The 142,595-nt window shown below is 47.3% G+C and overlaps 4 protein-coding genes across 5 annotated transcripts; 2 read left to right on the forward strand and 2 right to left on the reverse strand.

Annotated features, from left to right (window-relative positions):
* The first annotated feature begins 10,537 nt into the window (after positions 1 to 10,537).
* Synpo (synaptopodin) lies at positions 10,538 to 44,785 on the forward strand. Its single transcript, XM_032885540.1, is given in 4 exon segments — positions 10,538 to 11,121; positions 34,725 to 36,802; positions 36,804 to 37,109; positions 42,281 to 44,785. Coding segments are annotated over 4 exon segments (3,426 nt in total). The 5' UTR covers positions 10,538 to 10,739; the 3' UTR covers positions 42,941 to 44,785.
* A 3,842-nt stretch (positions 44,786 to 48,627) lies between these two features.
* Myoz3 (myozenin 3) lies at positions 48,628 to 65,225 on the forward strand. Its single transcript, XM_032885903.1, has 6 exons — positions 48,628 to 48,688; positions 60,302 to 60,456; positions 61,500 to 61,553; positions 61,656 to 61,797; positions 62,063 to 62,228; positions 65,057 to 65,225. The coding sequence occupies exons 1-6, from the start codon at positions 48,628 to 48,630 to the stop codon at positions 65,223 to 65,225; spliced, it is 747 nt and encodes a 248-aa protein (XP_032741794.1).
* Positions 65,226 to 69,247: 4,022 nt separating this feature from the next.
* Positions 69,248 to 80,715, reverse strand: Rbm22 (RNA binding motif protein 22). Its single transcript, XM_032885751.1, has 11 exons — positions 80,574 to 80,715; positions 80,148 to 80,201; positions 77,770 to 77,799; positions 77,080 to 77,212; positions 75,917 to 76,017; positions 75,154 to 75,326; positions 74,342 to 74,542; positions 72,400 to 72,564; positions 71,125 to 71,213; positions 70,845 to 70,976; positions 69,248 to 70,147 (listed from the first exon to the last, which is right to left on the reverse strand). Exons 1-11 carry the CDS (start codon positions 80,625 to 80,627, stop codon positions 70,017 to 70,019), a joined length of 1,263 nt encoding a protein of 420 aa, XP_032741642.1. The 5' UTR covers positions 80,628 to 80,715; the 3' UTR covers positions 69,248 to 70,016.
* A 4,142-nt stretch (positions 80,716 to 84,857) lies between these two features.
* Positions 84,858 to 111,143, reverse strand: Dctn4 (dynactin subunit 4). 2 transcript variants are annotated; one of them, XM_032885527.1, is made up of 14 exons: positions 110,960 to 111,143; positions 108,130 to 108,200; positions 103,987 to 104,165; positions 100,955 to 100,998; positions 98,547 to 98,654; positions 97,339 to 97,359; positions 96,915 to 96,988; positions 96,295 to 96,407; positions 95,949 to 96,058; positions 92,734 to 92,807; positions 91,057 to 91,111; positions 89,959 to 90,066; positions 88,319 to 88,416; positions 84,858 to 87,430 (listed from the first exon to the last, which is right to left on the reverse strand). In XM_032885527.1, exons 1-14 carry the CDS (start codon positions 111,092 to 111,094, stop codon positions 87,217 to 87,219), a joined length of 1,404 nt encoding a protein of 467 aa, XP_032741418.1. In that variant the 5' UTR covers positions 111,095 to 111,143; the 3' UTR covers positions 84,858 to 87,216. The 2 variants fall into 2 exon arrangements, with proteins under 2 accessions (XP_032741418.1, XP_032741419.1); XM_032885528.1 differs by lacking the exon at positions 97,339 to 97,359.
* Positions 111,144 to 142,595: the final 31,452 nt, after the last annotated feature.

Raw genomic sequence — 142,595 nt, forward strand, 5'->3', positions numbered from 1 at the left:
GGATAGGGTCTGCACGTCTCTCTTTCCACTATTGTCTGGGACCGACTAGCGGGTGCTCGAGAAGAACAGGATTCCAGAGCTCTCTGCACACAGGGCTCCCTGGGAAAGATAAAAACCTGCAGATGGCCCAGTCCCACTCATAGACACACGTGTCATCCATCAGGGCTTCGGCCAGGGATTTGGACTATGTCAAACATTCTCATGTGGTTCTAATGCATGAGCAAGCCCAGAAACCAGGTGGCCACCTCTTGGAGACGTGTGCTCAGAGCTTGTGCCCAGGCAGCTCTCACAGTGGTCACCGCGCAGGTGTGGTTTCAGGGAAAGCGGAGGCTCACCATAATTGAGGGACCACGGTGTAGGGTAATTTGCTGGCTGTGGCTTTAACCAGTTCTGGGGTGGCCAGTGTTGGACAGGGGGAAAGACCTTGGTTTGTAACATCTTCCCATTTCCACGCTGTAACCATTCCTACCACATTCCCTACCATATCCTTTCAGGCTGTCAATTGTCCTCTGTAAAGGGATAGAGGCTGCGAGAGATGTTGGTGGGTCAGGGTGCTCACTGCATAAGCCCAAACATCTGAGTGTGGATCCCAGCACCCTTGTAAAAAGCTGGATGTGGCTGTGCCAGCTAACCCCAGTGCTGTGGGCACAGAGAAAGAAGGATCACTGGGGTTTGTTGCCCATCAGCCTAGTGCCAGGTGCAAAGAGAGACCCTGTCTCAAAGGAATAAAAATAGAGGGTACAGACTAGGACACCTGATGTCACCTGATGTCCTTCTCTGGCCTCTACTAGTGCACTCACCCAACATACCACACACACACACACACACACACACACACACACACACACAAAGAGAGAGAGACAAACAGACAGACACACACACAGAGACAGACAGATACACACACACACAAAGACAGAGAGACAGACAGACACACACAGAGAGACAGATACACACACAACAAAGAGAGAGACAGACAGACACACACACAGAAACAGATAGACACACACACACAAAGAGAGAGACAGACAGACACACACACACAGAAACAGACAGATACACACACACAAAGAGAGAGACAGACAGATACACACACACACAGAGACAGACAGATACACACACACACAAAGAGAGAGACAGACACACACACACAAAGAGAGAGACAGACAGATACACACACACACACAAAGAGAGAGACAGACACACACAGAGACAGATACACACACACACACACAAAGAGAGAGAGACAGAGACACACACACACACACAGAGAGAGACACACACACACAAAGAGAGAGAGAGACACACACACACACAAAGAGAGAGAGAGACAGACACACACACACAAAGAGAGAGACAGGCAGATACACACACACAGAGACAGACAGATACACACACACAAAGAGAGAGACAGACAGACACACACACAGAAACAGACAGATACACATACACAAAGAGAGAGACAGACAGACACACACACAGAAACAGACAGATACACACACACAAAGAGAGAGACAGACAGACACACACAGAGAGACAGACAGATACACACACACACAAAGAGAGAGAGACAGACACACACACACAGAGAGAGAGAGACAGACAGATACACACACACACACAGAGAGAGAGACAGACACACACAGAGACAGATACACACACACACACACAAAGAGAGAGAGACAGACACACACACAGAGAGAGAGAGAGACACACACACACACACAAAGAGAGAGAGACAGACACACACACACAAAGAGAGAGACAGGCAGATACACACACACAGAGACAGACAGATACACACACACAAAGAGAGAGACAGACAGATACACACAGAGAGACAGAGATAGAGACACATAGGGAGAACAATAGAGAGGTATACATTTGGCTGTGAAGTATGTATGCCTTGACTTCCCCGATGCTGACGAACAGTCTGAGTGAAGAGGGGGCCTTTGAGTGGGAAGGAGGTGGAGAGGAGTACTCTGGGTTTTTGGCTTCTTTGACTAACTGCAATCACATACTACACTGCTTTTGTTCAATCTAGACTTGTCCTGTTGAGTTTGTCTCCACGGTGACACAAGGATAGCCAGGAAGAACAGTCACATGGCCTTGGGGGAAATGCCTCTCCTTCTTGGTCCCCATCTCCTGTTGTGGCCAGGAGGGGACTTGTGGTTTCCCAAGCTGGTCTAATCCGGCCAGCAATAGCCCCGTATTTATAGCCATGACTTCAGTCTCTCCAGTTTCGTCAGAGCTGGTTCCTTGGCCCGTGTACTTGTCAACCCAGCATGGCAGAAATAGGTGTGACGTGCAGGGACTTAGTTGATTTGGTGCCACTTGGATTTGCAAGTCCATTTAAAACAGGCTGGGCACCTCGGGTTCAGAGTGCCAGTTGCCACAGGCAATCCAGAGCTGGGAATGGACTTTGAGGCTCAAACTTAGGAGTAACTGAGGATCAGAGTGGAGGGCTATGGTTAAGGCAGAACGATGACTGTATGACACATCCCTCCCCTCTTGGAGTCCTCAGAGAAACCTAGTGACTACTTCATGTCCTAGGTACCTGTCAGGTCCCAGCTTGGCTATTCCCCTGCTCTTGTACCGTGGGAAGAGACTCTTCTTCTGCTGAGCCTCTGCTTTCTTCTGTTAACTGGGAAGAAAGAGTAGCAGGTGCTGGGGGAGGAGCAGCAGGTACTGAAAGGAGTAGCAGGTACTGGGAGGAGTAGCAGGTGCTGGGAGGAGTAGCAGGTGCTGGGAGGAGTAGCAGGTGCTGGGAGGAGTAGCAGGTTCTGGGAGGAGTAGCAGGTGTTGGGAGGAGTAGCAGGTGTTGGGAGGAGTAGCAGGTGCTGGGAGGAGTAGCAGGTGCTTGGAGGAGTAGCAGGTGCTGGGAGGAGTAGCAGGTGCTGGGAGGAGTAGCAGGTGCTGCTGGGAGGAGTAGCAGGTGCTGGGAGGAGTAGCAGGTACTGGGAGGAGTAGCAGGTGCTGGGAGGAGTAGCAGGTGCTGGGAGGAGTAGCAGGTGCTGGGAGGAGTAGCAGGTGCTGGGAGGAGTAGCAGGTGCTGGGAGGAGTAGCAGGTGCTGGGAGGAGTAGCAGGTGCTAGGAGGAGTAGCAGGTGCTGGGAGGAGTAGCAGGTTATAGGAGGAGTAGCAGGTGCTGGGAGGAGTAGCAGGTGCTAGGAGGAGTAGCAGGTTATAGGAGGAGTAGCAGGTGTTGGGAGGAGTAGCAAGTGGTGGCCTTAAAATGTCAGGTATGGGCAAGATCTATGTGGACACAACAGCCAGGGCAGGCCCTGCACAGAGTCCGTGCTCAGCAGATGGCAGCTCCCGGTTCTTATTATACCCTCAGGCATCCTCTCACGAAACAATAATTACAGTGGTAATAGCTGCGCCTTGGTGAGCTCTTTCACAGGTTGCCTTAGTCAAGCCTTCTAAGGACTATCCAAGATCACCACCACCATTGTTCCCAGACTCATTTACAAAGTATCTGCTTTTCCAGGAGGCCTATCAATTTCATACCCTCGAAACACAGTGTTCGAAATTGAAATCATACTGGTACGTGAAACAAAGGTTTAGATACGGATTGCAAAATATATTCTGTCCTAAATGGTAGACGTAGTCATCAGGGGGGATGAGCAGGTTCTAAAATGGTGAGTGACTGAGTCATCAGAACATTCGCACAAGAACCGTCCCTCCCAGGGCTTCTGCCACATAACGTTGATTTGTATGCTTTTTAAAATAATTGCATATGAAAATCTAACACCATCGTGAACTTGAGATACATATGCCACCCAAAACCCAGAATAGCATCTGTGGAGGTTTTCTCTCTGCTTCCTCTATCTCGACTCCACACAACACTCCCTGGTTCTCTTTCCTGCTGAATTATGCTCCCGTCCCATTTAGCGCCGTCTGATTCGCTTGCTTATTTATTTATTTATTATTTATTATCTATTCCACGTCAACCAACATGTGAGCTCCACGTGGGCAGGGTTCCTTCCCCTCCTGTTCACTGTGTGCCACCAGCGCTTAAAATAGCAGGCATTCGTGAATCCGTGCCGAGTGAAAGAACAGAGAAATGAATGACTGAGCCTCTGCTCTGTCAAGATGGCGCTGGGGGATTCAGAGAGACCACGAGACTCGCCCAAGGTCATGTGCAACCTTGAGGTGTGGCTAACACCTCAGGTGACTCCCTGAAGACCCCCGGGACCCTCACTGCCCTCTGTGCCATCCTGATGCTTCTGGGCTCTCCTGGCCTCACATCATGCTCACCCAACCCAGGCTCCTTCTCCCCCAGGGACAGATGGGAGTGAAGGGAAGGAAAAGGGATTCAAGGAAGAAGGAGGGGCTGTAGCAAGTTGGGCCTCAACACTGCTGATGGAATAGAGACAGGAGAGGCCAGAATCCTTGTCTTTTCTTCAGAGCTCGGGCAGGGGTGGGGGCTGGGAAATGGGTAGTCATATTTTACCCCACAAAGTCAGGGGAAGTTCATGCTATATCATGCCACTGCTACTGTCCTACCAATCACACAGCCCACGACGTTTCTCAGATGGAGAAACTGAGGCCCAGAGAAAGAAAGTGACTTCTCCAAGAATGCAGAACGAGACAATGACAAACACCACAGTCCTAGTCTGGAGGTTGCAAGAACATCACGGGATCCTGATGATGCCTTGGTCCTATCCTTGTCCCAGGAGAGAGGCAGACAGGGCAACCTCTCAGTTCAGATGCTTGAGGCTGGAATAGACCTCCAGCTCTGAGTAGGTCAGACACTGTCTTTTATCCCCTGTGAAGCTGAGGGTACTGCCAGGTAGGAGTAGGCTGAGTAGATTGTGAGTAACCCCTTTCCCCAGGTAACCCCATTTTTACCTTTAGCTACATGCACAGCTAATCTCTTGGTGATTCAACACTCGTGTATTAAGAGTCTACAATGCCAGGTGATGTAGCAGACATTGGAGGGACCCTCCGACCCTGCCATTTTCTTTGTTCATCCATCGTCTTATTTCAGGAACTGTTTCCACTGCTGAGGGAGTGCAACCTTGTGGAAGAGCCACGATGTCTAGACTCTAGAGAGTTTTGGGGATTGGAACCTGACTTAGCCACTTGCTGGCTGTGTGAACTTGGCAGGTCACAGAAGCTCGCTTTCCTTATCTATGGAATGGGGTTAATAATAGCACGCCCATCTCCTGAGGAGTAAGATGTTTGGCTCCCGAGGAAGGTCAAATGAATGAGGTGTTTGGAATGGCCCCTGACATAGAGGCTACTCAAGCATCCTCTCTTATAACCCATACTGTTTTTATGTGCCTGTCACCATGCCATGAGCAGAGGAAACAGCTCAAAATACTCTTGTTCCAGGGAACCCTGAAGACCAGCCTTGGCCCAGCCTCTGACCTTTCGCTCCAGCCCCACTGCCCTAAGCCTGTTCTGTAGAACCGTCCCAGCAACAGTCCTACAGGAATAGTCTCAATGGGTTTCCAGATCTATCCCCAGCAGTTCTGCCTTCTTGCTTTCAAGGAGCCTTGATGGATTGTCTCCCTTAGGAAGCCGAGAACCAGGGAGCAAACCTAATACAGTACAGAGACGGAAATAGGTTGTAGGTGGAGAAGGGGTTAAGGTAAGGAGAAGGAGGACCCTTGGAGAATGACGGTCTTATCTTCCTGGGTTACTAATTCCCTCTCAGACTACTTTGGTCCTCTATCTACAGAATCAGACCATGAGATCCAGGTGTGCCTATGATGTCAGCACTTGGGGTAGGGGCTGCGGAAAGGCAAGAGGATGTGAGTTGGGTTAATCAGGGCTACATCGTGAGAATAGGCCAAGAAGAAAATAGGCTGGGGTGGCTCTGGAGGGATGGCTCAATGTATAAGAGCACTTGCTTTTGCAGAGGACCCGGGTTCTGTTCTCAGCACCCACATGATGGGTGACAACCATTCATAACTCCAGTTCTAGGGGATCCAATGCCTTCTTCTGGCTTCGGTGGGCACCAGGCATGCGTGTAGCACCTACATACATGTAAGTATGAAATTTTGTTGGTGCTGCTTTCAAGAAGAGCTTTTCTGTGCATCCCCGGCTCTCTGCCTCTGCCTCCTGAGTGTTAGGATTAGAAAGGAATGCACCACCAGCACTCAGCAAAAGTAAAAATGTTTTAAGTATTTTCCTTTTAAAACAAGGAAGGCCAAAGAGGCGACTCAACTGGTAGAGTGCTGGCCTACTGTGTACAAGGCCTTCGATGCAATTCCTGGCCCCGTATAAACTGGGTGTGGTGCTCTACATGTAGGAGGTAGAGACAGGAGAATCAGAGGATCAAGGTCATCCTTGGCTACTTGACCAGCTTGAGGCCTCTGTGAGCTAGAGACTGTCCGAAGAAAGAGACGAAAGAGAAGTGGAGGCTTATAAGTAGGAAAAAGACAAAAAGAGAAGCTCAGATCCTGTGATGACTGTGGGTGAGCAACAAGGACTCCATGTTGAGTACCTCGGATGTGCTCTGTTGGGTACCTCTGGCAGCCCTTGCCTCTTCTCTTCCTTGATAACCACACAGTAGGTGGCCCTGCTTTTCCAGTGTGTCAATGACCATCGCTGGCCCTGAATGTCTGGCTTACAAGCGTCTGCAGAGCCTGGAGAGCAGCTAGTGGCTGGAAACTTGCGCTCTGTCTACCACCCTGGGAAGCTCAGTCCAGGCAACTCAGCTACAGCACAGCAGCAGCAGCAGTGTGTGTGTGTGTGTGTGTGTGTGTGTGTGTGTGTGTGTGTGTGTGTCTGGTGTTAGAGATGGAGAGACGGAGAGTCAGAGAGACAGAGAAACAGGGGAGCAGAGAGAATTTGAACCAGGATCTGACTCAAAGCCAGCATCCTTCCTCTACTATGCAGAGAGCAGCAGAAAGGACACACGAGAGGCCCCAGGTCACAGATTCTGGACTTTATTTTCAGAAGCTGGCAGCAGAAAAAGCCAGGGATGTCTGGACGGCTACTGGGACCGCAGGGCATCTCATACCCAACTGGGCTTTGAGGTTGAAGCATTCAGGTGCCTGCATTCAGTTAGGGCCTCCAATCTAACCCGAACTCCAAGCTCCCTCTGGGATAAAGGGTGGTCTGTGAGCCTTAATAGCTTTGGCTGCCAGAGTTCAGAGCTTGTAGCCATGAGAATGGAAGCTTAGGAGGACCCTTTCCGTCACTGCTGAGCAGGACTGGCCTTCTTCTGCCCACACAGATGGGCTCAGCATCTCCATGGGCTGTGAAGTCCTCAGAGCCATGGTTTGTAGCTGCTAAGAATGGTAGCTAAGAGCACTGGTCCTGATAACCTTTGTTCCCACCCTGCTACCCTTCTTGCCCAAACCCTAGATATGGTATTAAAGCTTCCTTGTCTTCAACCCTAGACCACACTCCCCTGTCACCCTCCCTGTGGAGAGGTAGATGTAAAGGGCTCAGACCAATACCTACTACTTGACACTTAGGTGGCAGTTCCTGTTATTGTGACTATGAGTCCCTGTGGCTCTGGGGTAGAGCCATGGACCTGCTGGGACCCCTGCTCTGTCCCTGCCTTGGTTAGAAACCCTCCCTCCTTGGGAGAGAGCCTTGAATTGGAGGGTTCCTGCCACCCCCTCCCACCTCGCCTGGCAGCCTGAAGACAAAGCTAGCCAAAAATATTTGTGTGGGTGGCGGAAAGTTAACTTTTCCGCCTCTCTCTTCTTTCCTGGAAACCGTGGCCACTGTCAAATACAGCAAAACAGAAGCAGAGATGGAGCGGGCGAGGCCCCCACAGGGAGTCAGAGAGCTCTGCCCCCGCCCTTCACCCACTCCTACTGCCTCCTGCCATCTGGTTCTGTGACAGGGTAGGGGTGGGTGGCTCTGAGTACTGAAAATCATGGATCTGTGATGCCAGGGTCCTATGGCCCTGCTAGCACTGGCTGCCTGAGGTGCATAATGACCTTGGAGAAAACTCACTGGCCAGGCTCATGCACAAGCTACTAGCCCCTTTATGAGAGTCTAAAGCCTTTGAGATTCTAGTGGTGGGAATCTGGCAGCTGCTGGAAAGCAAGCAAGGTCCTGGAGAGGAGTGGAGACTTGAGGCCATCAGTATCAGGCTTGAGGTCCAGCCACTTGATGAAAGTGTCAGAACTAGGTACGGTTCCCAACTGGGACACTTTACTTAGTGGATTCTCATTTTTCTTCCCTCCGGCATGACTTATGGAAGCATGTGTCCGTAGTAGTTTTACCTAAGTGAACACACAGGATGGCATGGCTACCCATTCCTGGGAGCTCTCTTCTTCCCGGACCCTGCCGCATGGACTAATGTGTGCTTGGTTCTCCCTCTGACTAGGGCACGTGTTTGCCTTTCCCCTGCTTGGCTCTGATCTGCCAGAGGTCTTGGTAAAGCGCTTATCTCCCAGTCTTCTTACCACTCTCTCCTGGCACAGCCCCAGGGAGAGGCCAGCACCTCTACCCAGGCTGCTACATTTGGGATGTCTGTCTCCTGCCTGGGATAGAGGCCTAAAGGCCACAGGTAGTCAGGCTTGGCCCACTATCATCAAGCCAGTAGGCTTCAGTAAATTCTCGCCCGCCTGGGGCAGTCAGTACATGAGTATGTGCACGTACGAGCCCTCTTTCTCTCTCTCCTAATAGAGAGTTCACATAGTTAAGCAGTGGTAGAATGACGTCTTTGAACAAACTCTGTTCACTCACTCCAAGAGTGCCTCCAAGCATAACTGGCAGAGTACCTTGCCTTAGGGGCCATCTGCTCAACCGAAAAGGTCTTGTTCATGTCAGACTCTGCACCTCCTCAAATGATTTCCAAAGTTTTGCTCCCAGTGTGGGACTCTCCTGTCCTCTGGGATCCCAAAGGGATCTGCCCACTGCACATCTCCCCCTGGAAATCTAAAGATCAGACACCTCCCTGTTTCACTGAACACTTACACCTTCCTGTTTGGTCCCAACCTCCATGCACACAGTCATGTGTCCTCAAAGCCAGGAACCTGCATGGCACCTTGCCTTCCTCCCCTTCTCCACACCCACTCTCCATCTGCCAAGCTTGTCAGCTCTTCTTCTGAGTACCCTCCATTCATACCCCTCTTCCTCAGCCCTTGGAGGAAGCTTCCACTCTCCCCTGATTACCATCCTCTGTAACATTTACAAATAATTATACTATTATTACTTTTTCCTCATCATTCACAGCCCTCTCCAACACAGCTGTTCCCAACCTGTTAAATGACCCATTCACAGAGGTCCTAAGACCATCAGAAAACACACCACGACTCCTAACAATAGCAAAATTACAGTTATAAAGTAGCGATAGAGAGATTTGATAGTTGGAGGGAGGGTCACCACAACACGAGGACCTGTATTAAAGGGTCACAGTATTAGGAAGATTAGGAGCTACTGCCCTAACATGTCAGAACTTCATAAGCTAGCATCATACCTTCATCTACCCTATATGTCCCAGGAGTACTTATGGTGTTTAAATAGAACATGGGCCTGGTACATTTTTGTGGGAGTAGCCTGTATGATATAAGTGATGGATGTCTTGGAGAGCGTGCCCAACGCTCTGCGTGCGTTTTCTCATAGAACCCTTTACACAATTAAACTGGAGTTGCGTCTTCATTCAAAGTGCCTGGGACCAGAAGGGCTTCAGATTTTAGATTTGTTTTGGAAAAATTGCATATGCATAATGAGAGAGCTTTGTGGATAAGAAGAGGAGTCTAAAATTAAATTTAATTTCTGTTTCGTACATATATCTTATACCCAGCTTGAAGGCCATTTTACATGATTTAAAAAAAACCAAACAAACACACTGTGACTTCATGTTTACTGTGACTTTGTCCTCAAGTCCAGGGATGGGATTTGGACTGGTGACTGACAGGATGCTGCTCAGAAAGTTTGGGGTTTGGGGTTTTCCCATCTGGGTTGCTCAAGCTAGCTTACAATCTTACAAATGGGGGAGGGGAGGACTCAGAGACCAACATACATGCCGCAGGGCTGGACTCTGGCTCAAAGTCCAGCGCGGGTAAACAGACCATTGTGTTGGCTCTTATAACCAGCTATGTACCCTGGTTTTGTACCCCCCCAACCCTGCTGTCCCAGTGATTCCTGTGGTGTGTGTACCTTTGGAGGGACGTGAAAAGAATTCTTTTTAGGTGGTGTACAGATGAGTGCTTTAAAACAACTAGATATTTATTTAATGTGTGCAGGGAAGGGGATAACTTGGCACGATGTGCTTGTGGTTTTCCTGCAATTATTGCTCAAGATAAGTCTAAAGTAACAGGAGTCATGTTATTTAAAGTGGATTGAAGGGAAACATTAAGTAAATAAGTGTCAGGTAGCCTAAGGATAGGGTATGAGTAGCAAAGTACAAGCCTGAACCTCCGGAAACACTTCCCTGTGGAGGAGTGGGAACTGTACCCTGCAGCCTAGCAGCTCTTGAGGCTGGCTACTCAAGGGTGGACAGGTCTCAGTGGTTCCATTCAGAACACTCAGCGAGCTGTCTGCCATGTTATATCTCTTCTTCCTATACAGATAGCCCACTCTGAAGGGGCCATCACAGCAGAATTCAGGAGGGTAAGGAAACCGTATTGGACTACGTCATTACCCAGCTCAGAAAGGACTTGCCTTACTCCTCAGCTGGACCTCACCCCGGCTTCAGCAGAACAACGTGAATCTGCGGAGAACCCAAGGAGGCCTTGAGAGGGCCCCGGAGCAGTAGTCACACAGGTCACTCACTTGTCCTGAGCCAGCAGCGGCTGCTTTGAACTGCCAAGGAGAGCCATAATGCTGGGCACTCACTTCCCGCCCCCGCCCCTTGGACCCAGTGAGGGAAGGGCTGCCCCTTGCACCTTCCAGATCCCGGATGGGAGCTACCGGTGCCTGGCTCTGGAAGCCGAGGAGAGCAGTAGTGAAGACGGCTTGCAGGGAGAAGTGAGGCTGGTGGACCTGGAAGAAGAGGGGACCAGCAAGAGCAGAGTCAACCATGGGACACCACCGCTATCCAGAGCCCCAGCCATAATCCAGCCATCCAGCTGTTGCAGGGAGGCACGAGGCGGTTTCCAGCACAGTGACAGACCAAGCCGTGAGTGGGATGTGGTACAGGCCCGGAAAGTGATGACAGCCAGCGTCAGCAGCAGCCCTGTGCCCAGGGTGGCCCAGAAACCAGGTAAGCTTACATAGAAAACCCCACTGGTTCTTAATCAGGGACTGTTGGAGCATATTTTCCTAGGATGTTTAACAATGATCATAAGTCATCGAGAATGTCCAGATCTCTAATTGTGGAGAGATGGGAAGTGGTCCATATGTGTAGTTTCAGCTGATGTCAAAGCGAAAGCAACAGAAGAAAGCCCGTATCTCACTCAGGTGACAAAAAAACCCACTCCTCCCCACCCCCACCTGCCCTTTGACCATTCCTGGTAACAACTTGGCTGCGAAGTCCCAAGTGTCTTATGGGGCAGGCCCCCCTCCTTAAGCCTTCAGAGCTCAGCAGTAGCTCTAGACAAACAGACACCCTGACAGAGAGGTCATTGCTTCCCAGTTGCTGACAGGGCAGACACTGAAGCCTTTCATGAAAGCTGACCTCAGTGGGGAAACTGAGACTCAAGTGTGCCAGCGTGCTCCGGTCTCTTAGCATATTGATGGCTGAGTAGGCTTAGGGCCTTGGTTTTCCATCTGTCAGAGATGGATGACAAAGGAACAGGCCATGTCACCTGGATTGCTGCAGAATCCAATGACGGCTTGTGGAAGGAGGAGGCCTGGGGCCCATGAGTCCTGGAGTCTGCAGAGCAGGCAGGATGAGACAAGGGAATTCACTCTGAATGGCCTCCATCACTGGCCGGCGGCAATGGAAATGCTGCAGTGGGTTTTCGATGGGGGGTGGGGATGACCATGAGCTGAGCCACGATCTGCACAGGCAGGAGAGCTGCTGCCAGCCGGTCCCCAGGGTGCAGGGGGGGGGTAGTCCTGGGAGGGCTTGTGCGTCAAGAGACTGAAGGAACACTTCATTTCTTTGCAGGCGTTGCTGACGCCAGAGCTGGCATCTCGCCAACCTTCTCACCCACTCTGCTCTCTGCAGTAATTCTCTCCAGGCTCTGATCATCCTCTCTGGACATAGTCTCCGCCCAGACATGAGTTATACAGAGAGAAAGAGCTGGGCAGGAGCAGTGAGGGGCTTTCAGGGCCTCTAAACAGAGAGGAGGACTCCAGAATCATCCTGAATATGGGTCCTCAGGAACCTGAGTCTCATTGTGACTTGCTCCCTTCCCATCCCAAGGGAGCAGCTGGGTCAGGAGGCAGGGATGATGGGTCTCAGCCCAGAGTTTAGTAGTCAAGCCCTAGTCAGTCCCTTCTCTTTGGTGAACTAACACTCTCTCTCTCTCTCTCTCTCTCTCTCTCTCTCTCTCTCTCTCTCTCTGTGAAAATAGAATAAAAACAGGAGCTGTTGAGAGGGTGTCTCGACCTTAGCTGTGGCTATGTTTTGGAAAATCTACAGTGCTCTCGGTAGCTGTATAAAATGAAACAGAAAGGATCATTATTAGCTGAACAGTCCAGTTGCTATCGTCTGAGCTGTGTGCAAAGTCTGCTGTGCTAACAGCGTCAGCGTGTGACTTTGAGCCCATTACATAGCTCAGGAATGCAAGTGACTTGTCCAGGATGTGACTAGCGTGTCCAGCCATGGTTGTTTGACTAAGGGGCTTGCACTATGCGTTATGATTCTATTGTGAAAAGTGTGCTTTCAAAATACCCTGGAGTGATATCGACGGTGGGTAGGGCGGGGAGGAGAAAAGATCACCTTTGATTGCCTTGCTGGCAACTCACAACCCCTGGGTCATTCATTGCGACCCCACTCTCTGATATACGCTGGAGACAACTGAGGGTCAGAGATTCAAGTCACCTGTCCAAGATACACAGCCATTGTCAGCCCCGAGACTCCATTGTCCTTTACATCAAATTCCCAATTCATCGGTCTACTGTCCACCCAGTTGGTCTGAACATTCTAGAGACAGAGGGAAAGGAGGGGCCTCTGGAGAAGGGACAGGTAAAACACTTCTCAGAGGAAGCTGGCTCTTGCGGAGAAGTGGAAATCTGGGTGGTCTTGGATCTAAGTCTCAGTGGCCTTTCTGCTCCCTGGGGCTGGGGAGTGGCAGGTCCTTTCCCTCTGCCTGGAGAGTGGGAGGGAATGAAGGCTGGGGAGCTGCCAGGTTATTAGGAGCTTAGGGTTTCCTCTCCAAGCTTCCTCTCATTACAGAGAGGATCATAAGCACCTTCAGACAATCACACCCATCCTTCCGTTATTAAACCTGGCTTTCGGGAGTGCTGCCTGGCAGACTCGAGCCCAAGCCATTCATCTTCTGCCTCGGGCACCGTACAGATTTTTATTTGGGGATTGGTGGGTGATGGCACCACAGTTGAGATGGGCAGAACAGGCTCTTTGTTGGGCCAAGAGGGGCTGCAGCCTCACGTTCAAGTTCCACACCACCCATAGCTGAGAGAAGTCTGATAGAGGAAGATGATCAGGCCTCTGCCGAACACTAGGTCATCCACAGTTCCCCAAGAAAGAGCTCTCTCTACTACAGCCCTCCTCTCTACAGTCTCACTGATTGTACCTGGCATTAGAGTGTTGAGTCTGCTGTGCTGACGGAGACAGAAGCAGAGAAACGGAAAACAATTTGTGCAAAGTCACACAGAACCCAGGTTTCTGGTTCTCTTTTCAGCTGCTGGACTCTGGGTTGAATGTTTTGTACAGATTACTTCGTTGTAGCCTCAGAATACAAAGTTCAGACAGGACACTGCCTCCTCCTCTTCCTCTCCCTCTCCTTCTCTTACTCTTCATCTCCCTCTTTTTTTTTTTTTCATTTTGAGACAGTCTTGCTAGAGTCTAACTTGAGCGGCTGCCTCTCCAGTGCTGGGATTTCAGGGGCGCCTTCCACACTTGCTTTCTCATTTCCGTTTTCCAGATGAGGAAACTGGGCATCCAGAATTTAAGAGAATTGTGACTTGAAGTCTCACAGCCTGTAAATGGGGGGACTGAGATTTGAACCCTGAGAGGTCTTGGGCCTGTGCTTTTAAATAACTCTTTTTTAATGCTTCGTCTCCATGGAGACAAGGAAGCAGGCTGTGATCTTCCACCCACCTGGGGCTGGAAAAATGGTTGTTCAGGCTCTGAGAGTAGGTGGGGGATCCAGCCAAGCCACATTCCTCTTTGTCATAACAGGGAGACCTATGATCCACTGCTGACCCAGCTTCTCCTTTGTCAGTGGCCTTTTGATGGTAAGGAGTATCTAGAGGATTCGGGGACCGTTGCTACTCTTGTAGACATTGCCTGGAGCCATGGGCATAAGGATTGGAGTACTGATATGGAGTGTAAGATAAGTCTCGGTTGCATCCATCTTCATTAGCAGAGGAAACTAAACCATATTCATTTTATTAAGCAGAATACAGAGTCTGGTCAAGGTCAGGGAGCCAAGGCCAGGGCTTCTGCCCCTTAGGCTTCTAGGAAAGAGCAGATGGCACAGGAGGCTACATAGGGAGCCCTATACCGTGGTGATTTAAACAAGAAGACAATAGGGAAGAGGACCACCCACAGGTTCACAGATACTTCCCTGTGCTGTTCAATCAAACATACATCCATGAACCCATGTATACACCATGATGTAGACATGCCACATTCTCAGACAAAGGCTATATGTGCACCTTAAAGTTGCACATATGTGAATGCCTGCAAACCCTGGCATATATATGGGCAATGGGCACACACTGGCATACACCCTCCCAAACAACCCCTCATCCATTATACCACAGTACGTGTGGACAAGTGACTCAGGCTCCCATCCCACCTCAGGGCATGGAGCAGACACTCCTAAATGTTCTCACGCAAGTACATGGGCTCTCTCCTGTAGACACGGGGTTAAACCATGCCCTTTTCTCCCTTTCCTTTGCTAAACACTCATGGTCTCTCCTCCGGGCGTATCCACGGTTGCACAGCCACTGTCACACCCCCACATGCAGACTGAACCACTTTCGCTCCCTGCTTCTTTTTCTCATCTCTTTCTCTTTCGCAGCTACCCACGCAGTAATCCTAGCTGCTCTCTCTCTTCCTCTCACCCACACACTCTGTTTCCTGGATTTCCACAGGCTGGGCTGCAGCCACCTCCCCAGTGCACGCATTGGGAGAAAGCAATCTCTTGCATGGTGCCATCTCCAGGACAGTTTCTTGTCCCTCACCCAGCACAACGGGAGAAGAGTGACCACAGGTCAGGGGAATGCCCTGCTGCCCACGAAGCCAGGCAGAGGGATGGAAGGGGCCAGAGAGGATTTGTTTCCCTCAGTCAGCTGACTGCTTGCACTCAGAGCCAGGGGCAGTTTTAAACAGAACACATCTTTGGGGTCTGTGCTTCAGAGAGCCAGCATATTTCTAAGTTCCTTTATCGGAAACCTAAACACAGTTCTTTGAAGACAGGTGACACTGGAACCACCCTGTCTGAAGGAGTGATCAACGAGTGTGGTCTTCCTTCAGTCTTGCTGGGGATACGGAAGTGCTTGTTAGCCCAGTGTTGTTTCCAAGTCCACCAACCGCTCCCCACAGGATCTGCCCTGGAATGTGCGAATATAGACTGTTAACAGCAGTGCGTGTAGTGTTCCCACTGAAGCACGGTGACAATTGCCACGGCCTCTGCTGAGCTCAGCCTGAACGGTGCTTTGCAAAAGTTGGGGGAATCAAAGCCACATCCAGACCACACAGCATCTCTGCCCTTGTTGCTGATAGCTAATTAAGTCGAGGGATGACAACAACAGGCTGGCAACAGCACTCCTCAGCCTCTTTGCTACCAAAAAAGACAGTTACTCTATAGTTACTGGGCTGAGACAAGTGGAGTGGGGTGTCACGGTTATCACGTGAGGGAACAGGTTTTAAAGGAGAGTAGTGGGGGCGGGGAGAAAGGGGCAAAGAGATGGCGGGGGCATGGAAAAACTGAGTGAGAATTTAAGGGTAGAACTACAGACCTAGAGATACACAGTAAGATGAGGAAACGATGAACAGGGGCAGTCGAAAGTGAGGTGCGTAGAGAGGACCCGAGGAGAAAGTAGGAATCCGCTTCGAGGTAAGGCCTCGGCTACCGGGGCAGGGGAAAAGGGGGGCTCGTACCCCGGGGGCTGGGCGGGGCGCTGAAGGGGCGGCGCTAGGGCCCGGGGGAGCGCTCGGCAGGAGAGCGGTGCCCGCCCAGCGCCCGCGGCTCCCGCTTGGGTCCCCTTCAGCCTCTAGCGGCTAGGACCTCGCTTAGGGCGCTGAGTGGGCGCCGCCGCTGGGCGGGGTGCAGGGATCTCGGGGCGGGGCTCACGCATGGTCGTAGCCAGGTGAGCCAAGGCGGCGGCGCCCGGGAGCTCGGGGACCGCGCACGGCTGCTGGAGGTGAGTGGGGGGGCTCGGGGCTGGCGGGGCGCCCAGTGAGCCTCGCCCTTGCCACCTGCGCAGCTGCTCGCACCGCCCCAGAGGAGGTGGCGCATCTGGGCTCCGGTCCCTGTATTCAGGGTGACCTTTGCCAAATTGCTTCTGCATGGAGCCTCAGTTTCTCCATCTGTACAGCACAGGCTGGGGAGATCTCAAAGCTCTCCAGCAGCTCGGAAACAGGAGGACGCCCCGTTCCGGGGTGCTACCTTCCCGGGCTGTGTGGGCACCAGCTGTCGTGTCTTTCTCCTCAAGCTCGTCGTTGTTGGGGGTGATGCAGCGCCCAGGCTCACTCATGGGCACCAGTCCTAGCTCTAAGCCCCTGCCCGCTCCGGGAAATCCGGCCGCAAGACCCAGGAGCCTGAGCGTGAACCGACGTGGGCGCCTGGAGGCAGCAGGACAGACTGTACTGGCCAGCACCTCAGTTTCCCGCGGGCGGAGTGGCGGGGCAGAGGGAGCTGCTGTAGAGCTGGTGCGCAGGTTAGCCACGCTGCCACACAGCTGAGACCTCCAGGGCCGGATCCCATCTGAGGAAATCAAGTCCTTTATAAAGTCCCCCAAGGGACTCCTGAGTTTTCCTCGCCTGATTCTCACAGCCCTGGTATTCTATTTCCCCTTTCGTTTAACTACCAGAAAGGGCCGGTTCCTTTCTGACATCACACCGCGGAATGAAGGGAGGGGGAAGGTACCGCTTAGGGCCTTGGAAAGACCTCTGAGGAATCTAGGGAAAAGGTCTCCATGTCCTCACTCAACCCCAAGTTCCGGGCTTAATTCTGGATGGAGATGGGGACTCCTGTGCTCCACATCTGGGTTTTCTAAACAGCTGAGTGAGAAGCCGCAGGTGGTCCTAGAGCAAGTGGGATCCTAGCGTGCCCCTCCCTTCTCCAGATCCCAGAGAGGTGGGTAGGTGACCCCGAGGGGGCAGCTGCACTACAGACCCAAGTACCACGGTGGTCCGAGGGACAGCCACCCTTGTGGCTTTGGAAAGTGGGAGATGAAATTCGATGCTTGTCATGAGGGAGGGTACAGTGAGCTGTCTCGTCTGCAGCCAGCCTGCCCTGTCAGTGACCTAGACCTGGCCTCTATCCACGTTGGGGGGTTGAGGCAAAAACTGAAGCTGATGACTCTCTCCCAGCGGGAGGCCGAAATCCTTGTCAGGAGCTGACCTGCCTTTGGCTTGTTCCAGCATCTTTCGAGTTTGGTGCTGGAAGAACTAACAGCAAATATTTGCTGCTGGGCCACCAAAGCTTTCAGGCCCCGATTTTTAGCCTGCCCTTACTTCGCAAGCCACACCCCACTCCTGTACCTTTAAACTAACTTAGGACCCAGTTTTGCACAGTGAAAAAAAAATAAAGGCTTTAACTCTTTCCCTCCCTAAACAGCTCTTGACCTATACTCTCTGGAAAGTAAGGTAGATTTTTTTTTTTTTTTTTTTTTTTTTTTTTTTTGGTTGTGCCTGGTTTCTGGCTAGCAGCTTAGCGCACCTCCGACTTCTGAGTTGGGGAGACTGAGGCCAGGCAGGAAGAGTTTGCCAGGACACTTCTGCAGGCAGAAGGCAGCAGGGCCCTCTCTCCCTGGGGGTGGGGGTGGAGTGGGGATGGCATTTTAATAAAGGGGAGGGTTACAGCACCCTAGAGCATTTGGAAGGAGGGAAGACACTTCAGGGTTGATTCCCTGAGGCCTCGCTAGGTGGGAAGTTCACACATCACAGGCCCCCCTACCAAGGTTAGCTTCCCACAAGGCTGATTTACACCTCTAGCCCTGGGGCTTGGCCTGGGAGGCACCTTTTCCTTTAGGGCAGCTCCTAGGCTTCCAGACGTGAACTCATCGGAGCAGTTGATGCCAGGAAGGGAGGGACTGAGGGGAAGCAGTCAGGGCTGCCCAGATGGAAATACCATGGGCTCTAAGAAGTAGAGTGGGCACTGTTGTCAAAGGCTTGCGGGCTCTGCCCCATTGTGACGAAGAAACATGATCAAAACAAGCCAGGGGAGATCAGCTGGGAGAGCATGGAGCCAGGCTCAACGCCCCAGCCCTATAGTGCCAGGCTGATCTCTGGGATCTGCTGGCTTGCCAAGTGACCTTGGGCAAACCCCTTGCGCCTGGGACCTCAGTAGCCCTGGGTAGCCATGAGGGGGGAAGTATACATAGGAACTAGGTTCTAGTAGAAAACAGGGCAGACAGATTCTTCCCATGGGAGCTGCTGTATACAGCATATACACATCTATATACAGTGTACATACACGTACACACACGTATAGGATTGGGCTTTTTTTTTTTTTTTTTGACACGGTCTTACTGTGTCGCTTACTCTGGTCTGACACTTGCTGTGACACTCAGACTGGCACTGAGCTCGTGATCCTTCTGTCTGAGCCTGCTCAGTGCTGAGATCACAATAGACATGTGTTGCCTTACCTAGTTTGAAGCTAGCTGCTTTGTCTAGATTTTAAAATAAAATTTATTTATGTATGTATGTGTTTGTGTGTGTGTGTGTGTGTGTGTGTGTGATCATGTTTGTGTGTGACTCATACATGCACATAGCCTGTGTATGGAGGTCAGTAGTATGGGTCCCAGGGATTATACTCAGGTCATCTCCTTTATCCGATGTCCTTTCTCACCGTCAGAGCTTTCATTTTAACTCAGAGAATAAGGCAACTAAAGAGGGATGAGTGGGTCAATAAGATAACTTCAGAGTGGGGGGATAGCATGAGAAAGCTCTGCTGTTGGGATGGAGAGTGGCCGGGGAATGCTTACCGAGGTCTACTGTAGCACGGGAATCTGGATTTGAGTGGTGGTCAGGACTTCTTGGAAGAAACATATCCAGAGTGGTACCCAGAGGCTTTGAGGGCACTGGGCTGGGTGTGGGAGGGTGCTGCAGGGGATGGGGAGTGGCCCACACTCAGAGCTGGGAGTGGGTGATGCATGTGTTGGTGGCCGGTTGTACCCACCTGTACACACGGCCCCAGGCTTTAAAATACAGGCCATAGGAGTTGAGCCTGAGATCTGGCCAGAGGGAGGGCCGATCTGCCTCTGGAGAGGATCCGTGAGTCAGGACAGTGTGTCTATAGGGCCCTTTGTGAACTGTTTCTGGACACTGGGGCTCAGTTGCTACTCAGGGTGACTGGAGGAGGAGCCTACATGACAACAGCCCCCAGGCCCTGTAATTCCAGAGGCTTACCCCAAGCCCTTTTTCTGGGATAAAAACCCTTCCCCAACTGGCTGCTGCTGACATTCTGTCACCCTGGTTCATCTTTTCCATTCAGTAAGGCGGACCAGTGTAGGTCTGTGCTGACCCTGCCCTGCCCTGCCCTGCTCTGCCCTGGCCTGTCCACCTCCCTGGATGCCACAGTCTATCTGTGTGTCACCTGCTTCCCGCATGGCTGGCACATGAATGTTGCAGTCAAACTTTGGGGTTTCGTTCCTGGCTGCCTGAGAGTTCATAAGCACATTATGTAACCCCTCTGGACTCTTAATTTCCTCATCTATGAAACAAGACAATGCTAGGCCTTGTCCTGTTGTGAAAATGGAGTGACTTCATGATGAATGCCTAAAAAATGAGCTACTACTTATTAATAGTACTCCCATGTTTTGATCTCTGTTAAAATAGCAAGCCCTTGAGCAGATGGCCTCTTGCCTGAGGCTCCTCAGATCTCCGTGTAAATGTCTTCTTCGAGTTTGGCCAGGGCGTTTTGGAGATGGCACGATGAGCCAGCACAGTGGGTACGACCTGGACTAAGCCTTGGGGGTAGCTCATAGGCAAGTGGACAGTTAGATGAGGCCATGGTTGGAGGAGTGGGCTGACTTGATTTTGTTGTCGTTGTTGTCACTGTGTTCCAAGAGCCCTATGAAACCAGCCTCACAGTTTCATGAATGGGAAACTGAGGCACAGAGCGGCTCGTTCAGTGAGCCAGTCTGACCTCCTGCAGACCTCAAGTTTGACTACTGTATAACATAGTCCAGAGAGGCCAAGACATTTTCTCCAGATCTCGAAGCGGAATTGGAGGATGGGGAGGCACTGACTAAAAAATAGATTGTCTGTGTGCATGAGGGCCAGACATGCCACCACCCAGCCTCTGGCTGTTTGGCTTTCAGTGACCCAGGTGCCAGGTTCTTCTTAGGCCTCCCGCCGAGAGCCCTCTCCACCTCTCCTGGCTCTGGACCTGAATCCACATGTACTCAGCCGCAGCCGCTCTCTTCACTCCCTCTCGCACTTCTCCCAGCATCCAGGCAGATGGTGCTCTCATTGAGCGTGGGTGGGCCCAAAGCTCAGCTGTTGGCTTCTAGCTGTGCCAAGGAAGTCTAGTGTCACCGTGCACTGGATGTGTGGCCTCGGATAAGAACCTGTCCCTCTCTGGGCAATGGGAGAGGAGGGGGATTAGGAGAAGCTCTTTCTTTGAAGGTTTAGAAATCTTACTCAGCTTTCTGCTCCCACAAAAAAACCTGGCAAAGCAGTGCTGGGGACCCCACACCAAGAGGTGATGTGGCCTGCAACAGCCACTGGGCCTCAGAGAGCAGCAGAGGTCCTGGCCTAATCATCTTGAAAGTCCTGTTCTTTAACGGCTTCACAAGTTGAGGGAGACTGCATGGTGCCATGGAGGTGAAAGCTTTGCAGCGGGGGTTCGAACTGTTCACTCCTCCGTTCTTTTCTCCCAGTGTCAATAGCCAATGTCTCTGCCCCGTTAGGGCGGAGCAGACCGATATTAAAACAAACAGCGATGGAATCTGATGAGTTGGGAGAATATCTTGAGGATGTTATGGTGAGAATGTTACTCCCAGGGGGTAGAGAAGATTGCCGTCTTCCAGCATCCCAAGGGTGGTCAGAAGGGCACAGCTGATGGGGCAAGAGCAGAAAGGATTCCAGGCAGGGAGAGAAGGGGACAAAGGTCCTGAAGTGAGAAAAGGCATGGCACCTCCAATGAATCTCTAAAGGAAGGCCGTGAGGATGGAGTGTTAGGAGGATGAGGTATCCCAAGGAGAAGTGCGTTGTGGGGGCAGTGGAGATGGTCATCTGGGGTCTGGAGCCCCAAAAGGATTTGAGAGCAATGCTGGTCTCTCTGGTGCTGTGCCAAAGTCCGCCTGCATCTTTTCTAGGATGGGTGCTATCAGTGGGCCTCACACCCAGCTACTTCATGGATGGTTGCTCACACAGCATCTGGAGCCACCTCTCTCTGCCTGGACCACTGTGCTTGTATCTGAATGGACTCCAGCAGGGGATGGTGGTCCAGAAGCCACCTCCTTGGCCAGGCAGTTCAGAGTCCCCTGAAGCCAAAACCCTGGAATGTTGGTTCAGAGGCTTGAGCTCCGAGCCAAGTTCAGCTGAAGTCCTTTTCTTTGGACTGGTTCCCAACCTGTACCTTAGAGAATAGGTTTGCTGCTCTCAAAGTGACATGTGGATGCTGCGGCAGCATCGCCCAGAAGCTGGTTGGAAGTGCAGGTTCAAGTGCCCTGCACGGGTCCCCTGTGCTCCAGAGGAGAGAACTGTTCTAGGCCAGCCATTTTTAAACTTGCAAAGAGTTAACGTCTACAGAAGCTTCCTCCCTCTCCAAGGTTTTACATATAATCTTTCCAGACCTCTCTTTTATTCTTTAAGAACGTGGCCACTGACCTCTAAGTACCCTTAATTCTCTGGGGTTCCCTTTCTTGAGAGTGTCTAGCAGGGAGGGCAGTTGGCAGGCCACAGGCCGGTGACATTGTTCCTGTTCATTCCCATCTAGTGTCCTGCCCTCTTCCCTTTGGGATCCCTGAAAGGGTAGCTGGTACTATTCTTAGCAGGTCAGGATGGGGAGGAGAGAACATACTGGTACATTATTTATGTCTCTTTGTCAACAGGATTACATTCTGGGCTCCCAGGACATAGCCCTTCCAGCATGGCCTTTGTCACTGTCATGACAAGGACATCTATTATGTAGCCCTGAGGTGAAAAAGTGCTTGGCACCAGGTAGGAAGGAAAGCAGTTTCCTAGGACCTCAAACCTGGCAAACAGTGTTGGGGAACCCACACGCAGAAACAACATGATCTGCAAAGTCCCTGAGCTTGAGGAAGCAGCTGAGCAGAGCCCTGACCTCGACCCATCTTGAAAATCCCAGTCCCAGATACTCACTCCAGTTGAGTGAGATTGCATGGTGCTACAGAGGGGAAGGCTTTGCCATCTGGCCTGTCCCTCCCAGTTAGGCTTGTCAGCCTCATGCTGGTGAATGGAATGTGAGATACAGTGGTAATGAACCTGAGATGTGGCCGAGTGGGTAGCGTGCTGGCCTAGCATGCCTGAAACCCTGGATTTCAGTCCTCCATGTCATATAAGCCTGGACGCGGTGGCATGTATCTACCATCCCAGCCCTGGGGAAGTGGATGCAGGAAGATGCAGGAAGAAGGGGTAGGAGGGCGTAGGAAGATGTTCAAAGTCATCCTTAGCCACGCAGCGAGTTTAAACCAGCCTGAGATACTAAAGGCACGTATGCAGTTATATGTGTGCAACATGTGTGTGCACTGACAAATGACAAGACTCTCTGCTTCAGAAAGTTAGTGTGTTAGCCAGAGCCCGTGCACACCCCCATGATCGCTGCATGAGCCAGGGCCCTGATCATGGCTCTTGGCTTGTATGTGATGAACCCTTGCAGCCACCCCACTGTTACAGAGGCTCAGCAGATTCGAGGCTTGCTGAAGGTTTGATAGCTCACGATCAGCTTGGTTAGGGGGAAAAATGATTCTTTTCGATCGAATGCTATCAGTAGTGCTGGGGCTCCGGGGACCCTGTCCACAGCCTAGTGAGAGAGATGCTACTTACTGTGCTGGGAGATTAACTGGTGGAGGTTGTCCCGTTGCTAGGGAACCTTGAGTTGTTGAAGAAATCACATGTGTCAAGCGTTTTTCATGAACTTGGAATAAAGGCCAGTTACCCTGTGGCTAAAGTCAAATTTATAAAGGATGAGTGGATCAGGCCAGAGGTGGCATAGTTCGCCGGAGGCTCTGCAGAGGTTCTGGCTGGAAGCCAAAGACTGCATGCTGTGAAATCCTGTGGGGAGGAATGGCTTCTCTGTGCGCCCTCCCCCTTCTCGCTTTTTATTTTATTTTATTTTGTTTTGTTTTTTATTTTATTTTATTTTATTTTATTTTTGAGACGGGGTCTTGTTATGTATCCCTGGCTGACTTCGAGTTTAAGGCAATCCTCCTACCCACCTCTACTTTCTAAATGCTGTGGGTACAAGCATGTACCACTATACCCGGCCACTGCCTCAGTTTTCCACACTGTAGAATGACGTCACAATCCCCGTGTTTCTGACGAAGGGAAGGCGTTAGGGAAACTGAGTGTCGCGAGTACATAGAGGACGGTCTCTATTCCCTTTATAACATGGTACGTGTACCTAGATCCTTTTTTACTAAGTTTTCTCCTTAGCATAGCTAGGTTTCACTGTAGCATTATCAAGCACAGCACACGCCACAGGGGCGTTGCTCATACCCGTTCCACGTGATAATTTTCTCACGCAGTGCATTCTATTGACTGTGGGTTTTGTTAATGTTAAGGAGCCATGTTAATATGCCAGATCACAGTCTAGGCATTTGTTTGCTTGCCATAAACCTAACTGATGGGTTGGTGGACTCCAAAAGGCCCGTTGAGCCTCTAACCTGTGTGCTAGTGTCCCTCAGGTGGGCCCAGGGGTCTGGGCTGGAGCCCAGGAATTGGCTTGTGGGCCACCTGCAAGTTCTGATCCGGGCAGGATAAAGAAAGGGACTTGAGGCCTTACATGGCGTTGGGTGCCAGGCTAGGGCTACTCTTTTTCTCCTTCTTCTTAGCTGCCCTGACCTGTGCCCAGGAGAGAAGTTAGGGCAACTGTGACAACTGGTGACACCGATGGTGGCTGCTGCCCCCCTCGGTGCTGTGCAGGTACTTTATGGGGCTTAGCTGTTGTGGAGATGGACGGGGGACATTCTCCAGACAGTGTCATCTCCTGGGACACCTGGGACAGGTGGTAGGTGTTAATGCCCTGAAGGGAGAGGTGCTGCCTGACAATGGAGAGTCATGGATTTCAAAGCCTGTCATTGCGTCACCGGCCGTCCTCCAGCAGCGAGCGCCCTCCATGCAAGAACTGCTTACTGACTCCATTACCTAGAGAGTAGGTGGGCTGGAGGGACCCCTACCCTCCCACAAGGTATGTACTGATTTCAGATGTGCCCAGGCTAGCCTGCTGCGAGTGCACGAGGTACTTCCACGGATATGCCTGCAGGCGCCCACGTGACTGTCCTGCCCACTTTATTTACTGTGTGCACGACTGGGTGGGCTCTGTTGCGTGTCAGGCTGATTTGAAGCAGGCAGAGCCTCTGCGTGGGGGCAGGGTGGGGGGAGGGCTGTGTGCGAGGGAGGATGTGCTGCCACCCGCTGGAGTATGGCCAGCGTTCAGGAAAAGAAGGAGATCCCAGAGGCAAGAAGTTAGAAGGCTGGTGGGAAAGGCAATTTTCTTGTTTGCCTATTATGGAGCCTGCCTCAGGACCTTAGCACGAGCTGTCCCTCTGCCAAGGCACACTCCCCACCCCAGATGCCCATCCCCCTCCCCCACCTCTACCCCCTACCTCCTGGACGAGGTTGACTGTCATGGCTAACTTTGCAAGTCACTCTCCAGAGGCTCAGAATCAGGCTCAGAATTATGTTTGTACTCATTATCTTGCCGCCTTAATTAAAATTCACACATTTTTGTGTACAGTGCCCAACCCTTATAATTCGTGCAATAAACATTGGCTGTACTATGGGGTCTGTACTATGTATGCCTAGTTTCTTTAAATTGTCTGATTATCCTCTAAGATGAGACACACCTGACACCAAAGGCCTGGCGCATGTTTTCGGGGACACATTTAAAACTTACATAGCTATGAAGATGTGAAGAATCAAAGCCCCACCCAGAACGCTTGGCATCCACTAGAGGTGGGAGGCACCGTTCTCGGGCAAGCACTGGTCCCTGTGCAATCTACAGTATGAGGAGCTGGGTATACACTAGGTACAGGAGTTAGCTCAAGGCCACCTAAATGCAGTCATTCAGAGACGCAATGATTTACTAAGTGTGGATGGTTGCCGATCTGTTGCCCAGTAGGTGGAAGGGTGGGCTACGGGTGGGAGGCGCCAGCTGACAGGAGGGGAGTGTGAAGGCAGGTGCTGGAGTCCTACAGTTAACTCTCTAGCCTAACGCTGTAGGGGATCCTCCAATCCTTGAGAGCCTCGGTTTATCTTTAAAATGAAGATAAGACTTGTGACTCGCAGCTCACAAGGATAAAAGTACAATATTGAAAGAATGATTATGTATAAAGGGGGAAGGCCTGGTAGATGGATGTGGTGGGCGGGCGGCTACTTGAGAAACAAGGGCACCCAACTCCTGACAGTTTTGCTGTGGTGACCCCTGTGCTATAAACCTTAGAGCTACCTCCGCGTCTCAGTTGCTGAGTGCTGGCTATGAAGCGGATGGTCTACTGTGTGTGTGTGTGTGTGTGTGTGTGTGTGTGTGTGTGTGTGTGTGTGTGTGTGTGTGTGTGTGTGTGTGTGCATGCGTGCCTGTCTGTCTTTCTGTCTGTCTGTCTACCATAGATTCTCCCTTGTCACCTGCGAGCAAGCCAGAGCCCTGGTTTGGTCTTCTATCCTCTGTGAGAGGCAGCCTCAGGCCCCATCCCGGGAGAGGCACTGGGCAGAGCTGGGTTCCCATGCTGTCTACCCCGTTGAGTAGCTGGAGTGCCAGCATGCTTGTTGAGTAGCTGGAGTGCCAGCATGCTTGTGCTGTCGTTATCATTCCTCCTGTGTTTTCTCTCCCGGGTTATTTATTTTTCTGAGAGGAAGGAATGTGGAGAATTTACCACAGGGCTGGCCTTTTTTTTTTTCCTTTTTCCTCAGCTGCATAGCAGCTTCTTCTATATGAAGGAAGCAGCAGACACAGATGGCAGAGTGGAGGAGGCAGAGGGTCCTGGCTGACTGTGGGACTGAGAGGTGCGGGTTATATAACCACCCAGAGGCCCAAGGCAGATCCCACAGGGCATGTAGCTCAGGGCAGAGCCTCGAAGCTCCCGGGCTCCTGTGAAATGCTACCCAGCTCACTGTATGCAGACTGGACTCCAGGCAAGCCTGCTGTCAATTTTTCTTCATCACTGGTTTCTCTTCTCCTTCTCACTTTGGGCCATGGGGGTAGGTTAGGGCCAGACTACCTTTGAGTCTTCTAGTCTCTGAAAACTGTCCCTGGTGCTTGGGGCACCCCTCATCTCTGCTTACAAAAACCTAAGGAAATGCTGTCCTCTGCAGGAAGCTTTTGGACCGCTTTATCCTGATCTCTCTCTCTCTCTCCAGGCTCTGTGCTCTCTGGGTGTCTTATGGAATATTCTTCTTCTCAGGTTTGACACGGCAACTTGAGGTTTCATTTCCCGTTCCACCCACAAGTTTGCCGTTCTTTCCTCGGTGTCTCCTCACCCCCTAGGAACCTCTCTCCAGTCTAGAATCTGGAATTTGGCTCTAGGGCTGAGTGAAGAAGCAAATGAGAAAGTTTGGATGTGGGGGCGCTCGTCCATCCGTCCATGCTCACTGAGCCCTGCTACTGATATTTCTGCCCGGGGTCACGGCACTTAACGAAGCTCTTGGCACAGCGCTCTGAAGAAAGCCCACCTCTTTGTGTAGGGCCAGCCTGTGGCAGGCGCTGGAGATGAGCACAGATGCGGGAAAGTTCTCTTTCCTATCTTGCCTCTCCATTTTTAAGTCTCTGGACCTCTTTGTCTCCAGGGTTATGAGTATGGTCTGTTTTGTGCTCCTGAGTCTTCCAAGGGACCTTACAGCATACAGGTCAGCCTTAGCTCTCTTACAGGTTCTTGTCCTTCTAGGCCTGAACTTGCCTATCTCTGGTTACCGTTTTAGATTTTGCTTTTGTTTTTGAGATAGGGTCTCATTTTGTCACCATTCTAGTCTGGAACTCTACACAGACCACGCTGGTCTGGAACTCATAGGAATCTCCCTCGCTCTGCCTCCATAGACAGGGTTAAAAGTGTGTACCACTAACATGCCTGCCCTGTTTTGTTTGGGTTTTTAAAATTTACTTATTTTTATTCATGTGTGTGGGCGTTTTGCCTGCATGTGTGTTTGTGCCCCACGTGTGAACAGTGCCCATGCAGGCCAAAAGACAGTGTTGGATCTTCAGGAGTTGGAGTTACAAGTGGTTGCAAGTCACCACGTGGGTGCTGGGAACTGAGTCCGTGTCTTCTGCAAAAGCAGAAGGCCCTGTGAACCTTTGAGACAGTTTTCCAACCCATTCTTTTTCTTAATAATTGATCAACTTTTTTCGATGCCAGGTCTCACTCTGTAGCCTTGGCTGGCCTGAAACGTATAGAGACACCTGTCTCTGTCTCTGCCTCCTAAATGCTCAGATTAAGAAGGGTCTGCACCGCTATGCTGGGTGATTTTGTTGTTGTTTTGTTTTGTTTTAGACAGAGTCTCATGTAGCCCAGCAGGCCTTGAACCTGCGGGGTAGCCAGTCAAATATGACCACGGACTTCCTTTCTCCTGCCTTCACCTCTCTAATGCTGAGATTACAGGCATGCACCACCATGCCGTTCCATACAGGGCTAAGGGATGTATACAAGGACTTTGTGCAGGCCAGACAAGTGCTCCACATGGATCTGTGTCCCCAGCCCTCTGACTACCATTTCTAAAATTCTGAAATCTACCCATAGTGCATCAGTGATCTAGCCAATAGAACAGGCAAGAACAATGCTATGACAGCCCGGTCCTGCCAGGACCTTGCAGCAAGGCCTCGGTCAGCCAGAAGTCTGCAGGCTACCTTTTATCTGCAGGGACAGCTGCCAGCTGAGCCAAGGGTCAGCCTTCCCTCTTCTGTCTGTACCTGGCTCTTTTGACAGGAGTGGGAAACCAGGAGTTCTGGCACAGCCCTTGTCCTTCTGCTTCCTGTGAGTTCTCTTCCTGCCGTGAGGCCTCTGGGCCTGACTGAGCAGAGGATGCTATGAGCCTGGGAGGATTGAGCAGGGCTTCCTGGATGAAATGGCAGGATTGAGAGGTGTGCTTGAATATTCTCTGCAGGTGGAGCTCCACAGAGGGGAGCATCCCAGGCTCAGGGATCCGCTGCACTGCTGCGAATATGCTCTGTTCCCTCTCTTGGCAACTGTGAGAGCCGGGGTGTGTGAGCTAGCCTTCAGTGCCTTTCTCCTCGGCTCTAAACTGGCTGTCAGAAGCAATCCTTCCTAAATTGCTGTGAGAAATCGAGGAGAAAGCCTCGAGCCTTTGTTTTCAGCATCTGGAACTCAGCAGACAGTGGCAGCTGTCATTGTCACTGGGGGTGTGGGCAGACAGAAGTGCAGGAGTGAAGCAGGCTATGTGGGGGACTGAGGACCCAGAGCCTGGACATCTTGAAACAAACTTTGGGTGGGTCACCCTGAGTGTGACCCGAAGCTGGGTTTCCAACTGGTCATGTGACTTTTCCAAGACACAGCACCTCTGCAAGACGAGTCTTCTCTAAGGTAGAGGTGATGTCACGGGTAGCCTCAGGGCTGCTGTGAGAATGAAGCTCGGTCTTGTCAGCGTCGCTAGCAGACAGCATTCCTCCCTGAAGTGCAACTGCTTCGCTTGTAATGGTGCCCTGGGCGGTGCAGCTCAGACACTGACAGGCAGGGAAGTCTTTGGGGAGGGGTTGGTCACATTCAGATTGGACAAGAGGCTGGGGGGCATAGGACACACTGACAGGACGGGAAGGAGAAGGCTCCAAGTGTAGATGGAGGTTTGTGCATCCCTGTTTCCAGACTGGAACTCACTCGCAGGCAGGAGTGGGAACCCGGAGCCGTTGTTCCCAGCCATTGCTAAGGACTCAGGGAGAAGGCGAGTACTGCTCAGGCTGTCTTAGCTGTCAGGATCCTAGAATGCCTGGATGAGGAAGGAGGACCCTTCTGGCTCTCCCGTGGTTTGGGGTTCTGAGCACGAGAAAAGCGTAGGGCTGGAAGGGAGGACTGGTGAATCTGGTGAATCTGGCTGCGTGGGGTGGGTTGATTGGCGGGGGAGAGACTGGGGGTGGAGAGGCCATTTAAAAGGCGGTTGCAGAATCGTTTTTTCCTGATAAAGAGCTGGGCTGAGTCATCTGTGGAGGAGAGAAGTCATATCGAGCTCCTCCGGGTACTGTCAAGGTGGGATTTTTCCTCTCTTCGTCGGCCAGGAGCTTGGCTGCCTATCCCAGAGGCTTTGAAAACAGAGGCCAGCCAGCAGCAGAGCATCCTGGGGAAGCTAGGCTGCAGGGAGGACCCGTCAGAGTGAGTAAGCTGAGCGCTCAGGGGGGCCTTTGGGGTTTGGGGTGTGACTCAGGGCATGTGGCATCCCCTGTCTGGCCTATTTTCTCCCCCAGCATTAGGAAAGAGGCAAATGGGGAGTTCTGCCTGCCTCTTAGCAAGGCTAGAGCCGGTTGGCTCTAGGGATCCCTGCTCCTACCCCTGCATGCCCCTTCCTACCCATGTGTGGGTCATTCCACATGCTTCTGGCATGGATGCACCCCTGAGGGTCTGTGTCACTTCCTTCTCTGCAGGGAGGATGTGAGCCTGGGCTGGCAAAGCGGCTGGGTTATTACTCAGACCTCCTCATCTTCCTGCCCCGGCCAAACCAGAGGTTATGTAGTGGCTGGGACATTGGGTCCTTCCTGACACCACTGGGGAGCCAGTTTACCCAGCCTGTTTACCCAACCTGTTGCCAAGGCTCCCAGGCTGCTACAATGGGCTGCCTCCCGTCAACCTCTGTTCCCACCTCTGGCTCCCATCCTACCCACTGGCCTTGCCTGGCCACTCCCATTGACGGCAATAGTGTGGAGTCACATTTCCTTGAATTCTCGCTGTCCTGACCTCTCTGGCCTCTCCTCCTTTGCCTCAGATCCCCTCCCTTACTTCAGACAGGCTTAGTGATGAGCAGAATGGGGGGCTGCCTACAGAAAGTAATGAGAACCGGGACTTGGAGAGAGAGCTTATACCTGCTACAGCTGGGCCGGGAATTTACTGATTCTAGCCTTAAGATCTTCCTATGCCACTGGCGTTCCATTTCTGCCTTTGTGAGAATAAGGCTGTCAACTCTCCTCCTGAAAGAAAAAAGTGGTAGAAAGCAGCTGAGGGGTGTCGGTGGGGTGAGGAGACAGGGCTCTGCAGACTGTCTTCCAGGAACATCGAAGCTTCCTTGATGTCCCTCCCACTGAAGCTCTGAGCCAGAAAGCCCAGTGGTTAAGACTTCCCAGTTGGACCTGCTGAGTCCAGAATCCTAACTCTGCCACTTATAGTTGTTTGGCACTGGGTGGGCAACTCTGAGCCTGGCTATCATCTACAAAATGGAAGGAGTAACAACAGTATTATCATTTGGGATTGCCTTGTGGATGAAAATAAAATCCAAATCTGATAAGCATGTGGGGGCCATGTGGGGCCTGTACCCTAGCATCCCTACTGCCCTGGGGCAATGTTCTGTCTTTGAGCCTCTCCTTCACTCTGGATCTATCAGGTCCTACCTGTCCCCAGGTAGCTCTTCTCTTTGTCTACGCTCTATCATTCTTTGAAGGCCTGTATTCAGGGCTGTTCTCTAGAGCTCTATATAGGCCTTCAGTGATCTAGACTAGGAAAAAGGGCACCAACTACTACAAGGGCAGCCAGGCAGTGAGGACTGCTGGTTCCTGTGGTCCTGGCTCACCTCTGATCTCTCTGAAACCAAGATGCACAAGTTTGCTATTGGCAGGGGTGACATTGCCCTAGGAGACTTCAGTTGGAACATCCCCTGTTGCCTGTGACAAGGGACCCTGGGGTAACTTTGGTTGGTCAAGTCCTGTTCTATCCTACCCCCATGATTGTGTAGGGTGACAAAAATTTGCCATGCTAGTTGACTGGGTTGACTCCAAACCTCTTGTTGAATTTCTTTTATGTGCACTGCAGCTGGCCCAGGGTTCAGGACTCCACTAGAAGGGAGGCTAACAACCCCCCGCCCAGGCCCTTTCTGCCATTCCTCTTGGAGCTTAGGGGCAGCTCTGAGCTCATAGGAGGGGAGGGTTATCTAGAGCAATTCAGAGTTATGACTAGCCTGGCTGGAGGTCAGCAGTCTGGATCCTGGGCCATCTCCTCTTTGTGACCCTTGGTTTTCCTGAGCCTCCCAAGCTGGCTTCTCCCCAAGGGTCTTTCACACTGCCATTGGAAGCCAGGGGGTTGAGGAGTAGTGTGTATATGTGAGGCATGCGGGTCGGGCACACAGGACTGGCTCCGAAGCAGGAAAGTAAGGAGGAAGCAGCAATGTGCAAGGACATGGAGTAGCTGGATGTTCAAACACCAGATCACTTTCTATGTGCCTTACCCTGTGGGATCCTGCCAGCCAGTTACCTAGCTCTCTGCAAAGGTAACTCTGTGCTGTTGGATAGCTCACCTTCCTGTTCTGGCCTTTGGTTTTTCCCATCAACACCAAGTGCACAATAGCAGGTTGTGCCCTATAGGGTCACAGCAAGAGGGAGGCGCAGGTAGCATGCACTTAATCAATGCTAGCTGCAAATTGCTACAAGTGTGTCAGAAGGAACATTGGTGGGCTCCGTGTCCTGGGTCACACAGGATGGGGTTGCCCCCGTGAATCTCTGCAGGACTGTCAGGTTGCAAGGAGAAGCTGTTCGCTGGTGTGGCCGGGGTTGGGGGTAGAGCAGAAACACACTAAGTCACGAGTCCATGCCACCTGGGTGTGTCAATAAGTTTTGCACATGTAGGAGTGTTGGCTTTAGGGATGCAAGAATCGCGTGGAGAATTGTACCATGACAGCCACCTCCAAGCTGCTGAGACTCTGTGCTGCTTCTCCATGTCTCCAGAGTCCCCTGATGTGAGGCTTTCAGGATCCCGATCTGTGCTGTGAATGAAATGTGCTTTGCGGGATAAGGATTGGGAAATGTCTGTCCCCATGAGCAGAGTTGGGTCACAGTGGCCTGCTGTTCCTGGGGTAGCATGAGCCTTCTTTGCCCTTTGCCCTAGACTTGATGATGTCAGATCCCTTGTACGTATGACCTCATGGAGGCCCCCAACCCTTTTAGAGCCCATGACTCTGAGAGACGATAAGAGTTTGCCAGAGCCCTAGGGATAACCCAGCCGGAGAACTTGGCTTTGGGCCAGGAGACCTGTTTCGAAGCAGAACAGAGGAGGGAGACGGTCACTGCATGGTCCAAACCTTTCCTAAAGACTTTCCTGTGTGCCTGGAAACCTCATCTTCAGCTGTCCCAGGGGAGTGGTCTGGCTAAAGCCTTCATGTTTTACAGAGGGGGTAACAGGGGCAGAAGAGGAATACCACTAGGTGTTGGGGTACAGGTGGGGTAGGCTATGTGCTGTCGTTGTGGCATGAGGGGGAAGCTACAGGAGTAGTAGACTGGAGGATAGAGCCAGAAAGCCACGAAGCAAGGATTGTACCTGCTGACCCCAGCATGGGGGCCAGTCGACTTTGCCCTGGGATACTCTCTGGATCTCAGTTTCCCTATCTATAAAATGGGATAATGGCGAACTACCAATCTCCTCTATCGAGGCACTCCCATCTCTCAGAGTCCACGAACTCCGAGCCAGGCTGGCAAGATGCCTAGAAAGACTGTCCCTGGAGACCCATCAGCCTGTCAGGGCCAGGGCTAATTAGGGTGAGTTAGGAGGGAGGGCAGGGTCAGATTCCTCAAGAGCTAATTAGTTTCCCACAGTGGGGGAGGGGTTTTCTCAGCCACTGGGTAAGCTGTGACCCTGGTCATAGGCTGATCCCTCCAGCCGCCTGTGACTCATCTGTTCAGGCGACTATTTGTTTATTCATTGTTCAACAGCATGGCAGCCCGAGTGCGTGCCAGCTGGGCACTGTGGGCAGAAAGAAGTGATTACCTCACTTGATAGGAGGCCGACCAGTGACCTCTGTCCTTGCCATGTCCCACCGATTCTTTCCCCAGAAGGACCTTGAGCACAGCTATGGAGTGACTCAGCCTTTGCCACCTGGAGCTGTACGGCCTTGGGTCTGTCAGGAATCTTTGAACTTCTTCACACAGCTGCCCAATGGCTGCCTCTCAGTACACTGGGGAGAACGAGATGAATGAACACAGGGAGCGTTGACGTTAGCCCAGGGTGTCACTTGGCTTATGTTAGCATGTACAAATTTTTAAATAATTATCTTAACAAAAGTGAGAGGAAAAAAATGGGGAAGGGTGTAGGAGAAACTGGATCGTGGTCTCTTGATTTGATGTGTTATAATTAGGGGTGGGGACACGGTTACTTTTTCATGTTTTTATTTTTTAGAACTAAAACATGTTAACCTTTTTATTTTTTGGAGACATTAGTCCTGGTTGTCCTGGAGCTTGCTATGTAGACTGGGCTGGCCTAGAACTTGCAAAGATCCTCCTGCCTCTGCTTTCCCAAGTGCTGGGATTATAGGCATGTACCACCATGCCCTGCATATTAATATGTTTTCCGAAAAAGAAGTCTTAGGGGCAGGAGAGATGGCTCAACAGGTAAAGGTACTTGCTGTGCAAGCCTGGTGTCTGAGTTTGATTCCCAGGACCCGTGTAAAGGTAGAACGAGACAAAATTATCCTCTGACCTCCACATGTGTAAACATGGTACATGCCTCCCCACATCAATAATGATAAATTTGAAAGGCCTTAAAAAACAACTTAGTGGCACAATTCTAAAATGATATCAAGCAAATGACCAAACTCTCAGTAAGTATAAAGGGAGAAATGTGTAAGGTGTCCTGGGCTTTGCACACTGGGGAATCTTTAGGGAATCTATTCTTGGAATTGAGGTCAGAAAGGTAAACACGTCAGACGAGGCCTTCGGAGCTGTGCTTGAGGTGAGGAGACGGATGGTCAGTCAGGAGATAAGCAAACGAGTTGATTTCGGACAGTGGTGAATGAGCGCTGTGCAAGAAGAGACAAGATTGGAGAAGAGACAGGAAGGCCCCTGAGGGGAGGACGTGCTGTCGGGGAAGAGGATATTCCTAGCATATATGGGGCCTTAGCCTTGCCTTCCGTCCTCTTCCCCTTCTTAGGTAAAGAGGAGAGACAGAGTTGATGTAAAACACTCTCAGGGGGTGAGAGCGGTCAGTGGCCAGAGGGACCATGGGAGATGTAGTTGGAGGCATGACTCATTTGGAGAAGTGCTGTGTTACAACCTTCCAGGGCAGTCCAAAGGGACAGACAGGCTATTCTGGACAGCCAATCAGCTTCACCCTTGTATCTTCATGACCTCTGATTCTAGGAAACGGAGCAAAGATCAGATTTCAAAGAGATGTAGGAGGGCGTAGTGACTGACTGTCCGTACGTACGTACGTACGTCCGTTTGCTAACCAGGCCTGTGTTCTCTGCAGCTTTGGGCCGGAGCACCAGCTTCACAGAAAAGGATCTGAAGGAGGCCAAGGAGAGGAGCCAGCGGATTGCAGCCCAGCTCACCACCCCTCCCAGCTCCAACTCCCGAGGGGTCCAGCTCTTCAACAGGCGCAGGCAGAGGGTGAACGAGTTCACCTTGGAGAGCCGAGGCCAGAGGTCACCAAAGCTCAGCCAAGAGGCCCTCCCAACAGGGCATCCTTCCAGCTCCATAGGCCATGCCCCAGGGCTTAGTGTGAATCCTACGTCTCCATCGAAGCCGGGCTCTCCAAAGCACTCCAGCTCCCAAAGCCCCAGCCGAGGGGTCCCTGGCCACATCATGGAGGGGTACTCAGAGGAAGCCAGTCTGCTGCGGCACCTGGAGAAGGTTGCCAGTGAGGAGGAAGAAGTGCCATTGGTAGTTTACTTAAAGGAGAATGCAGCCCTGCTGACAGCTAATGGACTGCACCTGTCCCAGAACCGGGAGAGCCAGCAGTCCTCACCAAACCCTCCCGAAACAGAGGAAGTGCCCAGCCCAGCTGCAGATATCAACCAGAACCCCCCCTCTCCCAATGCCACGCTCACCACAGCAGCCTCTAACAGCCACCACAACCAGCCCACTGCTGATGTCAATCAAAACCCCCCAGCCACCATCACCCCTGTCCAACAGAATTCATCTGAGACACAGTGTTCCCCGAATGGCACACTTGATTCCAAACCCAACACTCCGAGCGCTGATGATGGGCAGCGCCCGGTGCCAGCAGAGGAAGTGAGGTCCAGCATTCTCCTGATTGACAAGGTGTCCGCTCCACCATCTGCCGCCAGCCCCTTCTCTAGAGAAGCTACTCCCCTCTCCAGCTCCGGGCCACCAGCTGCAGACCTCATGTCCAGCTCCCTGCTCATTGACATGCAGCCTAGCACCCTAGTGGCATCAGCAGAACAAGAGGTGTCTGGACATGCAGCTGTCACCACGCCCACTAAGGTGTATAGTGAAGTACATCTCACACTAGCCAAGCCTGCATCCGTGGTCAACAGGACCGCCAGGCCATTTGGGATGCAGTCGCCAGGGACTACCAGCCAGATAGAGCAAAGTCCCATGATGGGAAGACGACATTTTGGAGAGAAGGCCTGGGCTCCCCCAGCTAGCAGTATGGCGGATAGGAGTCCCCAGCCACAGAGGCACATAATGGCCCGTAGTCCCATGGTAGAAAGGAGGCTGGTTGGGCAGCGAAGCCCGGTTGTAGAGAGACGCCCCTTAGGAAACTTTACCCCACCCCCCACCTATGCGGAGACTTTGTCAACAGCCCCCGTGGCTTCCCGGGTTAGGTCTCCCCCCTCTTACTCTACTCTGTATCCCAGCTCTGACCCCAAGCCTCCCCATTTGAAGGGCCAGGTAGTTCCTGCCAACAAGACAGGAATTTTGGAAGAATCTATGGCACGCCGAGGCAGCCGAAAATCAATGTTCACGTTCGTGGAGAAGCCTAAGGTGACCCCGAATCCAGACTTGCTGGACCTCGTGCAGACAGCTGATGAGAAGCGGAGGCAGAGAGACCAAGGGGAGGTGGGCATGGAAGACGAGCCCTTTGCCCTGGGAGCTGAGGCCTCCAACTTCCAGCAGGAGCCAATAGCTCGGGACAGGTCCAGCCCTGCGGCAGCTGAGGAGACTGTCCCCGAATGGGCTTCCTGCCTCAAGTCACCCCGTATCCAGGCTAAGCCGAAGCCCAAACCCAACCAGAATCTCTCAGAGGCCTCAGGGAAGGGGGCTGAGCTCTATGCCCGCCGCCAGTCACGGATGGAGAAATACGTCATAGAGTCGTCAGGCCATGCGGAATTGGCTCGCTGCCCTTCACCTACTATGTCATTGCCTTCATCCTGGAAGTACACCACTAATGCCCCTGGGGGCTTCCGAGTGGCGTCCTTAAGCCCAGCGCGGACTCCGCCTGCCTCTCTCTACCACGGCTATCTGCCAGAGAATGGAGTCCTGCGCCCTGAGCCTACCAAGCAGCAGCCATACCAGATGAGGCCTTCACTCTATGCTCTGTCGCCGGTCAAGGAACCTGCCAAGACCTCATCACGTGCCACCGTCGTCACGCGCTTCGTCACGCACTGTCTCACCTCGTGCTGCCTCCCCGGCCAAGCCTAGTTCCCTGGACCTGGTGCCCAACCTGCCCAGAGCAGGCCCCCCACCGCCTCCCTGCGCTGCCTCGGCCTTCCCGCCCCCCCCAGGCCTCTACACTGCCCCAGTCCAGGACAGCCTCCAGCCCACTGCCGTGAGCCCCACCTACAGCAGTGATATCTCCCCCGTGTCTCCCTCCAGGGCGTGGTCTCCTCGAGCCAAGCAGGCCCCCAGGCCTTCCTTCTCCACCCGGAATGCTGGGATCGAGGCCCAGGTGTGGAAACCTTCCTTCTGCTTCAAGTAACACATCCCAGTGCCTGTCTTGTCCCCCTTTTCGGAGGGCCAGAGAGAAGATGTGGCAGGATCTAGCTCAGGGCTTAGTGAGGAAGATGGACGTCTACGGTTCAAGGTCTGGCATTGATACTAGATAGCTATGTGACTGTAGGTGGACCATCTCCCCTCTCTGAGCTGTAGACAAAGGGGCTTAGACGCCATATCAGGGCGATGAGGGGTATCACGGAGAAAGAAAACCCTCAGAGGGTCCCAATGAGCAGAGAGTCTTTCCCTGGCCTTGCAAGCTTCAGGGATGGGAGTCTGGTGGCAGTGTCTTGCTTGGAGAAGGCCCAGAGGTGTCCTCACGGGGACTTCTGGAACAGTCTTCTGACATCTGTGAATCTGCAAGCTCTGGGTGTGCCTTACTCATAGGGCTCAGGCTCCTGGCCTCTGGCTTCCTGCTTCTGGATTCTCACCTTCACAGGGCGCTTCTTCCCCCTCTGCCTTCTGGACATTTTCTCTCTCCTGCCTCAGAGAGCTTTGCCTGACTACACCTCCTCTCCTGAGTCCTCTGCTGCCTGTGGACTTAGCGCACCACTCCTTTCTGACGCTTGTCCTCCTGCTCTCTGAGACTCTGCTGCCTCCGTGCCCTCTCCAGGACCTGACTGTCCACAGGGAGGGGGACTCCTGGGCCCAGACCTCAGTCCTGCTTCCAACTGCCTTGCCCTCACTGTTCTGGGATGAGGGACATCCCTGGGGAACCCCCGAGAAGAGTGTCCTTTAGACAGCTATGCAGATGTGAATGTGCTGCTAGGAGAGTGACCCTTTAGTGACATAGTGACCTCGGGCAAGACCTCCCAGACTGAAAGAAACCACCAGGAAGGCTCAAGGTCCAGGGAGAGACAACAGAGGGGTGTCCTAGACTCACCCACACCTCCCATTTGCTGGGGAGCTTTGGCCAATTCACTTCTCCTTTCTAGGCCTTAGTTTCCCCTTGTTCACAGGGTTTCGATACTCCCTGGAGATTGAGAGACCAGGCTGGCACAGTGAGATAAAGGCCCCAGAAGCAAGCACACTGTCATGTAGAGAGAAAGTGGAGGAGCCGCTGTGGAGGGAAAGTGAGTTAGAGCGGCCTGAGGAGGTAGGGTTGCAGCGGGCTACAGTCAGAAGCCTCGGCTGGGTCAGCTTAAGCGTGAGCTCAGTTGATGACAGTGGGAAGAACGTGGCACAGTAGCTCAGAAGAGGCACAGAAAAGCCTTGGACCTAGATCTGGACTAACAGACTGAACGGGCACCTCAGGTCTCAGTCTCAGTTTCCCTGTTTATACAGAGGGTGTGGAGTCAAGTAGCCCAAGATCTCCCACTCCCTGCCTCCCTTTGACGTGGTACAGCCACCCCTCCCACCCCCAGAACTATCCTTTGGAGGGTGTGTGAGAATACAGATATAAGAAGACAGACACATTTAGATGGAATCTTCCCAAGACTTAAGGCTAGGACCACCCACTTCCTCTTTCCCATCCCTATTTCTGGGATCCCAGAGGGGCAGGGGTGGTGGAGGCGGTGCCTGTACTCGGCTGAGTGCGCAGTTTGAGCCTTAGGCTTGTCTCCATGGGAACAGGGGTGCCTTGTCAGTGAGCTCATCCACACAGAAGAGGGGGGTACATGGGGAAACTGAGGGGACTTGATTCCTTCAGGCCATGTCTTCCCTGAACAGTCAGTCTCTAGTAGACCCTGCCCTTTTGCACCCGGGGGCGGGAGGGTTGGCAGTGGAGGAGCCCATCCTCCGTCTGTCCTGTAGCTCCTGCCGAGGGCTCAACTCTGGTCCTGCCTCCTGTTCTCAATACACTCTGTCTCAAATCTGTCTGGCTTCTTTCTTCTGCGCTGTTGCTGCCGCAAGTTGGGGCTCCCTCTCTCCTCCCTGAGTCAGGCCTGGAAGCGAAGTGGAACTGCTCAGCTGCTGTGTGTGGATGAAGGGAGGCTGTGTCCCTGTGCTACTGAGCCTGCTGTGTGACTGGATCTGTTAGGTGTCAGCCATGTGACACCTAGGAAAAGAGGGCACTTCTTTCCCCTTACTTCTTTCCTACGTCTGAGTCTGTCCCAGATCGTGTTGAGGAGAGAGAAAACACACTGCCCTGTGGCCCAAATCGGTTGGGGGTTCTATCCATCTGTCTGCCCATCTGTCTTGTCTATCTATCTATCTATCTATCTATCTATCTATCTATCTATCTATCTATTTATTTATTTATCTGTTTGTTTGTTTGTTTATTCATTCATTCGATAGGATCTGTAGCTGAGCCTGGCCTTGAACTCATGATGATCCTCCTACCTCAGCCTTCTGAATGCTAGGGCTATCTATAATCATGACCTTCCATGCCTAGTTCTTTGGTTTGCTGTTTGGTTTGTTTGTTTGTTTGTTTGTTTTGAGACAAGATCTGGCTGACCCAGAACTTGGTAGGTAGACCAGGCTAGCCTCAAACTCACAGAGATCCACCAGCCTCTGTCTCCCAAGGACTGGTGTGAAAGATGTGCATCAATGTGCCTGGCTCTGATTTACCTGCCATGCCTGCCCCTCCTCCCTCCCCCTCCCTCTTTTAATAAGTGGGATTGAAATGTCTTCCACCAGAACACTCGCTCTCCAGCTCCCTCTGGTTCCTTCCCCCTCTCCATTATCTCTAAATTGGATTGTTTGCCACGTACATCCATCACTAGCCCTGCCTGGCTCCCTTGGTGGAGAAAAAACTAGCTGGTTTGCACGGCCTCTGCCTGTCTCTGGCCCTGGTTTCCTCTTCTGTTCAATGACGGGGTTGCAGGGGGTGCCCTGCGAGTTCCGAGGCCTCTGACGCTGCCATATGCTGTCAGCTCAGCTTGTGTCTCCACCCCACGGTGCACAGACCCTGCTTTGAGCCTGGGGTGACTGGATGCTACTTTCTGAATTTTCACCCATTGCGTTTTCAAGGAGCTGGGTAGACACAGTGAACTGAGCTCTTCGGCTGGAAGTGAACAGTTCTGCTCTCTTCTTCCCATCTGTATTGTGCACCCTCTGCCCACACACACAGTCATGAGACATGGCACTTAGCATGAAGTCAGGCCTGGATCACTCACATTTCAGCCCATGCCTGAACCACGACAGTGGTTCACAGTCCTGCCTGAGTCTGATCACTCTTTGCACTTGTTGGGTCCAGCAATCTGCAGTGACCACAAAAGACAGAAACAGTTTCTTTAAAAGAGACTTTTAGACAGTTCACACAGCTCCTCCAGCCTCATTAACTAGGGCCAGGTATGGTGGCACATGCCTTTGAGCTCAGCACTCAGGAGGCAGAGGCAGGTGGATATCTGTGAGTTGAGGCCAGTCTGGTGTACAGAGCAAGCTCTAGGACAGCCAGGGCTACATAGAGAGACCCTGTCTAAGACAACAATAAAAACATTCGTTGACTGACTTGGGTCATGAGCTCAAGGCGACACTCATTATATAACGGGATGTACCTGAGCCCTTGCACTTGGCTTTTGGATCTGAGACTCTGATCTCAGCCTCTAGTCCTTCCTGTCTACCCTGGGGCAGAGGCCTTCCTTGGAGCTCTTCCCCATCAGCCTGTGCTTCAGGTGACCTGGCTGCACTCTAGGATGTGTCACACACAGAGACCAGCTTCCGGGGACTCTGGCTTATATATACACATACAGCCCTGACCCTGGGAATAAAGGTGGGCTGAGGCCTTGGGCTGACTCTTAATTTGCTTCCCTGTAAGCTTGGATATCCCTGAAAAGGTCCCTACAGCATTACATCCCACCAGAAATGTCCTCTTCTGACTGTCCCTAATGGCCCTTTTGAGTGAGGACACTGAGGTTGGACTCATCTGGTAGCTGCCGTGGTGTGATTGGAGAATATATACCTTCTGTTTCTGTTGTTTCTTTTGGTTGGGAGGGACCAAGTTCTCTGCTGGCTGAAAGGATAACTGGCAGATGAGTGTTTGGGTCAAAGAATGGACTTGTGGGTGATTGCAAACTTTGGGGTGAAGTCACTGACTGGACCCCATAGCTTAGGGCTGGGGTGGATGGATGATTGCTAGTGAACATGGACTCAACTAAGAGCCCAAGTGACTACTTCTAGAATATGGGTGAACAGCTGGACTGTTTAAGGGGTGTGTGTGTGTGTGTGTGTGTGTGTGTGTGTGTGTGTGTGTGTTTAGCCTGTATTCCCAAGCCCTCCACTTTCAACCCCCTTAACACTGTTTAAGCATGGTGTGATGTTTGAAACACACACACACACACACACACACACACACACACACACACACCACAGAACACAGACACACTGCTGGGTATGGAAGAATACACACACCTCTTGGCTTTTTTTTTTTTTTTTTTTTTGGACAGGGTTTCTTGGGGCTGGAGAGATGGCTCAGTGGCTAAGAGCACTGGCTGCTCTTCAGAGGTCCAGAGTTCAATTCCCAGCAACCACATGGTGGCTCACAAATGCCTATAATGGGATCTGATGCCCTCTTCTGGCACGCAGGTGTACATGCAGATAGAGCACTCATACATTAAAATAAATAAATCGGGGTGGGGGGTTTGTCTCTGTGTAGCCCTGGCTGTCCTAGAACTCACTCTGTAGACCAGGCTGGCTTCGAACTCACAGAGAACCCTCTGCCTCCAAGTGTCCTGCACAAAACCCTTCCTCAAAAAATGCTTTTATATATAAGAATAACATAAGCCTTATGTTAGATATCTACATTTTAAAATAGTCAATGCAACTGTATGGCTCAAAACTCTAAACAGACATAGGAAATACTTACTTAAGACTTTTCCCACGCTCTTGTGGCTGTGTGCATTGTGTCTGCCAGCCCTATTCCTTAACTTTTTCCTATATCTTTCCCATCTCTCCTTATGGTATTTTGTTTAGCAGTTCCCTCCAAGAAACGTATTAATGCACGCTATGTTCCTTCACATGAGTTTCTGTTTCCAAAGCAAGCAGGGGCTGGCCCCAGATAGCAAAGGCTTTAAAAGCTTCTTCATTGAGTTGAGCCACCTGTGTTTTTTACTTCAGGCACTACCTGACTTTGTTGGGTGCCTTTCCTACCTCCGAATCGATGGACAACCACGCTTGATCCTTTCCAAAACCCTGACTCTGGAGGACCCGACACTAAACCTTTCCCCATCCTCTCTGCTCTCTCCCCAGGACCGCCCAGAGAGCCTGCCCACATCCCCGCCCTGGACGCCAGGCGCTTCCCGGCCCCCTAGCAGCCTAGACGGCTGGGTGAGCCCGGGGCCGTGGGAGCTTGGCCGCGGGAGCAGCATGGGCAGCCCTCCGCCGCTGCCGCCGCCTCCACCAATGTCCCCCTCCTGGAGCGAGCGTTCCGTCTCCCCGCTGCGATCCGAGGCCGAGGCGCGGCCCCCGAGCCGCCAGCTGCAGGCGCTTCTGGCACGCAACATCATCAACGCGGCCCGGCGCAAGAGCGCCTCCCCACGGCCAGCGCCCGCCGAGACCCTGCGGCCCTTTTCCCCGCCGCAGGGGCCGCCGCCGCCGCCGCGCATGCGCTCTCCGCAGCCAGCCCGCCCGGCGGGCAATTTCCGCGGAGCTGCTTTCTCCCCCATCCCGCGGAGCCCGTTGCCTGTCGGGCCTTCGTCCTGCACTAGTCCCCGGAGTCCTCAAGCCGCGCCGTCCAGGCCTTTTCCCTACCGCCGCTCACCCACAGACTCCGACGTGTCTCTCGATTCTGAGGACTCTGGGCTTAAATCGCCCGGCATCCTCGGCTACAACATCTGTCCTCGGGGCTGGAATGGCAGCCTGAGGCTCAAGCGCGGTAGTCTCCCCACCGAGGCCTCTTGCACCACTTAAAGTTCCATCCCCGCCCCGGGAGGGTCGAGCTGGAAGAGGCACTAAGCTTGGGGAACCCCAGCACCGAGATCCGAAGGGTCTGACCCCATTGGACAGCTCTAGAGAAAAGGGGGTCAAGGAAGAAGAGCTCTGGGCTTGGGGGGCTGTCAGTCAAAGGGTTGAAGCCCTTGGCTCTGTCATTTATTTGTATGGCTCTGAGGAAGAGCCTGTAGTCTTTGACCCTTAGCTTTGGCCAGTGCAGTCTCCAGAATCTTCCCGTTCCTTCCATACACGCATGCCTTGGGGGCGGCAGCTAAGCACACAACCATTGTGCTAGGCTCCCATGCTCTTTCCTCCAACACTATTCTCCGCCGCCTGGCAAATGAAATGTATGTTGAAAAGAACCTAGGCCATGACCCATGCCCAGGCCCCGGCTTGACCGTGCTCCTGGCACCAAGTCTCAGGCAGGAGCAGCTGTTTTCCACCTCTTCTCAGACTAGCTCTATTTTTATCTGGTGACCTTTAACGAGATCTCCCAGGCAAGCTCAAGGTGCCCTGCTGGGCCCCTCTAGGGAGAAGGGGCTGGAAGATTCTCCCGAGGCTCTGCCGTGCTGCTTTCTCTACCCCACCCAGCTCAGAGTGTCTAGAATATCTCTTCGGCCAGGGCAGAGCAGAGTGTAAAGTTCCCTGGGGCCATGGGTCTCAGGAGTCCCAGACCCATGCTTTTCTGAGATCACTGATGGCTAGTTTTAGGTTTTCAAAACCGGGGAGAGATGAGATGGCAGTCTAACATGGCTACCCTAGTCTAGGGTGTATTACCTATTTGGAAAGGGGTCCTTGTGCAGAATATGCAAGTCATGGCCAGGATGCACGGAGGAGACTCCGGTAGTGGGTGGAACTGACTCCTGACCTCTGAGGATCCTGGAAATTCACTCCATAGTATTAGAAAGCAAGGGAGGGTGAAGGGGGAGGTTCACGGGGCTTGTATTCAGAGACAAACATGGGTGGGCAGTCAAGGGGCTACGCCAGTATGGGGCTGCCATAGTGTCTATATTATGCGCAGAAGAATGGGTATTGTTATGTTCATTGTCTTCACATCTCTCTCTGGCCTGGCTCATACCTGTACCTGATGCCTTTGAGGCATCTGTCCCCTTAACCTCAGTGACTCTGATCCCAGCCCCCAAGAGTGACTCGGGGAAGAATAGCTGAGTTCTGTGGTTTTCATAGTCGACCTACGGTATCCCTTGAGATTCCGAGCAGCAGCTTCAGAATTCAGAGCCTGGGGATGGGGGTGCTGGAGTTTGATGAGGCACGCATATATGTAGGTGGGAAAAAAAATACCAGGATGTTGTTAAAGGTAAGGGATGATGCGATTTGGGGATAATTAATAGATTTACCCACATATCAGGGTGATCTAGAGCTCCTTAAGAAGGCTAGGGGAAGCTAGGGTCAGGATGGAATAAAGTCAGGGTTGGAATGGAATGCATTGGAATAGAGAAGTGATCTTGGTAGGTCCCTATTGCCCGTGGGTTAACCAGGCCCTGGGAAAATGAGAGAGTACTTAGGTCCTACCTGGGGCAGCATCCCTTGTAGCTAAGGAGTCCCAGGCTAGGATGCCTCCTGGAGAAGAGACCCTATTAGATATCTAGTCAATGCTGCGGCATACACAGATCAGCTTCTACCTGCATTTCCTCAGAGAACCAGCAGGAGTCAGCTTTGAGAAACTACAGTTCTGTTTCTGGAGTTGTCATAGCGACCGCCTTCTCACTTAAATAGTCTTCTCTAAAACCCACGACAGCTTGCCTGTATCCTGCCTCGTGCCTCTTGTAGAATTCAGAGCAATAAATGCGTTCTGCATTCTTCTGCCTCCTGTTCCTTTTTGCCTTTCTGGAAGCCGTTTCCTTCTTCCCAAGTATGCATCAGTCCACAGAATATCTGACACACGTGGTCTTGGAGCTTGGAAATAAACAGTCATAAGTGCAGATGCAAGAACTTGGGACCATAGAAGTCCTTGGATTGAAGCCCAGGTTCTGTCATTGATTAAGTGGGTCTGAGTAAGCCATTCCTTCCCCGTGTCTCAGCATCCCCATCTGAGTGAGGGGAGGGTTGCTCTAAGTAGTGTCTTGGAGTAAGCACTGCTACAGGGTGCTGTTGCCGGAGTAGGCAGGGCCAAGCTGAGTCTGAGTCCAGTATCCTGGCACCGCTTTCTCACTGAAGTCAGGATTCCAGGTCGGAAGGAAGAGTCTCCAGCAGATGTTCCATGTGACTTCAGACAGAGTGAGAGAGACCAGGATCGTCAGAGTCCTGTTCTCTTCATGGCCCAGAGAGAGGGATTGTTCCCACTTCTAGGTAAGGATATCCGTTAGCCCTACCCTCTAGATCAGTGGTTCTCAACCTGTGGGTCTCAGTCCCTTTGGGGGGTTGATTGGGCATTTCACAGGGGTCACCCAAGACCATCAGGAAACATATTTACATCACGATTCATGACAATAGCAAAATTACAGTTATGGAGTAGAAACAAAAATTATTGTATGGGGTCACCACAAGACAAGGAAACGTTTTAAAGGGTTGCAGCATTAGGAAGATTGAGAACCACTGCTCTAGATTCTGGCCCGGCAGAGATTGGCCTGAGCAACCCAAGGGGTTAGAAAGCTGAGTTTCAAGCAGAGCCCAGGATGCTGTCTCAAATGGTGTCAGAATGGTCTAACTGGGACCATCTGAACTGATGGATCCAGGGAGCTCTTGCAGCGCCCACCCCTCCCTGGGATTGAGTGTTGCTCTAATAGATCATTACTTCTGTTGGAACCTGCCCTGAGTACAGTCAGGAGCTGACAGCCTGCTGGTACCGTTACTCCCCCATCTCTTGCCCAGTGCTCAGTACCTCAAACTGATTCATCAGAGATGGAATGAGCTTACCATCTGACCCCGCCTACTGAGCTTCCATTTCCAGACCCTCTCCAAGATGTGGGCATTGTCTAAGTGCCCCTCGATGTCCCCTGCTCCTCTCCACCCCTTCTGTCTCTGCCCTTAGCCAGCCACCCCATCTCACTCTTGGCTACCCCAGTCTCTCGGCCTCTAGTCTGGCCCCCTACAGCCACAGCGCAGAGCAGATCTGTCTCTGGAAAACGTCAATCTGATCTCCACAGTCCACCAGCTTAACCTCTTCCTCAGCCCTTTATAACACAATTTCCTTTTGGAAAACCAGCCCTTGCCCACCTCTCTCAGCTCCCAGCACCACCCTCAGTCCCAAGCTCTAGCCCTACTTGCCAACCCACAACTATCTTTGCGAGAGATCTGCCCTCTGCCTGCTGGGTCCCTGGCCCCTCTGCCTGGTGCGCTCCCATGAATCCTGCATCGTCCAAGATCCAGTGCCAGTGCCTCCTCCTCTGAGTTGCCTTTCCAGGCTCTGGGCTGAGCTGGCCCTATGTCCTCAGCCCCATGGGTTCTCTCAGAGCAATGCTCAGGATACAGCTCAGACTGTTTACTGACTGGAGTCTGAGCTAGCCGAGCTCCTTGAAAATGAGTCTTGGCGTATTTGGTTTTAGTCCCTGGATAGAGGCTCAGGGAATATGAGAAGATAGCAGGGAGGGAGAGAAGGAGGAAGGGAGGTAAGGAAGGCATGAGGAAGGAAAGGAGACGGAAGGGAAGGAGGGAGGAAAAGTCAAGACAAGATATTCATTCATTTATTTCTCCATCCATCCATGTGACAGCCAGCAAACATCTGTTGAATTTCTATTAGGCATTACACGTGGACACTAGGGATAGAACAGTTACCGTGTTTCGGCAAACGCAGCCAATCCCCAGCATTCCCAGGTGACTGAAGAGTTCTAATGTGGATGTGTGTAGCCAGGGGGTGCAAGCCCTTCTGTTTGCAAGGGCCCGCTGCCGGGGCACCTGTCTTCCCCAGAGCCCAGTGCTTTAAGCATCTGGCCCCGGCTCCTGTTGCAGCCCGAAATAAGGCTGTGACCCACGGACAAGACAAGAATGATTCTTGTCAGCTGAAGCCAGTACTGGCTGTAGGGCACACCCTGCTCACTGACCGCTGACCTGGGAGACTGCAGTGGACACAGGCCCTAGAGCTCCAGCTCCCCGAAGTGTTAATCCTGAGGGGTTGACATTCTTCCCACCTACTGTGGCCCCATCAGGTACAGGCATTGCCCTCTCATCTTTGGGAGATCTTGGGGCATGGGGGAGTGGGTAGAGAAGATAAGGTAATTTTCAGGGCCTTGCAAGGGACCGGGGGAGTCTGGGCCTTACAGAGGCCTAGGCACTGCATTAGGAGGAAGGGAGTTGTATGCTGCAGGGTCCTGGACATCAGGTGGGAAGGCTGGGGTTAAAGGTAAGGGAGAGGTAGCTGATATCTCTTCTTAGCCTGCAGAGAAACAACTCCCTGAACATTAGAGACCTTTTTCAGACCTGTGACTGTTTATTTGGGGACAGATCTGACTGTGTCATTCTAACCCAGATAAGTCTTAGTTGGTTTTTGTCAGTTATCCTGTGACCCTAACCCTCGACAGTGTGCAGACACGTTCAGATTTGTGTTCATTTTTAGAGGTCTGTAGACGCCCCGAAGCCCATTCTTATAGTTTAGTCCAAACAACGCTGTTAAATTACAAAGGGGGAAACTGAGGCACAGAGCTGGCAAATAACCCGTCCGTACTTGCAGAGAAAGCCAGCGGAGCCTATTGGACTCAGCTCAGTGTTCCCAAGGGTCCTATTGGGTGTGGGGACACAGGCAGAGGATGGAAAGATGTAGAAGCCATAGAGAGGAAGGCTGGCAGGGGCAGGCAGGGATGGGGGACTGAAGTTGGGGTCCCCTTTTCTGACCCATGTTAGGGAAACTGGGTTGGGAACCCACGCATGTTCCCTGGGGACTGCATTTGTCAATCTGCTTCGAGATTCCTGGAAAGCATTAAGAAATGAAGGGGAGGGGGTTGGGGATTTAGCTCAGTGGTAGAGCGCTTGCCTAGCAAACGCAAGGCCCTGGGTTCGGTCCCAAGCTCCGAAAAAAAAAAAAAAAAAAAAAAAAGAAAGAAAGAAAGAAATGAAGGGGAGGGATGGAGGGCGGGTAAGAGAAGAGATGGCAGGTAGGGATGGCTGAGGGCTGCAGGCTTGTGGTGGTGCTGGGAATGGAGGTAAGACGGGTGGGCAGGGGCCAGACTTCCAAAAGGAGAAAGTTGCAAAGGGCACGGCAGATGGGGCTGGCAGAGTCAGGTGCTTCTACTGGCATTCACCTGCAATATCTCTGCTGCCGTGGAAGTAGAGCAAAGGTAGAGAGATGGTGGGCCAGGATGTGATGACTTTGCCCATCTGATTGGACTAGCCTCAGGACCAAGTACCAGTGTCCCAACCCCAGGGTAGCCCTGGCCTGACTCATGATCCTCAACCTCTATTAGCCTCCAATTAGGTGAGCAGGTGGCAATTGTGCCCAAGGTCCCACCTACCCCATGCTGAAGCCCCAGGCATGGGGACAGACCCTAGGAAGAAGCCCTTAAAGAGAGTGACTTCCCAGAAGACTGGCTTCCGATTCGTGTGGCCTCCTTGGTCCACCGTCTCTTCCTTCACGTAGAGACCTTAAACGTCCTTCAACTCCAGTCTTTGCTTGTGACTGTGTTCAGCTCAGGGCTGGGGCTGAGTGGCACGGACTTAGAGGAGGTCTTGGGAGAAGAGGTTTCCTGTGCTATTTGTGGGAGTTTCTCCTCCACAGGATGATCCCCAAGGAGCAGAAGGAGCCAGTGATGGCTGTCCCAGGGGACCTTGCTGATCCAGGTAAGGTGACTCCAGTCCTCTGCCTTTTTGGTCCCAGATTATGGCCATTTGAGCCTGCCCTGCTGGCCCTGGGGCTGGCAAGCAAGTGGGGGTTTCACAGAAGCCCCCAGACATGTCTGTGGAGTATGTTACTGGCCATACTCCTGATACTTTCTGAGGCTTTGTGGGAACAAACCCTACAGGGTACAGAGGAGCATCCCAGACTGAACCTTGGTTCCAAGACCTCATTGTACCCAGCCCTCTCTAAGGCCAAGCTGAGCTCCAAGGATTGGTCCCAGATTCAACTCAACTATGGGTCACACTTAGGCCTCAGGGCAGGACAGGTAGCCCAGCCCCATTTCTGGGAATAGGATTGTATGTGTGGTGGGGCATGGAGGGGCTGGAGGGAAGGTGGCTCAGCTAGACTCAAACTATTTTACTAAAATGTGTCTCAATTTTATGAAAACAAAAATCACTTAAAGTCCACACTCAGCAACTTCACAAGGTACCTTCAAGAACGTCCACAGTAATCATGGAGTTTATTAGAGCACTTCAAATATTCTAAAAATTAATCCAGCTGAGGTGGGAGTTTCAGGTTTTCATGGGGCCTTAGTGGTTCCATGTGGCTGATTAAAATCCAGACCCAAGGCTGGAGAGATGGCTCAGTGGTTAGGAGCACTGACTGCTCTATCCAGAGGTCCTGAGTTCAAATCCCAGCAACCACATGGTGGCTCACAGCCATCTGTAATGAGATCTGATGCCCTCTTCTGGTGTGTCTGAAGACAACTACAGTGCACTTATAATAAATAAATAAATAAATAAATAAATAAATAAATAAAATTTAAAAAGAAAAAAAATCCAGGTTGATAGCCTCAGCTCCTGGGTGTGGCTATGGTTCGGTGTGGTAGTTGGGGTGGGGCCCACACCTTCTGGATAAGTGCCAGGTCACTGGCACAGATGGCAGCAGAGACTCTCTGATAAATGTTTGCTCCGCACCTTCTTTGCTTCTCAGCTAGGGTTAGAGACTAAAGGACTCCACAATCATACACTATGGCTTCAAATGTATTTTAAGAAAAGAATTTTTTTTTGAGTCAGGGTCTTATATATCTCAGGTTAACTTCAAACTTGCTATAGGGCTGACAATGACCTTAGAGAGTACAATGTGTTTGGGGGGCCTGGGGGAGCAGGAGCAGGTGGATGCATGGGTATGTGTGCACAGAATCCAGGGGAGGACATTGGGTTCCCTGTTGTATCATTTTCAGCTATTCCTTTGACACAGGGGTCTTAGTTAGGGTGTCACTGCTGTGAACAGACCCTGTGACCTAGGTAACTCTTAGAAAGGACACTTCATTGGGGCTGGCTTACAGGTTCAGAGGTTCAGTCCATTATCATCAAGGCAGGAACATGGCAGCATCCAGGCAGGCCTGGTGCAGGAGGAGCTGAGTTCTACATCTTCATCTGAAGGCTGCTAGCAGAAGACTGGCTTCCAGGCAGTTAGGGTGAGGGTCTTAAGCCCACAGCTACAGTGATACACCTACTCTAAGAAGGCCACTCCTCCTGATAGTGCCACTTCCTGGGCCAGGCATATACAAAACATCACACAGGGTCTTCCACTAAAACTAGAGCTAGGCTGACCAGCCGGCAGGCCCACAGGACCCTTCTGTCTCTGCCCTCCAGCAAGTCTGGGGTTTTAGCTGTGCAGCATTTTACGCAGGTCCTGGGATCTGAACTCAGGACCTCATGCTCATACATGCTCTTACCCATTGACTCATCTCTCCAGTCTCCATGCCGGTTTTATGTGGCGCTGGGAATCAGTTCCTAGTGCATTCTAAGCAAACCCCAACAATTGAGCTACAGCCTCTGTCCTGTATGGCTTTACATGTGTGACTTCTTCTTCTTCTTCTTCTTCTTCTTCTTCTTCTTCTTCTTCTTCTTCTTCTTCTTCTTCTTCTTCTTCTTCTTCTTCTTCTTCTTCTTCTTCTTTTTTTTTTCTTTTTTTCGGAGCTGAGGCTCGAACCCAGGGCCTTGTGCTTGCTAGGCAAGTGCTCTACCTCTGAGCTAAATCCCCAACCCCGTGAATTATTCTTCTAACCGACCTTGCGTGTTCCTTCATCTTTTGGTTGTTTTCCTGATTTTGTGACCCACCCCCTTGGGGACCGAAGCTCAAAGACTTCTCGTGTGCTAGATAAGCACTCTAGCACCGAGTCCCACTCCCAGGCTGTGTCCCCCGTGACTCTGTGTGCTCACATGTGCAAATGCTGTCAAGCATTGATGCTACCCTGGTAGAGTCATGCAGTGCATTTTATGCCTCTTGTCCACGGAGTTAATCACAGACCCCCCAATAGTGACACACAGAATTTATACCGCTCATGATTATTATCAAGACACTGTATTAGTTATCTTGTGTGGCTGTGATCGAAATCTATGACAAAGACCACTTGCAGTTCTCCAGGGAGAATCGCAGCAGGCAGCTGGACCAGGAAGCTGAAAGAATACACCTTCAAGCACATGCATAAAGCAGAGAGAAAGCTCTGGAAGTAGGGTGATGCTTCAGTCCCTCGAAGACAGCCCCCAGGCAAAACACTTCCTCTGGCAAGTTCTATCTCCTCAAAGTTTCTTATCAGTGCCACCAACTAGGGATCAAGTTTTAAATACTATGCCTATGGGAGACATTTTTTCATCAAACCACCTGTCTTAGGGTTCCCATCGCTGTGAACAGACACCATGACCAAGGCAACTCTTATAAGAACAACATTTAACTGGGGCTGGCTTACAGGTTCAGGGGTTCAGTCCATTATCGTCAAGGCAGGAAGCATGGCAGCGTCCAGGCAGCCATGGTGCAGGAGGAGCTGAGAGTTCTACATCTTGTTTCAAAGGCAAAACAGAGAAGACTGACTCTCACATGTCTAGGAGGTGGGTCTCAAAGCCTACCACAGTGACGCACTTCCTCTAACAAGGCCACACCCACTCCAGCAAGGCCACACCTCCTAATAGTGCGGCTCCTTGGGCCAAGCATATTCAAACCCCCGCACCACCAAATATACTAATGTCATTTTAAAATTAAAAGTAGCCACCGAAAAGCAGTAGCAATCTCCAGGCAGTGGTGGCACTCTCTTTAATCCCAGGATTCAGGAGACGGAGGCAGGCAGATCTCTTAGTTTGAGGCCACCTTGATTTACAGTATGAATTCAGGGATAGCAGGGCACTACACAGAGAAACCCTGTCTTGAAAAACCAAGACCAAAACCAAAACCAAAAAAAAAAAAAAAAAAAAAAGCAGTAACAGTCAAAGCACTTACCATTATTGCTTGGCTCTGTGGGTTAGACACTCTGTAGAAACCTTTATGCACTAAGCCAGCTGAGCCACAACAGCTCTAAGTTACGTATTATCATGCCAGTTCTGCAGACCAGAAAGAGGGCTCAGAGGAGCCAGGTGACTGGTCCATAACACAGTTGGGATCTCACTGTTGATCTCTCTGTCTCTAGATACGATGCTTCTATTGTGGTTCTGTAAATAATTTAGCCAGTGACAATACTCAGACAAGTGCCCAGAGAGATGGCTCAGTGGTTATGAGCACTGGCTGCTCTTCCAGACAACCGGGACTCAGCTCCGAGAATCCACATGGGGGCTCACAGCGGTTTGCAGCTTCAGTTCTAAGGGATCTGACACTCTCTTCTGGGTTCTGTGGCTATTGTATGCCTGTGGTACACAGACACACATTCAGGGAAAACATCCATACATAAAATAATGGGTTTTGAAAAATTCAAAGAAAACACACGTGAATGAAACAATTTGAATACGTTAACCTCTGTCAGTATAATTTTTACTGGTGTAAAATTGTCTCCTCTACATTTTTATATGAATGCAAGTGCATGGATCGTGTTCTCCCGACCAAGCCAGCTCAGACAGTCAACAGGATCTCCAGGGAAAGAGTGAGGATTAAAAAGAAAAAGACAATTAGACAACACTATAAAATGACTCCAGCCAGTTCTGAAGCTCAGGTAGTTTTTTTTTTTTTCCAGTCTGCTTTTATATCATTCTAGGTGCATACAAAGAATATGGTCAGTCCTAAGGCATAAACAAAGTAGTCAAGGAACAAGCAAGGCATAAACAGAGTAGTTTAGGAACAAACAAAGCATTAAAAAAAAGTCCCATGATTACTGTATTCAGGGTCTTAACAAGACTTATCAAGATACAAAGATCATGGGCTAGAGAGATGGCTCAGTGGTTAAGAGCACCGGCTGCTCTTCCCAGAGGTCCTGAGCTCAAATCCCAGCAACCACGTGGTGGCTCGCAACCATCTGTAATGAGATCTGATGTCCTCTTCTGGTGTGTCTGAAGACAGCGACAATGTATATAATCTTTTTTTTTTTTTTAAGATACAAGCAACACATTCCTCAGCTGTATTCATCTTGAGTCTACTTCCTTGTCCTATCCCAATGTCAAATTCTCACCAATATCCTAGAAGGCAGCACCAAGAGCGCTCCACATTCTCCTACTGGCTTTCTTTTTCACTCAGCAGCGTACCACAGGATTCTTTCCGTCCTAGGATGATTTATCTTGCTGCATCCCATCCACTTGCTTCCGTAGCACATCTTGTTTGGAATGCGTCATATTTACCCGACCAATTAATTCATGATGGTTGTCCCAAAGGTTGTCTTAGGTGGGACCCTTGAATGGAGGGTCTGAGTGTACAAAGACTGACTGAAGCTTAGCTGTGGTTCAAATTCAGTCTGAGTCCTTGTTGACAGTGAAGTGACAACAGGGGCAGAAGGGATGATTCAGGTCACATGGAAAAAAATCATTGAGTGTGGTTGAAGATACCTGTAACCTCCGCACTGGGAGGCAAAGACAGAAGGGACCATTGGCTTTCGGGATAGCCAGCCTAAGCAGTGAGTCTCCAGGTCAGTGAAAAAACCTAGGCAGGAAGGCAGAGGTTGGTAGAGGTAAATACTGGCTTCTTCACTCACACAATCACATGTGTGTACCACACTTACATACAACACCCATACACAAAACAAGTAAGTCAACTGTTCTTTTTTTTTAAATGAATTAATTTATTATTATATATAAGTACACTGTAGCTGTCTTCAGACACACCAGAAGAGGGCATCGGATCTCATTACAGATGGTTGTGAGCCACCATGTGGTTACTGGGATTTGAACTCAGGACCTTTGGAAGAGCAGTCAGTGCTCTTAACCACTGAGCCATCTCTCCAGCCCCAAGTCAACTGTTCTAAAGAGAAAAATGACAAACACTTTAAATGATTTTGAACCTGTGTTCCAAAATGCTAATATTCGGACAACTCCATGAAGTCTTTAATTCGTGTCCAAGCCTACCTGTACTGTTATTATGTAAATGGAATGCTAAGAGACACCCTCTTCTGAAAGCTGAGAGTGTCCACTCTTAAACCTAGATTCCTTTGTGTTCCTAGCATGTAGAAAGTTCCCGAGATACCTGGAACCTTTGCCGGTACTGATGTTCCTGTGTGTTCTTTTACCTCAAGGTTGCCTGTAGCCCAGGCTGTCCTTGAACTTGCTATATTAGCCAAGGATACCTTTAACTCCTGATCCTCCTGCTCCTTAGATGCTGGTACAGGTGTGTACCACACATTCTGTTGACAGAAGGACAAACTCCCCTTCTGTTCTTAGTATCTGTTAGGAGTCCCATTGAATGGGGTGGTTGGTGGCACACATGTGCATGGCCTACGCCTCTAGTAGCTGCATCCGCCTGTCTCTGCAGTCCGTATACCCTGCCATGCTTTGAGTTTGGCGCCCCCCCCAACCCCTTGCAAGTTTCTACGACCGTCTCCCATATCCTTGTCTCGGGCGCTGGCCTTCTTGTCACAAGGAGAACGGTGAATTGGCTAACACAGAACACCTGTGAGGCAGTGTGTACACCTGTGTGATCCCATTCTGCAGCTGGGCTGAGGACACCTGCTCCCTTCACCTCGGGCTCGAGAACACTCCTTCGTCGTCTTCCCTCCGTCTCTTGCATTGACAGTTATTATCCATGCCCTTCATGAAAAGCCCCTCCTCCCGATTCCACAACTGCCCGTGACCACTGCCCTTCAGAGCAGTGGACATGCTTTGCTAACACTTTTACTTTCCTAATTTTTGAACACAAATGGAGCTAGGATACAAGTCCCATAGTCCTCCTTTATTAGAGATTCCAAAATTGACACTGAAGAGTGAGATACTTCCCCTGAAGAGCATGTCACCACCCCCTCCCCAGATTCTACAACCAGAGGAACAAAAATAACAGTCCCTGTTTGTCACAAAAGCATTAGCACATTGAATGGTAGCAGCAGTAATAATTGAGTGGTGTCTAAGAACTACTCGATATTCTGATTTAATTTAATAATTTTATTTTATTTTATAACTACATTTAATAGTTTTTAAAGTTTTTAAGCTGGGCGGTGGAGTTACTCTCTTTTTTTTTTTTTTCTTTTTTTTTTTTTCGGAGCTGGGGACCGAACCCAGGGCCTTGCAATTGCTAGGCAAGCGCTCTACCACTGAGCTAAATCCCCAACCCCGGTACACACCTTTAATCCCAGCACCTGGGAGGCAGAGGTAGGCACATCTCTGAGTTCAAGTTCAGTCTGTTGTACAGAGCCAGTTCCAAGACACCCAAGACTACCCAGAGAAGCCCTGTCTCAAAAAAAGCACAATTTTAAAAGCCTTACTTATTGTATTTGGGGGGGGGTGGGCGCGTGTTTTTGCGTACATGTTCGTGTACCACAATCATGCAGTTCTGGCAGTGGCCAGAAGAGGGCAGTGAACACACACCGAACCCACCCTGCAACTGAAATTTCAAACGGGTGTGAGCTGCCTTGATGGTTTGAGGAATTGAACCTGAGTTCTCAGCCGGGGCAGTCAAAGTTCTTAAACGTTGGACTCTATCTCCACCCCCATTTGTAGTTTTAATCAGGACCTAAGCGAGGTGCACAGTTCTTGTTTGGTTGCTATATTTCTTAAATATTACTCAATCTAAAACAATCCCTCTCTTTCCTTCCTTCCTTCCTTTCTTTTTTCTTTCTTTCTCCTCTTGTCTGAAGAAACTAGACCGCTGCACAGCTGCACTCACAGACATTTCCGCATCCTATTTCTGGCTCTGCACCCCTTTATTCCACTGTCCGTTTTCTCTTGAGCCCCTCCTGCCACACTTGCACACCCAAATGCTCTGTGGACATTGCTTTAGTGGAGTTCACCACTGACCCAACTTGAAAACCCGATGGTCACTTTCCAGGTCTCATCTGCTTTGACATGTCAGCAGAATTTGGCTCCTTGGGCTGGGCTCTTGTCTCGGAAGTGTTTCAGGTACCTTTTCTCCCTATGTCTGCCTTGCTGGCTCCCCTAGGATTCCAGGGTATTTTTCTCCTCCACCTAAGCTGTGTTAAGTCGTTGGTTCTCTGTATCTGTTTTGCTTCCTTCCTGACTGTATCCAGCCTACCAGCCTAAAAGGGCATTTATTCACCTGTTGACAAGGAGAGTTGGTGTCTGATTATATATATATATATATATATATATATATATATATATATATATATATATATTGCCCTTAGGGAGATTGCCCTTAGGGTCTTTCACTTGCTGGGAAATGCTCTCCCGCTGAATGACACCCCCACCCGATATCAGATGTTGAAGACTGGCAATGTTAGCTAAGATGCCCACATAGAGCCCTCTTCCACCACCATCAATCTGTTGTCTTCCAGGGGACTTCCTTTGTTGGTTAAATATATATACTTATGCCTTTTGCTCTTAGGGAAACACAGGCAGAGGGGTTGGGATCTGAACGCTTAAGGACAGTCAACAACCCCGAACATCCTCTAAGTGGAGATAATGACTGATTCTAACCATGAGAAGAGGAATAAACATAATGTTCTTCATTGAAAAGCAACACGAGGTAGACATTGTTCATGGCAATCCTCAGCTAGGTAGCAAATTCAGGGACAGCCTGAGGCCACATGAGACTGTCTTGAAACACAGTGGGTAAGAGCATTTGGCTGCCAAGTCTGACAACCTGCGACCCAGAGGATGGAGTAAGAGGGCTGACTCCTGCAGGTTTTCTCTGGCCGCCATGTTTGGTAAGGCATGGGCCACCTCCTAGAACTTACTAATGGATGGATATATAAAAACAACAAAAATGAGGGGAAAGGGAGAGAAAAGTGAAAATAAAATATTGTTTATAAGCTTATGATGCAATTTTGATCTCTAGGCTTTTTTTTTTTCCCTTCGAACATTAGCCTAACACTTTCAAGTTACTTCTTGGTATTTCTACCTGAATATCTGTAAGATTCCTCAGACTGAAAAGGTGCCTTTGTGTGACATTGTTGGTTTGGTTTGGTATCTAGTTGTTTGTTTGTTTGTTTGTTTTTCATGACAGGGTTTTTCTGTGTAGTCCTGGCTGTCCTGGAACTCACTCTGTAGATCAGGCTGGCTTTGAACTCAGAGATCTGTCTGCCTCTGCCGCCTGAGTGCTGAGATTAAAGGCCCGGGCCATCATGGCCCTAGAATGTTGTTGTTACTTCTGTTGTTTGTTTTCACAGTACTTACAATGTAGCCCAGCCCAGTCTTAAGTTTTCAGACAATTGGGAGAGTTTGAATAAAACCAGGTATCTGTACTGGCTGGTTTTGTGTGTCAACTTGATCCAGGTTAGAGTACTCAGAGAGGGAGAAGCCTCAGCTGAGAAAATCCTTCCAACTTGCTTTTTGGTCATGGGGTTTCATCACAGCAATGGAAATCCTAAGACAGGCTGGTTTCAATGCAGTGGGGTATTGCTGTGACAGACCTGACCATGGTTGGGGACAACTGTGCAGGGACTTTGGAACTTTAGGCTAAAAGAACCTAGTGGTTTGAGACCCCAGTGGAATGCTCTGTCGAAGCTTGGAAGAACAGTGCCGAAGATGGAGGGCTGACTTGTGACACTTCAGAGGGAAGATTAAAAACTTTCAGGGCCAGGCTGGAGAGATGGTTCAATGGTTAAGAGCACTGACTGCTCTTCCAGAGGACCTGAGTTCAATTCCCAGAAAAATATGGTGGCTCACATCTATTGTAATGAAATCCAACACCCTCTTCTGGTGTGTCTGAAGACAGCAACAGTGTATTCTCATACACAAAATAAATAAATCTTAAAAAAAAATCAGGGCCATTTGCGATTTTGATTTAAGATTTTCTGTGGTTCTGGCTGCTGGGGCTTTGATTTAACAAGAGGCAAGAACCACTAAAGTGCAACCTTTGTGCTACTGGGACACTTGAGGCTGGTCGGCTGGAGCTAAGAAAGTAGGGCAGTGATCAAGAAGAGACCAGCATCATTGAGATGAAATCTTCTAGGAAGTGTTTCCTGAGAGCACAGAAAAGCTGTGCTCCAGAAGTGGCCAAGGTTGTACCTCATTTTGGCACCTAGACTTGGTAATGTGTAAGATCACCCAGGTGGTTCTGGTTTTGAGAGCGTGAAGAGGTCATGGAGAGCAGCTGACGCTTGGCACTGTGAGAAGTCAGGAAAGGTCACTGGCGAAGGTGCAGCCTCAGTGGCAGTTGAAGGGCCAGGGCTGAAGGGGTCATGCAAAGAAGTTGAGGCTTGGCATCAGGAAGAGAACTCATGACAACTATTGATGAAAGTGTGGCCCAGTTGCAGCGGAAGAGCCCAGATTTTTGGAGATGCCAGTACCATGAGATGACCACCAAGAACAGCAGCTGCAGTGGAGAGGAGCCAGTTAGAGCCAAAAGACAAGTTGTGTGCTGCAGAGGGCAAAGCTGGAGAAGTGACCCAAGTCCTTTAGAGGAACCCAGAATATCATGTGTGGATCCCAGACACTGGACTTTGAGTTATTGATACTGTTAAGAGCTTAGTTTTGCTTGGTTCAGATTGTGACTGTGCCCTGGTTCTTCCCTCTTTTATTTTTTAAAATATATTTATTTATTTTATGTATGTGAGTACACACTGTAGCTGTCCTCAGACACACCAGAAGAGGGCATCGGATCCCATTACAGATGGTTGTGAGCCACCATGTGGTTGCTGGGAATTGAACTCAGGACCTCTGGAAGAGCAGTCGGTGCTCTTAACCACTGAGCCATCTCCCCAGCCCTGGTTCTTCCCTCTTGAAGAAGATATTTAATTTTGAATTTTACAGGCTGCCCAGCTGAGAGATCTTGAACTTTTAAAAGAGGCTTTTGGATTTTTAGAGAGACTGGATATTTTAAAGAGACTGAAATTTTAATGTGTTTGAATTTGTTAAAAACTGTGAGACTTTTAAAAGTTGTTTTTAATGTGAGATCTTGGGAATGAATAAGACAGGAAGAATTTATGGTTTTGATGGTAGTATGTTTGTATGTCAAGTTGACAATGGGTCAGTTGTACTGGCTTGTTTTGGGTGTCAACTTGATACAAGTTAATGAGAGAAGTGAGCCTCAGCTGAGAAAATGCTTCCTTGAGATCCAACTGTAGGGTATTTTCTCAATGGTCAAGGTGGGAGGGCCCAGCCCATGATGGGTGCTGCCATCTCCGGGCTGGTATCTTGAGTTCTATAAGAAAGCTGGCTGAGGGAGCCATGGGAAGCAAGCCAATAAGCAATACCCTCCATAGCCTCTGCATCAACTCCTGCTTCTAAGTTTCAGCCCTGCTTGAGCTCCTGCCTTGACTTCCTCCAATGATGGATTAGGATCTGGAAGTGTAAAACAAACCCTTTCGTCCCCAACTTGCTTTTGGGCTATGGTGTGGAGACAATAAAACCCTAAGATAGTAAGTAACTTAGGTAAAGGAAACATTTCTTAGTTTCCTTTCTAGGGCTGTGATAAAGACACCCTTACCAAAAGTAACTTGGGGCAGAAAGATTTTGTTGGCTTCTATGTTTCCGCTGTCACAGGCCATCATGGAGGGAAATCTGAGCAGGAATATAGAGGCAGGAACTGAAGTAGAGACTCATGGAGGGGTGCTGCTTACTGGCTTGTTTTCAACAGCTTCCTTATACCACTCAGGACCACCTGCCTGCCCAGCGTTGTGATCGCTCACAGTGGGCTGGGCCTTCCCACATTATGGAGCTGAAAAGTCACGCTAGCAGGGGAGTCCGTCTGGAGCAAGATTGCGGTCCGGGAGTGTCCACACCCTGAAAATCTCTTCCAGGGCCTGCACATCTCTGAGCATGCAGTCTTATAGCCCCACCTCTGCCAACCTTGAGGTGGTCAAGTAGCCTGAGGGTCATGTGGTTAACAGATTAAACTTCCTCTTTCCTGATAAAGTCCTGTCCAGCAAGCACCTGGAATTCCTCTTCATGTAAATAAGGCATTCCCGGCACCTTAGCCCCAGCCGGAGATGTACACTCACCCCCAAACCTTCTACCCACTCTCCAAAGGCTTAAATAGCCTTTGCTTTCCCAATTAAATGAGCTGCTCAGTGAAGCCTGCCTCCTGAGAAGTGTTTCTCGCCAAGCTCTCCCGTAGCCTGAGTTCTCTGAACCCACCCCACCAATCAAGGGAAGGGGAGTGGAGTGGGAACAGTAACATACCAGCCAAGAAAAGGTCCCGCAGACTTGGCTAATCTGATGTAGAAGTTTTCTTGGTTGAGGCTGTCCTGGGGTATTGGTGGGGCCTCCTTGAGGTGAGATAGTAAGAGCCCTCTCTGAACGCTCCCACAGTCCCTTCTCTGGACCTGGGGAAGAAGCTGAGTGTGCCTCAGGACCTAATGATAGAGGAGCTGTCTCTGCGAAACAACCGAGGATCCCTCCTCTTTCAGAAGAGGCAGCGCCGGGTGCAGAAGTTTACCTTCGAGCTCTCAGAAAGCTTGCAGGGTGTGAGTAAGCCATTGCGCGCTCTCGGGGAAACCAAGCCAAGAGGGAGCCAGAGCGGACCTCCGTGGATGGCGGGTGGTAGGTGGTGGGGGGAGCGGGGTGTCCCTTTCGTGCACCCAGTAGATTATGCACTGAGTCGTTGACCTCGTGTCAGATGCAGTTCAGACTTCAGCTTGGTCTTAGGGAGGAAATACAGAAGAAGGCCATAGAACAATGATTCTCAACCTTCTTGAAACCATGACCCTTTACTATATAGCACCTCATGTTGTGGTGGTCCTCCAACCTAACATTATTATTGCTGCTGTTTCATAGCTGGGATTTTGCTATTGCTATGAATCATAATGGGAATACTTTTAGACACGGAGGTTTGCAAAAGGGGCCCTGATCCACAGGTTGACAACCGCTGCCCTAGAAGCATTAGCCAGTAGACAAAATTAAGAATGGGGGATAGTGCAGCTCAACTGGTTGAGTGCTTGCCTAGCACGCAAGAAACCCTGGGTTGTACCCTCAGCAACACACAAAACCGTAGTGTCTGGGAGGTAGAAGTAGGGGATCAGGGTTTCAAGATTGTCCTTGGTCACAGAACAAGTTCAAAACCAGCCTAGGCTACATAAGTAATCCTGCCTCAAAATACAACAAAATAATGTTTGGCAGGTGGCAGGTAATTTTAGAAAATACTAATAAAGTTAAGGATTGGCTACTTTGCCAGATGCCTGAGACAGTGCTTCCTAAGGGTCCCACATGTATGAGGTGGGACGTGAAACCATTATCATACACGCGGTCATCCTACCACCACCCTCTGCCCCAAGAAGGGAACTGAGACAGTGTCTTATATTGACTCTAGTTTACAGCAGCAATGAGTGCTGTTGTTATTTCTCCACTACACTACAATGGCACTGGCTCATTGCAGTGAACCATCAACTCATTCTTCCTACATCCCCAAGCATCCTGCTCCTTTATTCCCCTCCCCATCCCTTAGGTAGTGATGATTAAATCCTGGCTTCTTGCTCTGCTGAGCGTCCCTACCCATTTATTTCCCCCATAGATCCTGGCGGGTAGTGCCCGAGGGAAAGCGGCTGGCAGAGCGGCGGTGGCAACGGTGAGGAGGAGGGGCCCTTTCCCTAGGAACAGCTATGGGAGGGGACCTGGCTGCTAGTGGGCACCTGGCCATTACCCTCTGCGAGTCTGACCCTGTGCTTAGGTTCCCAATGGCTTGGAGGAGCAGAACCACCACTCCGAGACGCACACGCACGTGTTCCAGGGGTCGCCTGGGGACTCCGGGATCGCTCATCCTGGAGCGACTGGGACTGGGTCTGTTCGTAGTCCAAGCGTCCTGGCACCAGGTGAGCAGCTGTCCTGTATCCTGGGGCCACCGATGGCTCTGAGTCAGCAGGCAACCCAGATTGGTTACACAGTGCAGGCTAGACTCCCACCGCTGGAGACCTCCCTGAGTCCTCGGATCCGGAGGCTGTGCCTCTCCTCATGCACCCCAATCCATCTCTGCTCTCTTGATTCCACTCTCCTGGCCTCACCATTCTCCCCAGGGATGCGGGAGATAAGGAGATAGAGCCCAGGCCTCGCCTGTCACCAATGCCATTTCGCCCGCAGGCTATGCGGAGCCGCTGAAGGGCGTCCCACCGGAGAAGTTCAACCACACCGCCATCCCCAAAGGGTACCGTTGCCCTTGGCAGGAGTTCATCAGCTACCGAGACTACTACCCGAGTGGCAGCAGAAGTCACACTCCCATCCCCCGCGACTATCGCAACTTCAACAAGTAAAGCCAGGCTGAGTGGGACACACGGGGTGGGGAGGCCTGAGTACTTTCTGCTTGCTAGCGCTAGCGCCAGAACTTTGTAGATGTTTACTGAGATCTTGCTAGAACAACGGTGTTCAGTTAGTGCCCATGCATGTGTGCGTGCATGTGGTGTGTGTGTGTGTATGTGTAAAAGATGAATATGCCACACCTCCATCACATATTTGGGTGTGGCCCAGATTCAAGTCATTTTACAAAGGTAGAGACTGGGCTCAGGGATATGAACTCTCTTCTAAGTCACAGAACTGGGAGGAAGGGGCATCACGGGGCTTCAAGTCCCGGAAGTCTGGGCTGTATTGCTCTCAGATGAAAGCTCTGTTCTTTTCTGAGGACACCTCCACATCTCACCAGTTCTAGGCCTCCCCCTGCTTTATCTTTCACCAGGAGTATGGGAAAGGGCCGGAAGGTGGCTTCAAGGCTGTGGAAAGCAGGAAATAGCAGAATTGAGGTCTGCTGAAGGAGTGGTCTATACTGGCTAAATGTATGGCCTTAACTCAGGCTTTAAAAAAAAAATGCAGATGCCAGACCTAGCTGTGTGATCTTGAACAAGCAATGTAACCTCTCTGCCTCTCTGTTGTTCCATCTGTGAAAGGAAGCATTCCCATGTGCACAAGGTTGCTATGGAGATAGCATGAGAGGTCCTAGGAAAAGTTTCGGACAGATAAGAAGCTACTGGGGTTCGCTACAGAGATAGCTGTTTAGGTAGAAATGTTGGGGATGGGTCAATTGGGAGGAAATGTGGGGAACACTGTTCTGGAAGCCGGAAAGCAGAGCAGGAGTCCCAGCTGAAGGTGGATCTGGAGAGGGGCACCAGCAGAGGTGATGTCGCCGCACTTGGCTTCCTTGTCCTCAGGGCTGTTTCTGAACATGTTCCTCTGGTTTGGGCTGCAGTGAAAGAGAACAAGAAGGGTCCACACATGAAGATCGTGAGGCAGACACTTCCATCCTGAGAAAAAGGACGGAAGGAGGGGGTCCTTGAGAATGCACAGCTAGAGAGGGACTTGCTGACTTTAACAGCTGATTGGGCAAGAGGCATTGACAGGACGGACTGGGCCTCAGGTTATCCACCATGCTCAACTGCCGGCCCTTCTAGGTCCTCGCCCACTGCCTGATCATCTATTCAGCTGCACAGTGGGCTCAGTTCTCACAGCTGGCGTGAGCTTGGATGACTTGCAGGCACTTTCCACTGGTTTGTCTCCGAATGGCAGCTGAGGTACACTTCTGGGCAGCAGGAGGGTGCTAAAGAGACCTCTTCTGAGACAGAAGGAGCACCTGAGGTAGCAGAGAATAGCGTTCTGGTGGACAAGCAGGACCCAACCAAGATGCTGGACTCCCAGTTATGGCTGTGAGGCCTGCTGGGCTCAAACACTGCCAGCCTGTTCCTGCAGGGTTTAGCTGGGGTAGACCCCACAAGTAGTACTGCCCTGGCAGGCTCCCAGGCCCTGGCTAAGGTTTACAGTTCCACCCTTTCCCACTGCTCCCCGCGGCAGGGGAACTACAGGAGTATTGCTTTCAGTATTTCTTCAAAGGGTTGTAGATGCAACTGGGCAATCCAAACCTTGCCTAGCGTGCATGGGGCTTCATGTTCAATGCCCAGCACTGCTCTTTTCTGGGAAAAGACTTAAAAATCACATACAGTGTTAGCCAACTACAAATGAAAAAGAGAATCACAGCTGTCCCTAGGTGTGGTGGCGGAGATCTTAGAGATATGTAGAAGACTGTAGCCAGAGGCAGGGACATCTGGGAGTCCAGAGTGGACATGACCGTGAAGTAAAGACAGGATCTGTGTGTGGGTCACTCTCTAATTCCTGTTTGCTTTGCAGTGGTTAGTAAGATGGTCAGGATTCCCTGATCTCAGAAAGTTCATCTGGGCAGCTGCTTACAAGAGAGTTCTCTCTCTGTCTCTCTCTCTCTCCCTCCCCCTCCCTCCCCCCTCTCTCTATCTCTCTCTCTCTCTCTCCCTCCCTCTCTCCCCCTCCCCCCTCTCTCTCTGTATTTGCGTACAAATACTTTGTTTCATTTTGTAGCCTTTTCTCAGGCAACTTCGCGCTTTTGAAACCCACCACACTCGTACATAGATTCTATTTCCCTCGAGTCACGATATGACTCTGGCTTGTCCACCCCTACATCAGAAGGTGGAGGCTGTTCCCCCGCTTGTTAATGCCCTGCTCTCCACTTCTTCACGAGAGCATGCAGGAGCCTCCTCCAGCCATATGCTTTGAGACAGAGTTGCTGGGTGACAGTTTACACATTTTCAGATTTAAAAAGATTCTGCCAATCTGTCCTCTGCCGGGGTGGGGTGGGGTGGGGTGGGACACACACCAACATACCCGGGATGAGTGGAGCTTCACCCCTGCCCCCCTCATTAACTTTAGCATCCTCCTTTGGCGGGCTTGGGGGGATGGGGTACTTGGGAGGGGCATTGTTCTGGACTCTGCTTGTCACTTGCGTTTTGATGATTCTTTGGAGGTCCTCCTCAGTCCTCCATGTTGTAGGTATTTTGTTGTAAGGGGGAGTGAGATAAGGAAAGAGAAATCCACTCTCCAGTGTTCTCTTCTGGCACTGACTGGAGGGGAACATGGAACTTTGCCTACAGCACTTCTAACTAGAAATCTCCCATTTACTTCAACAAGGAGCAGATTTGGACAGGGCAGAAGTAAGGACACCAGTTAACGATCGCATAGAACTTTGCTGGCTAGAAGGGGAAACTGAGGCCTCAAGAGACCACACATATGCACCTGTCTGTTAACCCTCCTTCTTACAGCTCTCCTTTCCTGTTTCTCTTCCAGGACCCCAGTGCCATTTGGAGGACCCCATGTTGGGGAGGCCATTTTCCACGCAGGCACCCCCTTTGTCCCGGAGCCCTTCAGTGGCTTGGAACTTCTCCGCCTCAGACCCAATTTCAACAGGGTTGCTCAGGGCTGGGTCCGGAAGCTCCCGGAGTCTGAGGAGCTGTAGCCTCAGCCTGAAGCTACAATTTCCTGGGCTCGAGGCCCAAGAAACGTTATGCTTGTCTGACCTTGCTTGCTTTTCTTTCTTCTTTCTTTCCTCCTATACCCAGCCCAAGTATTTCATTTCTCCCTTTACTGAGACAGGATCTCACCCTGTAGCCTAGATTGGCGTGGAACTCATAGCCTCACCTGGCCTTGCCTCAGCATCCCACGTGCTAGGATTACAAAGTCGGCATTTGAGGCTGACCTCAGCTCGTAAAGAGCTTTCACACCCTGAACGTTATTAGATACAGCAGTTCAAAGGTCAATGAGTTCATTAATCCTCAAAGCGGATGTGTATCAAACATTGGATCTAATGTGGATTTGGAACCTGCCCCAGACTCAGTCTCAGATTGGCCTGTGACAGGAGCTAGTATCAAGTACTCCAGGTGACCTGTGTAACCTGCCTGTGATGTGTGTCTGTAGGAAGTGACAGCCATGCCTGCCTCTGCCTGACCCCAGCAGCTGTCACTTCCCTGATGACAGGATGCTCAGTAGTAGTCCGTCTATGTGTAGGTTGTTCTGATTATTAGGAAGGAGTAACTTGGGAATGCAGCTGTTTGTAGAATGCTTGCCTAACATGCCTAACACGCACAAAGCCCTGGGCTTCATCCTAGCACCACATTAACTAGGCTTAGTGGGGTTATGCCTAAAATCCCAGCACTCGGGAGATACAGGCAAGAGCATTGGAAATTTGAGGTCTGTGCTCTCCTCGGCAGCACATATACTAAAATCGGAAGTTTGAGGTCATCCTTGACTAGATAGTGAATTTAAGGCCAGGCTGGGCTACAAGAGACTATCTTAGCTGCTGATTGACAGACGTGCACCCCATTAGCTGTCATCTGCACATGCCCCATGCTGGATGGTGCCAGGCCCAGGTCTCAGGAAGGCCATGACAGGAAGACGGTTTGTAAGGCAGGTGTATACTGACAGCTGAGAGCAAAGTAACCGGGAAGAGAACCCTGAGTGAGCTGGTGGGATTTCACAAAGTTCCCAGAAGGCTTGACCCAGACCTTAGAGAAGGAACAAGAGCCCACCAAGAAAATAGAGTGTGATAAAGGGTCATTTTTGGTATGTTTTGAGCTGGGTATTGAAGTGCGGTGTTTTGGAGAGAGGCGAGGCTGTAGTAGAGACAGATGCTAAAGGGACAAGGAGTTAGCAATGGCCTCAGTGGTTGCTGTGTGGCACCCAGGAGTGATGCTAGACACTAGGATGTCCACAAGGGGCAAGGAGCAGGAGGGGATTAAGGGAGTGGAGGTTGTCAGCCTGTGACATCCTTTATAGAACAGCTACAAAGTAGAACACGTAATGACACCATCCCGTCTTCCATTCTGTACAGATTCTAGTCCAAGTGATGAGGCTGCGACTGCTCATTGTAGAGTGTGGACAATGCCTTGGTGGCGCTCTCCACACTCTGCTCCACAGATGTGGCTATCCAATCTCTAGAACGAAAGGAGCAGAGCTGAAGAGACAGAGTCCGCGAAGGACTCCATCAAAGAGACCCACTGCTCTGGCTGAGCTGATGCTCACCCATTCTGGAATCGTGGAGCGGTGTCCTGTTTTGTGATTTAGGGTTTAATAGTGGGGGCTTGGGCATCCCACTAGTTGGGATTTGGTTAATCTGAGTGGTATAAGCTTGGGAAAGCCACCTCACACTGAGCCTCTGCTTCTGTGCCTGTAAGACAAGGACAGGTGTAGGTCTTCTGCAGGACTCGAGAGCACAGTATAGGACAGTCACAGGGGCTCCATGTTGGGTTTCTTGCGTTACCCGTTCTGTTGGAATAGATCCGCGGTGGATGCCACTTATGAAGCAGGCTGTGAGGATGCAGGACTCAGGTCAGTCTGAGGCTGATGATGGGAGGGTTCCTTTTGGCAGGAACCCTTGGCCAGGCTGGATGGCGCAGTGGATGCATTTTTTCTTTTACTCTGTGGAGTTTTACTGCCTTTCCTGGTTTCAGGGAACCAGTAGCCTGAATCTTGAGATGTTTTCTCTTGGATTTGGGGCTGTCGAAGCCAAGTTCCCATAATCTGAAGACCAACACTATCTGGATAGTAGGACTTCTTGGATGGCTTGTGTAGCTCTCTGGAAGGAAACCTATCTGACAGCACAGAAAAGATTCGGGAGGTGGGGGTCCTGCGTCCCAAAGTAGGTCCTTCAATCTGCTGTGATTTTTGTTACTTAATAGTGACCATTATCTGTCCAGCATGGCCCATGCCATGCACATTCTCTCCTGTATTCTCCACTCCTGCAGACTGTAGGCAAACTGCTGGTCTTTCATGGAACCACCGCACACGTGCTGTTACTCAACGAGAAAAAGTTTGGATCCCGAGAAAGCAAATAAACATTTCAAGCATTTTGGGGATCTAACAAGTCTTTCATCAAACCTAATTTTATATCCTTTATATAAAGTATCAAGACAAAACAAAACAAAACCATTGAGAAGCCTGGTATTAGAGCAGGTGGCAATGATGGTGAACTAGTCCCACGGGACCACAAGGACACCTCTCAGAAGCACAACGGTGAACAAGGCAAGCCAAAATTACCTGTATGGAGACAGAACAGTGGCGACTCTGGAGGGAAGGGTTTGTGGATGTGAATGACTGGAAGATGATCATCTCTGGGTTGACTGGAAGTTCTCTACTTCTAGACCTAGCTGACTGCTAGACAGATGTCCACATTAAACAGTTCCAGTCTGTTGTACATCTGTGTTTTATAAGCTCTCCCGTGTACATTCTATTAAAACGATCCCTTCTTTAAACAAGTTAATTTCAGGTCCTAGGACCACCAATAATTCTAAAAAGGCCAACAGACAACTCCACTGCATCACACATGAAGAACTAATAAACCTCAAGTTCCCACAGCGTATCCCAGTTGGGGAAAGGGCAGAAAGCACGAGAAGTCACTACAACAGCTCAGAGCTTTTCCTGCCAGCACATTCGGCAGCAATGGCAAAGGAGGTTTGCACCGGCTCATCTGAACCAGCTTGGCTGCAGGAGGCAAGCGCACAGAGCAGGGCAGACACTTGTGGGTATGCCTTTGAGGGCTTTGAGAGAAGTGTGGGATGCAGGTCAGTGCGCTGAGTGAAGGGTTGTCTGCAATGTGGGTGACAGACACTGTTATAATGGCTGGGGCAAAGAAGCAACTGTCTGTTTTCCAAGTTACGCATGTGAGCTCTGAAGGAGACTTTAGATGAAAATGGCATCAAACCCACTTTGGATTTCGCTGTTTCATTTACAATGGTTTGTGTAAGGATGACACTTAAAGTTACCATATAACCAAAGTCACAGAAGAGGTGACTTTTGTGCTGTTTCTTTTTTCTTTCTTTAAAGACAGAGTTTCACTATGTAGCTCTGGCTGGCTTCAAACTCAGGATCCACCTGCCTCTGCCTCCCAAGTGCTGGGATTAAAGGTGTGTGTTACCATAGCTTCCTGTCGGTTCTTATTCCAACCATACTACCAATTTCTTAGTACTAAAGAGGATGGGTATTTTTACCATCATAGAAAGAAAAATTTAGAATGCCAGTATTCAGGGGCTTATAAAAAAAGACTAACCTGCATAGCCACCCCCAGGACCAAAACATACAGTCTTAAAAAACTGAAAAAGTGGGGTTGGGGATTTAGCTCAGTGGTAGAGCACTTGCCTAGCAAGCACAAAGCCCTGGGTTCGGTCCCCAGCTCCGGAAAAAAAAAAAAAAAAAAAAAAAAAAACCTGAAAAAGTGGGCTGGAGAAATGGCTCAGAGGTTAAGAGCACCGACTGCTCTTCTAGAGGTCCTGAGTTCAAATCCCAGCAACCACATGGTGGCTCACAACCATCTATAATGGGATCTGATGCCCTCTTCTGGTGTGTCTGAAAACAGCTACAGTGTACTCATACATAATAAATAAAAATCTTTAAAAAAACAAACAAACTGAAAACGTTCCCATTAATAAACACGCTTTTACTTATTGCACATTAAATACCAAAGGGTAAAAAGAAACAGAAATCCAGGAACATTTGGAAAATTGACCCGTTTTAATTAAAAACAAAAAATACAATACAACATCAAATTCCCCTTACCATCTACAATTCAGTTAAATTCAAAAATTCTAAGACTGAACCCAGTCTCCTGCCCAGAGGCAGTGAGAAAGCCGCTGAAGACACAGGGAAGTGCGGACATCAGTTCCAGCTGCAGGCAGTCTGCCAGTCAAACGGACTCTAAGGCGCTTCCTTTCAGTTTGTCAAAGTGTTTCACAGGAAGTTTCTTAAAATCATTTCATCTCAGGCACCCTCTCTGAGGGTGTGACTTCAAATTAGTTAAATCACTTTTATGCCACTACAATGATTAGTACTAAATATTTTTTAGATGATATAAAAGAAAATACCAAATAGACATAAAAATGGTCAAAATATTTTTTTAAACTGCAGGTCAATTTTTGCCTCCCTCCCAAAAAGATACAAAATGAACACACTAGGATGGGGACTCCGCTGGTTACTCCAGTTCACCCATGTGCGTGTTCCCACAGGGTGGGAAGGGAACAGACATAAGGCTCTTAGTACTGCTGTGGTGGTAAGCAGCTATGTTCAGGACAGCTTCTTGTTTTAGGCCCGCCGATCCTCTGAATACATGTGGGGAAGCATAGCTGTGTTCTCTGCCCACATCGGAACACATTCAGCTACCATGGAAACTACAAAGCAAGGGAAATTATACTTATCCCAGGACTCGTTTACTGGGATTTGAGTGCCCTTTCTTCCTCAGAGCCCAGGTGGTGACGTGGTGCTAGGGGCTGCTGTGCTTTCCAGCATGAGCTCCCATTCTCTGAGGGTCCTGAGACGGGTAGTGGATTGGTCCTGGAGCTCTCATGAAAGGAGGGGGCGGTCCCATTGGGTGGAACAAGTGTGGTCCAAAACCTGGTGTGGGAGAGAACAGATTAGACTTGCGCTCCCTTGACAACCTTCCAAACCTGAGTCTTCCTAGGATCACAGCCACCCACACAGAAATCAAGGCTGATAAGTGTTAAGTAAATGCCAGTGTGCAAGACCTGCTGAGGACCATCTGCCTTCAATCCTTGTTTTTCCCTCAGTCCAAAAACTCCACACTCCTGCTCCTGGTAGTAAGTCACCCTACTGTCTGCTACTGATCAAACATGCAAATCCTACCAGACAGAAGTCAGGATGGGGAAGTCTAGAAAGAAGCCAGGCCGATGTCAAGACCCTTTCTTTCTCTGTGCTTGACTGCAGAATGAAAAGACTGTCTTCACAGACCCAGGCTTGCTATGGAAGAACACTGGCCACCCACTCCTTCCTGCATTGTTCACAGTCATGCACATTCGCACTCGGTGCTATCGCTTGAACTGTTTGCTGGTGGCAGCTGACACGATAGAGTGCATAGGCCAAAGAGGCACTCACATCCATAACCTACCCCATGTCATTTTGTAGGAAGGGTTTCTATCGACAGTAGTGGTTTACTGATTCCCATCCTTGCTGTGGACAGGTTAACAGCTCATCAGTTAGGATGAACTGACAAAGAACAGACTGGTGGCAGATGGCCTGAGGTGCAGGACTTTCACAAGGGCTTCTCAGGGCCAGGAAGGAAAAAGGCAGTTACCTGGGGGTGGGGGTGGGGCGATCCCAGGGGGTGGGGGCAGGGCAATGTTCACTACGGCTGGAGGCCCACTTGGGGGCAGGTTGAAGTAGTTGGCAGATGCCTCCTCTTCTGCGGCAGGAGGTGGAGGCAGAGCTGGAGAGAAGGGAAGACAATCAGTACCACGTGCAGATGTCTCCGGCACAGACATCGTGGGCTTGCCACACAGGCCACACAGGCCACAGAGGCACGCCTGCTCTCTTCTAACAGAAAGCCCAACTGAATGAGTCTGACATGAACTGACCTCCAGGCAGCCCTGGTACAGGTTCTAACTTGATCCCAGAGTCTGTGGTCCCATCCTTCTCTTTTTCTTTTCCTCTGGCTGCTTGGGATCTGGAGACAAATACACAGGATTATCAGCACTGCGTCCAATCCCCAGTAAAATGGAGTTCCAGCCCTCTTTCCCTTTTTAGCATATGCTCTTTTCCCACAGATGTCAAAGTATAAAGTCGCCAAGAGTGAAGATTTTTAAAGATGGAAGTTGGCCAGACTTGGCTGTGCCTGCCTTTAAACCCAGCATCAGGAGACAGAGGCAGGCAGATCTCTTTGAGTTCCAGGACAACACAGAAAGACCTGATCTCAAACAAAACAAAAGAAGAAAACAACCCAGCCCAACACCACTGTCACTGCCAGGGAGGGCAGCAGTGCTCAGCAGACAGAAGGCACCCCAGGAAGGGAACTGTTGTCAGCCTGCTCCTCTCTGTTTTCAAGATGGACAGAGTCAGTCCCCTTTGAAACTTAGGTGGTGCGAGCCTTTACTCCCAGTACTCAGGAGGTAGAGGTGGGGGATCTCTGTGAGTTCAAGACCAGGCTGGTCTAAGACTGAGTTACAGGAGTACACTGAGAAACTGTCTCTAAAAACAAGACAAAACAAAACAACAAAAAACCAAAGCAAACTACACTCCCCCCCTTAAAAAAAAAACAAAAAAGAAAAAAATTTACAGCCTTTTCTCTTTTGCGGACAATTTCAAACTTAAAACGGATCTCCTTCTGCTTTAGTGCCTTTCCCTCCGCTCCCCAGTACTCAGTCTGAGGAGAGCACTTAGGTCTAATTCAACTGTGACCCCCAATGTCTACCTTTGGCAATCTTGCATCATGCTTACCTTACAATGGCTGCTAAAAAATGAAGAACTCCAAAGGAGCAGGTTATTAGAGCAAGACCTTGAATATATTTCTAAAGGAAGAAGCTTCCAAATACTAAGAAATACTAAAGAAGGGGCTGCAGGATAGCTCAGAGGTTAAGAGCACTGGGTGCCCTTTCAGAGGACATTGGTCCAATTCCCAGCACCCACATGGTGGCTCATAACCATCTGCAACTCCAGTCCCAGGGGATCCAAACCCTTTTCTGGCACCAGGCACACAAATGGTATAGACATGCATGTGAGCAAAACACCCACACACATAAAGTCATTTAAAAAATACTAGAGAAGGGCCTAAAGATTTGTAAAGGCCCCGTCAAACCTATGTAAACAAAGCTTTCAGTCCCCAGATGAACAGTTTAGAAGAGTCTTGTTCATACCGTCCCCATTTGACATTGAGTCGTCGGCCGTTCACAATCAGCTTGTTGAAAGACTTCTCGGCAGCCACCTCGGCAGCTTGCCTGGTGGCGAACTGGATGAAGGCACACTGCTGCCTCTGCACAACAGTGACTGTGCGGATCTCTCCGAACTGGTAGAAATGATTCCTGAAGAGCACAGGCCCGAGAAAACAGGTTAGTAACCCAGACGTGCTGAGAAAACAGAAATGGGCTACGAAAGTGTTCTGAGTCACTAGCCCTCGGACACACAGGGGAGCCCCTCGGACACACAGGTGCTTGTCTTTAAGGCTCTCTCACACCTGCCCTACTGTAGGTGCTACTTGTTGGAGATAAGGGAAAAATTAGGCAAAAGTTCTTATGATTCTTGGAGTTTTTCTTGGGGAGGAGGGGAGGGTCTTTAATTGGTCACTTCAGAGCCATAGTCTCTTACCCTAGTATAAGACACTGGCAAACTACAGCTGTTACAGTCCAAGTGCCAAGACCATTTTCATTTGAGATTAAGCCTTGCTATGTTATACAGGTTAGTTTTGATTTCATGGACTCAAGTGATCATGCCTTAGCTGGGCTGTAAGCAAATACCATCACGCCCACCTAAGAACACAATGTTTAAGGGTTGAAAACTGAATGGCTCAATGGCAGAGCACGCTGGCCTAATATATGTGTCCTGGTTTCAAATCCTAGCACTGGAAAATAAATACAAAATATTGACTGAAATTTAAAAAGCTTAAAACTAAAAGAAGAAAGAAAATGGAAGACAAGAAGAAAGCCAGGTATGGTGGCCCAGGCACAGATTCTAGTACCAGAGAAAGGGGAAGGTCTTGAGCTTCAGGACAGTCTACCTGACAAGACTATGTCTCAAAATAACCAAAAATAAACAATAAGTAAATAAATACATCAAAATCAAATCCTACAAATGAGACCTGGTGGCTCCTGCCTATAACTCTAGTACCAGGAGGTAGGGGCAGAAGAGGCAGGAGGGGGTGAGGGCAGGAGAGGCAGGAGTTTAGGTCCTCAAGAGTTCTCCACGCTAGCCTGAGCTGCAGGGAACTACATGCCACAAAGCAAAACAAAATGGGAGCAATAGCTCAAAGAGATCACGTAGGTCAACTAGGCCCAAAATGCTTTCTCTAGCCTTTTTATAAAAGCTAGCTGGCCCATGGAGATTGCTAGCTCAAAGAGAAAGGCTACCAAGGCAAGAGTTAGTTCATCTCCCTGGAAGAGATCTCTCTTCTAGTCAAACACAGTGTAAGCCAGAAATACAAAAAGCAACAATTTAAACCAAAGAGTTTTGGAATTGCAGGGCGCTCTGCCCTCCACGACAATCAGGTGTGTATGTATGTCATCCTTTCGAGGTGATGGCACAAAACCCTTACTCCCAGCACTTGGCAGACAGAGGCAGGAGAACCTCTGTGAGTTCGAGGCCAGCATGGTTAACAAGAGTGATTCCCAGAACAGCCCAGCTAGGGCTACAGAGAAAAACTCTGGCTAGAACCCCCCCCCCCCATACAGAGAGAGCTGGCTCAGAGGTAAAGACCACACAGTGCTCTCACAAAGGATCCAAGTTTGATTTCCACGTTGAGTGGTTCACAACCACCTGCCTGCAAGCTCTAGAGCTCTTTGGGTTCTTGAAGCCACTTGCACAAGTCTATATATAGATCACACACATAAACAGTAACTAAAAAATTAAAAAAAATTCAAATGGGTCTTTAGACCCCTATATTATTTTTTGATGCAAAGATAAAAAGCACTCTTGAAAAATACAACTCCTCTGGCATCATAAAAAAGAAATTTATAAAACTTTGAATTGGCATTCATATCAATGACAGACTGGATAAAGAAATAGAAGTATGTCTGGTGATGTTATTGCAAACTATTTACTCAAAGGCAGTTAAAAGCAAAGAGTTGTGAAATGACGCTCACAAACCTGAGGTCTGTTTCAGTGATGGTGTCTCCCAGACCACCCACATACAGTGTGGTGATCGTCTTATCCTCCGGGGGGTCAAGACGAGGCATGGTTGAAGCCCGCTTGAGAAGCTTATCAGCCACAGGGTCGTTAATTCCATAGTACCGGTCTTTTATATTCTGATCAGCAAGAGGGTCATCTGGATCGGTAGGCTTCTCATGTCTAAGATTCACAAGTGAGAAATGCACCAAGGTGAAAGAAAGGGAAAAATATCACTCTGCAGTAGCTACATGGTAAGGATCCCTCAAATGCCTTTCAAATTAGAAAAGTGTCTCACCAGGAATAGTTACTAAACAAGAACAAATACCAGAGGAGTTATTCTACCACGTCAAGCCTTCCTGATGCTCTAAGCAATCCACTTAAACTGCTCTACTAGGCTCTGACTGAATCCGACTTCACCTCAGAAAAAGGGTGTGTATTCAGGGTGGTGTTACAGTTAACCAATCATTAGCTAAACCCCTAACAGATGCTTGCAGGAGCCTTCAGGACACTGGCCTTGCTTTGACTTCAGCTATATTTTGCTATTCACACCATTTAAATGGACACCAAGTTACCATAGAAACTTAGCACTTACTTAGAAACAGTCAGCATGTATAGCATATAACATAGCAATTTCATTAGCCAAGGCTTAGCTGTAATTTAGCCAGGCTCTTATGTTTTAAAGCAGGAGCTACTCTCCATGCGAACAGACCACGGAGCTTTAGCGTTAAGGCCTGAGTTTAAGCAAGCGTCTCCCACTTCTCAGGAGTCTGAAGGCGAGGCTCGGCCCTTACCTGTAGGGACACTCCTCTCCCCTCTTACACTCTCCTTTCACCCAGAAGGAACAAATGTGGGGCCGATTCCTTTTGTAGTAAGGTGTGGTCCGGGCCAATTTGAGTAGCATGTCACTAGTGGATGTTGCTTTTCCCAGCATTCCAACTGGTCGTGTTCCATCAGAGTTAGAAATCTGCACAGAGAAGACAACTTTATAGGCTGTCAATTCACTAGGATTTTTACCAAATACAAAACTACATCACAAGGCCCTGGATTCCGTTCCCAGCAGCATGTATACTCAATCCATTCCCCCAGATACACAACGGCATCGAGACAGTAGCCAGAGGACCAGGACGTCTGGTGTGAGACTGAGTCATAGTAGTGACAGGGAGGCTACATCCATGGTATCTGTATCTCAACAACGTCCCTGCCAAAACAAAGACTGACAAAGCACAGGCAACTAATGATTGTTGAGAATTAGTCTCCCGGATAGGAGTTCCCTAACTGGTTATCCAGTACAAAGTGGTCAGTTTTGAAATCAGATACAGATAGGCCACATTAAATGAACCCAGCAGGTATCAAGCACACACATGCATGCGCATGCATACATGCACGCACGTACACATGCACACAAACACATTCGCAAGCATGCCTAGCACACTAATAAAGAAAAGGAGGCCATCTTTTGGGAGGGCCATGGATGGAAGGGGTTGAAGGGAAGAAGACATAGGAGGGGTTGGAGAGAAGTGATATAATTAGATTTTAATGAAATAAAAAACATACTTCTCTTTCCATATTTTGGGTGTAATATTCTTTATTGACATCTGATTTAGGCATGTCATCTTTAAATGATAACCCTGCATCACGGACCTGGATGGGTAGGCCTGGTACAAAGAAATTGAAGAATTAAAAAACCTTAGATTTGATAGCATATTCATATTTAATATGTACATAAAGTACAACATCACTTTTCCCTTCTTGGTCCTAGTTGGTGGGGTCTTTGAGAGATGTCCCAGTAATCAAGAGAGCATGCTGCTCTACAGAGGACCAACGTGCGGCTCCCTACAACCATGCAGGGTGGCTCACTGTAACTCCAGCTCCAGAAGAGCCAACATTCTTGTCTAGACTCTGCCCTATACCACACCCCCACATATACACAAATGAAAAACAAAAATAAATCTTTAAAATCAGATAATCAACCTACTTGTGACAGTTTACAATGTTTTAAATCAGACTGTTTAGTACCATCAGGCTAACACCTGCTGCGGAGACTACCTAAGAAACTGTCCAAATTCCTGTGCTGACATAGAATACGGTGACATGAGTGCTTTAGAAAACTGTTTCAAAGAATATACTTTAGGGTCTAATTAAATTAATAAAGTATCCAGCTTTAATACAATATACCTAAAATACATAGAACAGAGTGGGTTATTGTTAGACTGGAGTTCCTATGGACAGACAGTTATGCTTAGTAACACTGTACTCCAGGTCTGAACTCCTGACAAACATATGATATAAAATGATACGCAGCCACAGCAGGTTCCTCTCCCCCTCCTTGCCAGTAGGTAACTTTTTTTTTAAAGGAAAACCTCATTTACATAAAAGAGTAAAAACAGAAGCAAGTGTTTTGAAATAGAAGCAATACTTGGTCCTAACAGCCCACAGCATAATTAGCCAAGGAACTTGTTCGGGACTGTGGAAAGTTTTCAATCAAAAGGATCCAGGACAAACAAACAAACAAACAAACAAACACACACTGTCATAGGAGCAATGCCAACTGGCACAGAGATGGGTGACTAGGCCAGTTCTGGTTTCTTTCCAATTGCTCCTGAAGTTCCTACTATTGCTCTGGAGGCCTCTAGAGCAGCCTAGTTATGGCATTTTCTTGGGAAAAGCCCTGTTGGGCACCCGCACACTCTCAGATCTAATGAACGTGGCAAACATACCGTACTCTAGGTCTAACAGGCAGGTCTGACAAACATTCTTCAATTTACTGCAGGTCTGGCACACTTCAGTCTTCTTGAAGCGCATGCGGACCCCAGGGCACCATCGAAATACTGTGAATGGCCTGGCACAGATCTGAACACACATCAAGGGACAGAGTCTTAATCGTTCTGACCTGGACTCAATTCAGACTGAGTAAGTATGGAGAGCTGGCCTTAGCAATCATCTATTTACATGTCAGCCGACCCAATCCCCTTTAATTCCTTTTTTTTCTAGAAGTTAAAAAGCTAGAATAGTATAGAAATATGCATTTAGAAGGTCAAAGCCTTCCCACCTAGAGGCAAACAACATTAAAATTTGACTTGTCTGTTTTGTGGGGAACAAGGAAAGTGAAGCAGGAAATATCTCTTCCAGAATATTGTGGCAGCCACAATCCTCCTCTTCCTCCTCAGCTAAAACTCTCAGCACACAAACTCGTGGTGTTTGGTGCATATTTAGACACCTGAATTTATGAATTAACACTGGAATGGCCATTTTCTTGTCTCCCATAGCTATTGACTATATCATGAAAGCTGTGAGCATGAACTCTGAATGGAGAACTCAAAACTTAGTAAGCACAAAGCCATTTTGGTAGAATACAGGGACGAAAAGGATAAAGAAAGTGAAAATTAACTCTTAGTAGACATACTTACTTTGCATTCTTTTCCATATTTTTCTTTGGTCTGAAATAGAAAAGAACTGGAATTACGGCAGAGAAAGCAAGCACACAGACAGACTAATGAAACCAACCCAGGTACCTGTTTCTCCTCACCTCCAAGTACAAAACATGGTATGTGTGTGGAGATCCCTGGAAAGACAATCAAATCGAACCTAATTCATCTTTTTGTTGGGGCTACGGTAAGGGATGCTGTGAGGGTCAGATCCAATTGTCAACTTGACGTAACCTAGAATCACCTGGGAAGAGCCTCCATGATGGACTGCCTACCCACATCAGCCTGTGTGCATGTTAGTTGATGTGGGGAAAACCCAGCCTGATCATGCTGGGCTTGATCAAGCTGCACCATTCCCACAGCTTGCACCCTGGACCCTGGACTCTGGAAGTGAAGAAGGGGCTTAGCTCTAGCAAGTACACATGCATTCATTCTCTGTCTTGACTTGGATGTGATGTAACGAGCTACTTCAAGTTCCTGTTGTCCTGACTGCCCCACAATGATGGACTGTGTCTGTGAACTGTCAGCCAAATGAAACTCCACTTTTCTACGCTGTTTTTGTCGGGGTGGTTTTTTTTTTTTTTTTTTTTTGGTTCTTTTTTTTTTGAGCTGGGGACCCGAACCCAGGGCCTTCGCTTCCCTAGGCAAGCGCTCTACCACTGAGCTAAATCCCCAACCTTGTCAGGGTGTTTTACCACAGCAAGAGAAATAAAATTAAGAGAGAGATATCCCGACAAGGTCATATGCTCTTTAGATCTAATACCAAGTGTCTTCCTGGAGCTTTAACTCTTAGATTTACTTCTGACTTTCAAGAACTAAAATTCCTACTAAAAATCCGTATATTTTCTCTTATATGTTGAACCTAGATTTCAAATTGTACTTGTGTATGTGTGTAGATCATGAACCAAGAAAAGGGACCCTGAGTGGGAAGAAAGAGTTTGTATGTGGGGATAATAAAACAGGTGTTGTTAGAAAGAAGGGTAAACTGGGGGATCTAAGAAAACGAGGCAGAAGGGGGCAGGGAGAAAGGGGCAGGGCAGCGGAAGAGGGAAAGAATTGAAATCGAAGTACATACGAAACATGCCAAGATGAAATCCATCCCTTTGTATGCTAACCTAAAAAAATTAATAAGAATGAAGAAATCTGTTCTGGAAGGTGGCTATTTCAAGGGCTACTCTGTTTTCCAGATGAAAGCTTCCACAATTTCTAGCACATGTTTCTTGCTGACTAATCTTTGAGGAAACTGTTTAAACATCAATCCAATCACCTGGCTGGTTGGCTATGTGTTTGGTGGGAGCTGGCCACCAAGCTGATGACTGGTCTAGGAAAACCAAGACCGGAGATGGCAGGCAGCACCTGAAGCTGGATTGGCTTTTTAAAGCACCTACTCTTGAAATGTGGTCGGCAGCTTCTCCTCATGAGAGTTCGCTAGGTCGCTGGGTTGGAGGAGGTAGACAGTGGGGAAGGATGGTATCTATGTGCTTTAAGAAAAAGACAAGGTCTCATTACATAACCCTGGCTGGCCTAGAACTTGATTTGCAGACCAGAATGGCCTTGAACTCACAGAGATCCACTTGCCTAAATTGGGATTAAAGGTAGCCATCACCACTCATGGCTGGTTTAGGAATATGTGTTTTTTACACCCAGTGATGTCTATTAAAAAAAATTAGCGTCAATTAAGAACTGATTTTTTTTATATTAGGATGTGGATATGCCATCTAATCTTTGTTAACTAATGGGATGAATTTTAAAAATTCTTTTGGTGTGAAAACCAAAATTCCCAAGGTCTCCAGCCACCAAATCAAGTAGGACGATAACTAGAGACAAGTCTTTCCATATATTGTGCAAAAGGTAACCGCTCTGGGCTCTCCTGTGCTGGTTGGTGCACGGTACGTATCCAACGTTCTGTTCCCATAAACTACAGAGTCAGCATCTCTGAGGCCGATCACAACATACAACCCTATAGTCATTGATGCCTGTCGCTATTTTACCCTTTTTGGAGAGGAGACGGAGTGTATCTTAAACTAGAGACACTACCCCAAGGCACAGTGGCTGAGAGATACATGACTAGTAGCCAGGAAGTAGTGCTACGTAAAGATATCCTCGCCTGTCAACAAACCTACTTTTTAGGTTAGATGCTCAACAAGTATTAGCTGTTATGTTACAGCTCCTACGTCACAGGATTACTGCTTAGTATTTAGGAGAGGAAATAGGTAGGGCAGTACTTTGCAAGTTGTCCTCCGCTTTGGGTTAGAAAGAGCATCAATTCTTCTAACGGCTAAGAGAAACTCTTTACATTTACCTTGCAAGGACCACAAAATAAGGAACAGTTAACTTCCGCTGCACAGGAAAGCACTCACCATTCGTATATAAGGGTTTTCTCCAAGACACGTCTGACACAGAATGGGGAAGTCCTGGAGAAAATGGAAAAGCTGGTTGAAGATCAAGTCCCGAAGACCCTGTTCCCTCAGTCACTGTCCTGGGGCTGGGAAGGATGCAAGGCTGGCAGGAGCCCCAGCTCCCTCCCGCACTGGCCGCGGCCCGGGAAGGGACGCTGTCTGCACTTCCGGCAGGAAGAAAAAGGAAAGCATCTGGGAAGAGTGGAGTCGCCGGGTGGACACTGGTCCCGGGACCCTGATCCGCCGCACGAGGGCTCGCTCTCCTCCGGCTACCCCACCGAGCTAGGCCGCAGCTCGGTTCTGGCCGAACCCACCGCACCCTAGGGCAAGGCTTCCCCATCCCGCCCGGCCTCGCCGTTCCCTCGTCCTCCTCCGGCGCGCACTCACCGCGTCCTCCCAGTTCTGCCTGTTGTAGGTGTTGGAACCCAGAGAAGTCGCCATATCGGGAGTCCCGGGGCAGCTCTGGCTTCCGACTCGAGAGACCGACCGCCACGATCCCGGCAGGCACAGGGGTAGCGCCGAGCTACGTATAATCTGCGCGCCTAGGACGGCGTGGGGCGTGGCTTCGCGGAGGGGTGTGGTCTCGCGTCAGAGCCCGCGGTTCAAGGGGCTTATGCCGAGCTCTACTGTTGGTCCCTGCTTCTAAAGAATAAAGACCCAGTGGGGTCGAAACGCGGCTAGGCGCAGATGTCTGCATTTCTAGTACTTTGCTAGAAGAGAATTCATTATCACGAAATCACATTTAACTAGACATCCTTTATATTCTGTTTCCACCCTACCATTACGGTAAGGATGTTGGTTACATTTTTATAGAAAACGAATTTTTTGTTGTTGTTGTGGTTGTTTGGTTTTTGAGACAGGATTTTTCTGTGCAGCCTGGCTGTCCTGGAACTCACTTTTAGATCAGGCTGGCCTTGAACTCACAGATCCGCCTGCCTTTGTCCCCCGAGTGCTGAAATTAAAGGTGTTCACCACCACCATTTGTTTTTCATGATGTTTTTCAAAGACTTATTTACAAGTTTTTAATTCTGTGTCTCTGTGTGGATATATGTACATGAGTGTAGGTGCCTACAGAGGCCAGAGACATTAGAGCCCCCTGTAGCTAGGTGGTCGTGAGCAATGCAGTGTGGGTTCTTGGAGTCTTAGGTCTTGCAGCAGCAGTACACGTTCCTAACTGCTGAGCAATCTCTCCAGACCCTCCTCTGTGTTTTGAGTAGGGGTGACACTCCACACATACTTACTCCGTCATTAGGCAGAAGCTTCTGCAGTTAAGTTGTTTTAATTAAAATTAAGAGAAACCTTTCTCTAACGTCAACAAATGAAGGAATTAGTATCCTGTGCTTAATGTATATAGCCTTAAAAACAAGTATAGGTCAGCTGGAATTTGGTTTTAGTACCCCTTCAATAGCATGAGGCGTGGTGATTGTCAGCATCCTTAACCGGGAGGGCTGTGGAACAGCCTCTGGCAACTGGGTTTAATTTCTTTGACAGGGAAGCCATTGTTTGGATCTAGGGCCCAAGAGTCTGAGTCAATACCCCCTTCGCTATCCCAGATCTCTCCATGAAAAGATGGCTTAGTCACATCTGGCAAATCCAAAGCTGGTGCACAGACTAAGGCTTTGTTTAAAGCATTGAGGGCTTAAGTCTCTCCATCCTGACAAAGCTTTCAGGGGCTCCTTTGGTGGCCTCATATTAGCTATTTCTGCAAAGCCTGGTGTATTAGTCAGGGTTCTTTAGAGTCACGGAACTTATGGATACAGTAAGGGAATTTGTTATTGATGATTTACCAGTCCGTAGTCCAACTGCCCAACAATGGTCATCTGTGAATGGAAAGTCCAAGGATCTAGTTGCTCATCTTCATCTCTATCTTCTAATGCCATGACTTGGATAAGCTTCTTTTTCTTGGGGGCATTTCTTGGCCCAGTGGTCTTCTTCCTTACAATAAGCATATTGGTTCTTTCTCAAGTGGGGGTGCTATCTTTGGGTCTCCTCTTCCTTCCTTCTCCGGAAACCATGTTTTAGGTCTCTTCTAAAGTCCTCTGGTTTGGTGGTGGCTGCCAACATGTTCCTTGGCAGGTTTTGAGTCTACTGCTTCCGCTCTCTCATCTGTCTTTTATCCATCCAATTTTCTGCCTCCATGTTTCTCCTCTGCACTCTCTCTTCCATTAAACACTTTAGAAATCACTAAATTTCTCAGACTTTTTTTTTTTTTTGGTTCTTTTTTTGAGCTGGGGACCCGAACCCAGGGCCTGTGCTTCCTAGGCAAGCGCTCTACCACTGAGCTAAATCCCCAACCCCAGACTCTTCTTCTAATCTCTCAATGCTCTCGTTTTCTCTTGACATGTGATGCTGACTGGTTGATAAAGGCTGGAGCTGCCCGCACGACATCAGTTCCTGCTTCCTGACCTGCTTGAGTTCCAGTCCTGACTTCCTTTGGTGATGTCTTAGTCAGGGTTTCTATTCCTGTACAAACATCATGACCAAGGAGCAAGTTGGGGAGGAAAGGGTTTATTCAACTTACACATTCCTGTTCATCACCAGAAGAAGGCCATGGAAAGATGTTAGTTACTGGCTTGCTTCCCCTGACTTGCTCAGCTTGCTTTCTTATAGAACCCAAGACTACAGGCCCAGAGATGGCACCACCCACCACGGGTCCTCCCACCATGGGCCCTCCCGCCTTGATCACGAATTGAGAAATGCCTTACAGCTGGATCTCATGGAGGCATTTTCTCAAGGGAGGCTCCTTTGTGATAACTCCAGCTTGTGTCAAGTCGACACACAAAACTAGTCAGTACATGTGATGAACAGCAACATGGAAGTGTAAGCTGAATAAACCCTTTCCTCCCAACTTGCTTCTTGGTCATGTTTTGTGCAGGAATAGAAATCCTGACTAAGACAAACTGGTACCAAGCGTGGGGTATTCCTGTGACAACCTGACCATGTTTTGGGGAGGACTGTTCAAGGACTTTGGAACTTTGAGCTAGAAAAGCCATTGGGATGTTAAGAACTCCGTAGAAGGGGTTGGGGATTTAGCTCAGTGGTACAGTGCTTGCCTAGCAAGCGCAAGGCCCTGGGTTCGGTCCCCAGCTCCGAAAAAAAGAACCAAAAAAAATAAAGAACTCCATAGAATGTTCAGTAGGAGCTTGGAAGATAATGTTGCGAACAGTGCAAATGGGAGGCCTGGCTCATTAAATTTCAGAGGGAAAAGTAAAGACTCTTATTAGGGCAGTTGTTATTTTGATTGTGACAATTCTATGGTTTTGGTTAGCTGGAGCTGAAGAATCAGAAGACCCCAGTGCACTGACCTTGAACTTTGGTCTTTTAAAATTGTTGAGATTGGTATAATCATGGGGACTTTGGAAGTTGGACTAAATGTATTTTGCATTAGGGCTTGTTTAGTTATGGTCCCCACAGACTTATGTGTTGTTTGAAGAAGTCTATTGGGGTCAGGGAGTGAAATGTGATGGTTTGTATATGCTTGGGCCAGGGAGTGGCACTATTAGGAAGTAAGGCCTTGTTGGAGTAGGTGTACCACTGAGGGCGTGGGCTTATGATCCTCACCCTAGCTGCCTGGAAGTCAGTATTCTGCTGGCAGCCTTCAGATGTAAAATTCTCAGCTTCTGCACTATGCCTGCCTTGATGCCACCAAGTATCTGCCTTGATGATAATGGACCGAACCTCTGAACCTGTAAGCCAGCCCCAATTAATGTTGTGCTTGTAAGAGTTGCCTTGGTCATGGTGTCTGTTCACAACAGTAAACCCTAACTAAAACAGGAGGGGGGGGGAGGGAGAGAGAGAGAGAGAGAGAGAGAGGGGAGAGAGAGAGACAGACAGACATAGACTTACTTCAGGGATGGGCATAGTGGCACCTTTAATTCCAGCATGCTGAAAAGGCAGATACGACTGATTTCTGTGAGTTCGAAGACAGCCTATAAAGTATGAAGATCTCAAAAGAGCAAAACCAAACAATTATGCTGGTTAGTTTTATGTCAACTTGATATAAGCTAGTTATCAGAGATAAAAAAAGACTTAATTGAGAAAATGCTTCCATACACTGAGCTATAGGCAATCCTGTAGGGCATTTTCTTAGTGACTGATGTGGGAGGGCCCAGCCCATTTTGGATGGGGACACTGCTTGGTTAGTGGTCCTGGGTTCTAGAGATAAAAGCTAATGCACATCTAACACAATGCATCTGAAAAATATATGTAAGCTCAAGCAATAATCCCCATGTTTCAGTGAATTACACTTTTCTGTTTTTTTTTTTTTGAGATAGGATCCCTCCATAGAATTCTAGAACTCACTATATAGACCAGGCTAGCCAAGAACTCACAAGAGATCCACCTGCTTCTGCTTCCCTAGTGCTGGCATTAAAGGTGTGCACCACAACACAGAGCTTGGTGAATCACTTTTATCAAGTTAACTTATGTAAAGAAGTTACTGAGCAGGAGACACAGCTCAGTAGTTTCGAGCATTTGCAGGGGGCAGTTCAGTTCTCAATGGGTGACTCACAACCACCTGTAACTCCAGCTCCACAGCATCTGCTGTCCTCTTCTGGCCTCTTCCCCCACATAAAATAATAAAGGAGGAATGGCAGGGCATACATCACCTGACCCTTAGACCCTGGACCATGCAGCTCTAGCCAGTATTTGTGAAATCAATCACAGACACAGTTGGGCTTTGTCTGCTTTATTTCACTATATTAAGCAATAAGGCAAAACAGTAACCTGTTATTTAAGTCAAGGAGTGCCTCTCACCCACCAAGAAGGATGCTCATTACAAAGACGCAAGGGTATTTAGTGCAGTATGCTTGTAACATGTATTTGGAACAAACAAAAAATTTGTTTGAGTGTGAATCAACTCACAAACCCAAAGTAACTTAGCAGTAAGCATCCAAAATTGTAGTTTCAAGTGCTAAGGACGCCTGACTCTTGTCTTGTGTCTTGGTGCACACTGACTAGTAATAGAAACCCTGCACCTCATCTAATACAAAAAGTGACAGCCACAATTCCTAATTCACCACCTGCAGGTGTCGAACCTTTCCTAAGAACACAAACAAGACCAGCTTGCACTAAACTTACCTTGAAACAGTGTAGAACTGATATTTTTAAGTTAACTTCTTGAAAAACAAACCCCCCCCCAAAAAAACCAACCCACAAGTGTTTTTTGTGTTTATCCCACAGGAGTGAAGAGCCCCATTACTTCAATGTTTTCCTAGGGAAGAAGTATCAATGTCACTGCATAAAGGCATACAGACAAAGAGACAACTGTGCCAGTCTCCACATTATGTGGTCAACTGAGGCTATCTGCACTTTGATGTGTGCCCCTCCCCCACCCCCAAGACCCTGAATAGTGGCTTCATAGTAGGCCTTGTGGAGTTGCAGAAAACCACTCTTTCTATAGTTTGAAACTTGTAATTACCCAACTTTCAGCTCCAGCTTCTAAGAGGCAAACATTATTGTTCCCATAGTATTAGAGATCAGTGTTTTCTTCTTATATTCTAGTACATATGTATATTACTCTGTGGGAATATTGTTTCATAAAATTGGCTTGATCTTAAGATCTTCAAAGAACAAAGTGTCTTTCAACAGCTACCTAAGTGTTTTCTTCTTAGGTGAAACTAACAAAGGCTATTCTATCTTTAGTCCAGACTATATATTCCTTAATACAAAATAAAACCCCCAGAGACTTAAAATGAAAACCAAAGCAGGATTTGTAAACAGGAACTTTTTCTTCCAAGGTCTGTTGGCCATGTACTAGGAGTACTTTAAGGAAAAGTGCAACTGGTCTACTCTGTCAACTCTGATTTTAGAAAACAACTCAATGTCAGTATTTGAGAAAATCAGCAAGTCTAGGTTCAGGCTGACATCCTGGCTACTTGCTGAACTTCTATGGCTTACAATCACAATGGTCTCACTTCACACAACAGCACAAGAAGTCTTATATTCATTAAGGGAAAGGTTCTTTTTCTTTGTGTCCAGTTTTAAATTTAAGGGATTGACAGTTAATTTTTCCTTCAATTCAGCAGAAAGAACATTAGTTTGGATCATGCTAAAAGTTAGTTTAAAATGTTTTCTGCATTCCAGAAGTGATGCAGCAAAGTGTCCATATAAACTGTCCCAGCTCTTTCTAAAAGCCCCAACGTTAGAGCAATTTCTTGATTTATAGAACAGGGCAGCGAGCTGGACATGTTGCAAGGATCTTTAGTCCTAGCAGGTTGAGTTCAGGCCAGCGAGAGTTACACGGAGCGAGCCTATCTGAAAAACAAACAAACAAACAAACAAACAAACAGAACAGAGGAGGGCAGATAGTGAGATTCATAAAGTTTGTCTCCCTGTGGCAGGCAGCCTTAGCCCCTGGGTATTGTGGTAATATTAAAACAAATGAATTTCATGACATGTAATTGCTTGCCATTCAAATTCTTACTTAAAAGTCCCATATACTAATGAGGAAAATGACAAGCAAGTGACAGGTATACTGTGTTCCTTTGGAAGAGACAGAGTGCCTTAGGAAAGTGACAGGTTGCCCTGCCATCACTAGGTTAGAGACACAATGACAGTCCTACTGCTCTGTCAAATGGAAATCATCGGCAAAGTGAGAGCCAAGGCCAAGGCCAGTGAAGGGTTATGATTTCAGGGTTATCCTTAACGGCATACAGAAAGCCGTTGGAACGCCGAGACCAAAGCTGCGGCACAAAGACAAGGTCTGCTCTGGATTACCACCCTAAGGCTTTCTGCAAACTGTGACAGGCGCACAGCACGTTTCTTAGCGAGTAAATACAATGCCCTCCATGGAACAGCTACTCCTTTACTGTGATGGAACGATGCTGATACTCAATGTGCAGGGCTCAGAGAGACACAGGCTTACTGGTGTCAACAGCAGTCACCCTGTGCTCCGACCCCTGGCCTGCCTCCACTCCACAGGATTCAGTAGTACATCTTTATAAACATGTCTGATGAAGCAGCAGCTTCCACACTGTTGAGAGCTGTAGTGACATGGCTGGGTGGGATCTGCCCACCAGGTAGCTTTGTTTTAAGGAAGAAGAGGGCCAAAGCTCAGTTCCACATGCTGAGTGAGCCAGATGACTTCTGTGCCCTGGTCGCTTTCTTCCATAGGGCGGATGGGGGCAGCCAGGTTTTTAAAATCATGTTTCATCTTGAAGCACACGGTCACGTCCCCTTCCTCACGCTGTGGGGTGACTTTGATGAAGATGCCTACTTTGTTGGCTTTTCTGAAAGCTACAATGCTACGGAAAGAGAAGCACAGCATTAGGCAGGCCGGAAGTCAGTCGGACTGACAGGCTCCCAGTCACTTCAGGGCACAGTGGGGACCTCTGCTGGGACCGCCATCCTGCCGCCCTCCCAGCTGGGAGGAGCTTCTGCAGGAAGAGCTGAGCTAGCTACACTTGCTCTTCTGCTCTTTTCCTTTCCTTTCATCTTTCTTTCTCTTTTCTCTTCTTCCTGCCTTCCTCTGTGAAACAGCCCTGAATGGCCTAGAATTTACTGTATAGACCAGGCTGGCCTCAAACTCAAAAAGATCCACCTGTGTTTTGTTTTCTTTTAAAAAAAAACCCAAAACAATTATTTAATGTGTACAGGTGTTTGCCTGCATGTAAGTCTGCGTCTCACCACGCCCAGTGCCTCCAGAGACCAGAAGAGGGCACTCAACTCCCTGGAACAGGAGTTACATGGAGATAGTTGTGGGCTACATCTGTGTGCTGGCAGGTGAACCTGGGTCCTCTGGAAGAGCAGAGGAATTAATGTTGAGCTATCACCTCAGCCGTTAACAGCTAATGATTTCATAAATAGAAAGGGAAGAAATTGTTCTTTAAAACCCAGGCAAGAAAACATACCCGAGTGAGCATTTTTAAGGTCTGACTCTGACATCTCTCTCAAGCCATTGTCTTTATTGTTCAGTCCTGAGCATGGGGTGCTATTCTGAAGGCCATGGAGCTGGTAGGCAGAGGGGCCTAGCTAGAGGAGGCAGTCCACAGAAAGGCACAACACTCTAAAGGTTACCTGTCCATTTCTAGTCTAGCACCATGTGATGCCTGCAGCCTCATGCACTCAATGTCAAAAGACACAGGCTCCTGGATAAGCTGACTGTGGTCTGAGGACATAGGAAGGTCACTTACTCAGGGTCATCCTGGAAGTCCTGGGGCTCTGCCAGCTCATCGTACTCTGCTGCTGCATCCTTGCCGGCTAAGATGAGCTCTTTGGGAGGCACCACCACCTAAGAGCAAAAGAGAGGCCAGCTTCAGAAGAGCTGGACTGCAGCAGCGCCATCTAGACAGAGGAGAGCGTCTGGACACGGTTATACTCCTTACAGGGTCCTAAAACACTGCTGATGAGCTTGGGCATGAGAACACAGAGAGGAATGACAGGTCAATGAGGACTTCCTTCGTGGGGGAGTACGGACACTGCAGAACACTTCGAGTGATCCTGTAGACTGGGCGAAGTAGGGTGGGAAGACCTACCCTAACTGTTGAGGCACTATCCTAAGGACAGGGGACCGGACTGGGTAAAAAAGACAAAGCATGCTGAGCACATCACTCATCTCCCTGTTCTAAGACTCAAAGATATGCTGGGTCCCACTGACTTGAGCCTCGGTACCATGACTTCCCTGCAGTGGTGGACTGTACTGTCCCAACACTGGGCATAATAAGCTTCCTTAGGTTGTCCTTGAGCAAGGCTGCACCCACATTCCAGAGCTTTATTTTCAGCCCAATTAGACCTACTTAAAAAAGTTAGTTAAAAAAAATAGAAGAACACAAGTCACCTTTTTCTGGAGATGATGCTAATGAGTGAAATTAAAAGGCAGAAGGAAAAAAAGTGGCTCCACTGGGAAATTCTCTAGGGCTATTCTTTGAGCAATAGCTAGAGTTGCAAGCATTCTTTCTACAAATGCTTGGCATGACTCTTAACTGAGCCGATACTACGTACAGTTCTTTTAAGATTTCTATCAACTTGACTAGTGGGACGGCTCAGGTGCTCACCATCACACCCAACAATCTGAGTTAGTTCTTCTGGACTTACATGGTAAGAGAAATGACTCTAACCTCTATGAGCACACAGTGTGCACATATACAGATAAATACAAATATGTAAAATTAAAATTATATCAAACTCTAAGTGGCAAAATATAAAATAAAGCTGCATTTCATTCACTTATTCATGAATTAATTCAAAATTATCTTACTATTTAGCCATGTGACTTGTACTATATGTAAGTGGAGGGGTAAATAGTGGGAATGTGGAAGAGACATCTGCTCCTAACTAAAAGGAGATGACATCTCATGAGTCATCAAGAGTGAGTGTCAAACTGAGCAGAAAGGGTGTGTACACTAGGGAAACAGGGCAGGAAGGGATACAGGGTTAAAATGAGCCACACAGGCAGCTCCCCAACAGAAGCCTCCATACCCATGGTGCACCCATGTGAGGAAGGTCACACTGAAGAACGGAAACATTCATCCTGACGCCAGAGAGTTGCACATGATCAACAGGTTGAACAACTAATGGAAGAATGGTCTGGTGGTAACACAAGTGTCAGGTGAGGTAACTTGTACTGAAGAGAGGAAGGTCAGACAGGTCTCTCTTTGAAACCCAGTGAGAACAATGAGGTTCGATAGGTCATGGCTGGGTGTTTGAGGACAAGATAAAATTAGGTTGTAGAATCAAGACAATGTGAATCACATGTAGAAATGGATTCTTTTAGGCCATGTCCAGTGAAGCCACTGCAGGTGACGTTAGGGTCTGTGGGGACAAACACCCTTACCTTAGCAGTGCTGTTGATGTTATCAGGGTCCCCCTCTTCGCACTCCAGCAGAGTTACATGGGTGAGGTTCTCCACTGGATTTGTAAGAGTCAAGAGGACCTGGCTCTCCTGGAGAAGAAGAGCATCTTCAGGTGTCATACTCTGACTAAGGGTGGCTTTCTCAGGTGAACCTTAATGCCTCACGAAACACACAAAATGTTTCATCCGTTTTCCCAGAGCAACAGCACTTCCTGCTCCTCAACGTCAGACTCCCCTAAGAGTGTCAGCTGATCTTTCAGTTTGTGTTAGTGATATACCCTCTTAGTGAGGGCATCTATAAGTGCACTGGAGCTGTCTTCAGACACCAGAAAAGGGCATCAGATCCATTACAGATGGTTGTGAGCAATCTGTGGTTGCTGGGATTTGAACTGAGGACCTCTGGAAGAGCAGTCAGTGCTCTGAACCACCAAGCCATCCCTCCAGCCCCTGACTGTTTTAAAGTTTGCAGTTCCTATACCATTCTGATTGTTGCTTAGGGAATGAAGAAAACAAAAGGCCCGAAATAAGACATCATAGCCATAGACTAGTCAGATGTATTACGAAGGGCGGAGGAAAATGACACATTAAGACTATAAAAGCTTTTTAAGAATTCCAAACTATGACAATATGGCCCATTTGCTACTCTGGAGATTGGTAACATAAAGGGATGCTATGAATCTTTCATGAGCAGCACGAAGGCGCAGAGCCAGAGAGGCTGCCGCAGAGCAGTCACTCGTTCATGGGAGCACAGGAGAGGACCCATGGAAGAAGGGCTGTGTCCTGAAGAAGTACACAGACTCCCGTGACAGATGCACACAAACCTGAATCAAAACAGCAGCTCCCACTGGCCGCCTATCGTCATCTTTCCTTCCCCAGTTTTGTAACGTTACAGAATGTGCAACCTGCTTCTTACACATCCAACACGCTGTTGGCCAAGTCTCAATTTCTTGATCATTTTAAACTGCCCTTGCCCTGCACCCTTCTTACAGCACCCCATTCCCCACAGAGCTGCCGCCCACATACAAACATGCACAGGCCACCGACTTAGCAAGTCTGGGTGTCAGTAAGTACGGTACTAACCTTCATGTAGCGAAGATTGGGGATCGACATGATTCTCACTTCTGGAATATAATTGCTACAGACAAACACAAACATGTATTAACTGTTCATTGGAGTCTCTTCGAATAATTATTCACCTTAAAAAAGAACCCCACATACACTAATGCTATAAGAAAATACTAACTAGATCAAGAGAAAAATGAACTATCACCACAGTAAGAGATTCATAAAACCAAACAAACAATTAGTTCTGTCTGAAATTTTTAGGAGTCCAGCCTGTATGTATAAGAGCTGGGTTAGGGCTTGTAGTTTTCTGTATCAAATGCTTTTCATATACATTTATTTTGGGGGCCTCTCACTAATTCACTTAACAAGATAGCTGGTTACAAGATCCCGGCTGAATAGCTAGCATTCTATATGGTTGCAAACAAATTCATTCCTACCATGCATACAGTGCTTCTTGTGTGCCAGGCAATTTTCTAAGTATTGTACAAGCGTTCGCCATGGCGTTTACTTGAACTCTGTGAGAAAGGCCTGACTATCATTACAAAAAAGGAGCTGCTGGGTGTAGGCAGGTGTAGTGTCGAGGCCCAAATCCAGGCACTCTACAGTATTCTTACCCTGGATTTAAAAATTCACAGGCTGTTTGAATATTTGTCTGGATTCACAGTTGCCCAGGTTCAAATGCCTGCTCACTATTTATAGACCATGATTCTGTTTCGAGAAAAAACGGTGGTTTGAATGAGAATGCCCCCTAAAGGCTCATGTATTTGAATGCTTGGTCTGAAGTTGCTGGAAGTGTTTGGGAAGGTTTAAGAAATATGGCTTTGTTGGAGGTATGTTACTGGGCGCAGGAGTCTTGACCCTCTCCCCCCGTTTCAGGTGTGCATTATCCTGTTTTTAAATAAAAAAAATTTTTCAGACAGGGTTTCACCATATAACTCTGGCTAGCCTGACACTTGCTATGTATGCAGATCAGGTGACCTCAACCTCAGTGATCCACCACCTCTGCTTCCTGTGTGCTGAGATTACTGGCATACATCACCATGCCCATCTACATTAAAACAAACAACTGAAACCACTATCATTATGTGTATTTGTGTGTGCATATGTGGACATCAGAGAATAACTTAGAGAGTAGGTTCTCTTTCTAACTTTGTATCAGATCAAGGGACTAGACTCAAGTTGTCCCAGAAGTGCTTAACCCACTGAGCCATCTCGTTGGCTGGTGGCTCTCAATGTGCCTCCTTAAGTCTTCTTTAATACTCGGCCATTGACAATCCCCCGTGAGTTAACACTACTTTAATCACCTTTATTTCATTCAGCAAGATGTTATCAGAACCAAGACATAAAATAAACGTTGGAGTCTGCTTCAATTTGCTATGCTTTAAATTTAATTAAAAAGTCTTAAGATATTTTAAATTTGCAATATGTCACTGATACAATATTCCTGCTTCTGACTCCTCAGAGGCTAGGACTCCAGGATGCTCCATAACTTCAGAGCACACAGCCTTGATTCTGTGCTTACAGACGCACTTGAGACTTCATGCTTTTCAAGTAAATGCAAAACCAGAATAGGAATAGAAAGAAAAGACTAGTTCTATGTGATTTTTCTTTTCCTCTTAGATTTTTTTTTTAAAAGGTAATCCCCATTAAAAAACACCCATAAAACCTCAATTAATATCCTAAAATACTTACACAGCAACCAACTGGATTTTGAATTTGATAGATGTTGGATTAAATTCTGGCTTGCTCAAATTGTGTTCACATTTCTAAAAAGAAAAGTACATGTCAGAGGGCAGCAGGAATACATCTGAAGAGCCACAGAACCATTGCAAGCACACAGAAGGTACTTACTGGAATTTTATGTTTTGTCCTGTCCAAAGTCTATGAATTCTAGAACAGAATTTATGCTACTGATAGCCAAAAATTATAGAACTCATTAAAACCACCACTAATATCATAGCATGCGGTGCTTAGAAACTATGAACAATGCACACCCCAACTTAGACAGGCACCACACTGGCTTTATTACATCACTGTGCACAGCTGTTAATGTTCTCACTTAATAGATGCTTAAAATGGGACATAAGAAGTAACTGATGTAACTTTGGAGATGTGTATGAATGGAGGCAGGGATTGGAGTCTAATGACTTACATAACCTTGTTAAAAATATTTTAAGTAGTGCAAAGCAGTGTCTAACATAGAGAGTACATTACAGTGTATCTGCTTCTCTCTGCAGGACCAATCTAGGCAGACATAGCTCATGGTTTTTTTTTCCCCACAATACTAATATATTAATACTAATATTAATATATTAATCTATATATTCTCTTGTCCTTTCTTTCTTACATCAATCCTGTAATTCCATTCTGGGACACACAGCAACTTCACCTTTAGTGTTTCACTGTAATGGTTTCTCTAACTTTAACCAGTCAATTGAGACCTTCAGAGTAATTTCCAGAGCAATGAGTAGTGGATGTGAGTCACTTTCCAAGGTAGGATGTGTCAGTAAGACAATGTCCCAACGGGACCAACGAGAAGGCCACTTACTACTCTGACAGATTCTCCCAAGCTTCTTATCTATGCTATCCGAGGACTAGGAGATGGCGGCCTGAAGCAGTTCTTAATACACATTTTTGTGATCACTGTGGACGTTCAAGATCTTTCATGCTCACTAACCACAGAATTTTGCATGCCACCTTCTCTGGTTATTTTTATGGGGTCACCTTGTGCTTGTCAGACTTTGGACTGAGTGGTGGAACTGTGCACTGCTTTCCTGTGTCTTCCCTTGCTCAGCCCTTTGCTGGCCAGACACCTTATGAACCATTCTTCTAGACCACTGTCCTCTTGTTTACTTACAGAACTTCTGTGGGTGGGAGCACAAGTTTTACTGTGGACTGTGGTGGAAGACCCAATGTTACTTTTGTTTGTTTGCCTTGCTTATGAAATAACCCCTTACTCAGAAATCAATGAATAGTTCTAAGTACTCTCCTTCCATCTGCTGTTTAAGTTTTCAGTTTTCCCATAAAAGTTATTTAGCTAAAACTTGTTTTGGAGATAAGGTCTCCTGTACCTGAGCTGACCTTGAATCTGCTATGTAGCTGAGGATGGCCCTGAACGTGTGATCATTCTGCTCTGCTTCCTGACACTACAATGACAGACATGTGGTCCACACCCGATTGTACAGGGTATTGGGAACTGAACTCATGCATATCAGGCAAGTGCAGTACCATCTGAGCCACATGCCTAACTGTCCTAGCAAATTTTAATAGTCTATTCTTTCCCCAATGTTCCATAATGCCACGATTAACAAACATCAACAGTTTCCCAGTATAGCTCTGTACACCAAGCCGGCTTAGACTCAGAAATCTGCACGCCTCAGCCTCCTGAGTGCTGATATTAAAGGCATACGCCACCACAGGTGAGACCCTGTCTTGAAAAAACAAGCAAGCAAGCAAATACTGTCTATACAACCTCCACTGCTCCTTCCTTACCCTGCTGAGAACTGAACCCAGGACCTTGTGTGTGCTGGGTAAGCACTCATAACACTGAGCTCTATATCCCCGGCTCTTGGCATTTTGAGACAGGGCACTGCTATATAGCACAGGCTGGTCTTGAAGTGAACATCCTCCTGCCTCAGATTCCCGAGGGCTGTGATTACAGGCGTGTACCCTATGTCCAGCTCTATCAGCACCTTTACTCTCTCTGAGTTCTTGTATTGTTTCTAAGTGAGTCGCAGCATTTGTTCAATTCATTTGGACAATCTATGTCTTTTACTTGTGTAATTAATTAATCAGTGCAAATGTGGGCACTTTTCTCCTTCTACAATGTCAGTTCCAGGGATGCTCGAAGGCATGGGCCTTCACACACTGAACGACATCTGAGCCTAATAAGAAGCTTCTGCTAGGGCTGGAGAGATGGTTTAAGGGCACTGGCTGTTCTTCCAGAGGACCACAGCACAATCCCTAGCACCCAGTCGGCAGCTCAGATGTCTGTAACCCAGTTCCAAGTAAGTTGACCTTCACACAGACAGACATAAGTGCAGACAAAACTCCAGTGCACAGAGAACAAAAATAAATAAAAGTCATTAAGATGAAAAGTAAAAAATTAAGATAAAAAATAGCATCTGCTATATGGTCATTCTACATTCTTAGTTATTTTTTGTGATAAAATAAATATTATCCCTAAAACCAGACTAATTCTTTAGAACATAAAAAAAATCCTGCTAATTTAACTTGACTGTACACATTTTTCCTTGTTTCCCCTTTCTCCTCCCTCCCCTCCTCTTTTGCAAGGATCTAGGCTAGGCGTCCGGGTCAGGAGCTGCGTAAGTGTGCACACCGTGCTGGCAGGTATACATTGAAATCTCTTCAGTCCAGAGGGGCATCACTTGGTAATAATAGACACGTGGTTATTTAAATGAATTATGAGTCAGTATGTCGGCTAGCTTCACATTTCAAGAACTTGGCGGCCATGTGCAACCAGTGGTTACCAGGCAAGGTAGAGTGCATCCCACAGAATGTGCACAGCACCACAGGATGGGATCCAAAGACCCTTCCTCCCTCCATCCTGTCTGTTACAACTGACTGTAAATACGCTGTAAATTACTAGAGATTACACTGTGGATCACTTCTTCCCTTGTTCTCAGAGTTTATCAGTGTTCTGTTGAGACCAGCCTAACGTGCTTTGTATTCCTTTGTGGATTTACATTTGAGGTGCACTCCATCTTCAGATACGCTAGGCTCCATGTCTGTAAAGTAGTGGTCTCCAGAGTTATCAGGCTTGAAACCTTAGGTCCACTTTATCTGCTGTGTTCTCTGAGCTTTCTGTATTTACTACAACGGCCAGATACAATCATGTGTATCTGCTTCTCTCCTGTACACAGGCAACTCTGCAGGGGAGTGCTTACCCGACAGCGCAGGGACCGTTTGATCAGAAGGTGCTTGTGTCGAGGATACAGCTGCGAGGCTGAGACAGGCTGCAGGTCAGGCTGTAAGAGGCGCTGCTGAAGGGTGGTCACTAACAAGAAAGCAGAGACCAGGCTTAGTTTCCAGTCATTTTCAAAATCAGACTTGTATGAGGGCAAAGAAGAATGCTCCCAAAGCAATATGCTAACATGACAGTTTCTAAAATGAGTCCACATGTTTATTTCCACCAGGTTCTTTTTACTCCTAAGAACCCCAAGCCTAAGGCATGCAGGGGAGCACAGCACAAGCAGCTGGAGAGCAGAGCAGGAGCAGAGGACGTGTAATTACCCTCTGTCAGGTTCACTGGTCGTGTGTAATAGTCTTCAGGCAGAGGCTCCACTTCAGCGACGGCCTGAGCGGGCTCAATCTTTACCTCCTTCTGGTCTTCTCCTTCTCTAAGGCTAAAAAAATGAGAGGCAGTAACTTCCCAAGAGTCCACTGGATTATTCCCAAAGTCCTTATCAATGACTGAAGTGTTAGGTATTCCTCTAAAGTAGAGTATCCTTTTTTTGTTTTGAGACAGGGTTTCTCTGTCTAGCCCTGACTGTCCTGGAACAAACTCTGCAGACCAGGCTGGCCTTGAACTCAAGAGATCTGTCTGTCTCTGCCTCCTGAGTGCTGGGGTTAAAGACGTGTGCCACCACTTCTCAGCACAGAGAATATCTTAAAGTTTGGGTATTTTCTAAGTCTAAGAATCATTTTCCATGGGGTTGGAGATTTAGCTCAGTGGTAGAGTGCTTGCCTAGCAAGCACAAGGCCTGGGTTTGGTCCCCAGCTCAAAAAAAAAAGAAAAGAAAACTACAAAAAAAAAAAAAAAAAAAAAAAAATCATTTTCCATTTGGTAGCTTAAAAAACAAAAACGTATTCTTTTAAACATTCCTTCTCAGTCGTTCAATGTCCACACTTACGAAAGTCCGGCAAGTGTACTAATGGATGCACCAGCTCGTGGTCGCTGAAGCCTGGTCCCAAGGCTGTACTTGTCCTAAACGAAGTTCAGAAACTGCCATTAGAAAGGCCAGTTTACACATCCTGTTATTGGAAGCAAGAACTAGGGGAGCAGAGCGTGAGAAGCTTGAGGGAAAAAGCAACAACTAAAACAAAACTAAAACTAATAAAAGCAAAAAGCTATTCAAAGTCTACTTTTTGTAACCCACATTTACTATTGTATTCCTAGAATAAGCAGCACAGAGACTGGAACTACACTAAAAGTCAAAGTGCACTGCTCCTGAGCTTTAACACTGGCCCAGGCAAGAACTACGTGAAGTGTCTAAGACACATAATGATCGTCTGCTAACTTCTTCAGGGTTAGCGAGAATCATAAAGAGGACTTACCACTACATGAATAGTGTGTTGCTGTAGAGCCCACAAATAGCAGCAGGTTGCAACAGAGATAAAAAACAAAATGAAGCATAAGATAAAAGCAAACGCACACAGCCAGCAGGTATGTGGGAAGGCTGGAGGGAGAGGGCTTTTAGTTCCAAGTCCTGTCCTAATAGGTAGCTGTGGGGACACTGGTTAGGCCACTGGACTACTTGGGAACATTCACTTCCTTCTTTTGTAAGTGTAGGTGCTTTGCAAGCATTCATGCTCAACTAAACTCAAATCTATGTACTTCACAGTATGGGTTTAATGGCTTAGCTAGCTGTCCAGTAGATACAGTATGACGAGTTACTTCACCTTTCTGGATCTCGGTTCAAGGGTACAATGGGGCAATACTACCAGCCTCACAGGACTGTTGAGATTAAGTAAGATGACATATGTCACTGACATTCAATACATGTTACTTATTCAATGTCAACATGTTAGCAAGTACAAAGGAAACAATGTCAAGCAAGTACAAAGAAAACAACTCCTCTGTGAGAATAAATGAGACTTAGGGAATAACAAGAAAACCTCGGAATCCCAACCGCTACTTCTGTCTATAAACTAGCGGAAAGTGACACCCACAAATAATTTCTACCAACAGTTCCACTTGTGCCTATCGTCCCTTATTTAATCACACGACCACACTGTGCAGGGCCTGGGGGAAGCCTGTGAAAGAGTGCTTCCCCAAGCAGTGCCAGCGCCACAACAAATACTACACATGTGTCAGTGCTTTCCATCTCGAAAAAAGTAGGATGGCAAGGTGTCAAAATAAAAACAAACAAAAGGCTAGAACTGGGAAACCCCAGTGTGACAGGAACATTACAAAAGAAGGCAAAATAAAATCTATCGTTTAACCGCCTTCTATACAATCTTTTTGTAATAAGCAAAAGCAGTAAACAGTTTGTATAGCTTAGAAAATTAAGCAGTAATTTCTGGGAGGAATAAGATGAAATGGAGCAATGGAGGAAGAAAGATAGATGCTCTATGAAAACACAAGGAATTTAAATAGAATTAATGGCACACAAAGCACAGCTGCAGGCTTACACATCTGTACTGGAGGAATGGTTTTTGATACCAAGTTCTTCTGTTGAGGGCACAGGACATTTTCTGACATGGCCACTGTTCTGATGCCTTACAGGCCTTACTAAAAATGTCTTTCTGTGCCAAATTCTCACCGAAAAAGCCAAAGGCATATAATTTCTTCGCCGTGCCAGTTTCTTGCGATCTCGTTCAACCTTTTCCTTCTGAGCAAGCTGCTGGTAATATTCAATCAACTTGTTCATCTACAAGAAATCAAAGACTACATTTGTTTCTCAAAAAGACTAGCAAAGTCGATCAATTGCACTGACTAGAAATAAAATGAATAAAGCAACATGAAAAGCTATAAAGTGGGAAAGTTTGCTCCTTTTCTGTAAAGAGAATTTTTTTCTCATTAGTGTTTTCAGAATTGAAACGAACTCTTTAGTTCCGGCCACAGGATGCCCGGGCTACAGGAGTCGGAATGCTGTCAGGGCGCTGTGCTCCACACCTCGTCTCTCCTGGATGTGACATCAGACTCTGCTAACCTCCTTCCCTCACTTTTCAATCAGTGTCTCACCAGGCAGCCCTGACTGGCCGCAAATGCAGAGGTCCATCTGCCTCTGTTACTTTTTGATTAATTTTCTTCATCATGAAGCAGTGTTAATTATAATCATTCAAACATACAACATAAAGAATAATGTGTAATTCTGCTGCATTCTTTGTGCTGATGGTAGGCTTTCCTTTAATTAGGTACCAGCTATTACCAGTTATGTCCTGACATGCTTTGGGAACACAGTATATGAAGACGCCCCTGTAGATACTTTTCATTCCAAGTATAATGGACTTCCTACACATTATCTGGTCTATCTTTCTATTATTATTAACACATCTACCTGTTCTTTTCAAAGGCTAGGCCTCATTGCATAGAACAAATGTTCTAAAAGGTATTTAATCCTTTCTTACGGCAGCATCTTTTTTACAAGGAGAGTTGTTTTGGGTCCATGGGTGTTTTGACTACAAGTCTATCATGGACCACACATCTGCAGTGCCTAAGTGGCCAGAAGAGGGTGGTGGATCCTGTATGTCCTGTTGGGATTTTTTGTTGTCAACTTGAGTTATCCTGGAAAAGAAAAGTCAACTGAGGAATTGTCTCCATCAGACTGACTGTAGGCAACACAGTAGGGCATTTTTTTGACTAACGATCGATGTGGGAAGGCCTAGCCAACTGTGGGCAGTGCCACCCTGAGCAGGTGGGCATTGGGTACATTAGAGAGCAAAGTGAGCAAGCCACAGAACAGGCCAGTGAACAGTGCTCCTGTATGGTCTCTGCTTTAGTTCCTTTAGTTCCCACCTTGACTTCCCTAGTGATAGAGTTTTAAGATGAAATAAACCCTCTCCTCCTCAAGCTGCTTTTGGCTATGACCCTTATCACAGCGAGAGATGCTGAGCTAAGACACCCTGGAGCTGAAGCTGCTATGTAGGTATAGGTCCTGGGATTGGACCCAGGTCCTTTGGAAGAGCAGCCAGTCCTCTCAGCCACAGAGCCATTTCTCCAACCCATGCAGCTGTTTAAAAAAAACATTAGTGTGAACTGGCATCTTCTTGCTTTTAAACATTTAAAGGCTTCTCAAACGTCTTGGCCTACAAGGTCAACCCTCAAATACTGTTCTGCATTTGTTGATACTACACTGTACACCAGACACTCTCTACCCTCACTTTCCTCCACCTACAGGCTACTCCCCTGCTTGAGTTCTTTCCTGACTGTGTCTCACCTCCAGAGAGCAGCATCGTGCTCACACGTTGACTTCAACAGTTGCAGTTCCCAAGAAGTGTTGATAAGGCACAATTCCTCCCTCACATTACTTTCAATAGGTACTTTTCTGCTTTACCTGGAGTCCTGCACCCCGCCTCCCAGTATATCTACAAGTACACATGCATGCTTTTCTGTAGGTGAGCATCTAGGAGTACACACAGCAAAGAGTTCAAGAAACCTTTATCAACCTACACACCTATGTTACCCACTAATGCTCGTGAGAAAACCATTTCTCTACCCTCTCGCCCTGGATACTGTCCGTAGTCACTGAGGTTTCGGTTTGACAATACAGTGACATATTGGGAGCAGCTCATGAGTTTTCACTGCTCTAAGGCAGAGGTTTAGAAGGCCAAGTGCAAGCACATACTGCAAGCCCACACATTCTCCACCCTGCTTCTACAGACAGCCATACCGGCCTAGGGTACCTTCAAAGTTAGTGTCTTTAGGGCTGAGAGGTCTGATGCTCACATTTCCAGAATATTTTAGTATTCTAACAAATAAAACTTTTAGTCATTGTTGGTTGTATGAAGAAAACAACAGAAGCCACTTCATTCCTTTTTTTGAAATATAACTGGAACACAGAACTACAAGTGTTTTCCAGGAATTATGTAACAGAGAAGAATTGCCACTGACTTAGTGCCTCTCTTGTGAGCAACTGACATTCGGGCACAAACACAGGCAGTTTTCAGCATGGGCCACACCCACCGCCTTTCCTGTTTCATCCTCTGAGGCCTATGTTCATGTACTTACCCGTTGTGCGTGAGGATTTTCTGGTTCTTGCCAACCACCACTAGCTAGAAAATAAACATTAAACAGTAATTTTACCTTTTTTTATTTTTATCAAATGTTGCCATTAAGTAAAAACATGAAAGCACAGAATTTACAAGAAAGAACACCAAGCCCTTTTCTTTCCAGTACTAGGGATGGAACCTAGGGCTTTGCCCACCATTGAGTAAGCCCTCTACACAACTCAGGGAGTCAGGTTTGTGCAGTAAGAGCTCTGACCCACTGAGCCATCTCACCAATCCTATTTCTAAATGGCTAAGATACAATCCTGTGATGTTGCCAGCACTGGCCTTGCTCTCTGTCGCAGGCAAGCGTAGATTTAGTAATCCTCCTGTCTCAGCTTCCTAAGTTGCTAGGATTATAGGCCTAGGCCACAAGCCCAGCATAACCTTATTCTCTAGATATGGGGAGGGTCATCAACAGCACCAGCAATGGATGCAGTGTCTGTTCCAGGCACCTGAAACACAGCATGTTTTTTTGTCTTTACAATATATTCTGAGGTAAGGTACTCCAACTGCTCCCACTTTATAGAGGAGAAATCCAGAAAGGAGAAAGCTCAGAACAGCTGGCAGGTCTAAAGTTACATGGACAGTAAGGGGCAGAGCCAGGAATCCAACTCAGGAAGCAGGCAGATCTAGAAATCCTGCTCTTGTCTGTAGAACGATACAAATACTAAATGAGCGGTGCTATACCAATCGGATCTGAACATACAGAACAAAATCCCTTAAACTCAAAACCCGCACATACGTCAAACTCCTGAGCATTAAAGAAAAATGTACAGAACACTAAGTGGGCAAGAGGAACCAGGCATGGTAAAAAAAAAAAAAAAAAAAAAAAAAAAAAGCTCTGTGGGCACTTTGCTAAAGATGCTGTATGTGTGACAAATAATAAAGAAAATACAAACTAGTCAGATGTGGCGACTCATGCTAAAACACTGCAGGCTGAACACAAAAGTCACCATTACTTTAAAGATTAAATTTTTTATATTAAAAAAAAAAGTATAACTAACACATCAGAATTGGACAAAACAAACAGAAGGGAAACAGCCCAAGAGAAGATGCACCAATCAGAGATCCATTCATCTGCACACTCAGAAATCCCATAAAAACACTGAACTGGAATCCATAATGTAACACACAGGGCCTGGTGCCAAGCCAAGAATCACCATTTCTTTAAGACCAGTTTGGTACGGAGTGAAACTGTCATAAAAACAAAACAGAGGAGCTAAAGACTAAAAGAGCAATGGCTCAGCAGTTGAGAACACTGTTGCTCTTGCAGAGAACCTGGGCTCAATTCCCAGCACCCATGCAGAGGCTTACAACTGCCTGTAACTCTAGTTCCAGCCTCTTTTGGCCTCCATGGGCACTGCATCCATGTGTTGCGTGTAGGCCAACTACCCATATAGATAACATATAAATATAAATATAAATATAATATAAATAAAATAAGTGGCTGGAGCTAGAGAGACGGCTCAACAGTTAAGAGCCTGGCTACTCTTCTGGAGCACCCAGGGTTGGTTTTCAGCACCAACTCCAGTGTCAACAGACATAAACCCTCTTCAGACAGTGAGGCCCGGCTCAAAGGGTAAATGCATAAGGTTGGCAAGAGGGCTCAGCAATTGAAACACGGGGCACTAAGCCTAAGGACAACTACACGGTGGGGAGCACCGACTTTTGAGAGTTGTCCTCTGGCATCCAAATAGTCATGAACACACAACAAACAAAAAGTAAAAATAAATTAATTTATTAGGGAGATGAGAATTAACCTGTCTGGCTAACATGATCTAAATCAGATTTAAAAATATTTGTGGAACAGATAAAGCTTTCACTTGCATTTTTATTATCCGTAGTTAAGATGAACACTTTTTTGGTTGTTTTTCCCCCACTAATTTATTTGTTCATTCACCTCACATCTGGATCCCAGTCGCCCCCTCCTCCCAGCACCTCCTTTCCTTAGCCCTCCCCCACCCTCTCTCCCTGTACTCCTTTAAGATCATTTTTATGCTCGTTGAGTCCCACTGTTCAGCTCCTTTGCTGTTCCTTCTGATTCTCTTGAAAGTTGATAAAGTTTCTTTAGTTTTGGTTAGTCATCTTTAGTGTATTATTTCTGAGTCCGGGTTTTCTAAGTTAACCACTTTTAATTTTGTTCATGATGTTTAAATTTCAGATTTAAAAGAAAGAAAAATTTGAGGCAGAGTTTCACACAGCCCAGGATGGCTTTGAGTTCCAGGATGGCAAGAATGACGCCCTCCCTCTACCTCCGAAGTGCTGGGCTTACAGGTGTAAGCTACCATGCCTGGGCCGTGCCGTGCTGGGAACTGGACCCAGGGCTTCATAAACGCTAGGTCCATAAGCACTCTACCGACTGAGCTACATCTCTAGTCCAAGAAATATATATATATATTTTTTTTTCTTTTTTTTTTCTTTTTCTTCTTCTTTTTTCTTTTTTTCGAAGCTGGGGACTGAACCCAGGGCCTTGTGCCAAGCGCTCTACCACTGAGCTAAATCCCCAACCCTTATATTTTTTAAATAAATGGTATTAAGTTTGGTTCTAGAAAAGTATTAGATTCATAAAATCTACTTTACCAATTCTAAGAAAATGAAATACTATTACTCTATCTGAGATGTAAAACTATAATGAGGGGCTGGAGAGATGGTTTAGCAGTAAGAGCACTGGCTGCTCTTCTAAGAGGACCCAGGTTCAATTCCTAGCACCCACATGGCAGCTCACAGCTGTCTGTAACTCCAAAGGATCCGACACCCTCACACAGACAAACATTCAGGCAAACATCAATTCACGTGAAATAAAAACAAATCATTAAAAAAGTTAAAAACAAAAACAAAAGAACCAAACCAAAACAACAGCAACGACACCATCACACTGAGTACACAGCATCTGAGTACACAGAAGACTTAAAGACATCGGTTCTGAACTGAGGTTCTACTGCCCAACAGACTGCAGAGCTCAATTACAACACTGACAGACACCTCACTCACCTACAGATTTGTCTGCCATGCCCACATCTCTAGATGTCCATCGACAAAATCCACAGGCCAAGTAATAGGCTTTCTTCATAGTGGTTTTGGCTGGGTCGTCTGGAAGCTGTGTGGAGATGCTTGTAGCTCGGGTGGAGAGGGTGTGCATGCATCCAGGACAGTCAAAGCAGTTGGCACATCTGTGACAGGACAAACAGCCACTCATTCAGCCAGTACTTATCAAGTACCTACTACGCGCTACACAAGGGTTTAGTTCAAGATCTCTTAAACTTTTGTCTACTTTTGAGCACTTTCATTGGAGAAATTTTTACATAATCCCTAGTATATATTATTGTGAAACAAGTAAACAAATAAAACATTCACAGCTAACAGATCAAGAAAAATTTAAAAACAATTTATATAATTTTACCATTTATTAAGTGTAGAGAGATTTCGGGGCCTGCCTTCTAGGAATTTGGCAAGAATCTGACACTGGGCCAGGACACGTAAGTAATAAGGAAGTGGGCTCAAGACCTTGATCATCTTGATAAGTCCCCAGATCCCTGGACTTTGTTTATTACCTTGCTTGTTCCTTGACCTAGAATTGACCTTATTCTTTGCATGAACTTAAAATGGTATAAAAGTAGGCTGGAGAGAAACAAGCCCACTACAGCCTCAGCACTGGCTGGAGTCATGTTATGTTGTCTAGCTGTCTTTTTCTTTTGAATCCTCACTCCTTCCTTGAGACCCTGCTGACTTGGTCAATTAAAGATAAAAGCAAATTTGTAGACTAATAAGTGCTTGTTTGTTTTTGCATAATAAAATAAAACTTTGCTAAATGGCTGATAATGCAGGATGGAGAGTCTTCAACGCTTTTCAGAGTTGGTTTTAGTTTTTTTGGTGTATATATTAAATTTCCAACTTTAGCCTGCAAAGTAGCAGGTTTTCTTATACTTGGTTTTTGTTTACTCTTCCCCAACCCTGTTTAATAATTAAAATAATAAATGTTTAAGTAAGCAACTCAAGCTTGTAGGTTGATGTCATTATGCAGGTGAAGATAAAACGAGACACAAGATAAAACGAGGTCTGTCTTTGGATGAGAAGGAAGGGAGATGGGAACAAAGTTTTAGAAGGAAAGGGAGAGGCAACATAGGGGCAGATGTAAACAATCCTCGCCATGCATCTCTACACTGATACAGGTTGTTATGAATATTTCTTAAGGGATGGTTTCTATAGGTCAATTTATCTTATATAGGTGGGTGGTTTATATCTTTATCAATTGGTTGTATTGTGGATTGAGAATTTAACATATAAATCTGATTGTTGAGGTACAGTTTATTGAGTCATGATTTTGCCCGGTAGTTGGGAGTTTATACCTTAACTACCAGGGGCCGTTGCTAGGAGTGTGGACAGAGTCAGTGGCAGGGAGCCACGATAGGTCAGCCCCATGCTGGACTTCAAGAGCCCTGATTTTACCGGGTAGCTAGTAGAGAGCCGCCAGGAGAGATATTAACCAGATATAATTTATGGTTAGTTCCATATGGCCTTCCGGTGCCAGAACTGACTCAAGGGACCAGCGTGGCAACCACGCTGGATTGCCCGGGTCTGAGTGTACTTGGGGGCAGCATGGAGCCGCTGAGATAAAAGCACCCCACAGTGCCCTGTGGCCCTATGGTTGCTGGAATGAAAGATTTATTCTGGCATTTTTTTTTTTTTTTTTATTATTTACCACAATAGGTGGCACCCAACATGGGGCTTGAACCCACGACCCTGAGATTAAGAGTCTCATGCTCTACAGACTCAGCTCCAGCACCATGTTGAGTCATATGATGTCCCAAGCATGGGAAAAAAGGTTCCGAATTTTTTAATATTTACCACAACACAAGTTACCCTATAAAAGCAACCATTCTTATACAATACAAGCAAAAAAACCTACAATTTGATATATGCTGAGGAATGATGGTAGAAAAATGTTGTCTTTGCAACGGTCAAGCTAATATGTTCCTATTCTAGGTAAGAACTGTGTATGTGCTGAAACAACTGCAGTTGTAAGCTACACTCGTCTCTGCTGTGAGCTGATATGTCAGGCAGCAACCAGTGAGGCACCAGGAATGCCAAGTCTGCAGGCTGCGCTCAGAGCCATGGCCGTGAGAGGCAGTGCAGTGCAATGTGTGACTGCCCCGCTGCAAACACCTTGTTTATTGCATGTTTGACTCTAAATTAGATTCTTTCAGAAACCTTTCACCACTGTCAACTTTTAGAAGTCGCATCTAGTCACATGAACCTATACATGGTTACAATTTATAGGTTAGGAGACTATGGTCATCCAAATGCTAAGAATTCGAAGACTCTCAAGAAAAAATTTTTTTTTCTGGGTACGACATTTCAGAAGTACTAAGAACAAAACAAAACAATTACCACCAAAGCTTATGACAAATTAGAACCCAACTCCATCTCCTCTACAGAGAAAAATCAGTTTCTAGGTGGGGTTTACTACTCCAGTTTCTTTTTATGCCTATAGAAACAATAGAGATTTTTAAGAAAGACAAATGTCACAGTTTACGCTGCTAGAGGAAAAAGCATTGTATGATAGAAAACGGAGAGTCAACAACATAAGCTACTGTGAAAAGGATCTGGAAAATTACTACCTGACCGCTGTGCCAGAGAGCTGAAACAGACACCGCCATGGATGGGCGTGGTTTAAAGTGGTAGCTTCCAGGGCGTGCAGGCTTTCTGTTTTCCTCTGAGATGCACTCAGATAACATTGTCCTTTAGGAGCCCTGGACCTCAGTGTTTTTTGCTGTTGTTTGAAACAAAGTCTGTATAGTTCAGACTGGTCTTGAACTTGAGATTCTTCTGTCACTGGCTCTAAGTGATAGGATTACAGTTTTGAGCACCACATCTGATTTGCCCTGGTGCTTTCAGAACTCCCACAATCTGAGAGTATCAAGATTTCACCTGCAGTCTTATACAATGTCTATTATCTGTTCTAATATTATCTGTACAATATTGTACAATGTCTATTGTCTTCAAAGGGGAAGTAATACCATCTACCTTACAGGGTTACATGAATATCAAGTGATTAATGTATAGAGAGCATACAGTGCAGTGTCTAATTCTCAGGAGTAACCTTACAGAAGGAAAGACAAAGAGTTGCTCATCTCCACAGATGTACAGGAATGTGGCTGTAACGAGAATTTCCACACTAGGCTAAACCTGGTACCAGCAGTAGCAGTGAGCACATCTATGAGGCCAGGCAATGGTTCCTAATGTCCTCCACTGAAAAGAACCACATTCCTTTGAGAAATGACAAATTCTAGTTAAAGGCAGAAGAATATATAAGCTCAACGTAACATACCTTAAAGTACTGTTTTATCACAGTACCTGTACCGGTGAGAAAATGCTCAAATTCATGGAACAAGACAAAGCTCTCTTTACCAGGGACAGAGGCAAGGCTAGAGGGGTTCAGGAGAAAAGTACAAGAGTTCCTGGTGGCTCTGGGATAGAACCCTCAAGGGAGAAAACCAACAAAATAAAGCACTGTCACCCCTAACATATAAAATAAATATTCATGAGTAATGACTAAGTAGAGAAAAGAGGCAGACTATGGAAGAAAGTCCTAAACAGTGAATGCAGATAAACCTTGAGAGGGGTGTCTGATTCCCTACTCTCACCCATTCTTCTGTCTACTTACAAAAACATCACACAAATACTGAAAGGCATTCTATGAATACTGCCCCAGGATCCCTCAGTACTTTCAAAGTCAAGACCAGAAAAAAAAAAAAATCTCAGAACCAGGTCTAATCACAAGAAGCCTATGGTGACATGACTAATAGAATACTGTTTCTTAACAGAAGGGGAGTGGACTGCACTGATTTCAAAATAATTCTTAATCTAGAAGTCTTCTAATATAGACATTATATTAGAAAATAAGATCAAAGCTATCTTAGGCAATGATGATGCTCAAACACACACAAAAGAACTGCTCAATGCTGTATGTTTCCTTACCTGATTTTAAAAACAACGGTGGTGTAACCCAGCACTTGAGCTGAGGGAAATCAGAATTTGAGGTCAGTCTGGTCCGTGAAATAAGACCCTGTTTCGGCCTCAGTATCCTCAGAACCAACAACAAATAGCAAACAGAAAAATCCGCCCTGTTCTTACCTATTCTTTTTTAATTTGGCTTCAGCTGATGGCATGTTTTCTAAGCAGCTGGGACAATAATGAGAGTCCACCTATAAGAAAATAAGAAATGAATGAAGCTCGTTACCAAGATATGCTATACCTCACCGAAAGGTAAGAAGTCACTGATGGGGAGGTGGGGCGGGGGGACAACACCTCTAGTGTTTACAGTTTAGCAATTACCTGTCTGCTGTTTGTTTTCCTTGTAATCCCATTTTTTCCCCCTTTCTGGTATTTTCTGTTCCTTATCATCAAGGTTTATGTGTCAGCTGTGTCAAGACTTGTCTATGTGACACTTCAAGCTTCCAAATGAATCGATTAAAAACGCAAACATGAAGCTGTGATCAAGTCTCCCATCTCGTTTGGCTTGAGTTGTGTACGGGAAGATGGTTTGTGACTAAGGGCACTGGCTGCTCTTGCAGAGGACTGGGGTTAGATTCTCAGCACCCATGTAGTAGATCACTGTGTACCCTCTTCTGACCTGCATGGCAGTAGGCATGCACACAGAGCACAGCTACACATACAGGCAAAATACTCATGCATGACATCTAAAAAAAAAAAAAAAAGGTAGCCCTTAAAGACATTAAGAGAATTATTAAAATTTCCACAGATATAGCCAGCCAATTAGAGGCCTGCTTCTTAATTAGTGTATGTGTGGCACGTGTGTAGACATGGGACAGTCAGAGGGAAATCTCAGGTGCTGTAACCACAAGCACCGCCCCCTGCCCCCCTTTGCCTGGAACTTACCAAGTAGATTAGGTTGGATGGCCTGCAATAGGACTACAGGCCACTGTGCCTAGCTTGTAAGCATGTGTGTTCTGGATCCTGGGGACTGAACTCATGTCTTCCTGTCTGTAAACGTTTTACAGATTGTGCTATCATTTCAACCCCCAAATGAGAGATTTCTATTTGCTTATTTTCCATGTATTTTGCACATATGTGATGGGGGAGGAGGCCTGCAGGTGCCACAGCTCATGTGTGGATGCTGAGGACACCTCACAAGACTTGGTTCTCTGCTCCCACCATTGAGGTCCTTGGACCCAACTCGCATTGGCAGGCTTGGCAGCAAGAGCCTGTACCTGCTGGGCCAGCTCTTCAGATTCCAAATTAGAGATTTTAGAAAAATAACAAATTGAACAAGTATCTTATTTACTGTATGTAACTCAAAACACAGTCTTACATATATATATATTAGGTCCACTCTTAAAATATACTTTGTAAGAAAGTATTTTAAGTAATGAGCAGATTTTATTTGATAATTACAGAATTCTAGCTATCACACAAAGCACTAATGCAGAAATCTAAGAAAAATCACATATATGATACAAATATGTAAGTATGTATAAATAGGACTGTATTTCTTATATTCTTTGGTTTAACCATTCTTAATATTTTGGAAAATATCTCCAATAAAATAACCCCAGGGATCTTAATTCTCTGATCCTGGTCTTCCTTCCCATCTCTAAATGACTCTGTAATCAACCAACCTGTACTTTTGGGGGTGGGGTGTGAGCCCTGAGAGTCGAGATGGCATATCTCACTGTAGCCTAGACAGTCCTATAAATTACCATGCAGTTCATGCTCGCCTTGAACTCAAAATACTTCTCTTGCCTTAGCCTCCCAAATGTTAGGGTTATAGGCCTGAGTCACCACAATACAGCTTTTCCCCCCTTCTTGCAACACCATGCACCTTCGACAGCTGGATGTGGTAGTATACATTTCTAACTTCGGCATTTGGGAGGTGAAGGCAAGAGAATCAGAAGTTAAAGGCCAGCACTGACTACACAGTAAGCTTGAGGCTAGCCTGAGCTACATGAGACCTTGCCTCAACAACCCCCACCCTATCCAAAACCTTCACCAAGCCTCCCAAATCCAAGCCTCCATCTTCGTTAGATGGAAAAATTACATAAAGGCCCTGCCACACAGTTGAATATACTAGTATGAGCTTTCAACGGACTGTGAGATTTCCAACAGTAGTGTTTATGCTTTACTTATTTTTCATCCCAGCAGCATAGTAGACAGACAACTTCCATCAAAAAAGCTGCAGAAGGGGGTTGGGGATTTAGCTCAGTGGTAGAGCGCTTGCCTAGGAAGCGCAAGGCCCTGGGTTCGGTCCCCAGCTCCGAAAAAAAAGAACCAAAAAAAAAAAAAAAAAAAAAAAAAGCTGCAGAAGGTTTGGGACTTTATTGGGTGCCTTTTTTATCTTTAGCTGAACAATCCTATTCCAATGACCGTCTGGGCCTGTGACTAGAACTCTGAGCTTCTTTTACCACAGACTACTCTATGCGGTTGTCCCTCAAGTCAACCTATCAGTCTTCTTGTTTCAGTCCTTGGCCTGGCTCAGGAAACTGGGCAAGCTGTTTGGACAGGGTTCCGGTTCTGGTTAAAGGAGGGTCAGAACTTCCCAAAAGGGAGGGCCACGACCAAGAATGGCTGCCCGCTCCTTCCGCTAATGGTAAGAAGACAGTTTCTTTTGCCTTTCAGTGACTCGAGCTAGGCACTTCCGACCTATCTCTCAGCCCTCCACTCGCAAGCCCCACAGAAGACTGCAGGGTCCAGGGCAAATCGTGCAGCTACAGGCAGCTCCAGAACAAGAGATCTGCTCAGCCCCACCCGGGGCCGCCCCCTTTTCCAAGTGACTATTCACAAGCAAATGAAATCGCAAACCCAGCTGAATGATGGGGCATTTGACCAGTCAGCAAGCTAGACACACGATTTCCCCGCCTCTCCCGGCGGAACTTCCTGCCAGCCGCAGTGACTGGGATGAGCACCCCCACCCCGGCGCGCAGTCACCGCAGGACGGCCCAGTTACCTCGTGTGACACACATTCCAGCGATCGAAGCTCACTGCAGTAGCGGCAGAAGTAGAGCTGTGAGAGCGGGGCCCGAACCTTCTTTTCTCCTTGGACGAGATAGAGAACCCGCTCCGACTGCAGCAAGGACGCCATCTTGGTGAGGGAGGAGCCAACGTCCGGCGCACCCGTCACGTGACACAGTCCGGCGTTTCCCTCCCCGCGTTCCCCACGTCTTTTACGTAGACATTGACGTAAGCTAAGCCGATCCAGCGGGACTTTGCGATCTAAGTGCGCGTGCGCTCCTCGGGTTTGGGTCCCACCCTCCTCGTTTCCGGGAACTTTGGCTGTTATGTCCCTCCTGGGATAGTCTGCCCTAGTCCAAGTCCAGACAGGCTCAGTGCTCTTCTTTGTATCATACAGAAAGTAAAACTGCTGTTTGTTGTTTTGTAAACGGTCCCCCCCCCCACCGCCACACCTTTCAGGCCAATATTACATCCAAATTGGAAAGCCGAGTTACAGCAACTCTGTTCTTCTGACGACCTTGCCACAGACCCCTTGAAACATACGTTATGTCTTTTGAAATAATAGTAAGCTCTAGCATTGGAAGTACTATTCATTTCTAACTATGAAGAGTTAGTGATAAATCTACACACTGTGAACATTTATTATCAATGGTGGAAGACAGGAAGTAGTACACCAAGTTGACAAGGGCCATCTGTATTCTGTGTGTACATCAAGGCTAAGATGTGAAACGACAAAATACCACCCAGAGCCAGGCTCACGTTGTCTGCCACCATGTGTTTGATTAGTGTATTAAGTGTCTGATATTAGAGCCCGTGATGGGAACAGAAAGAGAACCCTTCTATTAATATTGAGAATGGAGATAGAGGAAATGCAAAACTAACACCGCCTCAATTCTCATGAAACTTCCAAGGTAGATACTAGCATTATTTCTGTTTTAGAGAGCAGGAAAACTGGGCTTAGAGAAGCACAATGGTCTGTTTCCCGTTTTCTCTTGTATTTATTCCAGAGCTTGCACACATCACCCCCATATAGAATGCCTTCAGCATATTTTCTAGGAAGGTAGTTACTTACTTTATAAAACGCTTTTCAGTTATACAGCATTTAATGTATATTATCTTATAAACGGTGCCACGTTAATAGTTTAAAGTTTATTAAATTACACTTACTCTTTTTCTAAGGCGGGAGGGATTTTATTCAGAAAGCATAAATACAGAGTGGATATGATGCTTAGTGGGCTACCTGAGGTAGAATGTTCAAAGACTCTGTACCCTTCTTGTTTGCCAGGAAAGCAGCCTGGCACTAGATTAGTTCCATAGATGCATTTTGCTCTTAGGAGAAAGTATATTATTATCCAAATAATTTGCAGGGTTGTTTTTCTTTTTTTACGTTAATGAATTCATTGTGGCATATCACTTTGGTTTTGTTTTGGTTTTAGTGAGTTTAAGTCCCCTTTCCTGGGTAGAGACACATTCCCCCTCTCAGGACTCAGGCTCTAGGTCCAGAGCCAGTGTTTTCTAAGTGTGGTTCTGCATCACCAGAGGAATTTAAAATGGGAAACCCGGGTTTATTTATGTAGATTCCAAAGGCATAACTTGAAATTCCTGGGCAGGTTCCCTTGTGAGTCCTACACCTAATGCAGTTAGAAGAACTGGGTTTTGACAATCACTTGGGTCCTTTTTGTTTTTTGGCTTTTGTTCTTTCTGTCTTTGGGCTTGACAGAGAGCCTTCCCTCTGCTGTCGTCTGGGAGCACTGCTAAACAGAATGTGTAGCATTATGAGGTCACTGTGCTATGGACTAAGGAAAGTCATGGCAGAGAATCAATACACTTTGATCATTTCTTGATAGGTTCCTATCGGATCTCCAAAGGGGTCTGGACCCTGTTCTTGTTAACTCCAGTTATAGCTTCCAGAGTCTGAAAATTAGAATTAACTTCAGAGATCTGTGTTCCAATGACAGCACCCGTGTCAGTCCCAGGTCATCACTAACCTTATTTTTTAATGACATAGCTGATATGTGAATACATTTTGTGAATACTTCTGGGAACTCTTTTAGTCAGCCACAAAGTATGAGTTAACATTCTGTGGAGGAGCTGACTGACATAGGTAAGAACCTGTGAGTGCACCTCCTCCACTCTTCAGGATTGTTTGTCCCTTAGAGGGTCCCAGCAGGATGAGGTCCTCTGTGCACACAATGATGAACAGCCTCATGGTATTTTTTCACTCTTCACTAAGGCCGCATTTTAATGTTGGATTCACCTTATGTTTTGCTTTTAGGGTGAGCATTGGTTTAACACAGGGACCCAGAAGTAGCACTGCCAGGCAGAGGAAAGGCTAACCACATTCAAAAAATACTGAGTGTGTTGTGAACAGCCAGCTCAGTGTGCATTCTCACCCAGACTATAGACGACGTAAACTTCCCTATTGTTTTGCCAACACAAAATTTCTAATCTGGGTCAATAGCTTTGGTACTCCCTGGCTATGTACTTTTGAAAAAAAGAAAACCATTTGTAACGCCAAGTCTTGTTTGAGGACACACAGATTGGGAAGAATACTACTTGTCTTGGTGGGGAGAAGAAAAAGTTACCATGAGTGTAAAAGCACTTTGTGAACTGTGAAGTGCTAGGCACATAAAAGGACATTTCTAAAACCCCTAGTGGGGAGATCCTATTGTGATTTCCTCTCAGAAAAGAACTTGGAGATAGGCTTTGGCCTAGTGAGCTCTCAAGTGACTTCTGAGACCCCAGGAACTGTGCCAACCACAGCTACCCATTTGCCAAGGCTGCTTTCCCCATGTTGGGCTTCCTGTTTGAAAACTACACTAATCACAGACTTTCCTCTGTAGAGTCTGCAGTCTCATCAGAACATTCCAGCAAGTACACAGAAGGGAAAGTAAAAAGTCATGTCTAACAGTTAGCCCATCCTGGCTCTTCTGGGAGCCCCTCCCAGGAAATGTAGTGCTGTTGCCTAAACTCTGTTTCCCAAATGTAAACATGGCCAAGGGCTGCAGGCACACGGCCATCCTAGCAAACCTCCTCCATATCCCAAGCGAGCGGATGGAGAATTTTTTCTCTCAAAGCTTATGTTCCTCACATGCTTGCGACCTCTGAGTGCTGCCAAATCTTCACTAGCACCTACCTGCCTTAGTCCAAACCTTGGGTGCTTCCTTGGGGGCTCCTTCCTTCCTTCTTGATTTTACTTTCTAAATAGTTCTAACTTTCATCTCTTTGCTCTCTCACAACTGTCTTAATTCAGAGTTGGTATTGTTTTCCTCCCTGGGCTCACTGCTTTCTCTTAGTAGCCACCCAGTCTGCCCTCTTCACTGAGCTAGGTTGGACCAGCATGGTGCTGCAGTGGGGAGGGGGTCAGAGACAGCTGGATGTCTCTCCGTGAGTGAGGTCAGTATTTCAGTGCCTGGCCTGGCCAGGATGAGATAGTAAGACCTTGCCTCAAAACAGAAACCAAATAAGCATTGAGATAGACTGGTCTTTCTAAAAAGCACATTTCAAACGTATTTATTTTGTTCTATTGTTTGTCTTCCTTTCTTGGCCTCTCTGTCACCTATAAGACAACCGCCCACCTCCAGCCCCAAACTCTTAGGGTAATGGATAAGCGCTTCAGGATCAGAGACCTGTCTGCCTCTTTGGCCTCATACCCGAAAACTTCACCTTGCTTTCAAGTCCTATGTGACTCTAACTCCGACCCAGGAGTATTCTTGGTCCTTTAATCCCTTTGGGACCCTGTAGGTGCAGTTTCCTCAGCCAGGAGCATATTGTTTGTTAGTTCCAGGGTACTTTCCTCTATGAAAACTTCCCAAACACTAAAATAGAACTGTGACCTGTTAGAGCACCTGGCATGTGGCATGTTTTTAAAACAAACACGTCTTCTTTCTAAAGTATGAGCTCTGTGGATGCCTGACAAAGGGCTTGATCCAGAGTAGATATACAGTAAATTGTATTTGATGACTTTCACATCTGAACACATTACATGCATGTGCTCCTAAATGCACTAACATTGTCAGACAGGTATACACAAAACCCCACAAAGCAGAAGGCAGCTCGGCTTTTTTCCCCCAGTGCGCTCCTCTTTGCCTATAGTGACTGGATGTTTCCATCCTAACAGGCTGAGTTTCTATAGCAGTTGCCAACAGTGGAATTTCCTGAGTTTAGGTGGCAACTAGCAGGAGCCCTAGGCACTGGTGAAGCACAGGCCCAGGTTAAGGAGCAGAGGGGGAAACAGACCCAGAAGACACCTAGCTTGTTGTCTGAAGCCCTGCAGGGCCAGCTTCTTCAGTGATGTGCTCAGGCTGCACAGACCAAGGCAGTGGTTGCATTGGTCCTGATGTTGGAGTTGGTAGGCATCCACACTAGTCTTCTGGTATAGTGGACTGGATGTGACTAAGAATGAACACGAACTAACAAGATTCTAGTTCCCATCCCTGTATTCTTCAAATGAAAAAAAAAAAAAAAGGCTCGGAGCAAAAGGACATTTCCATGGGTTCGTTTGCTTTTTAGATAGAGTCTCTTTCCTTGTAGTCATGGCCTCAACCATGATCTTTTTGCCTCTGGAGTGCTGTGTGCCATACTTGCTTTCCATAGGTTTCCTTGTTACAGTTTCTGTTTTCTAATCCATAAGCACAGCTTCCCAGTTAATAGCAATTAGCTAATTGATGTCTACAACAGAAGGAAAACCTAGTTTCTCTTTAAAAAAAAGATTTATTATTTTATTTATTTAATGTATATAAGAACATGGTTGCTGTCTTCAGACACAGCAGAAGAGGGCCATCAGATCCCATTACATGTTGTTGCTGGGAATTGAACTCAGGACCTCTGGAAGAGCAGTCAGAGCTCTTAACCACTGAGCCATCCCTCCAGCCCCCTTAGTTTCTCTTTTAATACTTAAAAAGAAAATGTAAATCAAGCCAATGTGAGAGAAAGCCAGCGATCATAGACGGTCTGTTTGTTTTGCCATGGGAGTTGGTTAGGTGACCCCTGAGCACATGAGTTACACATTTCTAAAGTGTTCTCACCTTGTCTTCAGCAGGAGTTTCCCAAGCACACCTCCAGCCTCACTGAGGATTTTCCCTTCGTGCTGCTTCTTCTTCTTCATAGGCTAACAGGACTGTAGTACCAATTCTACAGGACCTGGGGATGCTTTCTCTGTGTTCTGTTGCGTTAGCAGGGATGTGGGCTCAGCATCCTCTCTCAGTAGAGGAGATACAACATGACCTCAGGCTAACTGTGGTCATTGCTATCTAACAGCTGCTTAAAGTTAGGGGAGGATCCTGGCTTCTCAGGATCTGATAGCTCTCAGATGCAACCCATGGACACACAGTCTCTGTTCTGCCAACTCTCTGAGCTTACTCTGACTCTGCCCCAGAAAAAATTGCCTTTTATTTTTAAGCAGTTCTTTTTTTTTCTATAGAAGGTAGAGCAAAAAATGGAAGGAAGGAACCTCAATTTTTTTTTTTTTTGCATAGAATGACAAGATAAGTTTCCTGAAAAGATTAGATTTGAGCAAAGATGGGAGAAAGTAGAGGTTGAGATAAGTGGATAACAGGGGAAGGGTGATTCAAGTCTCAGAGGCCCAGAGGAGCAATAAGTAGGAGGTCAGAGAAGCATTACAGGGTAAGTGGGGGAGAGCCCTGGGGAATGAGGCACAGAAGGATTGACGGCAGCATTTGTGGGATCTTGAAAAGCATTTAAGATACCAGAGTTTGCTCTATGGGATTTGGAGACCGTTTCGTGTGTCTTTGCTTCCTGTGGCGATGAAAAACACCAAGATGGAAAACAACTTGGGGAGGGAAAGGGTTGATTTGACTAATGTAATGGGTCACAGGGCGTCTTAGGAGGAAACCAAGGTAGGCACTCAAGCAGCGTAGGAACCTGGAGCCAGGAACTGAAGCAGAGAGCGTGTGGTGCTGTTATGAGCTTGCTCTCCATGGCTTGCTCAGGCTGCTTTCTTATATAACCCAGGACCACCTGTGCAGGGGTGGCCCCCCTCACAGTGTGCTGAGAGCCCTGTCAGACCAATCATCAATCAAGGAAATGCCACACTGGCTTGCCTACAAGCCAGTCTGCTGGAGGCATTGTCTCAGTTAAGCTCCTTTTCTAGGATGGCTCTAGCTCGTATCAAGCTGACAAATTCTAACCAGGACAGTGTTTTCAAAAGGAGCAGAGACGATCTACTTTTTACAAGTGTCACTCTGTATGTGAAGTTTTTAGAATGAAGACATGGAAAAGCAGAGAGGTAGAGGTTAGCTAATAGATTGCTACAGTGATCTAGGGAAGAGGTTAAAAGGACCAGTGTTGGCACAAGCCACACCAAGACCAAGTTCTAAGAACAAAGGAGATGTATTTGTTCCAGAGGGAAAAAGGGCAGGGAATAAGAGACGAAGACAGGATGTAGAGGATGAGGGAGAAAAAGGGCAAGGGAGATGGGGAAGGGTTATTTGTCCTGGAGAGACAAAGGACAGACTCTAGACAGGAGATAGATGTGCCCATTGGCAGATGGCAGTTTATGAAGGAAAAAAAATTAGGATGAGTTGGTTAATTTTGATTGGACATGTTAATTAGGGCAACCAAAAGGGGGCCTTTGATTTCTGGACTTCAATACTTTGATAGCTACACCATGGTAGTCAGCCTCAGGAGGAGGAAGTGGCTAAATAAGGGAATAGGCCTTGGTGGTTAGCGTTAGGAATGTAATGTAACGGTTTTTAGCAAATGGGGGAGGGCAAGGCCTGACAGAGCATGTTTGCCATGCTCTTGCTGCTAGAGCCCTTCTAGAGATGACAGCACCAGGATAGTCTGGCGTATTTTGAAGGTTGAACCTGTGGGGTTTCTTGGCTTAGCTTTGGATGCGTATTGTGTGTAGGGTGTAGCTTGGAACCATGCAGCAAGGCTCTGGTTAGGCCAGGGGATGATTCGTTTAATGACTTGCCTGAATTCACCCACTGGGAGCTAATTTCCTCAGAAACCACTGTTGCTGTCTCTCTGTCAGAGATCCAAATAAAAAGACCAGGAAAGAAAGAGCGTTTTCCATGTGTAAGAGAATGTGTTAAAACTGACTTACTTGTTCACAGTCTCAGGTTTACTTTGTTTGTGCTTACCAGACAGGAAAGCATATTTCACAAGAGGCCCCAGGAAAGAGCCAGTCACTTGCTAAACACATTAACCAGATCTTCAGAGCTCCAGCTTGAGCTGAGAATTTGCTGCTGTTTTGTGAGAATCCAGTCTATTTGTCATGGTGCCAAAGATTCTTCCAAATAAGCTTTGCTCCTTGCTGTGAGAACAAGATGAGTTCAGGCAAGTACACTGGGAAGAGCATAGCACACTGTTAGCGCTACCGGTGTGCTCCAGGTTCCTCTGCCTGCAGAGAAAGTGTTCAGAGGGAGGAAGTGCTTTGTCTCATCCCCAGCTTACTTCCTGGACATTATGTTGACTTCTTTGGCTACTTTGGATCATTGGCTTTTCCAACTGTCTATATTCCCACCTCTTCATTTTGGTGTTTCTTATTGTTCATTTCTAGAAAGTATTTTTTTTTAAGACTTTAAACTACATGTCTGAGGAATTTTCTGCTCTCACAGGGAAGTTCAGCCTGATATTTGGTTACTGTTGAGCCAGTCTGGGAAACTGGTCTCTAAGCTTTCTCTGGTGGTCAATATTCTGTGGTATTCATACCCTGGTTACCGGGAGCACGTAACAGAAATGATGAAATGACAGTTCTAAAAGTGATTATAAAAAGTTAATCTGCAGGAAATTGATGATCTTAGAATGTTTAATATTAAGTGAGAGCACACAGTCTTAGAAAGAAAACAACTATATGTTCTCTCCCATGTATAGAATCTAGCCAATAATATAGCACATGTATATATACATGGGGTATGGTATAACGAGTTAACAAAAATGGCTAAATATTAGGGGATGAGGAAGGATTGCGTTCAATAATGAACATGAGTTATGAAAGAGGATAGAATTGTGTTTCTAGTTCTAACTCATAGATTCCTCTATTTGATGGTGGGTAAGTGCATACAAATGTATTTGATAGTGAGAATATTAAATAAGTGAAGGTCCACAGTTTCCATTTCAAAAGGGTACTCTAACTACGGATGTTCATTGAGTACTGAAGGTTTTGGACCAGGTTAATTTTGGTGTGTAAGATATATGTGTGTGTGTGTGTGTGTGTGTGTGTGTGTGTGTGTGTGTGTGTGTGTGTGTGTGCGTGTGTGTGTATATATATATATATATATATATATATATATATATATATAAAAATAAAGTTTGAAATAAAAATAAAGTTACTTTTGTGGCCTAGGCTGTAATCCCTGTAATTCCAGTACTTGGGAGGCTGAGGCAGGAGCCTTGAGCTCCAGGCTAGTTTGGTAGAAGCTAAAACAAAATAAAATAATAGAAATATTTTTATTATTATTTCAAAATGATAGAAAATAAAAACAACCACACAGCAGCAACAATAACAAATCCCAAAGCATAAACATAACCTCCATCCCTGTCAGATGAGTCTTATGAATATTAGCTATGCGATGAGGGCTGTTGTGGAAAGAAGCCGATGTCTTTGCTGAGAGCTAGCAAGTAAGCTAAAGATGGAGACAGCAGCTGTGCTCCAGTATTGAGAGTTAATCCAAAGGGCCGGTCGGTCACCTGGACAGGGAAATGCCCATCTGGGAAGCTGTTTATTCTGCAGACTTAGGAACAGCAACCAGCCCAGCTGAACTGTGTGTGGGAACTCTGTGTGGTGCCATTGGACTGCTGGGAGGTGCTGAGCTACACCTGCCCGGGCAAGAGCTTCCTTCAGAGTGTTGTATGACCCCCTGTACCCAGTACAACTCCTCTCTGGTCACTTCTGTCACCTTCTGCTTCTCCTACTGTTCTTCGCCTCATGTCTTCCTCAACTACCTTTTCCGAGGTCAGTGTTCCTGTGATGTTCATTGAAAGAATTCAAGCAAGACATATAGAGCGTGGTGTAGAAGAGGGGTGGGGTTTATTACAGGGTAAAGTGAAACACTTTCAAAAACATTCTTTTGGCCAGTGACCAAAGGGGCCATTGTGTGTAGAGCATACTCTCAAGTTGTAAGTGTGGACATCGGCCAAAGGGACCATTGTGCCCATGTACACTTTAGGTAGGCCTTTTGCCATTTCTTAAGTCTCTAGAATAGACAGCTTCCCCATGGGGGCACTTCACTGTCCAGGTCTCTGACAGGCCTGTTTGGATTAATTCTTAGGAAAAGGATAATGCATGTCTTCATTTTTTTTTTCTCAGAAAGCCTCACTGTAAATAGGAATTTTGACATCTTTTGGGCAGTTCAAAATGGAATTCTTCCCTAATGACTCTCAAGCCTCTACTAACTAGCTACCTAACAGTTAAAGGTGGTGATTTGAGAAAAGCTTGTGGGAGTTGTTTTCAAAAGTGTGTGTGTGAGTGTGAGTGTGTGTGTGTGTGTGCGTGTGTGTGTGTCTGCCTGTGAATCTAAAGGGACATTATGGTACTCCATGGCTCGTACAAGTGTGATGCTTTCTGAAGTCTAAGACCAGACGTGGCAGTTGTACAATCAGCCTTTACTGCCAGGAACCTTGGGGGTGATGGGGAGCCCGAGGTAGAATGACCTCTCACCCCTGCTGGAGCTTCTCTGTGAGCCGAGTCTGATGGAAGTGAGATCAAGGAGAGATGGTCCGAAGCAGAGTACAAGAGTCTTGAGACAAGGGTTAGGGTAGTTGAGGGGTTCCTAGAAGGAGGGTCATACGATTATCAGTCTGTGGCCCACGTCCACAGAGACACTCTGGGAAACAATGTAACGTGGTTCTCAGAAATTATTTTTCCAATTATAGTTGGTAGGACGTTGAGGATATTTATACCTCTGAAGACTTGTTCCTGGGGAATTGCCGGGTATTTTGACTGACAAACTGCTTTTCTATAGCTCTGGGAAAACCCACAGACACAAGAGTTCTGGCAACTGGAAATCTGTGAGGCACTGAAGGGGCCACTGATAGGCTTCTCTGAGGTCTGTTGGTGTAGACTACACAGAGGTACCTATCTTCAAAGCAAGGAAGGAATACAGATACAACTTAGGTGCATATTTTAAGGAAACAGTGAAATTGGTAACTGTACTCTAACATCAGGCTTCACAATAATTGTTGGTCTTCATTCCCACGTTTACTTCCTCTGCCTTCTCCCATAGCCAGGATTCGAAGCTGCATTGTACGTGTTTGCTGTACATTCTGTGTTTCTCTGCTGTGCATTAATCAGGCAGGAAAGAGCCCATTTCGCAGAGCATAAAGCCAAGGCACAGAAAGTATTACAGGCTCAGTAGAAGCCAGTTGGGCACAGGACATTTAAGACCAGCTCTGAAAGGCAGGCCTCTAATCCCAGCTACTTGGGAAGGTAAGGCAGGGAATCTCCAAGGTCCATGGCTGCCTGGGCCACTCAGCGAGACCATGTCTAAAATAAAAACGTCACAAGAGAGGTGAGCTCCGTTTTAGAGTGTTCGTTTAGCTTGTGGAAGGCTCTGGGTTCAACTCCCATAACTGCCAACAAACAATCCAGCATCAAGTGCTGTCCACTATCATCTGGATAGTCCTGGACAAGTCAAATTAGAAATGAAAAGTATCTTATTATATTCGTTCAGCCTCTCAGTTGGTAGGATTATGGGCATGAGTCACCATGCTTAGCTAAAATATGTTCTTGAAGTCAGGAGGGTGGCACAGGCCTTTAATCTCAGCAGAGGCAGGTGAATTTCTGTGAGTTCAAGGCTAGTCTGGTTTACATGATGAGTTTCTAGGACAGCCAGAACTACATAGTGAGACCCTGCCTTAAAATGCAAACAAATAAATAAAAATTATCTTTAAAAGAAAAAAAATCATGAAAAAAAACCCCAACAAAATGCTACAGTTTTCTTGAAAAATTAGAAAGGCAAACTGAGATATGTGCTGGTAACAGTCTATCAGCTCTCCTCGCTCTATGGCTGCACAATTGAATACTTTGAAATTAAGCTATGGGAATGCATCCAAAGAACTATACTAACGAGACGGTGTGACCATCCCTCCACGTCTAATCTAGAAAACAGAATCTTCCCGTTTTCCTTTCAGCATCTTGTTTCCTCTCAAATCCTTCTGTCTAGAAAGCTCTATCATTTTGCCTTCCTCCCTTCCTGCCTAATTGTTAATTGGATTATGTACTTTAGTTACAATCAAAAGTTTTAATCAAAGTACAAATTTCTTCATGCTGCTTCCAGGCAAGGAGCTGTGTCTTTTGGGAGTTAGCAAGCCAGTGCTGCTTTTTTGCAGAAAAGGGCATTTTACTCAAGGGAGTCCCAGGATGAAATGGAATGGGAAGGGACAGAGACTCTTGGGAGTTCTAAGGCCTGCTGCTTGACTCGGCTGGGTGAATGAACATTAAAGTTCCCATAAGGAGCCAGCTGATGTCTGAACCAGGACAGAGCGGACAGTGGTTGTGGTGCCTCGAATGACAATGTCTCCTATAGGCGCGGGTGTCTGAAAGTTTGCTCCCCTGTTGGTGGCACTGTTTGCACAGGCTTAGGAAGTATGTCTGCTGCAGGAGGTATGCCACTGGGAAGGGCCTTTGAGAGCTAGGAGACTTGCTGTGTCTAGTTTGAGGTCTCTGGTTCCTGCTTGTAGCCCTCAGCGTCCTGCTCCTGACACTCTTCCTTCCTTCCACCATTATGGACTCTAACCCTCTCAAGCTGTAGGCCCAAATAACTTGGTCATTTTATCATAGCAGTAGAAAAGTAACTAATACAGTGGGTTAATGGGACAAGGTGGATCACCTCTCACAGATGTGCCTTAAGGTAGAGCAGGGCCGAATCGATGGCTCAGTGATTAAGAGCACAGGCTCGTCTTCCAGAGGACCCGTGTCTGATCCCCACACCTAAGTGGAAGCTCACGGGCATCTGTAACTCCAGTCCCAGGGGGTCTGATGCCCTCTTTTGCTCCTGCATGCATGTGGCACACAGATATACATGCATGCACCCTCTAATAATACTTTTTTTAAAAAAGGTAAATGCATCCGGTAACAATCTTAAGATCTCTGAGCCCCAACTTTAAAGGAATTGTGGAGTTACAAGTTCTTCTAAAAAGTATCATCTGATTTAACTTCATAATATAGTCATCTATGAAGCCTAAAGACTTAGAAAAGGGAGGAGATTCAGACGATGTCCCAGCAAACTGGGGACAAAGGAGCCATGGTATAGTACTGTTTAGTATCATATATTATGCCAATGTTCTCCCAACACTTTCTGCCACGATGGACTCGCTCTGCAATATCACCAGCTTGGATAACCCTATGGCCTGGGAAAGCCTGCTGTACATTTCCAGGGGGCGTTCCTGTATTTTTTCTTCCAGTGACCTGGCCTCTTCCACATCTTTAGTTGTCTCTTTCTGCTCAGAGCACAGCACACAGGGCTGCTCAGAGCCCGGAAGCTGACGTCATTGCCACGGCCTTCCCAGCATCCCACTTTCTTGCTGTTCTCTAAGTTCTGTCTTGTTTCTTCTCGTTGTAGAGGCAGTTTGTGTTCTAGACATACCATTGCCTTGTTAAGTTTTCTTTCCAGAAATGACACAGTGTGTTTTAGCCGACTTTGTGTTAATTTTGTTAGGCCATAGTTCTTAATGTATTTGGTTAAACATGTCTAGATTTCTCTGCGAAAGTTATTTCTGAGATGAGATTAAGATTTAAATAGAAAGGTTTTAAGATTTTGGATTGTTCTCTTAAATCTGGCTATGCTTCAGCTGATCAGTTTCAAGCCTTAAAAAAAAAAAAAAAAAGGTCAGGGGACTCTGCCAACAGGTTGCCTTTGGATTTCAATGTAACATGAGATCTTTCTGTGTTTCTGGCCTGTCCTGCCAGAGTACTTATTCATGGGAGCCAGTTCTCAAGTCATTAAAATCAACCTTCCACTCCTCCAACTCTCTCTTTTTCCTTTCCTGAACACACGTCTACTCCAATTGGCTCTGTTTCCCCAAAGAATTCTGATTTCACGATAGATTTTTTTTTTTTCTTTTTCTTCTCTTTTTTTCCCCCGGAGCTGAGGACCAACCCAGGGCCTTGCTTTCTAGGCAAGCGCTCTACCACTGAGCTAATCCCCAACCCCAACACGATAGGTTTTAAAGCATCTAACTTTCTCTTAGACACAAACTCAGTGTTAGAAAGAGAAATCTTAGGTAATTTTTCATTAATTTATGTACTAGAACATTTATTCTACTCCTTCATGCTGGTGATTCAAAAGAAAATATAGTGTGTGTGTGTGTGTGTGTGTGTGTGTGTGTGTGTGTGTGTGTGTGTGTTTGAGAAAGGGTCTCTATAATAGCCAGTCTGGCCTGGAATTTTCAGTGAAGCCAAGGCTGACCTTGAACTTGTGACCCTCCTGCCTTAGTTTCACTACCGCCGAGATTAAAAGTGTGCATCACTATGCCTGGATAAAAGGAGTGTTTTGGATCAAACTTTAATTTTCCATTTAGTTTTGGACAAATGGGGTTTCAGTTTCATAAAAATTTAGGGAGAGAATTAATTGTACCTAGTACCCAGAGCTGCTATTCACATATACAATGTCCTGCAGTAAGTAATCTGCCACTAACACACTCTTTGACCTTTATGGTTTCACTGAATCCTCTTCTGTCTTAGTACAACCCCCTGAGATAGGCTGTCACACTCATATTTTATAGAAGGAAAAACTGAGGCCCACAGACATCAGTTATGTGACTGTGGCTGTGAAGTAATGCAGAAGAAGCATTCAAAATCAATTTTCCAAAATTCTGAACAACACTCTTGTTTTGCTTTTACTTGGAGACTTTTGGCATTTGGGGAGATGGCCTGAGTTCAGAGCAGTAGAAGCATAACCTTTGGTTGTCTTTGCACTGTGACAGAAATCATCTGTAGCATAATGGAAAGAACAGACAAAACCCCATGTGTACTGGACTCAGCCGTCTCCAAGTTAGCAGCCAACTTTATGGGGTTATAAATCTCCAGACTCTTAATTGATGGTAAATAGTAAAGGAAGCAAAAGCTGCTTCCCTGGAGTCGGATGGTCTTTACGCCATGCTTTCGGATGACGTGGATGGACAGCTGGCTACCCTTGGGTTTATTTCTGCATGTTTTTATCAGTACACTATTATAATGACAAACTTCAAAAGTTATCTGTGAGCCAGGCCTGGTAGTACTAACAGTAAAAGTGGTAGGAGGATCAAGGTTCAAGGACAGTCTTTGTCTCATAAGACCCTGTCTCAAGTCTTTCAAAAGTATGATCACAAGCCTGGTTGGTGGCAGGTGCCTTTAATCCCAGCACTCAGGAGCCAGAGCTAGGTGGAGCTCTGAGTTTGTGGCCAGCCTGGTCTACAAAGTGAGTTCCAGGACAGCTAGGGCTACACAGAGAGAACTTGTCTCGAAAAAACAAAACAAAACAAGCAAGTAAGTAAGCAAACAAAGTTTGATCACAGAGGGCCAGTGAGACGGCTCAGATGCCAAGTCTGATTACCAAAGTTCAACCCCCAGATGTACAGTGTAGGAGGGAACTGGTGGAAAGTTGTACTCTGACCTACCTTTGTGCCTTTGCATGCTTGCTCCATACACAGACCACATGTACATAGAATGAATTTTTAAAATACAGTAAAATTGACTGTAGAAATGATGAACTCTTTCCCAGTATTTCTCAGGTTAAATGGCCAAACTAAGAACTGAGTAAAAGAAGAAAGAAGTGTGAGAAAGCCTGGCAGAAGCAGTGTCTCTCTCTGCTTCCTGCCTGTGGACGCAGTGTGACTAGCTAGCTGCCTTGTGTCCTGCTGTCACAGCTGGGGCTGCTCTTTGTGCCATGTGTCCCTACCGGGTGGGATGATAACCTTAAAGCGATGGGTCCGGCGCTGGAGAGATAGCTCAGTGGTTAAGAGCACCGACTGCTCTTCCAGAGGTCCTGAGTTCAATTCCCAGCAACCACATGGTGGCTCACAACCATCTGTAAAGGGATCTGATGCTCTCTTCTGGTGTGTCTGAAGATAACTACAGTATACTCCTATAAATAAAGTAAATAAATCTTTAAAAAAAAAAAGCGATGGGTCCAATGAGCCTTAGATTGTCAGGTATGTGGTCACAGCAATAGAAAAAGTAACTGATTCTTCAAGTATTCTCTTCTTTGGAAAAGTTGATATATACTATTCAATTTTTATGAATCAGTTGAAGTTTATTGAGGAATATTTTAATATAATAAGCAGAATAAAGCATATCCAAGAGTCACCTCACATATTAATTTTTAGTAGATGGCCAGTGAAGACATGGGCCTGGGGTTTTTAAAAATTTATTTTTATGTTTATGTACATGTATTTGCACCCATGTGTGTGCAGGAGTCCAGGCAGTCAGAAGAGGGAACAGGTAGTTGTGGGTCACTGTGTGGGTGCTAGGAAACGAAGTTCGGTCCTTGAAAAAGCAGTAAGTACTCCTTAACCATTGGGATGGCTATTCTTGGTTGTCAACTTCACTGTGTCTGGAATGAACTAAACCCTAAGGGGCTGGGTACATCTGTGAGGGATTTTTCTTGATTGAAGACCCACCCTGAACCTAGGTCTGTTGTGGTAGGAAGATATACCTTAAATGTGGGCCACGTCTCTTAGTCAGCCTACATAAAGGACACAGAGGAGGGAAGTAGTTGCTCTTCCTGCTTGCCCTCACTTTTGATGGCGAGTTCATTATTTCATTGGCATTAGAACATACTTGTTCAGGATTCTAGAATATACTGAAGACCAGCTGAGACACTCAGCCGCATAGACTGAACAGCTACTATAGACAGCTATGGTTGGACTAGTGGGACCACAGTAAGCCATTATAATACATCCCATGTATTTACATATTATTCATATATTCTATCCTAGTCGCACACATACACACATACACTCATTCTATCAGTTCTGTTCCTCTATAGAACCCTGGTTCAGGGATTTTTATGGAGGGCATTTTTGGCTTTAAATTATCAATTTAGTCTCTTTATTTGGGTCTTATTCTTTTTTGTTTGTTTGTTTCTTCTTTAGTCACTATCTTAGTCATTGTTTTATTGCTGTGAAGAGACACCATGACCATGCCATCCCTCTCTGTCTCTCTGCTTCTGTCTCTGCCTCTGTCTGTCTGTCTGTCTCTCCATGTGTATCTCTCTGTCTCTGTCTTTCTCTCTGATTTTTTTAAGACGGGGTCTCTCTGTGTAGCATTGACTGTTCTGGAACTCACTCTGTAGATATATATTCTCCTGCCTCTGCTTCCCAAATGCTGGGATTAAAAGCATGCTCCAGTTCCACCCAACCATGTCAATTCTTTTTTTTTTTTTTTTCCTTTTTCTGGAGCTGAGGACCGAACCCAGGGCCTTGCGCTTGCTAGGCAAACACTCTACCGCTGAGCTAAATCCCCAACCCGTCCATGTCAACTCTTAAGACAGGAAAGTGTTTAATTGGAGCTTGCTTACAGTATCAGAGGTTTATTTAGTTCATTATCATCACAGAAGGGAACATGGCAGCACACAGGCAGACAATGGCTGGAGAAGGAGCTGAGAGATCTACATCTGGATCTCACTCTGTAGTGAGGCAGCAGGAAGAGAGAGAGACACTGACCTAGCTTGGGTTTTTAAAACTTCAAAGTCCACCTCCAGTGACACACTTCCTCTAACAAGGCCACATTTAATCTTTCTCAAGTCTTTCCATTCCCTGATGACTTAGAAAGTATGAGCATATGGCAAGGGCACTTTTACTCAAACCACCACAATAGGCTTGGGTAATTATTGTTTTCTTAGGAATGTCCATTTATCTAAGTTGGAGGAAAGAGTTAGTTAGAGTAGTTTTCCCCGTGCGCCTTACATTTCTGAAGGGTCCATAGGAAGCTTCCATCGTCCACTCCCGACTCTGTTTCCTAAGCATTTAGCAACTTGACTCTTTTTTCTTGTTTGATCCCAGCAAAGGCTAGTTGGTTTTCTTTTAAAGGAGTGTCTTCTGGGCTCTGGAGATAGCTCAGTTGGTAGTCTGTTCTCTAAGTATGTCTGTATTCTGTCCTTAGCACGTAATACATGTATCTGGGTGGGCAGAGAGATGACTCAGTCATTCACAGCACCTGCTGCTGTTGCAGATGACCTGGGATTCAGTCACCATCATGCAGATGGGGGTTCACAACCACCGGTAACGCCAATTTCAGAGAATCTGGCCCCAGGCATGCATTCGTACAGGCAGAACATGCATACACAGAAAAACAAGTAAGTGACCTAATTTTTTTTTAAAAAAAGAAGTGGGACTAAAGAACAGAAAGAAAGGAAGGAAGGAAGACATGAAACTAAGTAAAAAAATCACAAAATCCAAAGTAGTTCAGCAAGGGAAAGGTTTTCCTGGCTTCTGTAAAAGGGTATGATGTAGCCATGCCAAATGGAGCAGGCGTTCTGCGGGGTTTTATTTATAGCACAAAGGGCCCTGGCCCTCACTTTGAGTGGTCAGAGCTTGGCATCAGGTTCTTACACACTTGGCTGGAATGCACATTTTAGCAGAAGGTGAAACTCTGAACGCGTCCTTCGAGTTTAAAAAGTGCTAATCCTGGAAGAATTGGAATTTCAGCCAGTAGCTTCTTCAAAACCCCATTTAAAATGGAGCTCATTCTTGTCTAACACCTTGACAGAAAAGTTTACCGTCTTCACGTGCGCAAGCACAGGGAGATGCTGCACCTCTGTAGTACATCTGTAGTACAAGGGCGTGCCACGATGCCTGGCTTTTGTTGTTTATTCTTCCTCGTGAGTTCTGAGGATCAAGCTCACACGTCAGGCCTGCACGTCATCCACTGTACCACATGGGGCACCTTTTCACACCCTGTTCCTGCAGTGCTGGAGATGGGACCCAGGACTCTGCATACAGGGCACGCACCAACAGAGTTCCGTTCCCGGCTCTCCGAACTCTTTTTCATGTCTCTCCTTATACCAGGAAATCAAAGTGAAGAAATCCATCTCCATTAAGTCTTCTATTCTGTCTCTAAAAGTGAGTGAGTGGATTCCTCTCTTCTCTGGGTTTGCTAATACCGCTTTTCTCTTCCAGACGGACTCCCAACTGTCTATTAGTGCCTGCTGGGACTTTTCATGAGCAGAAGGCTAGACACTGGGCTTATTTCCCTGGAGGGCTTTGTATTTGTAGTCTTGCTTCTGCACTAGAAGTACAATTCTTACTCCTTAGTGAATAAATGATAATACCCAATTAATGACATTTGTTCAGGTATAGAAGTCTGAGGAGGCTTGATTATAAAATAAATTTGCCCACTATATCCTGATAAAAAGAACAGAATCTTATTTTACTTTGTTTTTTATTTATTCAGACAGCAATATATTTAGGGAGGGACTCAGTAAACACATTTATTCCTCAATTCTGAGGGGTCATTTAGTGATCAAGTTCATTAAGAATATTTCAGGTGGCACCCTCTTCTAAACACGGTCCGAGCTGCCCTGCTGCCTCTGTGGCTTTTGTGTTTGGGACAAGGTTGAGGACACTGCCAAGAAGGTTCTGGAATATTGAAGTCCTGGCTGTCTGTGGAAGGTTTGGCCATACAGGGAAAGTTTTTCACCAAAGAATCTTTGGTGTGCTGGTTAGGAACTGTCGATTGGCCACAAACCTAGGCATTACTTGGAAGAGGGGATTTGAACTGAGAAAATACCTCCATCAGATTGGCCTGTCGGCACGTCTGGGAGGGGCACTACTGTCTTGGCTAATGATTGATGTGAGAGAGCCAAGCTCACTGAGAAAGCCATGGAGAGAAAGCTGGTTCACAGTATTCCTCCATGTCTTCTCCTTCAGGTCCTGCCTCCAGGTTTCTGCCCTACTTGAGTTCCTGCCTTGGCTCTCCTGAATGATGGACTCAGATTTTTCCTCAGACATACTTCATAGATATCAACTGATACATTCTTGTGGATTGTTATATCAAAGACTTTGAAATGATTAAATTGTTGGATGTGGGGGAGAAAGTGCAATACATTAAAAAAAAAAGACTTGCGTATGGCAAGGGAGATTAATTATAAAGAAGGGGAAGCTGTGGCAGAATCTGGAATACTTCTTTGGAATCCTCTGCTAAGAAAAAGGCGGCTGCTGATGTATTTAGGGGAGGATTACAGGAGTGCCAGAGTGCTGTCAGTCAGTGTGCTGTCAGTCAGTGTGCTGTCAATCAGTGTGCTGTCAGTCAGTCAGTGTGCTGTCAGTCAGTGTGCTGTCAGTCAGTGTGCTGTCAGTCAGTGTGCTGTCAGTCAGTGTGCTGTCAGTCAGTGTGCTGTCAGTCAGTATGCTCTCAGTCTATGTGCTGTCTGTCAGTCAGTGTGCTGTAGGTGCTGTCAGTCAGTATGCTGTCAGTGTGCTGTCAGTCAGTGTACTGTCTTTCAGTCAATGTGCTGTCAGTCAGTGTGACGATTCTCTGGAGGATGATAGTGGAGGCAGGAAGGATAGATGGACTCCACGAGGAAAGCTTTCATGCTCCATGGCATACAAATTCTGCCACCAAACCCAAGGACTTGGAACTAAATTCTACCTGGAGAGCAAACCGTGGTCATCTTTGAAAGTAACTGTGCCTCCTCTTCCCTTTGTTAACCTGAATGATGGCATTTGGGTCAGAGTTCTTCCCTTTTCAGATTAGGTTAACATCTGGCAGTTAACTCACATTTGCTAATTTCACTCATTTGTATTTCACTTCACTAAAAATTACTTTTTATTTATCATTATTCTTGTGTGTGTGTGTGTGTGTGTGTATGTGTGTGCATGCGCGTGTGTTGATGTACATGTGACTTGACATTGTCAGAGGACAACTTTTGGAGCTGTTTCTCTCCTTCACTATGGAGTCTTATAACTGAGCTCAGGTCATCAGGGTTGTGCAGGAAGAATCTTTACCTGCTAAGTCACCTCACCAGCTCCATTTTCAAGTTTTAAAAGAATCATATTTTAAATTTGTATATTTAATATCATGACCAAAAATGTTAACAGCATAGATTTTCCCATGTAGTTTACTGTTTAAAATAATTTGATGTCAAAATGCTGCATGTTTTATATACAGTTAGGTACACTCCAATGTGTCAATGTTTATTTTATTGTGTTGAATGTATAATTGTACAGAAAATAGCTACAAACCTTAAAAATGTCTCATTTCAATTTGAATACTCATAGTGCAAATAATCAAAATGAATGAAAAGAATAGTACCTCATGTACATGGGAAAACATTCCAAAACAAATCCAGCAGTATTCCAAAACATGTAACCATCATTTGATTTCCCTCGTTGGCTTACTAGGTTTATGTGATTTATTCTTGTTTCATAGGTCAGCAGTATGCGTCTGTGATAATTTGCTCCTGCCTAGAAAATGCCTTAGCAGTCCTGAAGTCATCCTATGTTTTAGGCCATGGATGTCTACTTTTAGCTGTAATACTGAGAAATTTGACTCTTAATTCTGTTCCAGTTAAGAGTGCCACCAAGACACTTGAGATATTTTTGCCTGTTGAATAATCTTTAGCTTATAGAATCAATCTTCAGGGTAGTAGGGATAGAAAGTGAAAGCCATCTGGTTTGACTAAACTAAAAGTTCTGTTATGTCAGGAGGCAACTATACTAGGCTAGAGGAAAATAATATTCTCTACCGTGTTGTAGAATTTGACAGTTTTTCCTCAAGGACAAGAACATAAGATGATAAATCTACTTCAAAGAGTAACACAGGGCTCACGATATGTAGCTTAGTCATAGAATACTTGCCTAGCAAGTGTGAGGTCCTGGGTTCAGTCTTTACACATACACACACACAAAAGTAACATGAGGGAGAGCAAATTTACTTCTTTTGGTGGATAGCTTGTCCCATTTTGTGTGATTAATATATAATGCCATTCTGATATTATTAAGCTAATAAAGAAATATAGAACATATCAAACATAGCTGAGTCCAGTCAGTATCTCTGTGCTTATATATCATATGGTAGAGACTAAAATACCAAGCCCTTACTAATTTATCCATCCAGGAAGGAAGCCCCAAAGACAGCTGGTATAAAGTACACATTAACAACTATATCCATCTAAATTCTGAAATAGATCTTGGGTATTATTATTTTTATTTTTTGTGCCATTTGGATAAAATGCAGGGCAACTTGCTAGGCAAGTACTCTGTCACCGAACAACACTTCTAGCCAGGAACTGATCTTGGCAAGGCAACACAAACTACTTTACAGAAGACACAGTCACCACCATAAGACAGAAACATAGATGCCCAGGAGCAAGGATTGGTGCAGCTATGGTAACTATTAACAAGACTAATGACACTCTACTATTAGATAAATGTAACTGGGGGTAATTGTAAGAACTTCAGTTATTTCTGAAATGAGGGACCGGGCCTGATTTTGTTGTTGGTATTTGTTTTAAATAATCAAAGCATGACAAAGTCAACAGAAAGACCGCACACTTATTCATATCTGATTGGATTATACAGAATTTAAAGAATCGTCTTTACCATCTCTTATAATAATGAAATGAAAATCACAAGTCCAATTTCTCTCTCTCTTTTTTTCATTCCTTTCTTAATGTTTTATTTTCTGGGTACAGAGTAGCCCAGACTGGCAACCAAGTCTTTGCACTCTTCCTTCCTCAGCCTCCTGAGTGCACAGGTCACAGGGCATGAATATCCATGTCGAGTTTCATCATTTTAGTACAGAGAAAAAGTTCCTACTCTTACATTAATATAGCAATTAATAATAGAGGATGCATTTCCTTCCTTTCTCTTCCTTCTTTTCTTCCTTCCTTTCTTATTTTTGAGACATTGTCTTTCCATGAAGCCCTGTTTGTCTGGGAACTCACTATGTAGACCAGGCTGGCCTTGAACTCACGGACACCACTTACCTCTGCTGATATTAAAGATGTGCGCCATGAGGCCCAACTAAAAGGTTTTATAAGGCTACTTAGTAGAAATACTAACATGTTTCATTGTTCCACTTTAGATTCAGCATCTGCAGGGACTGTCACCAATGTAAACAGACTTTTCTTTTCTCAAGCTTCTCTAAACCTCCCACCCAGTGTTTGTCTTACTTATCATTCACATTCCGACACATTCACAGACAAAATTACTGTTGCTTTCATTGATAACCCCAACCATATTGATCATATGCATAAATGTGGTATTCATGTTTCAGTTCCTAGTATGGTTCAATAATGTCCATAAAGCACAGCTCTTATCTGCCTCCAGCTCCTGCTTCCTCACAGGTAGCTCTGGACAAACAATGAACATGAAGGGTAGAACCATTAAGCCAGCCAGCAAAAGTTAAAAGCAACCATAATAAAACTTCCTCTGGCGACATGTCCCTTCTTTAATGTAGAAGATGATAAGATAGAAGAGACACATTTGATAAAAACCCAAAGATTTTTCTATTCTCAAGCATACAAAAACAATAAAGACCTATGTGTTTGTGCATGTGTGTGCACGTGTGTGTATGTGTGTACGCCTGTATGCCTGTGTGTAATGTTTTTGTGTTTTTGCTTCCTAAGAAATGAATGAGTGACTATGGGACAAGGCTTGGCTGGTGGAAGACACCCAGTGGCCTGCCAGACATGTGACTCACCTGCAGCGGTAGCCACTCTGATGTGCAAGTATGTGGCGGAGAGATGGGAAAGAGAGAAGCAGCATGATTTGCACACTATGAAGAGAAGTGGGACTGGAGACTCAAGGGCGGAGAGGAATGGCTTGATGTGAGTAGCCTGCCCGGCCACTCGAGATGAAGTTGAAGTCCTGGCCCCATGCTGCCACCGAGAGCCATCCATTTCTTGGTCTGTGTCTAACATGGCCCATATTATCACCAAAGGCTATGCAGATGTCCCTGGTCTGAGCAGCCACCTCGGACTACAGTTGACATCCAAGGACTGCACAGAGCTGGCCCCACCTCTCACCAGCTGCAACACTCAAGAGTGGGCCCTGCACCTCAGCTGGGCACCATAGTAGAGCTGTCTCTGGTGGTGGGGCACAGGTGAGCCCATCTGGAAGCCTGAGCTCAGGAGAGCTGGCCCTGCCCCTTGCCCGTTGTAGCATTGCATGAGCGAGCTGGGTCAGTGCTGGAGAGCTCAACCTGGTGACTGACAGCTCAGCTACCCCCAGGCTCAGATCCAGGGCTTGGAGTTGGCCCAGCCTAACCTCTGTACCCCATCTGTGAACTGCTGGGACACATGAAGGGATCCAGAGCTGCAGGATCTTCGAACACACACAGGATATCTGAGAGGAGACCCAGAGGATCCTGTATACACACTGTAGCAGAAGCCAGAGGTCTCAAGCCAGACCAATGGCTCATTACAATGAACATTTGCAAGTAAATTTTGCAAATGTGTGCACAAAAGGATATTCTGTGGGACACAGTGGGACACACTACAGTTTCCACAAGATTTTTTTTAATGTTTTGATTTTTGTTTGTTATTTTCTTAGGGTGGGGGAGGTTACAAGGACCAAGGGTGAATACTGGGTGAGGGGAGAGGATGGGGTACATGATGTGAAACAAAGGATCAAAAGTTAAAAAAGTAATGAGATGATATCAGTTTGTGAAACCACAAGGAGCATAAAACAAGATGGTGTGACAGACTGATGGGCCATATTCCATTGTGCGGTTCACACGTAGTCTATTTCCGAGGTGTTAGCAAGATACATGTGAAGGGTCATGCCTAGACTATGGAGATAATCAACGGAGAGTTTTAAAGAGATACACGAATGAATCTTTATTCATAACTGTATCAAACAGGATGGGTAGTTCCCATTTACTGCTTTGTGATTGAAGAAAGCAAGACATTTAGGATTCTTTAGCTATGAGCAGCATACTGCTAAATGGAAAGGATTGCTGGCTCCAGCCCTGGGTCTTGCATCGTCTCAGGAGCGAAGCCTTCAGTCATGGCAGGACACATTCAGTTACTAGTTGCCCCCATGAAGGACCTATGCCCCTTCCAGCATCTTGTTCCAGTGATAAAGGAACATTCTATATTATGATTCTCTCTAACACTTAGAATTGGATTGCACTTGTTCTGAGGACCACACACCACCTCTGTTGATCAAAAAATGACGACTCTTGGCATTTTCCTCCAGTCACTTTCTATGTCAATCCTTTGTTCTCATGGCTCTGGATCTGAGGCTTCTGGTAATGACATGCCATTTCTGCTGACCTCATCTCTGAGTCAGAGGAAACCGGGTGTGTGTGGGGAGATAAAAGTCAAGGATGATGCCAGATCAAATGTCAGCCTGGGCAAGTGAGCGTGGTACTGATATGCATTAAGAAAAAGAAGAAACTCTAGTTTTCGAGGTGCGGGTAGCCTCTGCCGGTGTGCCCCACCCTCCCTGAGAGTGAGACGGAAGGAAATGCTATAGAATTAGAAGGTGAATGGAAATCTGATGCAGTTTGCACCTTTAGTCCAAGGCAGAGGCAGTCGGTTCTCTGGAAGGCAGCTTGGTCCACATAATGAGTTCCAGGACAGCCAGGGCTCTGTAGAGAGACCCCGTTTCAAAAATAAATAATAAGAGGAATGGATAAAAAGTTCTCCTTCACCCCATCGAGGACCATAAAGTCGGGCAGGAACCTGTAGAATTAGTGCTGTCTTGTGTGGAGAAGTAGGTCATTAACAGAGGGAGTGGTAAGTCTCTCACCAGAACTCTAATGGGGTGTTGATCACCTTGAACTTTCCATGTTATCACAAGATAAACAGTGCACGGAGGTGGTTACCATAGGCCACCAACTAGCCTCACACTGAGGCATTTTACTTTGCCTTCACAAGAGGCTCGGTGCTACTCTCCCAGCTTTAACAGAACAAAGAGGCAAACAAAGGGTCGTACTAATCATCTTACCCTCAGGACCCTGAACCGGCCTGCATCCAAACTACTGCTGGAAAGGAAAGGATCTTGGGACTTACTGTAGGCTAGCCCCTCTGTTTACCACACAGAGGGCGGAAGTCCCCCCTGAGAAACGAAGTTTAAGGCTACAGGCTGAGTGTAATGCTAGGTGGATGACGAGCGGGTGGTGCACAGTTCTTTGTCTCTCCAAGTTCCTTTCTTTACAGCAGTCCCGGGGAGGCTGGGAGAAGCGGAGCAGGCTTAGCGCTGAGGCTGGGGGCTCACTCTTTCCGGGGCGGTCCCCAGCGGCGGTGCATTCCAGAGTCGTCCGTGCGTGGCGGGCGAGGTGCTGGAGCACGCATCCCAGCTTCTTCTGCGCGCTCCCGGGCTTGGAGCCCGAGCACGTTCTCGGCACTAGCGGGGCTGAGGTTCCACAGCTGGGGTCGCTTGAGGATCCTTTGCGATCCTAGGGACCCAGAAAAGCACCAGTTGCTGCTTGTAATCCTGACTGGGGATCGGGATCGGATCTGGGGTGAGTGAGACTGGAGGGTGTCTTTTGTGGGGCTTCAGGGGAACGGGGCTCTCCGGGATTCTTGACCTGCCCTCGCGTTGTCCTCACCCGGGTGCCCTCTCCTGCCCTGCTACTTCTGAGTTTGTTTTCCTCACCTCGGTCCCTTACCTCCGCCCTCAGCCTGAAGTTCTAGCCACTTTCTGCCCACAGTCTTGGGCCTCTTAGCAGGCTGTGGCTTGGGTGGGTGAGCCCCGGCCCACTCGGAGATGGGCTTCTCTAGTGTTTGTCTTGTTTCTGCCTTCCCGTTCTCCGCAGACTCCGCCGCTGCTGGCTCCGGGGCTGCTGTGGCTCCGGGGCTGCTGTGCGTCTGAGCACAGTGCAGGGTTTGGGCAGCACCAGAAACAACAGGTCATCAGAGTCTGGAATATCTAGAGTCGGTAGTTTGTTCTTAGGACTGCTGGGTTCTAGCTTAGAATACTAGTAACTAGAGGCATCGTCTAGTGAACTGTTTAGTCACTGATGGGGTGGGGGAGAACATCCTTTTCAGTTTTGAAACAAGTGAGAACTCAGGAAAAGTTTCTTGGAGAGGGACCTTTCTTCTAGGCTCCCTTCTCCGGGTTATCCGGTCTGTTAGAAATTAGTTTCTGGGGCTGGAGAGATGGCTCAGCCGTTAAAGGCTAGGCTCACAACCAAAAATATAAGAAATTAGTTTCTGCATTATTGATTCTCGTGCACCACTCAGCCTCTCTCCAATTCCTTGAGTGTAGGGACAGCCCATCTGTTCTCATCTCTGAGGCACATCCAGGACCTGGCATTGGGCCTGTTAGATAGTAGGCGCTCTGGACAGTTCACGGAGTAAAGGTGTGAACCATCAAATCTGTGCAAATGTTGGAGAGTTTGCCGATCGAACCGTCTGAATGGACTTTTATGCAATCCTGTTTGCTGTTTTTCGTGACTAGCAGTATCCTGTGGCTGTCAGTTCTCCGGTCTGTGGGCAGACCGTGAAAATACTTCAAACTGTTCAAAGCCCAGGGCTGCTGTGTAGAAGAACTGCTGTCATTCACCTCTGAGAGATTACCAAGGTATCTGCTGTGATCTGCCGAGCGGCTAAGTGGGTAAACAGTCTGAGGGAACAGAATGTCTCCCTAGGGTGGGATGGAAGGAGCAGTTCTCTGTGGGGACCAGGAGATCTCAGAGTTATGACTGGGGCAGTTCCCTTCTCTGTATTTAGTCTTTCTCATCTATAAAATGAGGAACTAGGGTGGAATCGATGCCTATTAGTGTGTGGTAACCACAGCATGTGTTCTTTAGGTTGTGTAAAACACTCACTGCTGTCTGCATGCAACAAGAAAGCCCAGCTGGGTTTTAGGCTATTACAGACTTCTGTGGTAAGAACTGAAAAAGCCACAGTGTTTCTCTGTTCCAACCATACTGGGGTTGTGAGTCACACTGTAGGGCAACATGGCATGCTATACTGAGTCTCTGAGGCTGACCCCTCAGGACCTCAGAACTTTGGGTCTGTTGCACAGAAAAGTCTGGGTTTTCCCCCCTCCTTCCCTAGAAGGGAGAGAACACCACATAAAGCTGTGCAAGGGGTCAGAGACACAAACTCAAGTACATATTGGCTGGGTCAGAGGCTGGACCCCAGTGGGCAGGTAATGGGAAGGGGCTTTCCCAGCTCTGCTCCGATCTCGTCTTAAAATGTTTCTTCTGTCTTAAGATGTTTCTTCTGTATGGATTAAAACATACAGATGACGTGTATGTCTCCAAGGAAACAGAGTCTTTGTTTTGCTTGGTCTTACATTTCAAGTTCAATATAAAGATAGATACCAGTAAACTCCCCATCCGTAGGCTTTATAGGAGGGTGGTGTTTTGAATCAGAATGGCCCCCATGTGCTCATATTTAAATGCTTAGTCACCGGGGAGTGGAACTGTCTACAAAGGGTTAGAAGGATTAGGAGGCGTGGCCTTATTGGAGTGGGTGTGGTCTTGTTGGAGGAAGTGTCTCACTTGGCGTGAGCTTTAAATTCGCCAAAGGACGTGCGTCTATCGCTGCCTGCTGCCAACAGATCAGGATGGAAAGCTCTCCACTAACACCTCAGCAGCATGCCTGTCTGCTTCCCACCATGCTACCTATGGACTAACCAAACCTCTGGAACGGTAAGCCGGACCCCGATTAAAGGCTTTTTTGGATAAGAGTTGCCTTGGTCATGGTGTCTCTTCACAGTAGTATAACTAATTACGACAAAGAGTAAACGCTGACATTACCGCACCCTGTGGTACCCCAGTCCCCTAGTAGAGGGAGGAGGAGAAAGAGAGAAAAGAAAACTGTATTTCCTGAATTAGTTTGAATCAGTAATGACCAGTGTCTGGCATGGATTGCTATTCCTGCCCCCTGCCCCAGGCAGACATTGCTAATCAGTCTGTTGTACTTCACCTTCTCAGGGCCCCAAATCCTCAACTTCTTTCTTGGTCTCCTAAACTTCATTTAATGGCTCTGAGGTATGGTCAAGGAAGTAACCACTGGCAAAACAAGAGCCCCGTCTGTTTGTTACCATCAAAGACAGCAGTGGCTTTTGAAATCATTACCTTTTTTTCTTTTAATCTGATTTTTAAAACGTAAAAAGTGACCTTTTATATTGGGGTACAGAAGGCTGTTTTCATGCAAGTGTGTTTTATGGTATTGTGAGCACTTCTCCCTCATATCCACTCCTCTCTGTACCCCTTTCTCCTCCCATCTGTTTTCTTTGTTCTCTTAGGCAGTTTGGCTTCTACTTCTGTGCCAGGGGATTACATACATGGTATAAAGTCCTGTACCCACACAGGACAGAAACTGTGACTTTTGTGTTGAAAATATTTTGTTTTTATTCATTTGTATATGTGTTTGTATCCATGAATGTGGGTGGCTTGGAACTGGAGTTATAGGTGATTTTGAGCAGCCTGATGTGGGTGCTGGGAACTGAACTCAGGTCATCTGCAAGAGCAGCAAGTTCATCTGCTGAGCTGTGTCTCCAGCTCCTGGTATTGATCCTCCTGAGATTGGATTCATTCACTTAATTTGATTATCTCCAGTTGCACCCATACTCTATTCTTTATTTCACTCTTTTCTGCATTTTTATTAATGATCTTCAACCATAGAGCATCTTGGGAATGGGGCGGAGCTGTGTGTAGAGCATCCTGGGGATGGGGCGGAGCTGTGTGTAGAGCATCCTGGGGATGGGGCGGAGCTGTGTGGGTGACTGAATGGCTGCAGTGTGCACTACCAATTTCTGAGAGCAGGCCAGACCCTCAGAATTTGTCTTCTCCTTTGTTTCTAGTTTGTTGACCAATATCAAAACTGAGGTACAGTCCGAAAGAGGAATTTACTTAGGATCTAATCGTGCACCATTATTCATTTGCCGTATTTAGGGCCGGGGAGAGAGCTCAGAGGGGAAGCATTCTTCCTGCAAGAACGAGGGCTTGAGTTTGATTCCCAGAGTCTATGTGGAAAAGGCTGGCAGGGTGGCACGTGCTTATAATTTCAGCACTGGGGACGTGGAGACAAGTGGATCCTCGAGGTTTGCTGGCATGTGTACACAAACCTGTTCACATACATACAAAATTAAAAGTGAAATAGATAACAGGGCCGGCCAGATGTTTCAGCTGGTAAAGGCATTTGCCATGTATGACCTGAGTTTGATTCTAGGAACCCACAGTGGAAGGAGAGGCCAGAGTCCCCAAAGCTGCCTCTGTGGCATGCAGTCCCTCCCTCCTCTAACAAATAAAAATGTAAAGAATAAGTAAACAACAACAGCATCAACAAACCCAACCGAACAAACCAAAAACCCAAATCCTTCAAACCCAGTTCATGAGACTTAAGTCTGGCATCTTTGGATTTAATTCAGTGATCGATAGCTCCATAGGTCAGCATCTGCTTGGGTGCGGTGAGAGTAAAGTCAGAAACCATCGGGCTGTTGTTCTGGAGGCTCTGGAACATTCCCTCCTGGAGTCGTTGGCAGAATTCACTTCCTTTGGTTGTGGGCCCAAGGTCACCATTTTTCTTTTGAGCTGCACACAGAGGGCCAGTCCCTGCTCCTGTCAGGTACTGCAGCCTTTGGCTGTCAGCTGCCTTTCTCTTCTTTCAAACCAGCAATGAATTAATACGTTCCCTTCTCACCTGTGGGTCATGACCCTTTGGGGAGTTGATTGACCCTTTCACTGGGGTCACAGATATCCTCCATACCAGATGTTTATATTAAAAATCTTAATAGTTGCAAATGACAGTTATGAAGTAGCAGTAAAAATAATTTTATGCTTGGGGGTGGGGGCGCTCCACAACATGAGGAACTGTATTAAAGGGTCGCAGCACTGGGAATAATGAGAACCCCCTTTTCTAACCTTCCACTTGACTTGTAAAGGTTGCTGTGATACATTGGGTCCACCTGATATTCTAGGGTGCCCGCCCATAGGTGCCCTGCAGATGAACCACGTCTGCAAACTCTCGTGCCTTTGTTCTCACGACCCCATCCTGTGAGTCATGATCCCTTTTCAAGGGGACCAAGACACCTTTTGGGGGCCGTTTATCTGCATGCCGTACACGTGAAACATTCTCTGGGAGAGTGGCTGGTTTAGTATTTCACGGTGAGGCAGGGGCTTTATCCCCGGACTCGGTGCTCCGCTCTGTCTCGGGCCCTGCATCCATGGAGAGTGCCCTTTGTCAGCGGGCACACAGCAGTACTCAAGTCACTGCTGTAATGGTGGATGGTACTGTCTTAAAGAGGATGCTGTGGATTTGGCCTGTGTTTTCTCTTCTGCTGGCTTGCTCTTGGCTTCTTAAACTGTGATTAGCCGGTCAAATGCAGCCTCCATTCAGTCTCAAAGGGCTCTGGCTGCTTTTCTGATGTCTGGAAGAAAAATCCTGTGTTTTTCCATTTTCTAGCCACAGAGGAGAAGAAACCCAAGCCATGAGCGGGTCTGTAGTCCATTAGGAATTTTGGAGAAGGTCAGTCTGGGTGAGACAGGAACAGAGTGCCCCTTCAGGATCTCAGAACATTAGGGAAAGGTTTCTGATTTGATTCATGTCACACTTTTGATATTTTGTGTGCCCCGTTCCTCCCTTCCGTTGGTCTGTTTATTTGGAACAAATTTCCCTGGTGAGATGGTTATGCCAGGCTGACAAATGTTTGAGGCTAACTGTTATAAAACAGGAAGGGAGCTGCCATTTCCTAGACTTACTAGGTGGCTGGGACTTCCTCATGCTGGACATGGTATGGGAGACTCCTCCTCTTTGACCAGCTTCCCCATCCTTTCCTGAGAGCAGAGAAAGGCATCCATGCCTCCCTACTGTTATAAATGGAGTTAGACTGGAATTTATGCTCATCAGTCCACGACTGTTATCGAGAGGAAATCCTAGAGGACTTGATTCTAAAGGGCCAGCCAGTCCCCTGTTAGGTACAGGTTGGACTGGGAGAGAAAGGAGCCCCCATAGTCCTTGAAAGTACAGCCCAGAAAATGATGAAATCAGAGGCTGAAGTTTAGGTCCAACTTGGATGGCATTGAGACTTCTGCAGGAGTCTGGTTTCTTTTTGGATCTCTTCTGATAATTAAGTTCCATGGATTGGGCCCAAATGTGACATACCTAGTTTCCCATTCAATTCTCTCTTGAGTCTTACATTATTGGTCCCGTGGTGTGCTGGGTGCTGTGGTAGATGTTGACAATTCGGAAGTAGACAAAACACAGGCTTCCATTCTCATGAGCTTTCGTTTGAAGAGATCAAAGGGATAAGGCTTTAGCCTGTTAGATATAAAAGCCAGTAAAAGGGAGTCAACCAGTGCTAAACAAGCCGAGGTTAGCTTGTGAAGCATGTATGTAGGGTCTGGGAGTGTGGATCAACTGGTAGAGGGCTTGTCTACCATATATGAACCCCAGGTTCAATCTCCAGTACCTACTCGAGACCCTGTCCCACATAAACAAAATGGAACTGCTGGGATGGTCCATCTGTTAAAGAAGCTTGTTGGGCAACTTGCAATCTGAGTTCAATTCCTGGAACCCATGTAAGGTGAAAGGAGAGAATAGACTCCACAAATTTGTCCCTTGATCTCTATGTGATTACCGTGGGACATGCGCCCCATTATTGTGTGTTTGTGTGTATGCACCCACACCAACCAACCAACCATTCAACCAACCAACCAACCAACCATTCAACCAACCAACCATCCATCCAACCATCCAACCATCCATCCATCCATCCAAACCAACCAACCATTCAACCAACCAACCATCCATCCAACCATCCAACCAACCAACCAACCATCC

This window comes from Rattus rattus, chromosome 15 (assembly GCF_011064425.1).
Source record: "Rattus rattus isolate New Zealand chromosome 15, Rrattus_CSIRO_v1, whole genome shotgun sequence".
Taxonomy (NCBI): domain Eukaryota; kingdom Metazoa; phylum Chordata; class Mammalia; order Rodentia; family Muridae; genus Rattus; species Rattus rattus.

Coding starts and splice junctions, on each gene's coding strand:
- Rbm22 (XM_032885751.1), bottom strand. CDS start 80,627: ATGGCGACTTCTCTGGGTTCCAACACCTACAACAGGCAGAACTGGGAG. Junction 76,018..77,079: donor CCTGTTAGACCTAGAGTACG/GTATGTTTGCCA, acceptor TCTTTGTACCAG/GCCTACCCATCCAGGTCCGT. Junction 75,327..75,916: donor CCCAAAATATGGAAAGAGAA/GTATGTTTTTTA, acceptor TTCTCTGTGCAG/ATTTCTAACTCTGATGGAAC.
- Dctn4 (XM_032885527.1), bottom strand. CDS start 111,094: ATGGCGTCCTTGCTGCAGTCGGAGCGGGTTCTCTATCTCGTCCAAGGA. Junction 108,201..110,959: donor TGGAATGTGTGTCACACGAG/GTAACTGGGCCG, acceptor ATTTTCTTATAG/GTGGACTCTCATTATTGTCC. Junction 96,059..96,294: donor ACCAGTGAACCTGACAGAGG/GTAATTACACGT, acceptor CTTTCTTGTTAG/TGACCACCCTTCAGCAGCGC.
- Myoz3 (XM_032885903.1), top strand. CDS start 48,628: ATGATCCCCAAGGAGCAGAAGGAGCCAGTGATGGCTGTCCCAGGGGAC. Junction 61,798..62,062: donor TCCAAGCGTCCTGGCACCAG/GTGAGCAGCTGT, acceptor TTTCGCCCGCAG/GCTATGCGGAGCCGCTGAAG. Junction 62,229..65,056: donor GACTATCGCAACTTCAACAA/GTAAAGCCAGGC, acceptor TTTCTCTTCCAG/GACCCCAGTGCCATTTGGAG.